The 109,718-nt window shown below is 38.1% G+C and overlaps 1 protein-coding gene across 8 annotated transcripts; it reads right to left on the reverse strand.

The window, feature by feature from the left end:
- Positions 1-6,618: 6,618 nt before the first annotated feature.
- PCNX1 (pecanex 1) lies at positions 6,619-92,569 on the reverse strand. Of its 8 annotated transcripts, none has more exons than XM_054275853.1 (36): positions 92,353-92,569; positions 84,564-84,772; positions 78,549-78,654; positions 75,853-75,898; positions 74,912-75,001; positions 71,596-73,296; positions 61,121-61,250; positions 56,429-56,613; positions 49,246-49,336; positions 47,513-47,570; positions 45,206-45,423; positions 43,979-44,132; positions 43,202-43,234; positions 41,988-42,159; positions 38,348-38,458; positions 37,780-37,871; positions 36,390-36,499; positions 34,624-34,729; positions 32,705-32,797; positions 31,038-31,188; positions 29,284-29,425; positions 27,756-27,933; positions 27,229-27,337; positions 26,510-26,639; positions 25,341-25,399; positions 24,376-24,591; positions 23,740-23,993; positions 22,559-22,789; positions 21,139-21,239; positions 19,814-19,964; positions 17,885-18,115; positions 17,241-17,515; positions 15,342-15,583; positions 13,876-14,312; positions 12,374-12,514; positions 6,619-8,982 (listed from the first exon to the last, which is right to left on the reverse strand). In XM_054275853.1, exons 1-36 carry the CDS (start codon positions 92,503-92,505, stop codon positions 8,842-8,844), a joined length of 7,047 nt encoding a protein of 2,348 aa, XP_054131828.1. In that variant the 5' UTR covers positions 92,506-92,569; the 3' UTR covers positions 6,619-8,841. The 8 variants fall into 8 exon arrangements, with proteins under 8 accessions (XP_054131828.1, XP_054131829.1, XP_054131827.1 ...); XM_054275854.1 differs by having other exon boundaries at positions 45,206-45,408; positions 61,121-61,253; XM_054275852.1 differs by having other exon boundaries at positions 61,121-61,253.
- Positions 92,570-109,718: the final 17,149 nt, after the last annotated feature.

A 109,718-nucleotide genomic window follows, 5' to 3' on the forward strand; every position in this document is an offset into this window, starting at 1 on the left:
CAGGAAGCTACCACCCAGAGGTTTTCAAGCCTTAGGCAAAGGTAAGTGAAGAGCACTAAAACCAGGGTGCAGCAAGAAGGTTACCTTGTTATTCATAGGAAAGATCCTGAGAAGGTAAGAAATAGAAGCTCCAGGCTCTACTGGAGCCTGGAAAGAGAACTTGGGAGGGAGGCTTTTGCAGATCAAGGGGATGAAACAAGCCCAGTCTCACTGTAGATGTACACAACACTGATGGACCTAAACTCTCCATTAGTAGCAAAAAATAGGGATTACAAGATGCATGAGGCTGTGGTATATGATTGCCCTAAATATATCTGAGCACTGCTTCTTCCAGAGACAGCTGCTGCCTTGTTGCCTGCAGAGAGACAAGCTACCAGTTTTGCTTTCCACACCTCTGAGTGATGGGCAGAACTTGCAAATGTGCCAGCAAAAACAGAGGATACAAAAGGCACTGGCTTTCTCCCTCAGAGGAAGTCAGGGAGCACAGAGGGCTCACTGCTCCAGGTGCTGGTAAACACAATGGTACAAGAGAGAAAAAGTTAATGTACCACAGCAATGACAGTGCAGGGAGGGGGAGCTGTCTGTTCCAAACCTCTGATACTCCCACGATGAGAAAAGGAGGAGGGCTGGAACAGTTCCTGTTGCTGGGGAACATCGCTAAGGTCTCTCTGTCCCTGTCAGCCACTGCTGGGACATGTAAATGTGCTCCACTAGCAAGGTAAAAATTGTTTCTACAAAGACAGCATTGACTTCCTGCAACAATCTCCTGCCTGCCTTTTCTGGCACCTGCATCAGACAGCACAGGTAGGCTCGCAGGAGAGCTTCATAAGTGCCCAGGTCCCAAGCATTTGCTTCCACAGCTGAAGTCAAAGACACTGAATGCTGTGCAAGGTCACAGTACACTGCTCTGAGCCATCATGTAATGCCTGCCACAGCAGAACGGATGTGAGGTCCAAACAAGCAGGAGAGGCTACTCAGAGCCTCAGCTGACATTTCTACTGCAGTTGCAGTATGGATACTTATTCGGGTTGCAGGATTTAGACATGCATTCCTAAGAACCACATGTGGAACCAGCAGCTATTTCATTCCCAGCATCACAAAGGGGTAAGAACACTGTGCCCTTTAAACCAAGGTGTAATTTGTAATTTTACCTGAGTATGACAATGCACCATAATATATACAATACACTGAGTAAATGAAAGGTGCCCATTATGATTTTTTTAGTAATTTCTAAGACTGATATCTGCTAAATCAGAATTACAAGCAAAATTAATTTGCACTTTTGAGGAGTTCACCTCTGATTCACTTTGACATAGGGTGATTACTAGAAAGAGGCTGAAAAATTATATTAGGTCTGCCTCCTCCATTTCCTTCAGCTTCTGGAGAGTCAGAAGTGGTCTTTCTCTTTCCTTATCTGTTTTCCCCAATATCTTTGTCTTCCTTTTTCTTTCCCCTCTTCTTACCCCCCTGGTCACGGGATCACTGACGTGAAAGAAAATAATTAGGCGGGTGGATGTCTTCCTTTCTTTGTGATATCTTACTAGACATTTTGAAATAGTGCAAAAGAAAAAAAAAAATCAAACAGACAAATTCATTCATCCATCGCTCCCTCCTGTGCAGAGGGAAGGACACGGGGCCGCGCAGGTTCCGGGGCGGCCCAGCAGCGCAGACTCACCGGTCGCTTCAGCGGGAACCGATGGATGCTGCGGTGAGAGTGGGAATTGAAGCGGCATCTTTGGGAGCACAACCCCAAGGCAAGGCGGGAGCAGAGGAGCGGCCGGAAAGGCAGGTGCGGCTCCCACGGCGCCCGCTGCCCGCACAGGCCCAGCGCCCGCCGGCCCCGCTCCCTCACACCGGGCCCGCCGGCCTCCGCCGCCCCCTGCCGGCCACGGCCACCCCGCCGTGACCCGGCCGCGCCGGTTTCCGCGGCACAGCCCCCGGAACACGACACAGCTCCGGGACACGGCACAGCTCCGGGACAGGACACAGCCCCCGCAGGAGCAGCTCCAAGGCGGCAGAGCAGCGCTCGGATGCCGCGGGTTCGCACCGGCAGCTCGGCGAGCCACCCCAGCAGCAGCGCTCTACCAAGTCAGGGTGCTCTGCCCCAAGAGCTCGGAGAGAAACAAACCGCTTTCTGATGAACAGAAGAAAATCCACATAAACTGATTAAACCAAGGAGACCTATAAAGTGCCACTACCCAAGCACCATCTTTCTACATGAGAATTATGGGTCATAGAAAGTCCGGGTAAAAATAGGATAGAGGACCATCTCTGGCAATACAAGGAAGCCGTGCAATAGGCATTCCACTCACCCAGACCAAGTGTGTGTTGTAGAAGCAAAGACACTGCTCCCAGGTCCTTGATAGGCGCACCGGGATACATTGTCTTGGAGTAAGCGAACTGGATTTCTCTCAGGCCAAACTCCCTAAGAAATAGCTTCCAACCACTAACCAGGGCTCCAGTTGCCCAACTTTTACCAGTCGCAGGCCATCTGCTGACACCAACAGCAAGAAACGGTGGACCACAGCAACAATCTTAGCCTTTGCCAGCCCTACAGCAGTCTGGAAGTGCTGCTACTCTTTTTTTTGATATTGTCAGCTGAAAGCTCAGCTGCCTCAAAAACACAGGAGTTACAAAACTTCTAATCTTTTGAGACTCATTTGCTCACATTAAAAAATACAAGTTGTTTTTCCTTAGGAACACTTGCTCTATTTATGTTCTTGTCTCTCATTCAACTACGGGTCAAGTGTCACAGGCAAGCAGATGCTTGGTTTAGGTGCAAAGGAAACATCCAATCTTTAAAGACACAGAGTTCTCCAAATCACCATTGTTTATGTTAGAAGTGATCTTTTAAACTGTAAGGTGCAAGATAATGTTGTCTCTGTACAAGTGTGAAATATTTGAAGGAATGGACAGACAGCAGCTATTTTTAAACTAGCATCACTGTATCAAAAAGTGTTTAATGTAAACATAGTCATCAGGAGGACTCCACCCAAAGCCACACTTGGCTATCAGATCCAGGATGGTAGAAAATTAGAAATGACTGATTAAACCACTTTAGGTAAGGTGTTTCCCAGCAAAGTATGATGAGTGAAAAATTACTGAGGACAAAGACAGTACAAAGAGTGTTCTGGGCTTTGAAAAACATTCAAGAGAAGGGAAATCACTGATAGAGAAAATGCTTCAACAAAGACAAAACATTTTAACTGCAGAAGAGAGGGCATGTGACACTTTGTTATGCAAAAGCATGGAAACCGGGATGATGCTGGCAGTAAAACAGCAATAGGTAAGGTTATTCTTTGCATATCTACAAAAGACAATTTTTAAACAAGAGAATCCTTCATTAGAGGATTATTTGAGTAAACTTAAAACAGTCCTTATAGGGAATTTGTGAAAATGACATCTTAAGAGAATGTAATCGTGCAATAAATGACAACAAGTGAAAAAAGGTTCTTTTATTTCTCAGTGTTTCTCCACTGTCAGTACTGTCCTTTTGCTGCAACACGTTGCAAAAAATTCTCTGCCTTTTCCATTTTAAACAGCTACAATATTTACAGGCTGTTTCCAATAACACACGCAGACACATACACACTCACAGACACGCAGGTACATATATCCCTATCCCTGGCAAGGTAACCTTTTGCTGGTAGAGGCAATATATATTTTCATTGTCCATTAAAAACCAAAGCCATCCTCTCATTTATGCTCTACTCCCCTCTCCATTTCCTAACCAGCAGCTATTGTCAGGCTTTCAAGGGCATCTGTGTAAGAAGTTACATATCCAACTATTTGATTGCCATCTTTCAAAGTTGTGGCCTAAGTGTACTGGGCTTATCTATTCAAACTGTACATAACAGAAGTCATAAAAATTGTTCATATTCAAATGTTCATGACCAAGTGATGTAGGTATACTCCCAAAATCTTTTGGGGCAGCCATCTTAATCACCTTTTTAGAAATATGCATATCATGCTGGGGTGAAACAAGTCACATGCTTTACCTTCCACCAAGGTGTTATGTACCCACTTTTTTACTAAGGCACCAGGAATTACCAGTATAATTTCTGAAAGAGTCCAGCGCCACTGAATGTACTGCATTAGAATATCAAACAGCAAGCCAGACAAGAAAAGAATAGATGCCTATATAATAGGTATAAAATTCCTTAATAAAATTAAGTACATAAAACCTGTGGTGGTACAACCCCAAATCCAATATAAGTTGAATAATATTGTTAATGGTAAGAAATGCAATTTATCCAGCTCCATTTTGTGAATTGAGAGTTCTGTAATTGAGAAAGGTCTTTAAAGCAGTGTCTGTGTTATCTACACTCCTAGGTAGCATGGTGGTGCGTGCATTATCAGAGAAAGCTGAATCAATCATAAGGCATCTCTCCCCCCCTTGCCCAAATCCAGACAAAGCTTTATAGCCTCTTGCCAAAGGCATAGACCTGTGCCATGTCTTCATCTCACCAGTCATCCAGGCTTCTCAAAGAGTTCTTCAGTTCCCAAAGGCATTGTGACCATGGGATGAGGAATGACTGGTGATGACTTGACTGGAAAACTGACATCACCACTCAGAATCATGCCAGATGTCCCATGCTGTAGGACCACTCAGCCTACATGGAAATACCTCAAGGTATCATCATCATCATCTTCCCCAAACTCTAAAACCATTCACGCATGCTGGATCATGAGAGAGATCCCCAGAATCCAGCACTAGTATCATCCACTGCAAGTAGCACAGAAGTCTAGGTGTCATCAGTGGTGCCACATACACAGTTCTAGGTTTTTGGTTTTTTCAGTCAGAACATTTTAAAAGATTGCACAGAGAAATGAAATTAGAAAAGGTTTTAAAACATCATGTAGTAGCCATTTTTACTAATGACATTATCTGCTTGACGGAGTTTTCAAGCTCTTTTCTGCAACTGAATGTTTTAGGGAGAAGTCCTTACATATGTACACATAGATACAACCTCCAAAGAAATCTAAGAAAGAAAATAGATTGGAGTCTACCTGGAAGCTACAACAGTAGGACTTAAATGGAATGTTCTTATGGCAAGAGAATATCACAATGCAAGGGGACAGAGCAAAAGCAAACATCTCTAACACTTTTATGAAAAGTCTAGAAAGAACTAAAAAATTCTGCTCTATGGTAAGGTTCAATTTGGACTGACAGGACTAATTTGAAAACACCCATCTTTTCCATCCTTACAACAGCAGAAAAATATTACACATCAAGACAAAGGCCAAGAAAATAAAACAAAAGATGAAATAACTTTTATCTAGACCAGAGGTTTCCAAAGACAGGTCTATCCTGTGGCCAAGAAGGCCAATGGTATCCTGGCCTGTGTGGCCAGCAGGACCAGGGCTGAGATCATCCCCCTGTACTCAGAAGGGTTAGGTCCCACCCTGAATGCTGTGTCCTGTTCTGGGCCCCCCAAATTAGGAAGGACATTAAGATGCTGAAATGCATCCAGACAAGAGCAACAAGGCTGGTGAAGGGTCTGGAGTACAAATCCTATGAGAAGGCTGAAGGAGCTGGGGTTGTGCAGCCTGGAAAAGAGCAGGTGCAGGGGAACCCCTACCACTCTCAACTCCCTGAAAGGAGGGTGTAGCCAGGTGGGGATTGATCTCTTCTCCCAGGTAACCAGTGTCAGGACAAGAAGACCCAGTCTTAAGCTATGCCAGGGGAAGTTTAGGCTGGGCATTAGAAAGAAATTCTTCACAAAAAGACTGACTGGGCATTGCAATGGGCTGCCCAGGGAGGTGGTGGAGTCACCATCCCTGGAGGTATTTAAAAGACTGGATGTGGCACTTCGTACATACCATGGTCTAGTAGTTGACAAAGCGGTGTTCAGTTATAGGTCAGACTCTATGACCTCAAAGGTCATTTTCAACCTAGTTAATTCTGTGTGATTCTGAGTTAGAAGAAAAACATTTTTGTGTCACTTGCACAGTAGAAACCAAAGATAAACTCTGTACAAACCAACATACAATTGTATGAATCTTAGAGAGTTCAGGAAAATCTTTAGAGTTAATTTTCCAAAGCCTTATGGAAGAGTGAAATTTCAACTAGGTGGCTTCTGTTGAGCAGATCTGGAATAGGTATGAGCACTATGTGAATGGCTTCACAAAAGATGTTAGCCATATACCTGAAAGAAAATGTTAACCTGTTAGCTGTGCACATTAAAATCCATCTCCTGAAGTCAACATATCAAAAGCCTTATGTTGTATAAAAAATAGAAATATTCATTAATTCTCTTTGCCCTTAAAAAAGTCTCTTTCCCTATCTGCTGTTTGCCAATCTAATTCCAGGCAGATACCCATATGCACTAAAATTTCCACATTAACAAGCCATTAATTCCTATCACATCTTTTACCAGCAATGGACATAGTCCTTACCTTACCCCAAAGAGAGTGAGAGATTGTTCAGTCAGGGTTAACATACTGAAAGTTTTTTTCAGTCAGCTTTAAAACAAAACAAAACAAAAAAATCTAACCTATATATTTTGGTTATCAGTCATTTGTTTACCTCAAGGCTTCAGTCCAAGGGGGAAAAAAACCAACCCTGTGCAACTAACGTCAAACAGGGGCTTATTTTCAAACAAACTTCTCCCTTTTAAATGAAGCAATGTTCCTAGTGATACAGAAAACCTGTATTAATTAATTAAAGGTATCAATTAATTAAAAGTATTTACCTGAAAGGAAGGACTTAGAATAAAATCTTCACTAAAAGGCCTTCAATTCAAAACATACACATTTTCTTTGTTCCTGGTAGCAGCATTACCAGACCGCTACAGAAGTTTCATCTTCTGTAGTACATTTTCATATATGCAGGAGATTAATTCAACTACTCTATAATGTGATACATATAAGGAATTTTGCTGTTCCACATAGTTTCAAGGGTGGCAGATGTGTGCATTTATACCATGATTAAATGGGACCATGTATGAATAAAGAGAAAAGTAATATGCAACTTTAGGATACACAGCATTTTGAGGACAAGTCTGCATAGTCTATGATGCAAGCAAGGTCCCAGTATCATTCACTGGGAACAGCAGCTGGAACTGAGTAGCTACCAGGCACACAGACTTACCCTTTCATGGCCAGATGGCATACAGTGACTTGAGCTGGAATACCAGTGTTTCTTAGGTAGCTGTTTCTTCCTTTTTTCTTATGCCATGTAATTTCACTCTTGCATTAGGTACATAATGGACAATGTTTCTCTGATGTCAGAGAATTAATTATAATAACCTCTGTGGTATATCAGAAGTCTCTTCTAATTACAACACATATAAAGAAGTGGAGGTGACTGGGAAGAAGATGGCTGCTCCCAAAAGCTAGAACTGTATGCAAATTCCCCACAGAGTCCTATATAATTACAGGTCAGAAACAGGAAACAATCACAACAGGTACATTTCTTTCTTACGGATTAAGAAAAGTGAGTCATAGGAACTGCAAGTCAAGAACAAACCAGTTTCCCTCTTACACTCCCATGATAGTTCTGAGTTACTTGTTTCCCTGAATACACACTTTTAAAAAAATACAATAAAACCTAAGATATGTAACACATGAATAATTCAACTTCACAGTTATAAATACTCAAATTACACTTACATAGAATATATAATCACAGAAAATAAAATTCAAGTCATAGAAAAGAATGAAGACTAAAGGGAAAGAAAAGGCAAGGTGGTAAAAGTGATACAAGTTTAGGGCTGTGCCTTCTATAAAAGATCACTGAAAGCAGAAGTCAAGTTTTGTTGGGTTCTTTTTTCGTTTTGTTTGGGAAGTTGTTACTGTTTTTTTCTTTTTAAATTGGATAGAATAAAAAAAAAACCTTCAAGCATATGTGAAGTAATCATGGACCTGCACCTTCCACTACAAAACTAAAACTACTGTGTTTGCCAGAAAAGAGACAATGAAACAACACAGCCGGCTCTGGGTGTAAAGAAGCAAAGTAGCCAAGGCTAGTGAAGGGAAGACAGATGGTAAGTCATATTAGGGCCCTCTTTAAAGCTAGATGTGTTGTACAGGCTTGAGGCACCACTGCCACCACACTAAAGTCTGATGTAGCACAGGGATACTCAGGTGCTTTTCTACACATTTGTTATTTTACCATTTATTGTGAAGAGGATGCAGCAAATGCACTTGTACGAAATACAGAACATAGAACCAAACCCATGGCACAGCCCTTACCATCAACATGTATATGGAGAGGGAGGGGATTAATCCCAAAGGCAATTTAAATAATGGTATTTTATATACTTATATTTATATATATAAATAAATGTTCTCAGCAATCTCAGGGTTGTTTTTAGTGCATTGCTGTAAAAAAATTAGTGCAGTTCTCATTAATGTTTAGCTCATAAGGAATAAGAATCTATACATCTGTTCAGTCTCTTCTTGCCACACCTGAAACCCTTACACTGTTTCACCAAACTGAAGGTTTGTAGTCAATTTCATTAAAATAAGGTGGATGAATTCCACACACTCTGTGACAAGACATGGCATTTTTTGGCAAAACAATTAGAAAAATATGAGGTGCTCTGATCTTAGAACTGAAAAGTTTGTTGATTTAAAGCATTACGCAATGCATAACAAAATTTATAAACAAAAGATATGTCTCAACAAATCTATCCTTCATGCAAGTGTTTCTTCAGCAGCTAACAACTTAAAAAAATTTCTTACACTTGTTTATTTGGGGGAAGGGACTTAGACAAATCTGTGTTTCAAGTCCTCTCCTACAACCGGACCAAAGTTTCGTGTCCCGGGAGCTGCTTCTTCTGGACCCCTCTCTCTTCTGAATCACTGGAGAAGAGGAAGTTTCAGTCTCAGAGAGATTTACACTTCAGCCCCAAGTTCAAGGACTCCAGTTTCAACAACAGCAACATATTTATCTTCAATTTGAACCAGCAGGATGGTTTTATCTATATGCGACCGACTACTTGGATCTCTGCTGCAAGGCACCCAGCGGTGAATCACCTGGGGGGGAAAAAAACCAAAGTATAATAATAAACTGTAAGCTCCACAGGGAAAGCTGTCATATCAAAGTTGTGGCTTATGATAACTCAAGACCTTTACAGGGCCAAAGCAGCAAAAATACAGGTGCTATATGACTTAGCTGCACATTTTTCAATGACAGCATACCCATAGATAAGCTGCACATTGAAGTCTTGCTGAAGATCTGCTTCTTAAAATCACAGTTAGATCTTTTACAACCATGAGAGCAGCCAGTCTGATTTAGATTTGAGTAGGAACAACTTGACCCAAATCAAAACCAAACAGTTCATCCAAAGGGAGAAGCGACTATAAAAAGGGCACACATAGAGATTTGGGATATTTTGATGCTCAGTTTGTAATAATCTTAAAACACCTCAGTGTTGTGCAGCTTAGAACCACAGTTCACCAGGAATCAGGTGCAGACTACTGTCTCTTGCAAGTTAAAGCTCTTGCCAGGATTTTGTTACCTATGCACTGTGAATTCAAGGTTGATCTTCTAAACCAAGTTATTCAAAGATAATTTTAAATTAAAAATATTACAAAGAAGAAGGGGTTCAGAAACAGTGCTACAAATTATTGTACTGTACTTCCTTAGATCTACAGAACTCAGGTACTTTGATCTGCTACTTCCATGGATCTTGCCTGATATTGACTGACAGAAGGTCCCTTTTTCATACTTGTATGTCTCTATTTATCTGCCTCCTTAAAAACACACCCTTAACTTCTGGGCGCCCCAAAGGAACCATAAGGATGCTCCATTAACATGGGTATAAGTGTCATCAGCTTTATAGAAATAGAATTATCTCAAATTTCCCAGTTGTGGGAAAAGAACTCTTAATTCAAGACAAAGTAAGTTAAAAAGCTAGTAGAACTAATTTTTACTAATTCCACAGCAGTAAAGTTTTCAAGAGTCCTAAAGATATAAAGAGAAAAAATAACAGAAAACCACAGTCTTCCAAATCAAATCCAAGAGACTCACTTATTTTTCATTATACACAGCTGGCAATTTTGCTTAACACTGGGTGAAGGACATTTAGCTTTGTCCATTGCATGAGATCTATGCTGCATAGATACAGGGCAAGCAGTTCAGCCAGGGAAGCACAGCATCTTTAGTTCCTCTGATGCAACAGTGTGATATTTAAGTGTCTGTTCAAGTCTGACTTGAAAGAGTGTCCATATAATTTTTATGCTGCTGTATGGAATGAAAACAGCAATATCCTGTCCCCAGACACAATAAAAAGTTTTCCAATGAAGTCCCAAGTGCTACATACTTGTTGTCCAATTTAACGCTAGTGCCTTTGAGATTACTACAGGCGTCAATATCATGGCTCCTTAAAAGCTGTGTATCTGCAAAAAGTTGTACACAGATTGAAACTCATCACTGCCATACTGCCACACTCGGTTTTACCATCTCTTCTATAATGACTGGCATTTATTTGGTACATGCAAAATGTTGTCACCAGGTAGTCAAGAGGTGGTAAGAATCTCTTGGAGGAAAAGGGTTCTTCTACACCCCAGTATCATGTACCATGGAAAGACAATGCTGGGCATACCCTCTCAAAACAAGGAAAAAATAGTTACATTACAAAGAGGACTGCTAAATATAATTTCTTGGAAGAAACCTTATAATGTCTTTCTGCCTTATACACACATTGCACTGCATACTTAGCAAGATAAATTAAATTATGAAAAATGCTTTTTTCTATGTAGCAGCAAAGTTTTAAACTACCGAGTGCTGAACTCCATACTGAGAGCAGACATAAGGTAAACTGCTTAATGAGCAGCAACTCAGCAGGTAAGAATAATTTCTGCCTATCTGCAGGAAGGACCACAGTCACAGGATGAGAAAAGGAAGATTGTCCTAAGAGCTTTACTGATACTAGTATGTTTAACCACAGGCAGCTGAAGCAGGCAGTGTCATCAAGTTAAATCCTTTCCTCCTAATCACATACAGGATAATCTGGTGCTTTCCTCCCTTTCTTGTTAGGTTAAAAGATGCTCTTCTAAAAAAACCTGCCTATATGCTGTACCAAAAATAGATGAGAAGCATTCAGAACAGCTTACTCTGACCTTTAAATCCTCTTGTTTTAATCTTTCTATAGCATCAATCACTGTACATGGACATGCAGCATGCTGTAATTCACAAACTCCTGAAAAAAATTGTCCAGGGACAGTAGGCAAGACGACATGTTTCAACATAACCCTTTACATTCACCATCTTTACCACATTCTTGATCTGCATCAGTATGTCTGAACCCAAGATAACTGAGAATATTTACAACAGCACTCTACTAACAAGTGTTACCTACAATGTAATGCTACTGTCCTAAGAGTGGACTGTCAACTCTGTTCGAGAGTGGACTGTCAACTCTGTTCGCTCCATTTCTTCCCTGAAGTTTGCACACATATCCACAGTGATGGTCTTTCAAATGGCAAAATCTATCCCTAAAAGCAATTTATAAATAATGCCTCCAACTGAGGGAAGCAAAGAAATTTGTTCAAAACTGATCTATTCCAAATGAAAATACAGTTCTATTGAAGAATAATGGTAGACCACATCAGTGACTCTTCCCTCTATCTCTAAGAGAATACTGGAGCATCTTTACAGATATCAAAAGTTCTTAAAAAAAAAAAAGTACATCGCAGTAAAAATCAAGAGGTTTCAAAAACCACACTGGGTTTTTTGCTCATAAAAGGAGTCTAAATTGGGAGATAAGTTTTCTAGCCATTGCAGTGAATTTTTGTAAACTGCAGATGTAACATCCATACAGAAAAGAGAGACACAATTTCAAATCATGGGCTTTCACAAGTTTTAGTTAGAATAGCTTTCCTTCTTAAAGGAAAGTAAACACCTACCATGTATCTATTATACAATAAAGTCACATCTAAAGACTATCTTATTTAGGAACAACTAATAAAAGGAACAACTAATATAAGCACATGGAAACATAAGAACATAAGCTCTCTTTTGATCAGAATAATTTAAAATCAAATACTATCAATTTTTCAATTAAGGACTTGTTAGTAAATTTGTTCAGGGACTGACATTTCAAAGAAAGGAAAATGAATGATGGATGAATGAGAGCAATGCCTGAGAGATTATGACAAGCTGAAAGGAGGCAAGGAAGGAGTGGTGGCTTACAACATTTGAAACATCATCCTGCAGCTTCTCTACAGAGTTGCAGAAATAGCTCTCTGCCTCAAATTAAGACTCTAGACTTGCTCTTCCAGCAACAGAGACTTTGAGGACAGCTGCTCACCTAACTTATCTACTACATCGATCTTTTCATTAACAGAAATAAAGGCAGACTGCCACAGAATCAAGACACTGCCTTTTTTAAGGTTAGCTTGCCAACTTCCAAGCAAAACTTACATGGCCTTCCATGCCTTCCTGAGGACTCCAGTCTTTCCAGCTGTTTCTTCCAGCTTTTAGCCGTATCACCTCATCTGGCCACTGCAGCTCTTTCCTTTTTGACACGTTGATCCCTTCCAGTACTTGACTGGGATCCATTAACTATAAGTAGGAATTGAGTTTTGACTGTTAGTTCAGCCAAAATTTAAAAGAAACAGATAAACTAACCTTTTGCATAATTCCAGATAATTGACTTTAACCCACTGAAATTGATTTCTGACAAATTTCAAAGTTGGAAACTTGAGCTGCAGGCTCTCCAAGCCCAAACAGCACTGAATTTGGAAATGATGCTGTGGTTTCAGACACCAGTGAATATGCCAGTTCACTGAAGCAACAGCTCTGATTCCATTCCCCACCTCTTTCAGTTATACTAGCTCATGGCAGGATTAGGGAGCTGGCACAAAAAAAGCATTGGCAGCACACATTCTAGTAGCAGGGAAAAGTTAAGTGATGATGAGCTGTTACAATAGGCTCATTACTTCTTACAGAATATCTTAAACTTGGGGAATTCATTGTTAGGCAGAAGAAGTATTTATCTACTAGCATGGTTAGTTGAGACCCACCCCATGTTTTGAAGTAAACTGGCCTTTCCACAGGGCAAGCAGGAGAAAACTCCTGAAAAATTCTTCCTATTTAAGGACAGAGAGAACTCCATAATGTCCACTATCCAAAGGCACATATCCACTTTATCCTCCTCACACAGAGGATTAGTAAGCAGCTTCATAAAAGGGCCCTTGCCTGCAAACAAAAGCTATTAAGCACAGACCCAAAAAATTAATTTAACTTTGCCCACTATGACACAATTTACTAAGTATTACTTAAACTGAGGTGGTATCAGCAACGAAATCATGTTTATTATGATCTAACCTCTTGAACAGACTTCTTGAGGTTTCCCACACGTATAATGCCAAAGACATGTATGTGGGGCTAGTATGAGCTAAGAATGTAAGAATAAACATTCCTGGATTTTCACAAAACAAGTAAGGCTGCCATGATTAATTTCATCAATAGTGAATTGTTTGCTGCTCAGTAAACCCTGAAGTGGATATAACCAAAGAATAAATACATATGAAAGTGAAAGCAGGTATTTTACACTTGCTTTTGTGGAAAATCTACTTGGCTTCAAAGAAAAAAGCTTTCTATCCTGCAAATGAAGCTGTTTAGCTTTACTTGCTGTAATGCATAACAGGTAAACTAAATATGAAGTGGAACTGAGTTCCACTGACATTCTGAGAGCTGCACTATAGCCAAAAAAGAAAAAAAGTAAACAAGGAACATACAGGAAGGCTGCTTGTCCAGAAAACCTTTTCTTTACATTAATTCTCCAAACATAACTGCACAGAAACTATATACCAGATATTCTAGAACATGTATTTGTAAGCAGCGATTTCAACAACATACAAAGGAACAAGTAATAAAAGCACGTGGAAACATAAGTTAACTTGTTCTTCTAGACTATTCACCTGGATTCTGTAAATAACGTCATCCTTTTTGGCTTGCATTTGGTTTGCAGGGCTTGCACTGCCACCTGACTGAGTTTCAGCTGCATTACTCCCTCCTTCTGTCCCTAGAAAGCCCACAAGGGCATGCTGTTTACAGGCTGGGATGCTTTGGCTGGAGCTGCTAGAAGAGGGCAGTCCGTGCTGCACGCTGACCCCAGTCTGGCCAGTAGGTTCCATTTGGTTGACCATAGACAGGCGGGACTGGATGGAAGAGGGGAGGTTGCGAAGGGATATCTGACTGGTGGAGGAGCGGCGGCACGGCACAAAGCCCGCTGCGGATGTGCGGAGGGACGAGTGACGGCTGCCGTAGCAGTAGGATGAATGGCTAGCGACTGAGGCACGGGCAGGGGAATGTCTGACAAGGCTGGACTGCACAGAGTGGGAGCTGTGACTGGTGCCTGAAAGTAAAAGATACACAATCAGGAAAGTTTGATAAAGCCTCCCACGCACAATAGATTGCCAACACAAATGTTTGTTTTACAAAACTGATTGTCTAACCAACATCATTTGAAACAGATGTATTGCAGAAGATCTCTGCTGCATCTCACATAGCAGAATATTTCAATACATTCCATTCAGCTTATCTCAGAATTTCATTCTGTTCAATTCACAATCCCTATCAGACAAGTACCTTGAAAAATGCTTCAGTCTTGCATTTTCTGCATTAACAATTTCTTACTAAACATTAGTACTTCAGTTTACCATACGTGAGGCAATAAGAAAGATAGATGCCCATGTTTTAAAATAATATCCTTGATTACACATTCAAAGTTTGGGTCAGAAAATTCATTAGAACAAAAGCTATTTTAAAACAAGTTCAAATTTAATACATCTGAAGCTAAAAACAAATTGCAGTTTATGAGCATCGGTGTAATTGTTTCTCCTATACTAAATATTTGCAGATAACTCTCCTCAGCTGATAGATCTAATTATGTTCATACAAATCCATACATCTGTATTTTCTTTGTGAGTAAAGGCAACGTTTGAAAGACTTTCTCAGCTTTACTGTTTGTCACCTCCTTAACTACAGATCACTATGAACCCTTGGATAAATTCAGCTAGAACACTGCGCAAATTACAGAACTTGTTTCACTGTATAAATAAGAAATATAAACATTCCCAAAAAATTATGAGTTCAGCATTTGCAAACAATGGAAGTGAAATATTCAGTCTGTAGAAACCTGTTTTTAAAAGTTATTTTATCTACTTGTCAGCACAACTATATCCCTATTTATCAGATCTGTTTGGGAACCTTGTATTGCATAAAACAGTACTGTAGTTTGAGATGAATCCAGCAGCTCTTAGCACAACATAAAATCACATCACTTTAGTTTGCTTTTTCTTTTAACTTAGGCCAAAGAGCTGAAAGGCCTGTTTTAGCTATAGGACCAAATTTGTATGAAGTTGTCTCTTTGTTTTAACTTTACCCAGAGTGGAGGGATGAGTTGGTGGATGAGCTGCAGGAAAAGTTGTGGGATGAGCTGCCACAGGAGGGTGCTGTACTGCTCCAGGTCCCTGCCCTGTAGTTGCATTCCCTCCTCCTTGTGACATGCTGCTCTGTGACTCATTGATAGTTGCATTGTTACTTGTGCAAGAAGCTCCACCTCCAGCATCTGAATCCTCAATATTTCCACCACTATTGCAGCCAGCTCCACAGCCTTTCCTTAGTCTGGAAACACAATGCAAGTGATACATTAATGCACACCTCCTAAACATTAGTATTCTAAGAAATGCTTCATGACATGCAAAAGGATCAGCACAATCCACAGCATTTCCTAAAATCAGTTAAAACCTGACTTTATTTTCTCAGAATATGCTTTGCAAATACAAACACTGCTTTCTAAGAGACTGCAATTTTTTTCATGACAGCTATTCAATAACATTATTTATGATGAGTCAAGTGCTCATATAAATTAGCTTTTTAAAAATTATTCCACCTGTGAAATACAAATCAGTGATAAAATTTCAACTCAAATGCTCATAGAACATCCTGGTTATTTTGGAACAATTTAATAAATTATGCTACTTAACACACTAGTCACGTGTAACTGTTACACTGCAAAAATCTTTGTCTACACAGATTAGCAAGGAAAATGTTTCCTGGATTTTTAATGTATTTGGTTTCTGTTACCTTCAGTAAAGCACTCACAACTGTTTGAAGCACATGCTGAACACTCGGAGAGTAGGCTGGCCACCATTTTCCAGCATACACAGTTTTTTCACCACATTGTTTACATTAATAAGCTTCAAATGGATACAAACACCACAGCACATTTCCTCCTCCCTTCAATTCCTACTTTCATTTTTCTTTTCTGTCACACTCGAGTACACTGAGCACTCCTTTCCAATTTTTTGTCCCAGGACACAGAATCCTGAAGTATAAACCTTGGATTCAAATACTGTTGTGTGTCATGCTTTCACCTGTTATTCTGTGAAGTCGGACAAGCTGATGGCAATAGGAGAAAAATACCACAGACTGCAGTAAATGTGGCATTTTTGGCACTCTGGGTGAAGCAGCATGTTCTGTTCTGATATGCTGCAGATGTCTAAGATAAATACAACCATCAGAACAGCTACAGGACTGTTCAGACCCCAGCACAAGCTCCTGGAACTACTAAGAACTGGGATGCACATTTCTGAATGGCACACAGCTCCCACTGCTGCTTTTGGAGCCACAGTCATATAGGGCCAGAAGTGCAGTAATAAGTTCTCATGGCCTATAACACACAGCACAGCAAGAGTTTGTATTGGATTACCCAGGGGTCACATGGGGAAACAATTATATCATTCCAGTTACTACTTCTGGCACTAACATACAGCATTATATAACATATAAGCACTTCTGAGATTTTGAACAACAGCTAAAGCTTGCATAACGATGAATGAGCATGCTCTAAAGCATTAATACAGCCAGTCTCATACTAAATATCTGCCCGACAAGAACCCTACCAAACAGTCCTGATTCTGTAAAGATGGTATTAGAGACTGCAAAAACCATCATACTGAAAAAACAGTACAGAAGTTGCATTGTGTCTCATTATCAGACCTAACATCAGATCTGAAGTTGCAGTTCCTGCATCTAGACTTTATCTTCTTTTCTCTGAGCTCTCATTTACATAGTTTGTGGTGTATTACTCAGCCTTGGAGATGAATCCTATACTAAAGCAGTTGCCATATGTTACTGATGTGCCTAAAATAAGAGTCAAGGTTTATTTATTTTAACGTGATTGAATATTATAAATTATGCTGTGTTGGGCCTGTGCAAGACTTGTTAATGAAATGAGAACATGAACACACACTAATAAGAACCCCTTTTGTCAGCTCACCTGTGCCATGTAGACACTATGAAGTTTCTGATGTTTCCTAAGCTGATGGCTCCCCCAAGAATGTCCTTTAGCTGTTCATGACTATCTGAGTAGGAAGTAGTCAAAGGTGAGACATAGATTGGGTATCCAATTGGCTGGTCACAAGAAGAGTTGATCATGTTCCTCAGAGCTTGTTTAGCATTTTGGATACTTCCTCTTTCTGGATTACGATTACGTAGGAAGACAAGCTCCTGCTGTTGTCCTGCCCACAGGCCACGTACACACTCCTTATTGACCTGCAAAAGCCAAGAAGAGAGGCTGTGTCAGAAAGTGAAGCAATGAGAGAGCATGTGGTGACTGCTGTGTTATACCAAAGCCTTTGTAAGCACATGCAGCATTGCACTGCAGGACTGCCAGCATTCACATGCAGTTCTTTTATAGGCTGAACCTAGGGGCACAGGCTGCAACAGTGAGCACAAACAAATTTAAGAATGGGATGAGAAATAAGTAAGAAGGAACTGATTTTCTGATACAATACTTGCACTGTATGAGAAGAACCAGCCCTATTAATAACAAAACAGTAAAGATTTCAGTTGAGGCAGCAGTTTGGTATAGTTATTAAAATACAGCTTGCTGTCACACTGTGAAAGGTACACAAAGCTTACCTTAATGACCCTGAAACTGAGATAGCGCTTATTGAGCATAATGATCTTGTACTCGTTGGTGCCATCGTCCATCACGTGGCGCAGAGCAAGGAGGGACGGAGAGTTGGAAAGAACTGCACTTCGCCAAGCAGGGTCCCCTTCATGTGCTATAACCAGATTTTCTTCATGAGTTGTTATAGCTTCATAAAGGACAGAAGGATCATCGTATTCATCTGGAGAAGTGAAGTGATCCTGTTTCCAATAATACACGTTCATTGAGCTATGATTAACATTTCAGATGTAACTACATATAAAAATAGAACATTTCACACCTCAAACTTTTTAAATGATCAGTGCATAACACAAAGTTAGCCATCACCAGTATCAAATACCTACTTAAGAACACTGTTAAAGATGACTTCTTTTACAACAGATTGGTTCTGTTTGCCTGTATTTGCTTCAACTTAAAACCAAAATTATTAGAAGAACCTGCCTATCGCTGATTCAAGTAAATTTCTAGATTAATTTTACAGTAGATTTATATCTATTTATACAGCTGGCAGAAGCTTTTTAGTTTTAGCTTCTCTTCTTATTCATAAACTTCCAACTGTAAAACACTCTTAAGCACTGATTATTCACTGAGACTGTACTATATGAAAATAGCAATTATAAGAAAAACAATATTTACTATGAAAAAGTTCACATTAGTACTTGATGACAAACTTCTTCAGCATCAAGACAACTTCCTTACTATAAAGACAACTTACATTACTGCCAGTCAAATAAAAACTAAAACACAAAACAAACAAAACAGAAAACCTGCAAGTTCAATTCAGTATTGAGTAACATTACTTTCTGGCTAAAAAAGGATTGTGGTTAATAGCTAAATTTCCACACTGACTGAAGCCTGGGTATGCTGATGCACTGCAAGTGAATTAAATCATTTTTTACAGATTAACAGAATAACATTCAGAACTTTTATTTTTTCACTGCTGTTGTGACCTGTTTTTCTCTCTCTCTTCCTTCTTCGACTTCAATCAAACCCATTTTGCACAGCAACCCTCTGAAAACACTTAAGAGAGTTGTTGAAGTGGTACTTCTGCTGGTTTCAACAATAAGTTGGTAATTATTCTGCTTTGCTGTATGTATTCCTATCACACACCTTCTCCTAGATTCAAAAAGTTTGTGTTACATGAATAAGTTAATTCAACCACTGCTAGCTTTGGGAGACCGCAGACGGCAATGAAGGCAAAAAAAAGAAACCTTTATAATTATTTTTTAAATTGCAACTAAGATTTGTTTACTTATTATGATTTTCAAGCAATCTATTCTTCCTGAGTACCAACACTTCTCCCTCCTTACAAAGTGCTTATCACTAAGTATATATTTTCTTGTACTTGCTGAGTTAATACATGCACTGGTCAGAATTTGAGAATCTTCACCCACACTTCACTACAAACCCTAATTTCAGCTTATGGAAAAGTAACCTTCTCATTCTCATCTGAAACTTGTGATTACAACACTACAAAGTTAAAAGAACAAGAAAAACAACTCCCACTGGAGGAGAGCACTACACAGCTTTGAACGCATAACCTTTTAAACCAATTACCTATGTGTAGGGAGGGAAGAGGGAAAACATCAGAGAAGCTGTTCATAAGGGAAATCTCTAGATAGGTATGAAACAGGGCTTGACATGTTCTCTGATCTACAGTTAATGTAATTTTCAAGCTCTGAGCATAGACAGCATTCCCTTTTCCTCTGTATCACCTTCCAAAAAAAGTTGTAATAAATCAAAGGACAAGACACAGTAGTCCCTCATTTTCAGTAGTCAATTTCTATCACAGTCCTTTTATTCTCATTCTCTTTTTCCTTTCTCCCAGCCACTAATTTTTAAAAGAAAAAATGCACAAAAATGAAAAACTGGACACATTGTTCTGTGTAATCTCTCACTTGATGAAGCTTCAGTGACATCCGTATTCCAGGGACCACTACTTTCCTCAGTAATTCCATGTCAGCAAAGATCCATTCATCTCTAATTGAAGATATACGGAAGTCACCCTTAAATAGGGCATGCAGGCCATACAAGAAGGATTCCAGGTTACTGTTGAGGGGGAAAAAACAAAAACAACCCAAATATTAACAGAAGTACATATCCACAGTTATAACTGAAAAGAAACTACTGAGCTGCACAGAAAGGCACACAATTCTTCTCTACCAAGGATAAGACAGGGAATAGATGTGTATGTAAAAAAATTTGGTACATCAGATGTCTACCTGCACTGAACAGGTAATGAACAAACTATACATGCAACAGACTATTTATGTGGACTAAAGCAAACAAATATCATGAGGAGTGCCTGATTTAAATCAGAAGATTCTAAAAGGCAAAACTTTCCAGGGTATAACAACAGACCAATTAAAGAGGGTATCCAACTTCAGTTGTCCATGCTTTATTACAAAATAAAAACATGTTAACTTTTCATGCTTTAAAGAAACTATTTCAATTAGTAAGCTAACTTAAGAATGAAGAATCCTATATGCTCTGATGAATCTTGCAAATCCATATATAAACAACCTTCAAGATGGCTGGTACTTAGAGGAATTAATCAACAGTTGCCCTGAAATTGAAGTAGAACAGGTTTTATAGTCAGCATCCAGCTGACCAATACCTTCCACATCCAATTATGCTTCAAGCCATCACCTTGTCATTTCCTGAACCTTATAGCTGTATTTTACATTTGCTTTCTAAAATTGAGGCTGTCAGCCTGCAAGAAAGTTGCCATATGACAACAGATTTGAGCTGAAGATTTGTACAAAACACAATTGCTTGCCACAGAGCCGCCTAAACTGTGATATTTACCACAATGGTCTCATCAAACATCCACCAAGACATATCAGTTTTTCTTTTTAAGAAACTTTCCTCTTTTCCCCCTAAATTCCATATAGGACATGTAGTTGGTGCAGGAAATGGAGCTTACTTTTAGATCCCAGACAATTCCAAACTGGTTATAGCCAGTCCTTACCCATTCCAGAACTCCCATCTTGAATTAGTTCAATAAAATAATATGCTTAGCTGCAAGTCCTCCCACATTTGCTCTTCTATAGTTCCATTTCAGTGGTTGTTGTAATGAAGCTACATAGCACATTTGCCCAGCTTAAGGCAAGATGGCATTAATTATCTATTTCTTCTATGAAAAGATACTAATCTAAAACCTAATCTAAGAACTCAAAGGGATTTTGAGGATAGGAAACTTAGAGCAACAATATTTTATTACCTAGACATATGATGTGAAGCTGTTCCCAATGCTCTCCGCCCCAGAACACACAGTCCATAACACAGTGTCACTAGGGGTGAGTCCTTACTTGAATCCAGTGGCTTGTAATAACAAAAGAAAAAATAAGTTAGGTGAATGGAAAAAAGAAATGGCCACTGAAAAGGAAGATTCTGCCAGATGAAGGAAAAAGACCCAAACATAGCAGTTCTCAAGTGTGTGTATGTACCTACCACAACAGTCACTCTTAAAAAACACTTCTGATTTAAAGTCTGAGCAAGAGTTTTACAAGTATTTAAGAATACTTGTAAAGGTGAATACATATATATGACTATTTGAAATAAGAAATTGTAAGCTAAAGAGATGCATGCTACAGTCCTCATGGTGTGTATCTTGCAGGCAAACTGCTGATTAGCTAAATTATAGGGTTTACACAAAATTATTTTCTGTGAATACAGAGGATTAACACTGGTTTTGAGTATTTAAATCTGATTTACCTGACAACTTCCCTGGACTACAGCTTTAGTCAAGGGGTTAGTTAGGGGAAACTTGCCCTCAGTTCAAGGCCAGCAGTATAGCCAGGGTATATAATGCCCTAGCAAATAGCATCATTCAATTAAGTGGTTAAATCTGATTTTCAATATATATACAAAATATTTCATGTTCATTTCTTGGAGGGAAATAATTTTCTTTGGCTGTTGTTTGTCCTTTGACCACAGGACACTAAGTCTTACCCCTGTTAAAACAAGCTTTAATTGATCTTTTATCTCCCAAGCAAAACTGAACCCTTAAGTCTTGGGTCCCTCATTAAACATGTAAATTCCATTTATATTCCCATCCCTTTAATCTCAATCAATGTCTGCTTATGTCAAAAGCAAAGTTAATTTGACACAGTTATTTTGTAAACAGTAAAAAGTCAAAGCATTCTTCTACAAACATACTAACACTCCTATTTAAAAGGTGGAAGGATTGTGGAAAGAAGAAAAGGTTGAATGTAGGATGATTGTTTACACAAGCCAACTATTCCAGTGGTCAAAGGAAACGGTATTATGTGATCACTGAGAAAGAAGGAGTCTAAGCTGGAAACAGGTATCTTAGGGATTTTTGTTTTGGAGTTTTTTTAAGTTGGGGTTGATTTGTGAACACTGATATCTAAGTACGAAACATCAATCTGCAGACATACCCTTCTGCATGTAGATAAATGTCTAAGATTCAACTGGTTGATTTGAGCTGGCAAATAAAATTCATTAATGAACTGGTTAAACTGTACACTGGTTACAGAATCTATTAAATTCACATCTCAGAACTAGAAGATCAAAATAATTTCAATCAAAACAGTTTAATTCTACATACTTATTTTAAAAATCAGCATGAAACCCATCTGTAAATCAAATCAACAGGAAAAAAGTGACACCATCCTTACCTTTTCTCTTCGAGAGCAGCAATATTCTATCCAGTTCAAATATATCATACAGAAGCTCTCTCGTGAGATCCCTGCCAGACGGTGGTCATAATCCTCATCAATATTGGGGTTAAATGTTGGGTCTACATCCACATAATTGCGGTCTGTGCACAGCCGCAGGCCCTCCTGCATGGTCTCGTTAGCTAACCATTCCTCTAGCTTGGGGGAGGTTGTCACATAATAGATGATTCCCTGAAACAGCAGCAGTTAAAAATATGAGTCAATACTGCAATTTAAAAAAAACCCATCCATCTCAGTGTTTCAACTTATTTGAATTTTCTTGGTGAAAATGAACAGAACTGATAAACAGTAGCACTGATACTGCTCAAAGGTATAACAGATTTGCATAGAAAACACAATACAGGTGGTGTATAGGAGTATTTTTCAAAGACGTCAGGATTTTGAAGCCTACACTGAAGGAATAAGGAAAAAATGGATGGGATAGGATACTCATTGTAATTTTTGCAGAAAACAAATGCACAGAAATTTTTATTTAGTTAACACAGAGGCTTAGATACAGAATTTCTAAAGAAGTCTAAATTTTTTTAAAAAGCTAAAATACAAAACAATTTAAGACCCCTGTGCTAGGGAACAACTTGTGTGCATGTGTGAGTAAGTATCTTGGAAATATATTAACCTGAAAATCTGCAGGTCTCAGAAAGAGTAGCGTATGAAAAATCTCAATTAGTGCACTGATTACCTAAAAGGATCTGAGGTTAGAGTCATCTTAGAATTGGAAGAGAGGGCTTGTTTCTTTTTTGAGAACCAAAGATAGGTTTGGACAGCTTATGAAGACCAAAGCAGTTTGGCTTTCTCTAAAGAAACAAACTAACCAACTTTTCTTTCACAACAGAGCTATTGTATTTCAGTAACAGTTTTGAACTTCCTATTCCAGCTTCAGCTAGGAGGTGTCCTCTCTCTGATTTAGAGTACAGGGTCATTGTCCTGCTCAGGTGCTGGACTACTGAGTCACCACGAATACAAGAAACTGTCCTCCTTTGCAGGAGGTGTTCATACATCTGTAATTACCACCTCACCCCATGATCCTCATGTGACAGACATGATGGGTTCAAGTCACTGAGCAGTTCCCAGGTGTAGCCCAGACAGCCTCCCCCCACGGGCTGCACTGAGCCGAACCGCACCTTCACATAGTAGGTGGTAAGAATTTTCCGCAGATCAAAGACTTGGAGCATGGAAGCTGCACTGTTGTCAGTGATGCTGTAACCCTCCAGAACATACTTTGTTACAAGCACTTCCCAAGCCAGCCAACGCTGCCCAAAGGCTGCATTAAAGGAAAGCATGTGAGGAAGGTGGCCCGGTTCACAGCAACAAAAACCTTCATCTTCCTCTACACCTTCAGTGATGGCCTCTACTTCTCGTTGCTGACAGTAAGTTCCTTAGGAGAAAATAGAGGAAAGAGTTGAATGCTTTATATGATGGCTTTAATGTGAACTTGTGTTTAAGAAGACTTGAAATTTCAAGCTATTTCCAATTAAATTCTTTTAATACTAAGTGAACTATCCACCAACAAATGCAAAGGATTTAGATAGCTTAATTTATCACTCTAGGATCCCATTTTAGTTAGGTTTCACTAACAAGTAGCTGTGTTGCACTAAAATGGAAAGAGGGACTTAGTGCCACGTGACAGGAGCATCAAGAGGCCTTGCAGGCCATTTTCAAAGCAATTTATTAACAGGATAGAACTGAAAATAACTTCAATTTCTAAAGCAGAAGCCTACTTTTTAGTGCAGACAGCTAAGGACATCTAAGACACTCACCTCTGAATTCAAGTCCCCTCAGCTGGAAGGTGACCAAGCCGTTTCCTATCTCTATAAGGTGTACTAGTGCATTGAGGTAGTCAGAGGCTAGGATGAAGCAGTCCCCAGTACTGTAGTTTCCCCAGCGACCCAACAACAAGTCTCCACATAAGCTGTGCTGAAGGGAACGGGTTAAATGCTCATAGAAGATAGAATTCAGGTTGTTATCATCTGAACCTGCAGGAAGATTGGATTTAGGTTATCTGAAACTGCAGAAAAACATCCAGCTTGATTTACTTCACATTGAATCCTATCTTATTCTTAACCACAATACTGTTTCAAGGTTATACTCTATCCCCCACTTCCCCCTTTTTATGAGACAACTATTCCAAATGAATCTCAAGCGACATTTGTATTTTGAACCAAATTTTTGCTTAGTCACTCCTCCATTTCCCAAATTATTCCTTCAGTTCCATTCGTGCATCTCCCATAAACCTATTCAAGATAATAAAGTGCAAAAGCAAACGGAGCACAGACATCTCAGTGATGTCTGTTGTACTCATTACCATGACAATGAGACACCCTCAAACAATACTTAGTACTGTTTAAATTACTGAAGAATAAAAAGCAAAACAGTTGAATGCCTGCTACAATTATAAATAAAAAGGTAAATGCAAACCTAAGAGTGAAATCAAAACACTTATGGGAGAGCCTAAAGAATAAAGCAAGAGAGATGACAGAAGAAAAACGAACAGTAGACAGAGCGACAGCTGTTGGACAAGATCAGAGGGCAAAGTGATAATGAATCCTATAAAAATTCAACAAAAGCCATTTACATTTGAGAAAAAAAAGGCACTAGAAGAAAACTCACCCCTAAAAAAAAAAAAGAAACCCACCAACCCACTTCCCAAATGCCACCTCCCCAAAAAAAACCCAACCCCCCAAAAACTCCAAACCAGCTATCAAAATCCATCTAGGAGAGCTACCTGGATTCCGATCCAGCTGCGAAGCCAGTCTAGTATTTGAATGATCCACACGTTTTGTGCTGAAAAGAATAAAATAAAGCACACTTAATGCAAAATACATTACTGCAAGAATGTCTAAGCAAAGAAACTAATAATATAGTGTTCAATATTCCCAGTAAAATAGTTTCAAAAAGAATAATTTAAGATGCATATTTTCTGCTCTTCTCATCTGTAAAAGTATTTTTTGTGTATGATAGCATTATAATGCCTAATAAAGTTTGACCACAGTAAATAGCAATAGAATAATCTTGCACTTTAGATGAAAGTGCATACATTTTCTTAGGTATCAAAGTTTTAGATGTGAGAATAAATTAAGACCAATTAAATCAGCCCAGCTAACATTTCAGTGGACTTTATTGAAAGATTAATTTTTAGACAGTTCTTTCATTATCTGAAATTCCAACTATAATGCTTTAATCTAAGATTTGGAACATTGCATTTAAACTGTTCTAATGTTAGAAGGGAAATAAGAAATACCCGTTCAGCTTGCCCTATTCTGTTTATATAATATTTTATTGGTCGGATAAGCTCTCTATTGCTGATAGCGTAAGAAATAAAATAAAAAACATATTCTGACCTGAAGATTCTTTTACTACTGATCCCATCTTGAACAAAAAAACCCAATTACTTTGAAATATTTTTGTATTAAGTTCAGCCAGTTTTGCTGTGAGCAGAACAACAACGAACACAGGTAAAATACCTACAAATTGGTCCCCAAATCTTTTTATACATAAATTCACTTTTTGATTAAAATTACACTTCACAATACCATAAATTTCTTGTTTAAAATAACAGGATGGCATACCACTATGTAGAAATTACTTCAGCAGCTGAAGCAAATGATCCTAGTGTAAAAAACAGCTGCTACAGTATTTCAGAAACAAGTTCATTGAAAACTTTCAGTGCTTTATACTAGCTTTCTCTGGGGAAAAACAATAACAGAAATTCACAAGTTAAAAAAAAAAAACAACCAAAAAAACGCCCCAAACCAACATCTCAGACATACCTAGTCTATTAAAAACAAATTAAGTTAAAAAAAAAAAACAACCAAAAAAACGCCCCAAACCAACATCTCAGACATACCTAGTCTATTAAAAACAAATTATTTAAAACTTTTTCATTTCACCTACTTGTAGTCTCTTTCCCAGAATTTGACAGGCCTGGCATATGAAGTGATGAATATTGCACTTCCCAGAAAAGGATTCAGTGGAGTAGAGAAGAAAGCTGACACAACTGCTTGGACAAACAACATGGCAGAATCTGTAGGATAAGAGAATTAAGGAAAGCAAGGCAACAACTACCTTTTTTTTTAGCTTCTGTGATTGTGTTCAATACAGACAGCAACACTAATGAAGAGTAAAACAAGATCTCTATAAATTTCTATGCAGCAAAGATGTTTGTAGGATTTCCAGCATTAAGGGGATTCTTTTTGTTTTTAAAAACAGAAATAGATGGAAATCTGGCACTAGACATGACAGTCATTTCCAAAAATTCACTTGAAAATACTCCATTCAAACCAGCCTACAGAAGTTTAAAACGCAAAATTCAAGGACTAAAACCATAATGACTCCCATAAAAGGGAATTACTAGCAAAAGGAAAATCATGTGATTTTCAGAATTACTTCTGGTCCATGTTTTTTTTTTACATCAGCATGCTATTCCTACCATTACAATATAATTCACAGCATTGTAACAAGGCAGAAAGTGTGCACAGCTTCTTTGTAAATACTCACTAGACAAACCTGCTCTTTCAGCAGTTTTACCCCATAACACAGAATCCATTACAATGCAGTACTCAGAAGTTATAAATAGATGGCTTCAGAAGAAGGTTTGCATTTTCAAAGGATACGTGGCACAGCAAAGGGCTGGGCAAAAGCATGGAAGGCAGACCCCCATGTGATCTGCCAGGGAGCAATGTAGGTATATACAAATCTCAATTTATAAAAGAGTTCCCAAAGCTACAGGGAAAAAAAAAGAGAAAAACAATTCAGTATTTTCGCTAACAATCAACATGCCTTGCATCCTGGGGAATTTACTGGTAATCCTAGAGTTCTTACTGATCTACCAGAAGCTTTGAGACTTCGAAAAAGAATGTCATTATAAAAGCAAGTAACATAAGATGCACTTCCTAGTTCTACATACAAACTCAGGAGATATTTAGAAACTTACATATGGTTTCTCAAGCCAACAGAAATGCTTTGGGAAAGAGAAGTCTTAGCTGCCTTACAGCATATCTATTACAGTACAAAAGACTGAGAATCTGCAAGATTACCTATCAGATAGGACTATCTATGTCCTATCTGATAGGTAATCTTGCAGATTCCAGATGTCACCTTTGGATGAACTGAAAAACCTAAAAACAGAGTGAAAAGTTACCTTGCTGAAGAGTATGGACATGAAGAAGAGATCTAGCAGCATGGTCTCAGTAAAACTTTTGTAATCAAAAGTAAAGAAGAGCACTGTGAAAATAACAGTGACATACTGGCACGTTGGGCTACTGAATGATGAACGCAGTAACTTCAAGCCAGCTATTGTGATCATTAAAGCACCCAACCTGTGTAAGGAAGTCACACAAAACAGTTATTACCTGTTATCTGAAAGGAGTTTAAAGACCGCTTAAGCTGTGCTGTCATGCAATATCAATCTCTTCAAACTTTGATTTGGGTTTGCTTTTGGAACTGGGGGCAAAGGGTGTTAATGATTAGTTGGTTTTTTTTAAGATAACAACTGATTTTTTTTTTTTTTTTTAAAGTTACTATCTAAATCTTTTCATCAGTACTCTCAAGCCAATCAATGTTCAAGATTATTTCTAAGCATGCCACTAAAAAAGAAAAAAAATAATAGGAGATGAAATATCCTTGTGGTCTGAAGAAAAACTTGGTCTTTAGATTAGGAATACTAAAATGCAAAAGCGCTAGATTAATCATCAAGAGGATGTTAATGAACACTGGATTATCATTTCCTGCATGACTATACTGCTCTAATTTCTACTGAGGGAACAGCAACTTTTTTCAGACATAGCAACTGACATACCAAAGGGTTATTAAAAAAAGAAGGTAAAGTAACATAACAGCAACGTTCCTCCCAAAGGTCTCATAGTGACTGTGATAATGAGCCCAAAGCAAGAACTTACTAGATGCAAGGATTAAAATTAAGAAAGCCAAAAAAGCCACACACCACCCCACAAAATTAATCTAACAACTTGCCTCCCAAAATATTTTCTGTTTAGTTTCAATATTTATAGTCCTTTATTCCTAAGAATAGAATTTCAAATCCAAAAAAGACACCTGGTTACTGTTTCTTGGAGGCAAAAAATGCAGGGCTTATTATAGAGCTATCATTTGCTGAGACAGTCAGATACACTGCTCAAGGGATTATAACTAAGATTCAATTTAAGAAGCAGTGTGCAATTCCATCTGGATATGGATTATACTTAGGGGCTAGGAAGCCTGGGGAATCCCTTGATGAGTGAAGAAAGGTGCAGAGGGGCAGCACACTGGCACACCAACTCCGAGAGCAAGTCTGAAATTTACACTTGATAAACTACCTGATCAACACTATCTTGAACTTGCCATCTGGATAATCATACTATAGACTCTGTAGCTCAACAAGCAAACTTATCACAGTATTAGGTAATTCCACAGCATGTCATCTTCACAGTATATGCTAGGAGTTGAATGATTTATCTTTGCAGGAGTGTTCTATTTAACAGTGTAATACTCCAATCAGTTTAAGTCAGCTTTATACAGGCTTTCAAATAAAGAAAAGCTTTATTTATTCCTTGCCTTACTCTTAAGACAATACCATTAAGGCATTCTGTCTTCCCATGGATGCCAGAAGTCACTATTTCATTTCCCACCACAGCAGACATACTCAAGATTACTTAATAGCCTTTTCTACTTACTCAGTATCCAGTTTCTTTGGACTAGCAATATTCTTAGCGCTGCTACTAAGCTCATTGAGGACTATCAGTGGATAGATAACATTCTTCTCTACAAAAAGGAGCCAAATGTGAAGCTTCTCAAACCACATAACATGTGCAGCATCTGTCAAGATATATTAAAAAGAAGAAATCAGATGGCACTGTCAAATCAAAAACACTTGGTTATAAAATAAAGACTCTTCATTTCATCAACTTGGAACAACTGTTTTCTTACAATGAACTTTGGTAGTTTATTTAAGCAAAATAAAGAGAAGTTCCTGTCAGCAGCCCCAGTAGAATTTTTGCACTGTTCACACAACAACAGAACAGTTGGCAAGCTACTTGCTTACTGTATGCAGAAGGAAACAAACTGGGTTCCACCTCTTCAATAATTTCAAAATTGCTGTTGATGAAGCTGTTTGAAATGATGCCTTTTCTCTCACAGAAAAGGATGTTTTTCAACCCTATTCAATTTGAAGGACTCCTGATTTACAGCTCTACAGAAGAGCCTATGTAACCCACCAACATAAATGTCTGTCACTTGAGCAACTTCTTTTAAACTCCTACAAGAATTGTAAGGTGTGTTTCAAATTACTGCAAATTAAGATAAAAAAATTTGCTCTACAATATAGGCTAGAAGATTTAATGGCAAAAGTTGTGGTAAACATTGATGCCTACATAAAGGGCAACAACTGCACCTTTTCCAGTTTTAGAGATTAAAGACTTAAAGCATTTAGTTCCACTTTTCACTTCTTCCAGATAAAAGTCTGACATCATACTACAATTGCTATTCATATTTATCCATCTTTACATGCAATCATTGGGAAAAAAAATCCCACAAGTTAGACATCAATGAAAAGACCACACTGAATGGCTGCTACAAAGGTAGAGTTTGTGAATCAATTCTGATAATTCTCTGCTCCTGAAAGCAGCAGAATGCTCTCTTGTTTTGACAGTTATTTGATAAGAAAAAGCAAATAGTTTCAGTTTTGTCCAAGGCAATTTAGACAGGAGTTTTTTAAGTGTGCTGTTAACAATAAAAACATTCCAACAGTGAAGTCCCCACAATCAACCACAACATTTATCCATTCTGGAAAACTAATAAGCAGTGCAACTTCATCTTTTTTTGCATCTCTGGGGAAAAATTCCAACAAAACATAGGCTTTAACCTAATGCTAAAGTCTAACATAGGCCAACAGCCTAACATGTTAAGCTGCAAGCACATATCTATGCAGATTAAGTTGTAAGACTGGTCCCTTGGTGTCTTCATCTATCAGTTGACCACTCACTATTTTCTGTTGTTAAACATGTCAAAGATACTATTAAAAACCACATAAGTGCAAGGATGAAGTCTCCACCAGCACTTGCCACAGCTAATCCTCTAAAACATCTGAAAACTTAATGCTGAGGAAATACATACTGAAACACAATCTTTATGAAAAATTACTGAGGCAATCACAAGCACAAACTTTACCACTCAAGATTTCGAAAACTATGTTTTAATGGAACTGCTCTGAGATAACATTAGCACCCACATCATCATCATCAGTTAAGAGATACATAAAATGTCATGGAATCAAAGCATGAGGAACTGACAAACAAATACATTTACAGATCAGATGTAATGAAGTTCCAGTGGTGAGAAGAGTAAAGAGATGAAGTAAATCAATAGGTAACACAAGTTGGTCAGCAGCCAGCTACAGCAAGTTGAAGGAAGTGTTACAGACAATACTTACTCCGGACTTCAAACTGATGGTATTCCTTGGTTTTCAGCAGCGGGTGAGAAAAGCAATGCCAAGGAAGCTGCTTTCGGAGTTGAGGCAGAACATAATGGGTCACAAAGCCCACCGTACCCACCAATGCATAGAGAACATAACTTAAAATAGGCTAAAAAAAAAAAAGAATTGAAGAAATTAAGACCTGTGTTTCATAAAAAACATAAAATATTCCTTTGCTAGTGTATTTTCCAGCATGAGCACATGCTCCTTCAATACACTAATGCATCTCTTCATGAAAAACCGTACTACCAATTTTAAGATAAAACAAGAAACCCTGTGAGAAAAAAACCTTCATATCTAACAAATTTTCACTAAGATGAAATGTACTTTCAAGTAAAAATAGTACACCAATCTTTTTTCACAGTCCATTGCTTCTGACCCATATGCATTTTATAAAGTTATTATTCTCTAAAGACTGAACCCAATTTACATTTCCATCTGCTAGATAAAAGGAGGTATACGCAAATCATTAGTTTCACATTCACTTGAGAAGGTAAGAAGCTTCCCACAAGACCAATCCCTTCCACAGAAGTCACAAAATACTGTAAAATTAACAAGGGATGATGGCTGAATTTCACAACAATGCTTTCTACACATTAGAATTTTCTCTAAATTTCTACATAAGTCTAGATAATTGCAAAACTAGGATTGCATTATCTTGTCATAAGCTCTTTGTGAATTCTGTGAAGCCCAAGCCTATTGAAATATACAACTGGTGAAGAGCATACAGCGCAGTCTCTCAAACATGGGGGAAAGTAACATTCAGGTGGAGTGCTGAAATCTCACAACACAATAATAGAAGGGATATTTTCCTCAGAAAGCACAAGTACACATGCTTAAGTAATGCACTTCACCATGGAGACATCAAATTACCTAAATGCATATGCTTTTAAAAATTAGTTTCTTACTTTATGCAGCATGTATTCTAAAATACATGCCAGAAATTTTCATTTGCCTTACACAGGACTATTCATCAGCTGGCCAATGGCTCTATAATAGGAACAGCAAAATAAGAAACTCAGTAACTGCAGCTCTTGAGGGAAACACCTTACCTAAACTGAAGCACAGGATCTAGTCCCATGCCATTATCACCAAGAGCCACAGATACACATTAAAAGTATCCAAAGCACTAGCTACAATGACAAGTCAAAAACTTTAAACTCAAATGATCTTTGAAGTCCTGTAAATAATCATTCCAATAAAGGCATACTGCCCTATACTACAGTCTACGAAGAGCCATGCCAGCATGGAACTGCTGAGTCAAGGTTCAGCCTCTCATACTTAAGGCACAAAACATTTTAAACATTGTTTTGAAGTTTCATTTTTCCTTATTTCAAAACAATTCTGACGCTATTTGAGATCGATGACTCAAAAGAGGGTGTTTTGTTTTAGAAGCTATAATAAAAATCTAAAACATGGGAAGAAACTAAGAAAGAGCTAAGGAAGATGATCTTTTGAGTACATACAAGTGAAGACCTTCAGTCAGTCACGTACTTATCATGCTATATGTTTAAATACCGGCTAAAATTACGCAGCAGACTCAGCGAACTACCAGAACACACTTTGTATCACACCACAGTATTTGCATACAGAAGGCAAAAGGAAGACACGAGGTAACATCTTACCTGTAAAACTGTAAATACTGTACTGACATGAATTGCAAAATAGAGGACACCAATCACTATACACACTATCAGGTCAGACTGCAATCGTTCACTCTGTGGAGTCAAAATAAAATAATTTTAGAAAATACCAGCTTTGACTGACCTGTTAGAATCATTAAAGCTGGAAACTATCCCCAAGATAGAGTGCAACATTTCAATACCTCCTTAATACACAAAAGCAGTAACACTGAAACTGATTAAAGATTTTTTAAAATTATGCTAGTGTTAACTACTTCCACTGAAGTTAGGTGAAATTTCGCAGGACAAACATTACAGCTAAGAGCATCAGTTCAACTAAGTGAAAGACTCATAGAGGGGCAGGACAAATCAATATATCAAATACTTTCTCTAATCCTGGACTGTGAGGTGGTGTAAGGGTCCCCTGATGAAAGCACTGGAAGGGACAATCAAATTTCCCCTTTACGATCTGATTAGTGCTTAGACTACAGGGCAATTAAGAGCCCTGGAGGAGTGCTGCTGAGGCCAAGCTACCAACCAGGTGAAACAACCAGGCTCTTTAATCCTCTTCTGATTTTGTAGAAGGGTATAGAATAGCTTTGGAATGACCCCTAGGAACGAGTCTGAATTTTCCATTACTCCCGAACAATAAAAACAAGCCACTGATAACGGGCAAGCCCCGCCTCAAGACCTGTAATGCCAGCCGCAGCCACAAGGGGGCAATGCGTACTTAGGGCCTCAAGTGTAGATTTGTTCCCACTCTGTCAAAACAGCACCAAACATTTACAGCCCAGAAAAACATTAAAGGATTATCTACTCCAAAATTGGACAAATAATTACACACAGAAATTATTGCTGCAAAGCCTTAACTTCTTGGGCTACAACTTGCTTTTTTTTAATCAGTTGTCCCGATTTTAAAAACCACAGTAAGAAAGACTATCAAAATCCTTAGCTCCTCTGCCCCTCTGGAGACTAACACCACAGTTTGAGAGCTCAAAGAGGAGCTTGCAGCTCCTGTGGTAACTCTTTCCTGCTAAATGTTAAAAGAATTGCAGTTTCTCTGCTCTAAATATTTACTTGCAGTTTCCACACACTGCACCTCATCATGCTTCTAATTGCTGTATTATGAAAAACCCAGCTATAGAGCTCAGCCTAAAGCTGAGCCCTACACAAAGCTAAATGCATATTCAACCTTCTTTGGTACAAGTTGAACATATTAGGCTTCTTAGGTCTCTTACTTATTGCTACATTGTGTCAAAAAGAATAATGTTTAAATATTACTGCTTCCATAAATATGGAAGTAGTAACACTTAAACAATATTCTTTAGTAGTAAGATTTAAACACATTCTTTAGTAGTGATATTGAAACATTATTCTTTGTATTTTTAGTGCATTTGCACTAAAAATTCAAAGTAGTGTTTAAGTAAATGGAAAGGTTACATCTGAAACAACTTAGACCACACAAATAAACCACAAAAAGCCCCAAAATACTTTCAATTTTTAATTTCTACTTCTGGAACAGCAAGCACAAAGCTCTTCCTCACAATTATTAGAAACACTGAATTATTATAGTTTTGCCACCATTAACTCTTTCCCACTAACTTCTACACAAAAACAAGCATCATCTATTATTATCCATGAGATAAAAGAAGATCCTTAGTGACACTTCACTGTATCCACACTAGGGAATTGCAACTCCCTTTGCTTTTAAATAACTTAAAATTGCAATATCAGCATTACACTCCTAGGTGTAGCACATGAGTTCAGCTGCAGATTGAAAGGAAATGCTGTGATATCCATTCCAACTAGGACCTTGCTCGGTGACAAGTGTGATCTAAGCAAGATCTGGATGGATGCTATATAAACCAACACAAAGTAAATGCTTAAATGGAATTCAAAAATTAATAAAAAAGCCTACTTACCACAGAATTTCTAAGCTTCTCAGGTAAAGGATCTTTTACTTCAGACAGAGGATCTTCAGGGTTTTTGTCTTCAGAATTAGGAAAAAATTTTGATTGCACTAAAGAGCTTAAAAGACAAAAAAATCCCACTGAAAAGCATGTATTGTTCTATGTGGTTTTATAATAATAACAAAGTCAGAAGTTCTATTACAAATTGACCACAAAAAATTAATTTTTGCACATCAGTGCTTTCACATAGCTGAGCGAATTTACAGATATTTCAACCTTATAAAATAATTCTTTCTCTGTTGTACAGTACAGCGACTATTAAAGAGCAGTACCCAGATGTTCAAACTGCAGTTTCTCTAGTAGCAACACAGGCGTAATTGAACAATAACTGAATTTTAAGTGAAATTCAGCACTCATGAAACAAAACTTCAACTCATAAATAACTGAACAGAAATGTGCAAAATTTGGAAGCAGCCTATTTGGCAATGCCATTTAAAAAACCATGAATTCTTTGGTTTGATTCAATAGCAACAACAAAGGAAACCCATTCTAGCCTGTTTTAATTAATGAATTAGTCACACTGACCAAACTCCTAAATTCTTACAGGCCTTGCTGATACTGAAGCTCCAAAACCTTACGCCTAAGCTTTTAGAAGCCCACGTGCAATGTTACTAATCTTAACAAACTGTCTCACAACTTCTCAGTGTGATTTTTCTAACAACACCCTACTTAGTGCAGAAATATTATTTCATTTTATGGACAGAAGATCAGTACAGAATGAGCCCTAGATCTTCAAAGGAAATTACATATGGCAATGTATTACAATGCTTAACTGTACCACAATCAAACATGACTATCCAGGCTTTAGTTTTTGGAAAGAACAAAAGAACAAGTATCCAGTGAAAAGAACCTCATATCAACTGAACTAAGAGTAATTGGACAAGGCTTAGTAGTCAACCCACAGCTAAGAAATTTCCTCTGGTGTAAACATTCATGAATCATTAGTTTTGTTGTTCACAGAGGAGGTCCTTGACTATCTACCTCCAGCCAATATTTATCAAATTCATCCAACATTATGGCTACATTTAAATCCAAGTTCAAGCTCTACCTCACCTAGGTATGTGACTAAGCTTTTATTGGTTATTCTGGGGGGGTGTTTCTCCTACTGGAACTGTTTTGTTTTACATGTATCATTATTAACTCAATCAAACACCCTTAGCATCAGATCAGTAGCTCTCTACTGAGAGATCAGTAGTTCTCTACTCCAGCACAGAATAACAGGAATACCTGTTTCCACATGCTATATGGGAATACTCATCACAAAAATATATCCTCATAATTTAGCATAATTATTTCAACAAGTGCTTGGAGCACATATTCAATAGACGAATACATCAACAAATGCAGTGGAAGTATTCAAGAAGTCACTCTGGGGACTTCAGCTTAAACCAGTGCCTTGAGCACTTCTTAAAACACAGTAAGGGTACGTGTTTTAAGCACAAAGATGGCACCTGACTGACATTTTGGAGAACATCAGCAGGCAATTAAAACAGATTTTGGCATGTAAGTGATTTACCATAAGTCACAAAAAAGGTCATTGCTAGAGAAGGAACTAGATGCAAAATGTGAGAATTTCTAACCATTGAACCAAGAATATACTACTTTTGATTAGTGCTGGTGAGTACAAGCTCAAACAATACTAAGTAGTAACGTTATTTGTAGTTTTTCCTTGCAACTTGCTTCTTCATTAGGGAAGATATACAAACTAAGTCACTTACAAAAGTACAGAAGGGTCACTGCTTTGTCTGCTGAGATGATACGATATTGCCACTAACAAACCACAAAATATGGAGAAGAGAACTGGAATATGCTGCCCATCCCAGGAATCCTGGAGACAGAAACAAAATGTTAATAAAAAGGAGACAAAGTACACACCACTTCACCTGACGCACAAGAATTACGTGTATCACAGAGAATGGAGAAATTAACTACAACTCCACAAAAATAAGCCAGGCCTTTTTGTACAAAAATATTGTTCCATCTTTACCTATGTCTAACCATAGATCAAAAACTCTAGCACAGTGTACATCTCTCAAATCTACACCATCTTAATCATTAACCAGTCATTATATCTCATAACCCTGATGAAGCATTTCCTGCATTCCTTGAGACCACAGACTATTAAGAGCTGTATTTAGTCACTTCTAAATTTTGAACGTTACATGTGTGTTATGAACGTTACACGATTTATTTTTCCTAATGTGCTGAATGCAGATTAACAGTGGCTTTATTTGTGTTTTCCGGATCTGCACTGGATCTACAAAGCTCAAAGAGTTATTCCTTGCTAAAGTTTGTCTTAAATGGGTGTGTTTACCAAAGGCTAATGAGACAAGTGCAGAAATTCACAAAAAGCTAATGATGTTCCGCAGGTGAGAGTATCATGGGAGTAACTCCTCTAGGAACTTCCTACTCTCTGTGATAAAGTGGAAAAGCCAGCCAACACTGAATTGGACCCACATGTGCTACAATTCATTGTAAACTGAGCATGTCTGATATTGAAAAACACCTGAAATTAATAAACAGAACCAGCATCACACTCCATACTGTTTTCAAACAACATTTCAAGCAAGGAAAACAGGGTGGGTATGGGGGAGTGTATGTGTGTTCCTTGGCCAGCTAACTCTTTAACTCTCCTCTTCAGATAGGAACATATCTTCACTTTGACACTACAAACTATTTATTGGTTTATTGTCAAATAAATATTAATTAGAAAATACTATTTCACTTTTGCAGCACCAGAAAAAAATACTTTCATGTGCCACTTTGAGAGGTTAACATACAACTACATGCAGACTCTGCTAGAAACAAGTCACCTGCATGATATTTTCAAGAATTGATGTAGAATGGAAATGATGGTAAATGTTACGTGTTTTCAATAAAAAAAGCCCATCAGAGCAGGCACAAATCATACACCTTTTAAAAGCAAAAAAAATTGCTTAGTTCCTGCATTGCATCTCCTCTATTGACTTCACAGGTGAGTAAGAATAAAACCCTAGTAAATCAAACTAATATTTCTAGTTAAATAGTTGCATACTTTAGTTACTTAATACAGAAGGAAGCAGAGAACAAACCCCAAAATAGATTTAGTCTGCATCAAGCTTTTCTCACCTTCAGGGCACCATAGCACAGTCCATACAACAATGCTACTGCCACAATACTACAGATAAAACTGTAAAGTGCTGCAAGCAGGCTTGTGGTAGCTGAATATCAGAGAAATGAAAAGAAAAGATAAAACATTATTACCATCCGAAGTTAGAATACAAAATACTTCCGTTTGTTTAAGGTATCAGCCCCCTAATTTCCTCTGATGGAAAAAAAAAGGCAATTCAAACCAGAAACCAGAACAGCTACTTTTATTTTCCCCTACAAGTTATTTTTATTAAGAGCATTTTATGTGGCTTTTTTAACCTCCCTACTAATTGAACAGCTTTACCATGCGAATAGTCAACTGCAATAGAAACCAGTTGAGGAAGAAGTGACAGAGTTATTAGGACAGTAATTCTATTTCTCAATAATCAATCAGAAGACTTCTAGGCTTTTTAAAAACACAATTAAAGTATTCTATGTTTAGAGGATAGGAATAAAAATAGTGCAACCACTAAATTTTTAAACTAACATACTGATCTTGGCTGTTCCACATCTCATACTTTTGCCACTGAAAAAACACAACACTCACCATTGCCACCAAAGACATGAATGTCCAGCTGTTCACAGAGATACATCACAAATGTATTCACCTGAGGCAGGAGACCAATGAAGAAGACTATAGGGAAACATAGTGTAAACACTACAGAAAAAGAGAAAGTAAAAAAGTGGTGAATATGAAAAAAACAGCATGGTGAGATATTTTTCAGTTTAAGTTCTATGGTATCACACACCCCATTTCAACTCAACAACACTGAAATATTTCTATTATAAATTTCTAAGGAAAATATACATTATGTAAAGTCCTACTTCAATGGCTCAGAACTGACTGAATACAGAGGTCATACAAATCAATAGTACTTTCCTTTTAATTGCTGTAGACATGGACACAAGCCAATTCAGGCTTTCCATTTTTATTTAGCAAAGATCAGCCAGGAGTGTTTACAGATTAGACTTGTAAGTTTTCACTCATTGTAAGTGAGATTTATCTGAGCCTAGCTGCCTGTCTGGAGTGGCAGGAGCAACCTAACACCAGCCACTCTGACAAAAGGGAGGCCAAGCACCCCACCTCCAGGCTTTCTGCTACCAATAGTATCTGACAATTTTACTCATTTTCCCACACCACTTCTGAACATTCTAATCCTAAATGACTGGGTTTTTTGGTTTTTTTGGGTTTTTAAACAAGAACAGACAACTGTAGGAATCATGCAAACACCTGCAAATTACAGGATTTCGGAACACAAAGATAAATTAATGCCACCTAATTTCAATACATAAAAGGCTTATGTCTCCACCTGTACATATTTTTTTTCCATCCTAAAGAATAAAAGATGCAGAAATCATCTTCTATGCATGTTCACATATAGTAGTTCAGATCTAATTCACATGTAACAGCATATTAAAAGTTTTAAGTTCTGAAGGATAGAAGGAACAAATAACAAAAATAACCTTAACAGACACAATCTGGCAGTTTAGGGAGGTTTTGCTACCATCTTATTGACTTGTAGCTCCAGTGACCAAAAGAAGAAACAAACTTGAAAATATCTTGTAAAGCACCACAAGACTCAAATTTAATTTTCTAATTTTAAATGCACAGAATAGTTGGACACTGAAGGTCATCACATGAGAAATATCTACAGTGAGATAGATAATGAGAACCTGATCTTTTTCCATACTCCACAGCAATGCTAAACAATATAATTCAAAACATGCAGGTTGCAAGCTGGGGAAAAACACTGAATCCTGTATTTTTACTGACACTAATTAGGAAATATAGGACTACAGATCAGCTCTTCAATATCTAACAAAAATACTTTATTAGACTTCTCATGTCAAACCTCTATTTCAAACCATTGCTCAAGAAAGCCAAAATAGAAGGCAAATACAGTGTTCTGTCAGTGACTGGTTAAAAAGTTTTTTCCCAAAAGTCTGTAAGTCAAACTACCTTGGGCCCATTGGAAACAAAATTACTACACAGATCTGGGAATACACAATTTTTAAAGACTATTCCAACAAAAAGCCAATATTTATGATGCTTTTACAATCTGTAAATACTAGTTTTCTAACAGTGACCAACTAAGTGAAAAGATAAAATGATTATTTTAAATGTGGAGTAGATTTAGAGCAATTGATCAAGTGCAGTATGTGGGACACAAAATAAAGCATTTATACTAGTCCTCACTTGTCTGTTGGCAAGGAGAAACATTTACATTATCTAAATACAAAGTTCACCTCGCCCTGTACACGTTTCTTTCAGTAGCTTTGCCTGGGCACAGGAAAAAAAGGCAGCTGAGATTTTTACCTAACAAAGTGTGTTTGCTAGCAGCCAGCCTGGTCTGCAGTACACACAAGGCATTGTGAAACAGTGCTTCAGCAACATAAGAGCTGCTCCAAGGGCAAGTGTACGACGTGGGGGGTAGGGTGGGATGTGCAATGCAGATTAGTGGAGTTGTTCTCTTTCGTTTGGTGTTTTATCATGCTTGTTTTTGGGGTTTTGGTTTGGGTTTTTATTGTTGAGGGAGTTGTTTTGTTCTTTTGGGTTTGTTTTTTTTTTTAAGTAGAATAAGCTGTTCTAGTAATCTGATTTTTTAATTGGAAGAACTGTTAAGAAATATAAACCACATATGGTGCTACCAAGACACCCCAGAACAACAGTAAAATATAAGGATCAAAACCCATTTAGAACTCCTGAACTCAGAAGTTTTAAAAGCTAATGCCAAGATGGACATGGCCTGGTGAAAATGCCACCATATCTTTTAAAACTGGTAAAGACTCACTCTTCAGGACTTTTTAAAAGTAGCTCACTTTTACAGGAGGACACACCACTTCCATGTATATTTATGTATTGCCATATGGGGATATGGGTATAGAATATGGCAATGACTCCACATAGTAGAAAAGGGAAGAAAATATTTCCAAAACTGACCGAGCATTATCAAGAGAAATTAAGTCAGTTTTGCATCGTGAATGAGTCAAAAGTGTCTCTCTCTTCTATCTTCTTGTTTTATTACTGATACAGAATCAAGTACGCCAGCACATGAAGGGAACCAAAGAATTTGTTCAAAAAGCACCTTTGAAAATGTCTGGACAATTTCTGGTCATAAATATGCAGCTTAGACTTTCCCTCTGGGCATTCAAATCCAGAGTCATTAGCAGAGAAAGTTGAAGGGGGAAGCAGTATGAGGCATAAAATACAGGATGCTCCTAAAATCAAGTAATAAAAACTAATATCCAAAATGCTTGAGTCAGTAATTCTAATTAATAAATTAAAATTTTTAAAACTCCACGCCGAGATCAAGTTTTCATTTTTTTTAGACAGAAGATGGTCTGGGGGCACACAGACGTAACATTTAACTGTTGTAGTCTTTCACAAACAGGTATTTTGATATAACTGAAAAGCAACTGCATTCAGTTTAGATGAATTCTTACAGATTTTCTTACCCCACCTGAAGCAGGGATCCATAGAAGATCACCCAAATAACTTTGCTCCATTAAAGTACTGCACAAAGTTGCCATGATAAGATGATCTTCAAATGTTTATGTCTCTCTCTCCTTTCTATGGGCTCTGTTTGAGACTACAGGGTTGTTATTATTTTCCTAACAGGGGAAAGGGTTATTGTTTTGGGGTTTACGTTGTTTGTTTTTTGCATTAGGTTTAGGGGGGGTAATGGAGTTAAATGTTACCAGTATTCTGAATGCACTGCACTGCTCAGAAAACAATGAGATGACCTCAAAATGGAAATGCAGCTCAAAAATTGTATTTTTGGTACTGCTGATAGGACTGTTCCGAGAAGAAGCACATTAAATAAGACTTAAACTATGTATAATGTTTTTTAAAATTGTGTCTGTACTGTTCTGCCCAATTGCTAAATACAAATAACCTAAAAGAACTCCTACTCATTTGCCACAAGCCCCTCCACGGAGTGTGAAAGAGTCCAAATCAAAATGTTTTTTAAACTACCAAGCAGCTAGGTCCTAGCAAAGGGTAGTGTATGCAGGTCCAAGTTAGATAAGCAAGTTCAAGGATAAGGGCTAAGAAATTAGATAATGAAAAACTTTAGTAGAGGGCATATCTGCCATTTGTTACAGCAAAGCTACAGAAGGGGAAAACGTTCCCCTAAAGTTCTACTGCTGTAAAGCAAACAATTCAAATCCATGAAAAAGCCACTCACCTATAACTAAGTCCCTGGCTGACAGCAGCAGCAATGGGTTGGTGAAAGCCATTCCATACAACCTGAACCTTGTTGTAGATATGTTTCTGCTGCCATAATCCAACAGCCAAATCAGACCACAACACAAACAGAAATATACAGGCCTACTATAGGCTATGATACGATTGTGACCCTGTTTGAAAAGAAACCACAAAAACACCAACATTTGTTCATTATTAGTGGATAAAGTAACTTTTTCTCCTCTACTACAGATACCTTCAGAATCAAAATTAATCACTGGTCATCAACTAATATACTGTGACTTCATCGTATCCTTAAGTTTTCTTCATAAAACCCTTAAAGCACTGCCTTGCAGCGATACCAGTCTGTGCTTCTTGTGGCTTTGATATAACAGACACAACAGTTAGATTACGTTAGACTAAGCTAGGCATACCCTTAGTCTCAGCTATATTTCATGCTATGTTGCTTGCAGTAGTAAATGCTAGAGAAGCTCTGACTAGGCTTGGTAAGCAACTGAGAATAAATCAACTTTAAGGAAAAAGGGAATAAATTTATTACTTAGATACTGCTTCTGCTGCATGGGGGGACAGAATCTCTATCGGTGTTTATCAAAATACAGCTTCTTACACTAAATTAATGACTTGCTGTAGAGGAATAATGCTTTTAAATATCTTATCTAGGACATAAAGGTAATATTTTATCTTGGCAATCTAGCAGATGCACAACAGAATATAAACATATTGTGCAATACTAGAATGTTAACATTTCCATGCTCAAACATTAACATTCACTAGAGCATTGCAAACTCAGCTTATTAGAGGGAAAAAATAAAGCAGTGTGCACACAAGGATAACTGAATGAGCTACACCTCTAAAACAGAACATCAAAGCTGTGTCAGATCATACCAGCAGAGCAAATTGCAACATTAAGAATACTTCTCAATATAATTGCTAGAATAATAAAGACTCTTCAAAAACCTTATTATGACATGGCTCCCTAGCATAAGCTAGGCTCAGGAAGGAGGCCATGATTTGCTAAATAAATACAAAGAGTAAGGCAGGTCCCTTCTCACACACTAAGACAACTACAAGCCCTTTGTGCCTTGTAGGAAGGAACATAGGAGAAATGCCAGAAAAATCAAACCAAAATGATCAATTCTTTGTGGGAGTTCTGCATCTGCAGGGTTAGTACAGTGGCACATGCCCGTGACTTACATGTCGGGGGGAAGAAGAATCTGGCTGAACACTCTGAAACCAAAATAAAAAGAGGAAAGTTACCCAAACTACAGATAAGTGTGTTCACCTACACACATCCTCTTGGTTGAAGTTCTTTTAACAGTATCTACAATTAATTGTACAATTGTATATTGACAAGCCACATCACAGCCTTTAAATAGCACAATGTTGTAAACCATAAAACCTACTTAAAGAGTAGATGTCTATAACCATTCTAAAAAAATCCCCAAGTCTCTTATTTTCAGGATTTCTACTGTTTTTCAACATTAGGAACTTTAATTTTAAATCTAATTTCCATCCTAATAGTCAAATTAAAAAAAAAATCAATTGTTCTTAGATTACAGTAAAGCATCATCAGTCTAACAAAAATAAATTATCTGATTAAAAATATGTTTAGATATAATTGCCTCCTATGAATGCTCTGAGGCGTAGACACTACATAAAATTAGAACCTAAACCAATAAAACTTCAAGTTCAGTTTGTAGTTGGTTTTCAACATGTAAGAATATGCTCCTCTTCACACACCAAAAAAATGCCTGAGAACACTAAATAAAGGATTGTTTAACAAGCATATGTAGAACCATTCTAGTGATGTGACCTTGCATTACCATCTATCAAACTTCCCATGAGGCCAAGTTTACTCGTTACTCTATAAATTATAAGCATGCACATTTTTCCTTAAAGCCCTAACTAACCTGCAACACCCAACTGGATTTATATCTATTGTTTACAGAAAGTGAAGAGAAATTCAAGTACCTTCAACAGTGAGTACTGGCAACTGGCTATTACCAGGCAAAACTGGAAGACCCAAATATCCTTGAAAAAGCCCTCTATAAGAAGTACAGAGCCCAGAAATGCAACTAGAATAGCTAGGATGACAGCTAATACGTTTTCAAGGATCTCACGATTCCTGTTTTAAAGGGAGAGAAAAAAAGAAAAAAAAAAGAAATGTAAAGCTAACTATGTCTAGAAAAATCTGCAAAAGAGCAGTCAGAGTCAAAAATTAATGATTGGGGTTATGATACTGGTAGCAAAATAGTTAAGAATAAATTTCAACTTCCATACTCTACTAGCACAATATCCTTAAGCAAAGCTAGGAGCTACCAGGATTTCAATGATAGCTGAAAGCAGTCATTATCTTAGTATCTCAGGGAATTTTATTTTAAACAGCAGAAGATAACTTCAGAAGATGATTTTAGAAAAAAATCAAATGTTCCACCAGAAGCACGGTCTGTAACGTAAATCTATATTCAAAGCCCATCCAAGATGATGATAAGCCTAAGAAAAAACACAAGTATGATAACTTACCTGATTCATGATTTTCTAATGACGAAACTAAAAATACTCTCGCTTGAGTAAGATATGCCAAGTGGAATACAGATAATTCCCTATGATATTGCTAGTGCTTCGGAACAGAGTTATGAGCATTCCTCCCTGGACAGACTCACTACTCTCCTGTTTATTTCAAGGAGGTTCATTGCCAAAATATAAATACTCTACATATTCCAAAAGCTGGTAACTGGAGGATCAATTTCATTTTATTCCTCTAGGTAAATGTACAGGGAAAAGAAGTCACAGTATTAAACGACTCTTGGAAAAAATGCTCTGGAACAGCAGGCAAATTCTTTCTATTCACCGAAAGACTAAGTGCGTGCCAGGCTGTAGACCCTTTAATTAATTTTTGGAGAAGGCTATACTCTAGCTTTAAAGATTGGCAATGAATCTTTCTATTTGATCCTTCAAATACATGATTGCCCCACACAGGCAAAGTGGGGGTTGCTTTCCTTTTTCCTTTTTTGATTGCTACAGAAGAAAATGAGAGTAGCCTCCATTATTTTAGAAAAACTACATTCAGTGTTATTCTTTCATTTTTCAGAGTACAGTAAGTATGTATAATTCTCTAATGACAGTTTTATCTATATTACAGTTTAGTAATTGTTTTCATCTTGCTTTCTAAGGTCTGGCAACATACAAGGATCTCACCTATCAAATAAAGCCAGAAGAGTTAATCTATCAAAATTGATGCTAATCCAAAGTTTAGGCAGGATCCAAAAGCGATAGTACTGCTTGACTTTTTGAGCTGCTTCCTCTTGAGGCTGCATGTGGTCCTGAAGGTCAGGGCTCAGGTCAATATCTTGCTGCTCCAACAGATCTGTATCCATTGTTAGCAGCCTGTTCAACCTGATCTGAGGAAGAGAAAGCTAAAAGAAAGTTAGTATTAACAAAAACTCCTTTATATCAAATCACTGTATATATACTGAAAATTGCTTTGAAAAATATTGCTGGAACTCTTAGTTTCATTTTTGAGGAATTACATGTTATCACTGTCACAGGCTTCTACTTACTTTTTCTGTCCTTATCACAGCACATGAATAGGACTAGCAGAAATAACAGTTTGCATACAACAACTCTTTGGCATTTCAGCATATGCCTTATTTCAAATGAATGCATCTTCCAAGCACATTATCCCATTTACTCTGAAAACTTCAAATTTGAAGACAAGTAAACTGATACATGGACAACGTACATGACAAAAATAATCCAATTATTAATTTAAATAAATTACAACACATTTCTTATAGTCAGCTAATCTGCATCTAAATCCATGCTGAATGGTTCTTTATGCATGACAATGCAACATACTCATGCACCAGCAGTCAAATTCAAACTCACTGAATCCAGAATACACTCAGAAATGAACCAAAGAAAAAGCTCTGTCCTAAACAGTCAAGTGCTATTTACGACTATTACTTATTTTGTAGTTTGTTTAGAGTTCTCATGAAAATCACAGTAATACTAACAACCATGAAAGATACTAAAGGAGAGTACTCAATGCTAATAAGACACTATAGTACATATTGTATAGTCTAATCCAGTTTCTAACAGGCCGAGAAACATCTTGACATACTGCTAAAATGTTCTTTAATGAAAAAGCTTCACAATGCGTAAGGCAGAGACTAAAACTTCAATACTCATGCCACCTTCAAGTGCAAAACTACAGGTTTAGTCTTTAGAGGGTTTTTTTGCCTACAATCATCTAAGTTTAACATTCAATGTCTTGATTTATAAAATTTTTGTCATCACTCCTTAAATAATCAGTGTACTTAACTATGCTTAGTCAGTTTCTCCTCCCTAGAAAAATACTAATGAAAAAACAAACAGGAACACAACCCTTTCTAAAGGCATTTAAAAACCACAAACCATACTATTTAAGACAAACTGTGTCAGAAAACAGATCCTTTTTTGACAATTTTTTAAAAGCTTCATTTCTTAAAAGGTAGAATCAGCATAACATTCATGGCACTAATAAATTTCAGTGGAAATTTCCCTTTAGGTGCATGGGTTGAGCTTTTACAGTCACAAATTTGCCTTAAAACAGAATCATTCCCTCCAATGGGACTAAACTGGCAAACTAAAATCATAGAAGAGGTAATGCAGCCTTTTTTCTAAAGGCTATATGTTTGAGGGGGACTGTGAAAAGCAAAGCAAGTTCCTCTAGCAGACACCAAGTTTAAAAAGCACATTCTTGATCAAAAGCATGGTCAGGCAAATGGAGGTCTCATGATCCCCTGCCAAATCCTAAAGCTGTATTTCATTTCCCCTCTTGATTACATATTAGGTACTTCAACATACTTCTCTTTAGTTTGCCAGCTTAACAATCATGCCCATTTGCACTGTTTTCAGAACATAATATATGACTTCAGAATTAAGAGTACAGGTATGCCTGGACTTGACAATAGTGCAAAAGCTCCCAAATCATAAAACTAAGGAATAATAAAGCTATTTGCAGTATGAAACAGTGTAAGCTTCTGCCTTGTTTTGCCAGCCACTTCCCACATACAAATTTGTATTTTGCACATCAGACTCCAATGACAGATTTCTAAATTCTTTTCAGGGAAATTACTCAAGTGAAGTTTCTTTTAGTCAAAATACAATGTTTAGTCTTTCTGCTGCCTGCTAACCTCAGTAATGCACAGAAAGAAAACTGTCTAAATTGCAGACATCTTTGGAAACTTTTACAAGGTATCTTAGAACAATTTCTATGAGTGTTTTTAAATCACTCATTTTTAGATCAGAGGAAACCAACTAAGTTTAAAAGTGCTATGCAGGAAGATTAATTTCTATGTATATATGAAGGCACTACACTACTAAATACTTTCTCTTCATTAATCCAGACAAAATTCTTTCATAAGAACAGTGAACTACCACACAGAATGATTAATCAGTGCTATAAAGTTGGATAGTCTTCTGATTCTTTGCATGCTTTAAAAATAAGTAAGAAAAACTTACTAGATCATGTGGATAAAAGCGAACTGAGGTAGAACTCGATACGTGAGAGTCCGTGTCACTATAAGAACAGGGAAAATACTTCAGATTATAAACTACATTTTATTTAATCAGGTCACTCTAATTTTCTAGTGTCCCAAATTAATTTTGATACGTTTTGAATTTTATCTAAATATCTTTAAGTTTTTCCTTCAGTCACTTATTATAAATTCAAGTAGCCACTTAGTCTCATGTATTGTGGTACATTCCACAGCTACAGTAAGCCAGGAAACTCTTTAATCTTACACTTAACATATTCTTAACACCCAGTCCCTAAATCATCTTAAAAAAACTACAATGATAGCCATTATTCCACTTGAAAAACAGAAATTTTAAAAGCTGTCAGTTACTGATTTGTAAAGATACATCAATCACATCTCTAAAGAAGTTCAGAGGCCTCTAGTTGTTCACATGCAGTTTCTCATAATTCTATACTGTTTTTATCAATATCCTAAGACTGTCAAAAATAGCATATACTTAGCACAAGTAAAGTGAGCTACTTAAACTGCTTTTTAAAAACTTAAACCTCTGGTAAGAAGAGCAAAATTACTTTGCAATTTCCATTCATTAGAGATGAAATTTCTCTTACTGTATGAGAGTCCATATCCAACCATTGCTTTTTTCCCCAATTTTGGATAGCTTTTGGATGTTTGTTTCCATGTAAATCACATGGTTGTAAGACTTGTATCAAATTTATGCAACTTTCCTTCAGTTCCTTGCCTTAAGATAAAAACATTCTTTGTTATCAACTTTACTTCACTCAAACTCAAGTATTCTCTACAGCCAAGATCTGATTATCTGAAGTGGCCAGTTTGTTCCTTCCATTAGTACATTCAACTTCATAACAGCAGCCATCAGCAAAGCCACTGCATCTGGAACATGCAAGCAGTAGAGGCAGGGATTGGCAGCTTTGTGGAAGGAATCCAGAACTTTTGGTCAAAGTTCAATTCTACAAAAGGCACTTGCATACTCTCAAAAGAAAGATTTGAAGATGGGATGTTTTATATTCATTACTCCATAATTCCAAGAGCTATTCCATGTACATGTGGAATAGAGTTAAACAGCATTCAGCATGGTGCAACAGCTTCAGAGCAATTCTACATAGTGAAGTGGATTGGGGGCAGGTGGGAAGCCACAGGAGATTTTGGGTTGCTTTTCCTTCTTCTGCCTCCTATCTTTTCAGAGAAAGAAAGGGCATCTTTCTAACAGCAGATGAACTTTCCAGTATGTAGCTGGCTATTTCAGCTGCAAGTCAAATTTTCATATCAGGCATGCTAACACTTCCATTTACTGTCTGATGCCATCCATGAACTTGAGAATAAATTTATCAGTTTACAACGGCTTCACAACTGGAAGTTCAATAGCCATTTATGGTCAACAGCCACCTAGCTTTCTCAAAAATGGGTTAAATTCTTTAACAAATACTTTCTATAAGCCAACAAAAAATGCATTTGTCAAGTTCTCAGTTTGGAAGTGTACTGGTTAAGCTAGCAGTTATACTCATTTTCTTAGATAAATATTTAACTTAATGTTATCTTCTAGTAAAAATCACTTGAGTCACAAAAGTAAAAGTATATGGTTAACAGATTGAATTGATTTTTTTGGTAGTGCATACTAAATAACCTTTTAAAATTAAAATAAAATACTGGATTGCAGTAAGACAAGAATCATCACTCTTGACTGGCCTTCACACACACCAGATGTTGGATGCTCTTCTTGCAGCTGGCTCAAAGTTCACAAGCGACATGTCGCAGCCCCCTGTCTCGTAGAGCGTAGAACTGAACTTACCTATTAAAGAAAAGGTCAAAAGCAGGTCAAAATTTCCTCATGTTTCACCCCATTGGCAGCAGTTTCTACTCATTAACTTACTATAGAGATCAATTCAGACATCTGAATTTACACCAGTGTCAAAATACAAAATGTGATTACTCATGAATGTGCCACCAGGGCAGACATTAGCTACACAGCTGTCTTTCGTACCATTTTACATAACATATACACTGTAACTGCAGTACTGAATTAAAGAGTTTGTATTTACAAGATGCCATCATTAACACAACAGAAGGACAGTGTCTCTTTTTCCTCTTAGAGATTAACCACATGAAAAATTTGCAGTGACAAGCTTCTTCAGTCCTTCCCACTCCCAAGAGAACCATCAGTACATCATTCACTATCAGCATCTAAGAACATTTAGCTACAGCAACGATAACACAAGTATCTTGAATAAAATTCTTTTGAAACATCCATGTCTATTTGAAAAGAAACACAGAGACTGAAAGAAGTGGCCGGAGAGGCTTCATAACTTAACTTAGGAAACTCAAAAAAGGAATGTGCAGAAGAGATTTATTCTACAAGCTAGTGTAAGAAGAAAGGACTGAAAACTAACTTCTTAGATAAACCATTTGGACTTCTCAAATACCTAATTTCAAAAAGTAGCCAAAGATTGTAACTCAAATGATAAATTACCTTATTCAAATATATTTTCACAGCACCCACCTCCCAACACTAGCTTGATCAGAGAGAGATAAGCATTGTAATTTGCCCTGCAGGCCAGATTCAATATATTTCAGCTCTGAATGCATGGAACCTGATTTTGAAACTGATCTCATATGAAATATCTGCCAATTTCTCCACCTCTTCTGGATTAAAACCCTTAAGTCATGATGCAAAACATGCAATATTCCAATATTAGCTTATATAAACAAAAGAAAAAAATCCCACTTGGGAGTGTGTGAAGAAAAACTGTATACATCTCTCAGCTGTGTGTCTTGTAGCTTTTCCTTCTGCTGATACAAGATACCAAGCAGTCCCCAGAAACAGCTAACAAAATCAGAGCTTCCAATCTTTGCCATTTCTGTGAGAGCACAACCTGCTAATACTGTGGATTTTGAACGGTTTTTTAACAAAATATAATCCTGCAGCAGCTTCTCTTCAGATCCACAGACATTTAAGTTTGATTCAGAATTTGATTCTTAGCAGGTGAAATCCCTCAAGCTAGATGCTTAAAACCAGTGAAACAAAGAAAAAGAACTGGTATATTGAAAACATCTTCATAAAGCTTTCTACCCTCAGAAGGAGCACTTCAGACCAACCAGGGAAATACCACAGCTGTGCTCAGGGCCACCATTGTGACAGACAGTTCCCTACATAGCTCACGAGGCACAAACAGCATGCACGACAGCTCCCTCCCGATATTCAATTACACCTGCCACAGGCCTAAGTACAAAGCTCACTTGTTAGGGCTTTTTCCTCATTGGATAAGATTTTAATGAAGTGCTTTAGCTGATTATCTTTTGGTTTTCACTGCAGTGTGTAGTACACAGTTAATACTGAAGCCTAAAATTTAAACTAGTAGATAACACGGGTAATCTTCCCACAACTAATAAAAACCCTTGGTTACAAAGGTATATTTACTAACTCTGTCAATAAAAAAGTTTCAGGAGCAAACATGGAGATACTGGACAATACAAATACACTTCAGGTTCTACTCAGGACAAAAATGTGCATTAATTATTATAGAAAAATGGGGGCAAGCAGTCCTTTAAAAAAATGGAAGTTTGAGTTAAATTCTTCATAGTTTAGCATTACTGAATAGAGATCGGGGAAATTAAACTTTTTAATTTTTACCTTAATGAAATTCTAGTCACAGAAGTTAGAATATACTACTTGGACATACAACTTCCCCTTCCCTTGGACTGAGGAAAACACATCAGGTATTTATTTCAGCAGAAGTTTACTGAACTATTACACTTTTTCATATCTACAGTTTCCTGTCACCAACTTATCTGTGAATCTACCAAAATATGCAGCATTTCTATTGCTGCTGTAAGTATTGCACTGCTGCAGTGGGATATAACAAAACTGATTTACAGAGGCTGCAAACAGAACACTTAATTCCTATTCCTTATACACAAACTACAAAATGGACTCAGGATATGTCATGCTTGCAATACATGCACCTATTTAAAGAGGTTTCCATTGAAAGTTAGCTCCCTGGCAGCACAGCTTCTCATTAATACAAAAATTTTTCTGCCCCCTTTTTTTTGTTTTTCTTTTGCTGTTTTTGATTTGCTTTGGTTTTGTTGTTGTCATTCTGCTGGGGTTTTTTGGTTGGTTGGTTTAAATAAAAAGATTTTTCAGAAAAGCCTCAACTCGTCTCAGTAGAAAACTTGACAGGGACTGTTCATTGCTATTGGTGACACAAACTCCAAAGTCTGACTGGAGATAATAAAATAGGCTCCAAAATCCTTAATTTTTAAACTCTGAGACAGAAACAGCTTCCTCACAGTACATAAATTCTAATGAATGATTTCAACACTCAAGATTCAATACATATGGACATACCTAGCATTTTTATTTACTCTAGTGACTCTTTCCCATTCCTGTCTCCCAAACAGCATTCTCCATGGGATACTTGGAACAGCACCACATTGAATAAGCTTAAGAACTTATTTTCTCTCTCTAAAGCCTGTAGCTTTATCAAGCTGTGAACAAATGGGAAGCTCCAAAGATAATGTTGCAAACCAAGAAACATGATTAATAGCATGTCTGCCTGCTCAACATAAATGTCTAACTTCTCTGCACACAAACACACACACATAAAAAAGAGACCTGTAATTCTTAACAAATTAAAGTCACCCAAAAATATTCTATTTCGACCAGGTTACAATAACAAACCAAGACACTGTGATACTCAAGCACACAAATCCAAAATACATCTTCATTCTGATATGGAGAGAAGATAAATGTGTGTTCTTTGAAGCAAGTTTCCTTGTTCCAAAAGACCAAAATATCTCATCACCACATCCAGAGACAACCATGTAACAGTTCACACTGCACAAACTCATATTCCCACAGTTATGAGCATCAACAGACAACAGCAACAGGCTAATGAGCTTGCACAGACAAAACCTGGAAGACTTAAGTGGCTCAAGATTTAACTAAAATGTTGCTCTGATGGCTTCCTCAGCTAAGTTATCTCCAGTGTGCTTGCCAATTTTACATCCAATACATACTACTTTTTTTTAAACTGCTCAGACTAGTTCACATGCAAATGCTTACTGACATGATGAAATTACATCATCATTAGATCAAGATATATTTGTCTACTGCTTCAGTCAGTATTTTTAAAATCCTAGTTAGCAAAAGCCAAGTCATCAGAATTTGACTTCTTGGTAGACTGCTAGGAGCTTTATTTCCAAAGGTCAAAATTGTACCATTAGCTATGGTATGAAGGTGCCCATGTTTTCAGTTAGAACACTTCAAAGTAGGTTATTTTTTGTTCCTATATGAAGTTTGTCAAAAGAGTAACTTACCTATTACCCCAAATTTCAGACTACAACATGAATATTTCCCATCGGAATATGGGAAGTGAATATGTATTTTCCATATGGACCTTTGAAGATGCTCCCACATCCATCCCAAATAAATCACATCTATTGAATTATCAAAAGGTACTGAGTGACTGCTTCTAAATTGGTTTTAATCTAATAAGGAACCAGTGTATATGTTTATCTTTACTTGGAAGTTTTGATGTTCAAAACCATTCAATTGCCTTCATAAATTATTTAAATCTGAAAGATTATTGCTTGTTGTATAAACAAAACAACCAGAGATCCACCATACCAGCATAACTGTCTTGCAAAGCTCTAGATGAACAGTTCTCTTTAAGCACAAAAGCAATTTTAAAAAATCATCTAGCCAAGGACAAGAGTCTGTTATTTCACCCCAGCTTCAGACACTGGGCATCTGTTCTACTAACTCAGTACTTGGATTCATAACTACTTGACAAAACCTAATTTTAATTTAATCAATCTTCACTGCAAGGGCTGAAAAATCCCACCTACCTGTCTAAACAATCAGCTATCAGAACAAAAAGAATCAGCACTGCCACACTCTGCTCTGAAAGCCGTCATTCCCTGAAGTCACGGCACATGTTTTGTTGCTTTTGAGATTTGAATTATATTAATCCTGCCTATAATCATGGCATTTAGTTTGCCACCATTCCTTTCCATCCCGCATTCCTTCTATGATTTACTTCATGTTTACCACTCCACATCAAGATGCTTTTCCATCCTTTCAAGTTCCTTTCCCCCTCAAGCTTCCAACAATATAACTGATAAAAATCTTCCTACTTTGAACCTGGAAGACTGAAGAAAATGCCTCAAAGCATCTCTTGCCTTACTCTCAGGGCAGTGCCCAGCTAAAGATAACTGTTTCATTACCAGACTGGGTGTGGGTCAGGTATAATATAGTGAGGCTCATACTTGGTAAAATAAGCCACCAGAATCAAATTATCAGACAAGAAACTTTAAAGTAAACAAAAACAAAAATTTTGTGTCTTGTTAAGTGCTGCATCTTGACATCAATGTGAATAGAAAAAATGTAGAAACAGATAGCGCGCTGGTAAAGGAAAACATGAGCCCTATACGTGAGGACTTTTACAGTAAATGAATACGTGCCCTGTTTGCTTTTCCAAGAGGATTTGAATTAAGAAACTATTCTATGCACTGTACAGTGATATATAACCCCACCTATGTTTGTCACTGATATTTCCAGTTGGAGTAAACCAGGATTTGTTTCCAGGTATTTCCCCAGCCACTATGATTTTTTTTCCCTGGGCAGTCACAACGATTTTCACAGCAAGAAAGAACTGGTCATAGCTCCTTCATCGCTTTTATTCTTATTCTGATGCTGATCATGGGAAAATCAAACTACAACCTTCTCCCAACCCAAACCACAGACAAACTACAGTCATCTTTCACTGTATTTTTTCAAGGTATTTTGGGATAACATAGCAAAACCAAGAACCTTAGACTCAAGGTAAAGAGAAAAATAGTGTTACTTCATCCCTGACTTGAGGGTTAAAAAAAAACCAACAACCCAACAAAAGCCCCCAAACAAACTAACCACACACCACTTATAAGGAAAGATACTTTCTTGTCAGGCCTGATAAAGGGATCACACACACGAAAGCTTGCACCATTCTGCCAACTATTTTACTCTTAACAAAAGATAGTACCTGTTCCACAAAACCTGCTACACAAACTAGAAAAATTTATTTTCCTAAAATAACACAAGAAGAATCCTTTCTCTCAAAGGATTCTAAACCAGATGCTCAGAGTCTCAAAACAGAAACAAATCCCTGTTATACATCAGATTGCTATCTAGCAGATGCCAGAAGTTTTGTGCCTCCCAAAGAGAATGTGATGTCCCATATAAGCACAGTACAGATAAAGTTTCAGAAGAATTGAATCTCATTAATTTCTGAAGACTCCAATGCACAAAAAATACAACGAATATGCCTTTTTACAGAGTCTAAATGCCATGCTGAATTTTATATATGATCTACTTTGATTTCTGAAAGAGCAAATAATACAATCTCCTAAATAACACAGACCTAGATTGCACATTAAATGACAAATTCTACAGAACTCAACTGTATTGTTTGGGTAAGAGGAACCAAATCCTTCAAATAAATAATGGTGGCCTCAAGAATACAGCTCAACATTACACTTGGACAGAAATAACCAGTATAACAATTTCAGAGTTATATTTCCAATATGAAATAAGAGTCCAAATTAAATTAAAAAATGGGCTTCATGTAACAAGCTTTCATAGCTGAGAGACACAAGCACTGAGACTGGAACAATAACACTTCTATCTAAAAACAGTAAAACAACAGAATCTTCAACAAAAATTATTAGATAACTAGATCATGTGTATTTATTACATTTGTAGTTAAGTCTTATCAAACATCTCAGAGTAGGTAAAGGTGGCTTTCAGTTTTGCTTATATTCCATTTTTCCTGCACTAGATCATGCAAAAGAATGAAGACTCATGCAGAAGAATGAAGACTCAGTCAAACTCACATTTAAAGGGTTACCACAGACTCTCAATTCATGGAGTCTTCCCCTCTAGTGGGGTATGAGACAAGTCACTTATCTTTTAGTCCTGGATTACACAAAGGTCTGAAACACATGTTTGGTCAGTGTTCTGATCAAACCTGTACTTTTCAGGTATTAGAACTGACAGCTGCTCAAAATTCCATCACTAATAACTGTCAGTGCTCAAGATGCCCATTTTAATAATTCAAAGAAGACTTAGGTATTAATGATTGAAGTCATAAGTAATTCAGGCCATTTATAGATAGGTGCAAAGATCCCTGCCAGGAATTTTTCCAAACTGGCCCCTGCACTATGTGGCAGATCAGTCATTTATTAAGACTGTCTTAACTTCTTCCTAGCAGTTTTATTAGCCGTACAGAAGTTAATTAAGAAGTCAATAATCAAGAATACCACATAAAATGGACCATGAAGAACTAAGAAGACACTATAAAGCTCCAAAAAATGATGACATTTAATATATGAAAGAGTCCAAATTTACTTCCAATACCAAGCTCCTAAATTAAGGTGTACATTCAAAACAAAGCATTCATTTACATAAGTATTTCTTTTTTTGAACAACAGCTAAACATGTTATCTAAAAAAGGTAAGATCAAGAATTCTTGGGAGCAATAACAAGTTGGTTTTTTTCAGGAACCAAAAGATCCCCAAAGTCACCATCTCTGCTCAACTGCCTGCAGGACCATAGGAAAGATTTATTACTTGTGTAACATTGTTCAAATCAAGAAAGCTCTCACACCATCATTACTTGTATCTGTGACTCCTTATTTCTTATCATGCACTTGTTAGAGAAACTGCCTGGAAAGGTGATTGAGCAATATAGCTCAATGAAGCAAAATAGCTCTTAGTTCTTCCTAGAAACACACCTATAAGATTCAGAAACAATGCTCAGATTAGCTGGTTTTCAGTGCATTATTACCAATAAATCTGCTGTATTAACACTTCCATGTCACCAAGTTACATAAGGCCTGCATACCAAGTTCATCGTGCAAACTGCTACCGCCTACAGCAGATGCAGTGGCATGTGATGCTTCTAAGTGGACACTCCCATTTCTCACCAGCAAGGAGGCGCTAGCGCCGGGCACAGCTGCCTGGGAAGGGGGGCAGGACTGCACTCTGACCTGGGAGCAGCACTGCTGGCCTTGCTGACCATCTTGAAGGCTACGAGAAAACACGCATTGGGGACACATTACCAGGAAGAAGTGCAAAAGAGCCAGAAGTGAAGCAAAACAAGATGTTTCAGTTTAAAGAGGAAATCTTTTTTTTTTTTTTTTAAATAGTAGCGTTAAGCAGTTAACAGTTAGGATTAAAATAACTCCTCCATCCTATGTAACAGAGTATTTAGCCCCTAGTTGAGGCAGTAATCTAGAGACAGTGCTCCTGTGAACTTTTTAGAAGTAGTATTGCTTTCTGAGATCTCCCCAAGTCACCGAAGAGGTATATTCCTCTGTGTCTTAATTTGTGGGTGCAAAAGCAAATTACTGCCAGTTAGTTTAACTACAGGCTAACCTGAGGTATCACCTATATTTACTACTGACTATTCCAGTCTTCTCACAATCATTTTTTGCTTATTCGAGTATGACCTGATCAGCTGTTTAGGGCTTTTTTCTTAGTTATATTACCTTTCTTATTAATTCACACTAACTAGAAAACGTCTTAAAGCTTTGTTAATACCCACAGGATAACGCAGACCTTGTAAATAACTGAAGTAACACGTTTGGATTCAGAATTATTTTGAACATATTAAGACTCTGTATATAAAGTTATTAATTGGCAAAACTAAAGTTGATTCTGAAGTTATTTTGAAGTTACAGCAAAAGCTTTATTACTCACCAAAACAAAGGTTTTAAAAGTCAACCTGGCTTTCAGAGAAATTTGTACATTTCTGATAGGCATGATCAGACAATGTTTAAAAATGTTAATTCTCCTCTTCACAGACTTCAATTGCAAAATTAACTTTATAAAACAATTTACAAAAGTCAGATTGTTTAAATAGCTTGTATAATATCAGGTATGACAGTGTCAGAGTACATTATGTTTACAGTTGATATCACACCATCTTTGCAAAAGCACTGGTTTTATTATCCTTCATTTTGTGGATTTAAAGAAGTTACATTAGCTGAGGCATTATCTCAGATTTTGTATTTTAAAGAACGGAAAACAGCTTAAACACTCTTTTGAAAAACAATATATATCACCTGTTGGTTTTAGCACTATTTACAGCATGATGCTAGAGTTGGCAAATGAGGCAACTAAAAAAAACAAGATCTTACTAAGAGTTGAAGGGTTATATCTGGTGTACTTGCTTTTAACAGTATTTTCTACATCATCTACTTTTCAGTTCTTTTGTTAGAGCATCACTGGAAAACAAAATATGGATATAAGAATAGGTGTTAAGAAAAGCTCATGCAAAATAATGCAGACATGCACACAGCTCAGGAAGAACTGCAACTCATTATTTACTGTGTTCTAACATTTTAACCTAAAATTTAAATTCAGTGTTTTGCTGCAGTACACAAGGCTTTCAGTGAGCTGTGCAGCAACAGAAGCCCTAAGGAAGTTCACGGATGTGCCAACTTTCACTGCCTTCCTTAAGCAACACCAAACTAATGCTAAGCAACACTGCTTTCCCATAAACAGCAGGTTCACATCTCAAGAGATAGGTACACAGCTGCCCTTTGAATAGTTATCCACATCTGTCACAATTAAAAAATCCCAAAGTATCGATGTCAACCAACTGCAAAAGAAAAACGGCTTATTCTCTCCCTGATTATTACAAGAGTAAAATTCTGCTTCATACAGTCACTTACACACATGCATACACCATTGACTACATGGGACACCAATGAACACTTATTTTTGAAGTGCCCAAAACACTATTGACATTTAGACAGGACAAAAGCAGGGGTGGATGGTGTTTTATGGTGCATTTAGGGTTTGTTTTTTTAGGTTACTAGGCAAAATAATCTTGTGTCTAATTTAGTATCCAACCAACAGAATTTACTAGACCAGGTTTAACTTGTCTACTGTTGCCAAAGACACGCATACATAATGCCATTGTCTCTTTTACTAAATATTTCACAGAGGAAGTGAAAAGTAATGGCAATCATGGACAGGAAATTAAAAAAGAAATCAGGTTTAACTCAACAGGTCCTAGGGAACATTCCCCCAACATCCACCTTTATGATAGAGTTAGAAGATTAAAGTTTTTCTGGCAAGAATAAGAAACACATAACATCAGGGCAACTAAAGATTAGTAAATCTAATACTCTTATAAGTTTAATATTTGAAGTCATGGATTAGCAGTATCAGAAACTAGACTGGGGCAGCTCACCAACAGCATACAGGTGTGATGTCAGTACAATTACAGCAACATTTTGAAAACTTCTAAGTGGTACTTGCCTAAAAATGTCTCTATATTTCTTCACATTTGCTCCTTAGGCATGATTTAATTAAATATTTCTTAAGGGTTTCCTCTTTCCAGTAACACAGAATTTACACTAAAATTAAGCTACCCATGTAAAGGAAAGGGTATTTTTAGACTGTTCACCTAGAAATTAGAACATTAATACATTTTTTTTTCAGATACATTGCACAGTTGACAGCTCAAATGGAATTTGTGTCAAACAAATATAAAAGCACTTTGGTGTTTGGTTAGCAATTTAACTCCACTCCAAGTGACAGTCATTTAGCATCATGAAAAGTACTTTGAGTAAATTACCCTCAATAAGTATTCAATTCTGACTATGTTTATATTATAAAGCATTTTTGATAATGTATGTCATTATGCTAGAGAAAGTACAGTGAGCAGTGTTGGGTGGCTTTTAATTTAAAATAGAACAAATTTAGATAATGAAGATGCTTAGAGGAAATGCAAGGCTAGAACGTTTAATCTGCTTTTTTACCCTTGAACATCTTGTCCAATTAAAGAGATACTCCCACTTCACAACGTGAAATTCATGATTCACGAAGTTCACAAAGTTACTTCATAGTCTCTCACTGAAGTCAAGCTTAAGCCATAGGAACCTTAACGACTGCACTAGCGTGTGGAAATAAGGCTGCTGTCAACCACAGTTAAAAACAGTCTTTTCCTTAGTCTATACCTACAAGAAAGAAAACACTGTTTTCTAACTGATACACAGTTAAGGAGCTTTCATTAGTCTGCACGGCCTCTTATGCTGCAATACACAAAGCTGCACTACCCTCCTTTACAAAAAAAAAAAAAAAAAAAAGGAAAACAAACTCAGAGGCAAGTGAAAGCAACCAGATAAGGCAAAAGTGATCCGAAAGAAGACAGTCTTATCATCCTTCACTATGAAGTAAATCACTAGCTTGAAGTTGAACACCCTACATTCAGCAAGACCACCAAAAGCCTAACAAAGAAAAATCTAAAATTATATGATTACTACTTCATATTGCACTAGCCACTAAAACCACAGCTAACTAGTTTCAGTCCTTGATATGACAGAAGTCAATCCTTCATCTATTAGACTTTTAGGTACCATTCTTACACTCCCCCTGCCTAAGAAAAATTTGTAAAAGTAGTCCTCAAATATTTTAGTGGTGTGACAAAGATGGCACAACTCCTCTGTCATCCTCTATTGTAAGGTACTTTCTTTTTATTTGTGCCATTTCTACAGGTTTTCCTAGTTCAAAAATTACATAAATATTCCCAAAACACAACAACAGTTTAGCATATGAAGGAAAATCATTAAGAATATATAAAATACACAATTACTCCTACATATTTATCATGTAACTAAAGGAAGAATTACTTCAATACTTATAGGGGACTGTTCCTTCTTCTATATGCCATGTTCTCCTCACCAGATTCTCCAATTCCATAAGCAACCAAGAAATTGAAAGACTTAAAATACATGTTTAAAAACTTATTGTGGCTGCTGTTTCTACTGTTCAGGCTGATTGATCAAACAGAGCTGCTGTATGTAACAAATCACTAGGCTCAGCCTTGTAAACACAGGGGCCAGTAAAGGCTGGGGGACTCCTCAGACACATGTACACAGTACATTTTAAACATTGCTAAGGCATGCAAAGTGCCACATAATTAGATTTCACACTAAGCAATACTGGGCATTCTATTCACTTCAATACTCCTCTTTTGCTGCAAAAAGATGCAAGATCTTCATAAAAGTTTACCTGTATTTTAGATTTGGAGTCTCTTTTGGAGTATGTATTTAGCTCTTTATACAAGTTCTGTCATTTTGCTTATCTCTCACAATCTACAAATGTGATAAGTGATCACAGTACTAGTCCCTAATGCCTACATTATTCAAGAGATGAAAACCAAAATGGGGAGTGCTGATACTATTTTCTTGGGTTTCTCTTCTTGATTCAAAGTAAAAGTTTTCTAAAAGTTTCAAAAGTTTTTTGATTAAAACCACTGAGGCTAAGTTTGTTAGCATTAGTTAATTTTTCTATCAATCTGAAAACAGCTATAACATGTTAGAGACTGACTATCCTGACCATTTTTAAAATAGTGCCACATACACATGCACAATTCAACAAGCCCACAGTGACATGCAGTGACAGCTCAAGGAGGTTATGGTGGGGAAGGAAGTAAAAAGTGCTTTTCTGGCAACACTGGTGGGTGTGGGGAAGTGGTCTGCTGCATGCATGCTAAATATGGTGGAACATTTAGATACCCTACCTGAGGGGTGATCCGATGAGCAATGTAGGAGGGGTAGGGTTACTCCCTGCATTGTGCCGGCGTCGTACTGCCTGACGCCTAAATGTGCTGCGTTCACGGCGAAATGTGACAGTCTCCTCGCTGGCTTGTGCTGCTGCATCAAGACAGACTTTAGGTCAAATACGAACCCATCCTAGTTACGTCAACAGCAACTTAAGACTCCTTTCTTCCCTCTGACCCTCCCCAAGTTAACGAACTTGACTCACAACAACACAAGTAGCTTATGTCCTAACTGTTCAAACAAGCTGCCTTGAGACAGGATCACAACACACAGTTATTAGCAAAGACCTGGGCGGTTGGGGGAGTGTTCCTGAATATACAGCTTACGTTTTTTTAAACCCCAGATCCAAACAGCTAGGTTGCAAAAGAGGTTGGATATCCCAGATCTTTGCCGTTTACGCGTGGCAGGAAGAGATGCCAGATCTCCCCATTTATCTCACTGAGTAGATCATTAAGGAGAAGCCTGAAGAACTACCTAGCAAATTGTCTACCACTTCTCACCATAATCTTCCCAATTTTTTAACTTCTGCCAAATAGGCAGGGTTGAGATAAACCTCATCACAACTCTTCCAGGGGACAAAATGAGTAGCTTTTTTTTCTCATAAGCATCAAGGGATACATGTTGCTCCTTCTGTGCTCATTTCAATATAAATTACAGAGGCAGGAGGTTGAGAACAAGTAAGAGAATAACTTATTTTTAAGGACTAATGGTTTTGTTATTTCAGGTCCCCAAACAAAAGGTTTGGTTCAAATTTATAAAGCAACATCGTAAGAAACAGTTTGTATGTACTCAAGGGATTAAAATATTTATCCACATGTTATCCCCCAAAAAACACCTGTGTTCCTTAAGCTCTACAATCTGAACAATTTCAGATTTGGACTGCTTCATGGTGTGTCTACAATCTGAGAAGTCTTCCTCCTGAGCCAAGGCAGCTCCTAGTCAATTTGAATGCAGAGCACTAAAGAGCTCAAATGAATGGGCAGCAGAGAAAATAGGGTTTGGCAGGCAAGTGGAAGAGAAAAAAAAAATTGACATGATGTCAGTGCAAGAAGAAAATCACAATCTTGACAGGGAAGTCACAACTTGGTGGCCAAGAAGCCTGTTACTAGAGTTAGAAAGCCAAGAATGTGTCAAACAAAGAAAAAACAAGCACCACCTCTCCCCCCTATGAAAAAAACCCAAAAAACCCCACAGAGCAATGGCAGGAATACTACAGGCAGAGCAGCCCATATGCACTTCAGCACGCTTCAAATTACAACACTACTGCCATTAAGCTTTCAACACTTACAGCAAAGACTCTAATGCTGGTCTACAGGGAAGAACAACCTATAGCAACCTACTACTGCTGTGTGCTACTGCCATAGCTCAAGTAATAAAGGCTGAAACAAGAGTTTAATTCACACACGAACCCCAGGTTATCAAATGAATTCTCTGTCTGAAACTTCAATTTATAGCTTGCTTTAAAACAAAAGAAGCTACATAAAGAGATTTACTTTAACACCAACATTCAAGCTACAAGGATTTAATTATCAAAACTATAGATGTTAAAAGCAACGCGAATCCTTCCTGTACTTTCAGAAAAAACAGGGGTTTGCTCATTCTCTCCTCATTCCTCCACAAGTGTTTTTACAATTCTAAGCATCAATAGTTCATACTACCTTTTTAGGGTATTTCAGCAAGAAGTTTCTTGTGTAGTTTAATATACAGCTTTATTTTAATACACTGCCTAATTTCTTTAAGCATTTCTTTGCAGCTCTCACACTTGAAGTACAAAGCAAGTGAACCACACTAAACAAGACACACTGAATCCTGACACACAAGGTCAAAACTGCCCATTAATTTTGTATTACAATTTATAAAGCTCATTTTTTCTAGGATACACATCAACATAAAAAATTCATATTTACAACACAGTTTCCACTGAGTTCAGATGCAAAAGCAATTCTGGTAATCAGACCACAGTTAAGCACCACAAAATAAGGGAACAGTGACTAGTCTTAACTGAAATGTCAATATCTGAATTGCCATTAAGATGGTAAACATCAGCATCGTATCTTAATTACTACTTGTAACTACTTAGCAAAAGCAGCATTCAAGTGCAATTCTTTAAGGTAGCATACTTAACACTGACAGATATCTGTCAGCATTCTGCAATAACTGAAACAGAGATTATGAAAACACGATAGGTCCTCCCTATATAGCTCTAATTTAACACTAAAGCAAGTCTCAAGAACTAAGTGAGGCAGTGTGCAGTGAGAAAACCAGCTATACAAACACGCTTGAAGATAAGAATAAAAGAAAATTAATAAAAAACTAATATATAGTTGGGGATTCAATTCAAAGCTGTAGAGGCAAACAGCTTTGGCATTTTCTAACCATTTATTATTTCATTTTAGGTTTTAAAAGTCAAAGTAGATTTTGGTGTAGCTTTCTACCTGTTTTACTGCGAGATTCTTGATTTATCATCTTGAAACTTTTGTTCAATGCACATCTTTTATACACATTCTTCCTGAATGCAGGTTGTGCCATTCAGGGTCACTACACAAGCTTACAAGTTCTTTTGAAAAGACTGCAGGGCTGTTCAGACCAACAAGCTCAAGTCTGCTAACATTACACAACACTGCAAGAAGCTGCATGTAGAAAACATGACCAAAGAAGTTAAAAAAAAAGGCTAGCTGAGCAGAAAGGATTAGTATAATGTGTAGAAAGCTAAACTGCTCAAAATTTGCTTTTGGTTGAAAAGGAAAACCAGAGGGGCTGTGGTTTGGTTTTATTTATTGTATTGGCCCCCCTGCGTTTGCTCAGTTTTCCCCAAGACTCTTCAGTCAGTTTTTGTTTTTAACATAATTTCACAGAAGACATACAATTTAAAATGTACACATACCATTATGGAAAGCTCTTTATGTTAATTTGTATTATTTGTGTTTCTACTTGCCTTTAATGAGAAGGAGGAGGGCAACTGCTTGTGAGTTCACCAGTAGGAAGGCAAAGTTCCTAACTTACCCTCTACCATGATATGAGAGGACTTCTATCACATTTCAACACAAATAAGCTTTAATATTTATGATGTCACATACACTTCTCTAATACTGCTTACAACTTATCCTAGACTCCAATGTAATATCCAACATCTAGTAATGTACAAAATCTAGATGTAACAGGAAGAGATAACACAGGTAATACTTCTAAAGTTCATGCCTACTTCAGTTTAATCAGTAGAGGAAGACAAGTTTTTCAGCTTACAGAATGTTTGTTAAAAGGTGTTCTATGTTGTTTTATTCCATGTTTTTAATTCTGTGCTTCTATGCTGAATCACTGCACTTAATATCAAGAAATTCAAGCATTTCCTCTGCATGCTGTCATTTGAATATGAGTCCCCAGCACTATCTACCCTCAAGAACACAAAAATCATGTTTGAAGTTCAAGGTGCACAAATTAAAAATATAAACCTACACCCCAGAGATCAATCAAATAAGAAGTGGAGACCTAGTGACAACCTTGTAGCAAACTTAACCCCTCACATACCTATTTCCAAATATAATACAACTCTTTTCAAAGAAGAAATGATGACACTTGTATCTGTTAATGAAAATCTGTTAGCATGCAGTTGCATTAAAATTAACTTGTTTAACACTTCTGACTGGAAACAGTTACAGGCTTAAAATGTCATGAGGATAAAATTTTGTCATCAGAAACTTGGAAAGATGCTTTATATTGAACCTTTTTATGCTTACTTCTGCAGTTTTACTAAGTTTTAAACAGAACCTGAAGACTCACAGTTTCATTCTACAACTGTCCAACTGCTGTATAAGACACCTAGCTGCAAGAAACAAAGTACAAATATTTTCCTTTGAACAGGAACATTTACATAAGAACAAGCCAAAACATTTGCAACATCTCCCTGCACCTACCTAACGCTGCTTTTAACCAAAATTCAGAAGAGAGAAGCCTAAGAAGCACAACATGAAAAAGCAGAACTGACATAATTTTATTGCATCAATAAGACCATTTTATTTTGCTACAAAAAAATGCTGAACCCAGTGCCATAGATAAAATTTTGAAATATAGAAAAAAATTTCATAAGAAGATTCCTGGAAAGATGTGGTATGAAACTAATACAAGGGTGAAGTATCCATGTGGAAAATCATAAAGTTTTTCGGACAAAAATTGCAATCATTCTAACTAGAAAGCCAGCAAGAAAAAAAAACTACCACAGCAGAAAGTCTCCCTCACTCTTCTCAGGAAAAAAAGGAAAAAAAACCACAGCTAAAAAACCCAACACCCCTCCCCCATCACTTAAAGCCTAGATGGTTTTGAACATTAGTCAGGTTAAGCATGGTTAGAGGTACGCACAGAACCTGAGTGATGTTTGGACATGCCCTTTTCTCACGCTATCAAATGAGAAACAGATCTATTTTCAATCACTAATTACTAAGCCTACATGTTGTCAGCAAGAGCTGGAATGAAAAGTTTATGGCTCACGTACTCACATAAGCAAAGAAATTTGCAAATGCAAGTAAGCAATAAAATTCTTCGAAGACAGAACGTATTTTGCCAAACCCAACTGCTGAAATGCTGTTCTCCTCTATTGTGCATCTATATCTCATTTGTGTTTGAAACCTGAGATGTACTTCACATGCATTTATGGGTTAGCACTACTGTTCTCCTCATGGCTGAGGCATTTATAGTTTATCTTCACATGCCCTACCACTATATTAAAACCATACTTGAAAGATACCCAAGTAGAAAGAAGCAGTCTGTTCAGTCCATATCTTCAGTATGGAGTTGTTAATCACCATGTTATTATGCATCTTAATAAAACCTACAGCTGCAGGGATTACTTACACTCCTCTGATAAAAAAATCAAAATATTGGCTCAGAGTATTATAACTTACTGTGGATATTTAATGAAAAATATCACTAATGACTATTTCCGAAGAATAGAGATGTGTGCAGCAAAGGAGAAAAAATGAAGAACAGTGTGGTATCTCCAAGTCACAAACTTTTGCTAGAAAATAGTGCAGAAGAAAACAACACACAATTCGGGAAAGAAAGTAAAGCCCAGGACTTCAATTTTGTGGTTTCATTTATAAAAAAGAAAAAAAGTAAGTCTGAAACTAGCCTGAAGATATATTTACAATTATGTCAAAACAGTCACTACAACAACCTGAAAAGCAAAACCCTATCGAGGAAGGAACAAAGCAGGACAATAAAACCATCTGGTTTGAATTCTGAACCAAACATTTTTACAGACCAGCTTGCCAGTGAAATTTTTATACTAAGGCCAAAGATAAAACTAGGAGTCTTACTTATCCTACTTCATTGAACTTCCTACTTGAATGATTCCACTTTTAAAAACACTGGGCTGCTCACATAGACCTCTTGAATATAATGCTGATTTACTTCAAGTCAAAAAACTAAAGCTAAACTCCATCTGACCCCCTGCCCAATGCAGACCCTGTATCCCAGAGTTTGGATATCAACACCTAGTATTATATTCATGTAGCAGACAAATGTTCATAATTGACATTAATCTTTATTAAAGTTAGTTCTGACTTTGTGTTTAGATTTATTCACCTAAAGGAAAAGATGCTGTACATCTTCAAAACAGTGTTACCAGCCTATGTGGCATATGATGCTAGCACAATACACAGAAAGTCATGTTTGCATTCCATAGCCTTAACTAAAACCCCAAACATTAATTAGTGGCCAACTTCAATAAATGAATGAGTTTTATCTCACAGCTACATTTTGCAGCAATGTGAGCAATTCCATCACAACTGATAGATTTTTGATATTTTATCTAATTCCAAAAATTCCTATTCAACTCCTGTTTGAGATGAATACTTAGCAAATACATGAACAACACAGGTCAACAAAATGGAACCACTCTTCCTAAATCAAGCAAAAGTCATCTAATGAAAGCCTATGTTTTTCCCATACCATCCATATGGGAAAAAACACAGGATTGAGTCTCCACAAAATGTACTAAAATTCTGCTTTACTAGGAAGTGGTTAACAATTAATAGATGCAAGATGCATTTCAAGTGTTATTTCATTGCTAAGTTCCAGAACTGCAGAAATTCTATAGTAGCCTCATATATAATTTCTAACACTGCCGGCATCTTTTAGTGCTTAAAGGTAGCAATCTGACCTCGACTGAGATGACAAGATATCCAACATCAGAGGAAATTCTGTAAAACTCACACACAAAAGCTGTGACAATACAGTAAAATGCTTCTAAGATGAGAGCCCTTTCTACTGCTGATCTGCTTACCTGGGTCCAGTTACAGCACGGTTCTGCTGAATACACAAATAGAGACAGCCAACATACACACAACCTGATCACAGGAACTTTACATATTTTTCAGTTTCTACAATTTCTAAACTCCAGTTTCTGATGCAGGACTGTTTGGTTTAGTAGTTTGAGCATGAGCTGGCAGACGCACAGAAAACAAGATCAGAAGCCCCATCTTCTGTAATTATATTCATTCTATCTGCAGGAAAATGTAGCAAAAACTAAAGCCATCAGAAGCATGGAACAGCTCTGCAAAACAGGCAAATCAATGACACAGACCATGTGCAACATCAGTATAGAAGGGAAAAGTCGTATGTTGCCAGCAGCTGCCATGACCATTGGCTGAGTAACAGAGAACTGCACTTTTTAATTGCAGGCAGACACACTAAGCATACATGTACAAATACAGACTGAAGAGGCGAACAGGTTTCCATACGTCATATGAAACACAAGACTAATCCAAATTCACAAAGCCCTATTTTGCCTGTCTGCAGAGATGTACTGCAGACCTCAAAAGACAGAAAACAGCATGAGCTGTTACTACAATATTGCTATGCAATGTACAGAAGGAAAAATGCATCACACTACATGCAGTTTTATTTACAAAAGGGTATGCATCTTAGGAACTTAAAGTAAATAAACCTTAAATTGCAGCAAGCTGTAAAACAGAGCAGCAACTTAAAGAGCACATCTTTTACAATTAATATAGAACTGGAGAGAACACTTGACTTTTCAGGCCAGCTCAAGTTTTACAAAACATCACTGTGTTAGATACAGCATTATGGTGGTTCTTTAAGTGGTTACAAACAGCAATCCAGAAACAGCACATATCTGACAGAAACCAGGCACAGGACAGTGCAAAGAGGGTATTTCCAGAATATCACCATACAGTGGAGCAACTGCAACTACCCCACGACTCATCAATTCACTAGCTACTTCTGGAGTCTGAACAGCTGAACAAGGATAACTACCATAAGACGTCCTCCATTTTTTTATTATATATCCACCACACACATATAATTTCAGAATTTCCAGATGCTGTTTCTCTGCATTTTAGTGAATTGCAATTTCTATTCAAATGCACATACTATCTCACAGCAAGTGAGTCATTCACCACTTCCTGGCATAATAATACAGAAATGAAAGTACTAAGTTGTATCTGCAGAAGTGAAATATGTACAAGTTTGTACAACATCCTGCTTAGTAGATTAGTAAAGACCATATCCATTAAGACACACATTTTAGCAGTTACATGAACAAGAATGTAGATCTAGTCTCTAAAGAAAGACAAAATGAAGTTATAATTAGTGATTTAAATAATATTTGAAAATAAGAAACTGAATGCTGACTGGAAAAAAGGAGGTGGTACTAATATCAGTCTTTCAGTTATCCTGTATGCATCTGTTAATTATTTGTTTCAGAAAGTTACCATAAGCAGTCACAGACATTTAAAAATATTTATATAAAATTATAAAATAATCCTTCAGCAAGAGATTGGACCAGACTACTTCAAAAAAATCACACCAAATCAATATCGCCTGATCTTATGAAAATCCAAACCAAGTTGATTCTGTAATTCACTTGTAACAAGTAAATAAAATAATTTCTTAATTTTCTCAAAAAAAATTCTGTACATATATACACATGAGATGTATATATATTACACATGTATGTCTTTAAAAACCTCCCAAAAGATGAATACATCTCAGTAGTAAGAAATACTGGCTATAAAGCACTTTGATTCTAAACACTTAAAACATTTTCTCTCATTAATATTAGTCATGGGTAAGCCTAAAGAAGAAATCCACAGTTCAAGATACAGATGTTACAAAACTTGTAATATAAGCCACAAATTGTGGGGAAAACTATCCAACAAACGCACACAAGAGAAAAACCAGTAAAGAAGGACACTATGAAAGAATTAGATTGATCATGAACAAATAAATGCAATGTAATTACTGCCCTGCTGCTAGACAAGGCTGAGTAAATGTTTAAGCAGTGCTAAAGAAAAATTTGTTCTGCTTTCAAAAAAAAAAGGGGGGGAAGCAGAATGACATTCATTTCTTACAATCATAAAGCAAATACTTCCTTTTCTCTTAGGAAGAACAATAGGATGGAAGGTAGGAAGAAACAATATACTATATATTATTAACCATATCATGTCAGCAGATGCAGAGAACTCAATTCCAGATTGTTTCTTAAAGACAGCCTGCAATCCATTGAGAAGTACAGCTTGGATATTTGCCATTTGCCATATTTTTAAAAATACTAACAACCAAAATTTTACATGATGGTCATTTGAAAACTGGAAATGGACCAGGCCAGCAAGAATGACAGCAAGCCTTTCCAGCTTAAGCTGCTATAGATTTGTGCCTTTAAGATTACTTTGAAATTTCACTCAATGAAATGGCGGGGAAGACAAACTTTTTCAAAAGAGCAATTCAAGTATTTCACGATATTCAGCATCTGTCTTACATTAATTCTTTCAGCCTACTGACAATTAGTAAGCACATACAAAGTACCAAGTCTGACATGGTCTAAAACTTAACTTATGTTAATCCTCCTTTGCACGTAAAGCGAGAATCTTAATAACTTTAAGCAGTAACAACACAAAACAGAGTGAAATCAAATTTTGTGCTAAGGAAAACATACAATCAAAATGGTAAAAACATAAGGGAGACCTTTTATTAGTCACATTACTCTCAGTAGACATGGAGAGCTCTCACTTTAACAAGGCCTTAGGAAGAATATGTGTTTAGCTTCTACGGTTAGTACCAGAAGAGTAACCTTGACTCTTTTATTAAAGCTACTGCAAAAATCTATTACTAGGAATAACAGAAAAAGTTAAAAAACCCCAAAAACCAAATCTGCATACATCATTAAAGTGAAGGCATATAAATAGGTCTGAACTAATAGTAAACAAGTCAAAATTCATCAATAATCAATACACAGCTGAACTTCAGTGTGGCATACTTTCTTTTACTCCCCAGAAATTAATTGTACTTATTTTTATAGCTGTTTTGTTAATATTGGGAGGCACACCACAAAAACAACTCCACAAAACCAACAAAACCAAAAGAAAATCTCACTATTGGTTATACATCCTATCTCACTGTGAGCTGGAAACCTTTTTAAGATGAATCACTACATTTTTTTAGGCAGTCTACATAATAGGAACAGTCAAATTTGCCATAGTTTGTTAAAAATACTTGTCTTGATATAAAATAGAATTTTGTGAAGGGTTTGTCCACCTAGATGTAAAGATCCAGATTATCTGGTAGGTATTGGCCTTTGAAAATTCCAGAAGTCAGACTGAGTTAATTAACAACCTTATACTGTCCTGAAAATGTATTTTAAAGACACTTATCTACCTTGACACAAAAAGTCTTCCAGTTATGGCAGCAAATATAGTTAACCAAGAAAAGAAACAAACATTATAATAAGCAATAAACAAAAAAGATATTAAGAGTTCCAAATTTTGTTTTAAATGCCACTACTAATCTGTATCAATAGCAGCTACTCTGGGTATCTTATTGTTCACATTACAACAAACAAAACAATAGTTAGGGAAAATAAGAGGAAACTACATTCCTCTCCAGCATTGGAAGGTTACTGTGTTCACATAATCAAGACAAAAAAAAAACCAAAAAACCCAAAGTAAACAAGACTGTCTAGCCAGCAACAGCAAGGCTAAGCAAAAATTAAATCCCTAGGAGAATTGAACTTAGTAACTAGCCCATTGTAAGAATCCACAATTAAAGGCAGCATGGTAAGAGTTTGGGATTGGTTTTATTTCTTGACACCACCTCAAGCCATGCCAGAGAGGCTACAGTCGTTTGTATTACTCAATATAATGGAGCAGGTTTGATTTGATCACAAATAATAGCTTTAAGATACAGCTCTAAATAATGAGGACTGATGGTAACAAACCCCTAACATCTCTTCTTATAGATTTTGTAAAACCTGTTTGGGTTCAACACCCATTTCAGTAGATCTTTCAAGATATTGCGAAGGAAACACTTTTTCAGTTTTACTGGGCAAGAGTGGAGAAACAGGGAAGATGCTTAAGTGTAGTTTTAATTTAAGTCATTCATTAACAAAATATGACAAGGTAGTTCTGGTAGGTCATTTACTTACCTCCACTTGCTGATTCTTGCTCTTCCCCTTCAGGAAATGTAGCCTGGCTTGGTAAGCTATTCCTAGAACGAGTGACTGACTCTAAGTGTGAAGCCCTTCCCAACAGAGATAGCTCATCTAGCACCTCTCCTTCTTTGGCTTCCAAATCAGATTTTGAAGTGGTTAACTGTTTTATGTTACCTGGTGCCATTAAACTATTTGGGTCATTTAAACAAGCTACAGTACCACTGTCCAGGCTTAACACTCTGGCACGATTCTTGGCACTGTTTGTGCTAGAAGTCCGTCGTGTAGATCTTTTTTTGCTAATTCCTTCAGAGCTAACGTGGGTTTTGTGAGCATTTTCAGAGTCTGCGCCCCCACGGTCTTTAGAAACGTATTTGGTCTTTAAAGCACTGTATTTTCCCTCAGGAGACTGGCATGAATGGGAGGTGGTGCTGGAAGAGCTATCACTGCTGAACTGGTGAGCTGACTGCATGCTTGATGTCCTGCTCAAGTCACTTTGATCACTGGAGTCCTCATCGTGACAAAACACAGCACTGTGAGGTTTAGTACCAGATACACCTCGGAAGGAAACATATTCCCTGTGCCGACTTGAATCAAAACTACTAGCCCGCTTTTTTCCTGTCCTTCTCCGGCTCGACTTGTGGCTAGAGGCTGTTCGATGTATCAAACTAGAAGATTTTGGTCGGACATCTCCTTCTTTTTGTTTTCCACTAGTTTCTTTAGCAGTTCTTGAATCTACTAACACAGCTAGTTTCTCACTCTGCTCATCTCTTTGTTCAGCAGCCTTCCCATGCGGCCTGTCAGCTTGTGTAGTCAATTCATTGGCATGTGGGTTCTTATTGGCCTCTTCTGAAGCAGAGGCACCAAGACCTTTCTGGCTGTGCATCTCATCAGATGCATTAGAACCCTTTACCTCTTGAACACCACCCAGAGGACTCACTTCCACAGCAGTCCTTTGGCTACTAGTCCTTTTGTCAGTAGTAGCACTACTGTCATCCTCTGAGTCGACACCACAGTCTTTTTTCTTACCATCCTTTTCCTCTTCTCTAGGAGACTCCTCCTCGTGCTCTGACAATACACTTTCTATATGCGTCGAGCTAGTATGTTCACTTTTATAGCTACTGATGGTACTGTTGGTGTCACGATCAGTCCCGCTGCAGTAGCTTTCTGTTGAACCACTGCTTCTAGTACTCAGGCTTCTCAGACTGTCCATACTTTTGTCTGCTTTCAATGATTTGCTCTTCCCACTCTTAGTCAATGGTTGAGGGCTGCTACTTTTCAGAATGTCATCTAATTGAAAAACTCCTGAAATGCAAGAGTTCTCACCCAAAGACTCTCGGGATCCAGAAGGGGGTTTGGAAGCTTCTAACTCACTGACAGGATCTAGTCCTCGTTTTTGCTGATAGAGGGGGAAGTCATTTAGTGAAGCATCTGGAAAAGCAACAGCAGAGCTAGAAGTCCTTGGTACACCTCGAGGTCTATGATCCTTCCTATAGGAGTGAGAATGCAGAGTTACCAGCGAAGCTACTTCTGTGTCACATGCACCATTTTTAGACTGGTCCACAAGCTGGCTGTTCGAGAGGCACACTTTGTCACCGCTGTCCCTTGGCAAATCCTGTCCAGAGGACAATGAAGGTTGGATGGAGACAAATGAGTCGTTCGACACCAGACGAAAAAGCTTCCGATCAGTTGCCAAATCTGTTTGAGTACACATTTAAAAACAGTCATCTAGAATGTTCATGTAAGTCATTTAGCTTCCTTTGAAACTGTTTATATCAGACAAAGTAAATGAACTGAAAAATCCAACTGCAAGTACTATGAATTTGTCACATTGCTATTTAAAAATATTTTATAACATTTGGGCACATCTGACAGGCCTTTTTTTTAACAAAAAAAGAAACCATCAATACCAGCTTATCCCTAGCAACTGATAAGACATGGCAATTCTGACAAGTTCCCAACTTCCTCTATTGCGGATATGTCTCAGATTTAATATTTTTACATATCCCAAAGTTTCTTAATTATAAAAGAGTACCCCGCCTTTCTTTTTGGTTCCTACATGCATTAAACAAACTCTAAAGTTATTAAAGAAAACACAGTAAACCCTATTAAATGTGAAGTCACCCAAAACGCAGCAAAAATCACCTTTCCTACTAGATACCGAGCAAGTTCAGTTAGCAAGGATGCAATCACTGTCACACATCTTTTTGTACTATAATGAAACTCCCTATGAAGTCACTGAGTTTTACTACCTCTACAAAAAAAAAGGTGCTTTTGCTGTTAAAGCAAATCATGAAGATTTACGGGTAGCTCTTGGTTAAAACAACATTCCTGTTACCCATCACAAGCAGTCTCCTGTAAAACTACCCATCTGCAGGCACTACTAAAAGTCAGGCTACTGTCACTAGCAGATCTGGAGGCCAAGTTAAGTTTCCACAGTTGTTAAATTCCTGTAGAATATATCTGAATGCATGTAACTTCACAGTTACATTACTCAGCTGAAAGTTGCAGAACCCTGCTGCCTATTAGAACAGCATGGCCACCTGTGATGTTCCATTCCAAACACACTTTTTGCACTGAGTCACACAGTAATGATTGAATCATCCATCTAATGGATCTAATCACCCACTAGTGATTAGACTGGCAAAAATGAAAGGTGGTATTCTCAGAGTAAATTTCCTCTTAATCACCAGCAAAATCAGCAAACAAAGATTTCCCTTTGGTTTTATGCTCTGTTTTGGTCTGACCAGGTCTTTTCCGGACAATGAAGCTTAACAAAAAATTGCTTTGCTTTGTTTCAGAACACAAGCTAACAGTTTCCTCACATACTAGAAAAAAAAATTTTAAATTAACCAAGCTCTGATAACTTGCATCTTGGAAGCGGCCTACAGGTCTAAGAACATAGAGCTCTGTATAGGGTTATTTACTTTACAGAAAAGCTCGCCACCATTTCATTTGTCTGTACTCATAAGGAAAGCAAATTAATCTACAATGAAGTCCATTAACCACAGGCCACCTGTAGTCTAAGAGATATTGTCTAAAGAAATCTAAGTTAGCTATCTTTCAGCAGTAAGGTGACAGTAAATATATACTACCTGCTGGAAGATTTCAGAACAAGGAACACACAGTCAAAGTTATATGCATTCAAATTATGCTTCTCAGAAGCTTAAGTAATTAAGAAAGGAAACAGGGAACTTCAAAACAGACTCTAAGAAAGGGTATCAGTAAACTGCATTAATTTATTTAGCATATTAAGCAAAGGGTCTCTGGTAACAAAATACCATGTTTAAATATGGAGAAGAAGAAATTTTACCTTGTTCTTCACTCCCTTCTTTACACAGGCTAGAACTCTGGCCAAGACTCAAACTGATATCATCAGAGGTCTTGGCAGTGTCAGTATCACCTGCAAGTTTTAAGAAAAAAGAGTACTAGTGCTCGAAGTATTAACACATACACCTACATTCTCAACTGTCATGAAAGACTGCTGCTTGTATTTCTTCATCTAGGTAAGTACCAGTAGTTACAAAATTAGAATAACACAAGATTTCTTTTAGATATGAGTATTTTCTACTCTATTTCTATTATCTTCCACAGAACTCAATGGCAATCAAGACTGGTTTTTTTCCCTTCAAAGTGCATCTACTGGAATATTTCTTTTGGCATGGTTGTCCATAAAAAAAGGAGAGGTTGACTAAGAAAATACTTCTAATGGTCAGAAAAGCAAGGAGAAAAACAAAATTAAGGTGACAAAAATTCGCATTCAAATTTTTTGGTTTTTTTGCTTTATTATTGGCTGGATATATTTACAAGAAAGTACTCATAATATGCAAAATTGTTATCTTTTCATCTTAGAGGAGTTCACAAGGGCTGGAAATTACTTCAGCTAAACGTCCAACAACAAGAAGTAATAAAGTCATTGATATGCAGTACCAGAAGGATAATTGGTTTCACTGAACTCAACACAGTAGAGAGAAGTCTACCTCAACCAACCCTTTGGCTCTGCATTTTATGGGCAAATGGAAAAGCTGTCATTACATGGGAATTAGATTATGAGCCCCAGATTATTCTCTCCTTATGTTTTGGTCATATCATTTGCATGTCCAAAGAAGACTTCCCCCAACTAGTAAATGCTGTGTTTCACTCAAAAAAGAAAAAATGTCAAGACAGAAGGCAGACAGTATTTGGAAACAACACAGTAAACAATAGTGATTTGAAGTGCTTCTGCAAGGTAATTTAACTAGCTAAAAATCTCACCTTTGATGGTTGCTGCTGTTCCCAGACGAGATAACCCAGATCCAACCTAGAAACAGGAAATTATGTAAAAAGCTGTACACTTTCAGGAAATAAACAATTTTTATTTCCTATTAGTCCAACACAAGCATTTGCCTATACACCTAGGAGAGGTTTTTAAAGCCACAAAAGCATCCAGCAGCACAGTGCTGTAAAATTCTGACTATGTTTCCACTACAAAGAGATGAAAAGTCATATAATTAAGAATCCAACTACATCACAGCACTATTCAACTCAAAAGCCAGTGCTCATGGAGACTTTACTATGCTGATTTTGAAAAGTTTCAAACCTAGGAATTCTCCTGACATAATGTGGCAACAAAGCACAAGTGCAGTGCTACAGTAATAATTGCTGTCATAAACCTTAACATTTAATGCCATGATTCTGGTTGTCTAAAATGCTTAAAGAAAACACAATCTTAGTATAAAATTTATCCATCTTAGTATAAAACTCATCAGTTCACAATAAACACCAAGCTAAATCCAAAAATTGCTCCCATGTGAAAAGATACATATTTTTCCAGTTAATTTTACATTCAATGGCAAACCAGCAGGCATGGCACCTGCTCATACAAAAAATTTCACCATTTAGGTTTGCAATCTACCTTTCTAAATATATCCTATAATCCATTGGAGATTACTCTGCAGAAATGCTAAAGAGAATTTGGTCTTACCTTCAATAACATTTTCAATACAACCTCTCAACTTCAAAGAGCATACAACAATGCAGGTGTCAGATAATTAAATCACTCAGAAATAAAACAGAGGAAGAGCACTCAAAGGCAAAATCTGAACCTATAATACATAAATATGATGGCCATTTGATTGATGGATGTATACTTACTGGGGTGCTGTTTTCCAAAAATGCCTAGTTAAAATTACTCTAGGGAAAAGAGCAAAATTCTACTAGTTATTTTCTGTAAGCACAGCAATTTCAGGTAACCTGAAGATGCGTGCAGATCCTATTCAGCCATAGCACAGAAGAACAATGGCTTTATGTATAATCTGAAAAAGCAGCTAAGAGCTTGTTTAATACATTTGCTTCACAACATTGTCACACCCACTTTTAGTAACTCATTTTGTCATGTTTCAACAGTTTTCCATTCAATAATATGTCACTGAATACAAATGCATCATCACAGGAAAGCTATTTCATACAGAAAAACTGAACAGAACTCAGATGCTAACTGTTCATGTTCTCTTTTGATGCTCCACATTCAATCACAGAGGACCAGTGAATACTAATTTTCTTAGAACAAATACATTCTAAACACTATACTTTCTTTCACAGTAGCTTGAACTTCTTCACATGCTTTAATATGAATATTAAAATATTAAAACATGCTTTAAAATATGTTTGGAACATATTTTTTTCCAAGGCTAGTCAAATAACTGGTCTGGGCATCATGTTTCTATCTTCCTACATGGACTATCACTTCTTATTCCTTTGCATCAGCAAATGCCTTCTCTCTTGAAGGAAAATCTCTTAAGAGTATCTATGCTGCATAGCTGAGCTTGATTCAGATAAAACACCAGCATTAGCATACCACTGCACTTGGCTATCTACTGCTTGCTCAGAGAGCTAATTAGAAGAACATGATATTGCAATACCAAGCCGAGGACTTCCATGTCATTTGAAGACAGGTTCTGTGTCTTTTCCAGGATGCTGCATTGTTCATTATCAACATAACTGTACAGCCTGACCAGTTCATCTACTTGTCCCCATGAAGGGTTGATAAAAACTAGCCACAACCAGCTAAATGTCACAAGCCAAACAGAAGGAACAGCACATCCAACACTATGGAATTTGAACACATAAACCTGGTAGACATGATACGGACACAGACTAACTTCCCCAGTGAAATTCAAGGCAACTAGAGCATAATGAAGTTACATTAAAATGTAATAAAGCCACGTTCTTCAGCACTTCCATCTGGCAGGACTCCCTATTTATCGCTTTCTTCACAACCCTGCTGAACAATCAAGGAAGTGAAGATTTTGCAGAGGACATGCAAAAATTAAACAGTTTTAGTCTTTCCATTTTTGGCAGTTTATTTTTCTTTATGCTTTAGCAAACTAATTTTTTTGAGCCCCAAATCTGACCTATCAGGAAAAATAACCTGCAGAAAGCCATTCACAATTGCAAGAGATAATCAGCAGTGGAAATATTCTAAGATAACATAAGCTTCCTCAAATACAGCATTTAAATTTACAGATTAAGCTTTAAATGGCAGAAGAAACAAAAGTAAGGGAGGAAGACAAAATTAGAACATCAGCATGAAGATACAGCTTGAGCTACCCAAAGGGACAAGGGAATCGCACTACAGTGGGTTCTTAGTACTTAGCTCACCATACTCTGAGCCACTTTGATTTCTTAAATCAGAAGAAAACTAACTGAGGAAAAGGGAATACTTACTGACAGGACAGTAGGTTCCCTTTCAAAATCCAGCCATTCGTAATTTAGGTACAAGAAGGGTTGAGAGCTACGCTGCTGGGAGAATGCAATGCCTTCCTAATAATGCAGTTACATACAAAAAAGAAAATTGTTTTTAATCTAATATTAATTACCCAAAAACCCCGCAAAAATAACAGGAAGGGGTTATCTACGAACTGCAAAGCCAACAACACTAAAGCAACAACTGTAGTAGCTTTAATTCTTACCTGGTTGTTTGGATCTATCCCAGCATAAGAATTGCGTGAACTACAGCCAACAGGAGGAGTTGCTTCTCGTATGAACTCTGACATCTCAATACCTCCACCAGGGTCACTGAGAGAAACATTAAACAAAAAATCAACACATTATCCTCACCAGTTAAACAAAATTTTGTCTATGTTGAGCGCATACTCAAAACAAATTTTCCCTTCTCAAAAATCAAGGGCTCAAATATATCCCAATATCTTGGATGAACACTGGCTGTTTGACACAGGAAGCTCAGTCTGAGCCAGAGCACTCTATATGCTCTCCTAGAAACTGCTGCCCCAAGTCCACTGTCACCAGCCAACACAAACTGTGAAGACTGAGGCCCTATAAGGCATTCCAAAATGCTGACATTTCAAGTTCTCCCTGTCTTTATGCACACATGTTATTTTTGGATCAGCTGTTCAACCATAACACCCAGAAATTCACCTCTAGCAGAAAATACTACATAGAACTCAGAGCATGGAAAGGACTCCAGGTCCTTTCCTTAGACTGAATCTGGGAGCAAAAGCAAGGATGGCTAATGAAGAAAGCCACATGTGAAAGCTTTTAAACATGCAGAGACATTCAGGGCCATAGTATTTCTCCAGGGATGCAAACCACATCTTTCTACTCAAAAATAACTTCCCTTCAGATACTTTACAGCTCCTACCAAGCAGTATTTTGAGGTACAACACATATATCACTGCATCCTAGTGATCTCACCCTTTCAGGATTAATAACTATTGGTTTGAAAGTATTTCCTAGAGCAACACTATCAAATCGTAATTCCACAGAATTCAGCTTGCCAAAGGCAAATATTTTATAAAAAAAAAGCAAGTTGGATTCATCCATTAGGACAATGGGGTCTGAAGTCAGTTGAGGACTAAAACACAAGGATCCAACCCAGCACTGATTGTTAATTGCAAAGAGGAAGCAGTTGAGGCACTCTTTTTCCTATCCCATCAAAGTTCTCTCCAAGCATCTTGATCCAGGAGACTCTCAAACAGAATTATCTGCAGGGTAATTTGACACTGATCCTCTCTGCTTCTTCCCAGGTATGAACAACAGCTTCTCAACAATCAAATTCCAGCATTTTGCTTAAAGTACTCATGCACAATGCTCGTCCATCAGACCAATACACTAAAGACAAAGGCCCTCTGAAGAAGGGAACACAAATGGACAGAAGCACTGCAAGGCTTACTTAATGGACAACTAACTAGTCTTATAGGAAAGTCTTAGACAATAGGAACAAGATTTAATAGGGTGGCCTGTGCAGGGCCAGGAATTGGAATCGATGATCCTGATGGGGTCTCTTTCATCTCAGCATATTCTGTGATTCCAATAGTTTCTGAAATACATGGACATCAATCAAGGATATTGTAAACAAACTGTCTGCACACTAAAGGACCTGACACATGATTCATCCTGCAGCATGACATGTTAAGCTGTTGTCATCTTGGAGAGGTGTACAGGCACAACCCTGGGAATCACTCTAAATAATATAAGAAGCACATGATTCTTCCTACATCAGCGATGACAAAAAAAGGACAGTTTGAAGTTAGGAATAATAATATATATTCCTTCAGTAAAAATAAGTTAACTTAAAAGACAACCAGCCATTAGCTAGCAGAAGAACTATGGTCCAACTCAGGCAAATTAAAAAAACAAGTGAGAAGCCACCATTTTGATACAGCTCAACAATGAGACAGGCATACTCTTGGAGATGGCTGTTTACAGAGCCCTCTCTGACCTAGTATCATCAATTATGCTAAGGCAGGTAAGGAAAATGAATTTTAAAAGAATCAGCACCAGCTTCAGCCAAAGCATTCCTTCTGTAAACATTTAAAAATACATAAGGACATAACATGAATTTAAAGACTAAACTGAAAAATTCTCACAATGCTTAAGTTCAGCATACATTACAACATCGACTGAAGATACAATAAAGAATGCCTTTCACAAAAAGATGAAATTCCTTTCCTGTTTGAATAATTCATTGAGAAACACTGCATGTGATTAAAGTACATCTTATGAAGTAGAAAAATAAGTCATTGCAAATAAGCTTCCATGCATAGAATCAGGTAGTTAGCCAAAGAAGGCAGCAATTTTGTCTAAAACTGAACCACCACATATCAGCATAAGCAACAACAAAATCCATCACCGCCACTCTACTCACAGCTCCTATATTCTGTGAATATAGGACACAAATGAATGAACTAAAGCTAGTAAAAAACATCAACAAATAAAGTCTGCAGGAAGAAGCAGGAAACAGAGATTTCTAGGATTGACCACTGTATGCCTAAACACCTAGACTTTTGCAACATCCAGAGTTCTTTAGGAGCTCCTTGACACTAGTGCTGTGGCCAGGACTTCCTGATATGAAATTCTACCATCTGTTTCTTACAGTTTGCTGTCTTCATTCCTTTGGCAAGTGCTACACATTACAGTTTGCAAACAAAATAACTGCAGTGAAGTTACAACACAAATCAAGAAGACTGAAAAAATTACAGCCAGCAACAGAGACTGCTGTGAAAGAGGCATTCAAAGATGACAAAAAGCAAATTAAAACTACTGTTTCTAATTATTAGTAACTCTGAAGGAAAACTACTATCTGCAGGTATATCCCATCAGCATGTCAGAGACTAACCAAATGCATGAAGAGGCCATAAGTCTACATGAATTCAAGTTTAAAATCTGACTTAGGCTGACTGACTACAGAAATCTGACATCTGACCAGAACTTCAAGGAGTAATCAGAAATAAGTTTCTTTGATTTCTGGACAAAGCAGAGGAAGAGTTTTATTATCTTTTGAAAATCATCATCTGTCCTTAATGTCCAATAAAAGAGTAGGGTAACTAGTCAGAAGGCTGCTGTCGAAATACATAAGAACCACGGCATGTACTGCAAATGCTAGATCACAACAGATTCAAGTATTAAGAGAAATTTTCTTCCAAGCTTGAGTCACTAATGATAGTCAAAAATAAAAACTAACTCCAAACTCAAGAACAGTCTGCCAGCCACAGAAAACTGCAAGGAGAATAAATAGCAAAGGCAACGGTCTTTGAGAGAGATCACCTTTTTCAAATTTTATTTGCTCACTTTTAAGTAGACTGTAAATATTTCAAAGATGCAACATTCTCCAGCTACTAGCTTTACCTGGTAGAAGTAGACTTGAAATTTATGTAGCATCATTATTACAGGTTCTGATGGAGATCAGGAACACCAGCGTCACCAGATGAACACTTTATGATACTTTGAACTATAACAGCCACTGACAAGAAGCTATATTCATATATCCAAAAGAAGATTGACTTAAGTGCTTTAAATTATTTATGTGGGTCCACTGATACCCAACAAAGATCATCCTTGCACTGCTTCTATATTTCTATGAGACCAGGAGCCTGTATCCCCCCCAGTTGCTTTCATGAAACCTCACACAAATATTACTATACTAACACCTGAAGTACAAAAGCAGCAACTCATATTCCTTTCTCTGAATTAAGACTTTCTTTCAAAAATATTAACTAGAGAATTTCAGCTTTAGAAAGAGGAGAGCAAAAAAATAAACAAGACATTTCTAAAGGAATGATAAGTTGTTCTTTGCTTAAACATGCCAAAGTTTCATGGAAAGAAACCCTCATCCACAAACCACAATTAACTGAAGATAAATGAGCAGTTCAAGCAAGCCCACAAAAGACAGCATATAATTTGTTAGATACCTAAAAGCACCACTTGGATGATAAACATCTTCAGAAAAAAAGAAGTTCTTAGAAGCTAAACAGAATCCTGAACACAACCACTGCTTAATCCTGCAAATAAATATACTAAGATTTGTATCTAAAGTGCTCTCCATGACTGTCTATGTGGCAAGGTAAAAACTCAAGGATGGCTCTGCAAACTATACTATATGCATATTTATTCAGTATCACATGCTGTAGCCTAAGCTATCAAAACTAATTTTGTGATTATGCAAATATTTTAGATAGTATCTCTGCTCAGATCTCCCCTATATCCACCTTGTATTAGGGGAGCAGAGTTTAAAAATCAGAAAATCCTACACACACATTCTCTTCCCAGACCAGTCTGGGTTTTTATTAGTGTTCCAATTTAACTTACTAAGGAGGTTACAGCTCAATATTAAACACTCATTCTACATCCCATCTACTGGTTTGAATGCTACCCCAGAGTTCTTGTAAGCTTCCAGGCAAAGATTAGTGTATACTGTACATCCCACTTACCAAAAAGTAACTCCGTAATTTCTGCATTGACCTTGTTCCCAGTTCTAGTTAAGAGACCTGAAAGTGGGAACAAGGATCATATAAAAGTTAATGAAACTTTAGTTGGCAAGCAGGACACACAGCATTAAACTAACCTCTACTTCTGAGCTCACAATGCTTACAATGTAGTATATCGTCCCATGTCAACTGCTCCCTAGACAAAACAGAACTGAAACAACCAGAAGTAATTCATAACACTAGCAGAAATTCCCTTACCAACTCTGAGCCCCTGTTTTGGACGCAAAAGCTACATAGCAAAAACACCAAACAAAAAGAAAAACCCCACCAAAAACAACTCAGACAAAATGCCTACAGGTGACACCTAAAACATGCACCACCAAGGTTGCATGAGAAAGAACAGACCACTAGTTTACTTCCAATAATTTTATTAAGCAGAGTAAGCATTAAGATACAGTTAGGGAAGCAGCCTGCCAAAATACCTCAGTACAGTGTTGGTAAGGTATAGGGTGATCTAAACAGAGTCACAATTAATATCAGCAGCTTCAGTTGCCAAACACATCATGGAAAACAAGTCAGGTTTATAAAAGATTGATAAAAGAAGTTACCGTATATCAGCTTTAGAGGAATCTAAGACATCGTTTTTTGCCAACAATACCTGAGCTGAGAGAAGACACACAAGAACCTACGACCACGAGGAGCTACCCCATATATAGATAGGAATGTCCTTGTACTTCCAAGCTTATCGTTTTAAAGAGCAGCAGTTGAACACTTCCTTTCTTTAAAAGCATCACAATAAACACACTCAAGAGGCTTCTTTCAACCACATTTCCTTAGTAAGACACACAATCTTTTAAGAGTCAGAACAGCAAACAAATCATCTCACTTTCAAAACTACTCGTGGCTACTAGTACCGGAAACTCAGAGACAAGAGAAAGGCCATGTCTAAAAGCTAACAATTCAAGGTTGATTTATTTCATGCAGTTTAACTTTTAAGATCGTCTCAATTATCTAAGGCAGGCAGAGGCTTTGATATTCGAGCTCATAACATCCATAGTCTGATCAAACTGGTCTAGCTGGCCTTGTTGATGAATCATCTTTTCTTTCTCCAAATAGTCTGGTCAGAGGAGGAAAACCTCTGGCTTTGTTTTATGATGGCTACAAAGGAGATCTGGAAAGGAATCACCTCCTATTGACAGTACTTTAGAATCATTATTGTCATTGCTGAGCACAACAATTCCAGAATTTCCAAATTCACAGGACAGCATTCTCCTTGAAAAGACTGACTGGAGTCAAACATTGTATCCATCTCCTGGTTTTGCAACACTAAAATTGCAACCCGATCAGACACTCCTCCTGGTGAGAAAAGAATTAGCATGTAGTATGTGGTCTTTGACAGCTAGATTTTTAATACTACATCTACCACTGAAATTAGATTACTTGTACTAATTATGTTCATTAAACATTTAGTGACCTAATCTGCTCACATTTCCCATGCTATTGTTTCCAGCATGTTCAATACTGCTCTTGAACTCCTTTGGGGGAGGAACTAGGAAATTATTGTGAATGCATTATTTCAAACCTGACACATAAATAAGTCTACTTTTCAAGACCAGATGTAAAACCATCTTTCAGAACTACAGAGGTCTGTATCTATATTCCCTGGTGTTTAATCTCAATCACAATTCCAGTTACACAGCTGATGAAGACAGGACCTGTTAGTCATTTGAAGCAGTATGGAAAGTTCAGCAGACAACTTACCTGGGCCCATTGCTGTCTTTCCTCTTCGCTGAAACACTGCTTTGTTCTGTTTTTGCACCTCTGTCCATATGCTCACTGGCATTCCTCTCCACAATTTCTCCCTCATCCAGTGCCCTGTGCAAACGGTAATTCACCATCTTCAAAACGATAAAGAGAGCTGCTATCACTGGGCAATAGACAGCTACTATCATCATGGAAGAAGGAAGAGCCTTTCAAAAAAAGAACAAGAAAACATTAATGAACACAAGGTTGGATATCCATAAGAACACTCCCTAGATTTTCACTGTTTGTTTCATGGAGAAAATATGATAATTCTGAAAGTTACACCACCTACAGCCAGTCTTCACGTGAAAAATGTTAAAAGTTTAGCAACACAGAATAAATAAACTGTTGCAGTACCAAAGATACTAAATCACCACAGCATTGTACTAAATGAACTTGTTTGACTGAAGCTTGAGAACCAAGCTCAACTCTCACTCGCTCCTTCTATGCTTTTGCAATGCAAGACCTAGACTAGGAAATTTAGAGCTAGCATGTGTGAGATAAATATTTTTAACTGCTATGACTAGAAAAAAAGGGGAAGATTTTAAGCACATAAAAAACCAACAAAGCATGAGGTGAGATCTTATTTCAGGGCTAGTACACAGCATCAAGTTCATTTCAGAAAAACTTAATGCACATTTGACAGCATGGCTGGACAGGAGAAAACCTGCTTAGATACCAAACATTGGTGTTTTGACTTCACTTGTCAGCTTCCAACAGCTACTGCTGCATGACAAGACACTGATCAGTCACAAAAGCCAAACTGTTTCCTACTTGCATACATAAAGAGGTTGCTCACATGTGTGACTCACACACTGCACAGCAGAACCCAACCTGCAAGACCACAGGCAGCAAAGATTTGTGCTAGATCATTGTACGCCCATGGAAAGGTAGCCAACACATGTTCTGAAAAAAATTTTTCATCTGTATGAAAGGCAGCCAGAAGCCACATTAAAAAAACCCCTCAGTCCTGAATGCAACATTTGAAATTCCACTCTAAGTTAAGAGTGGAATGCATGCAGCTCTTGCAGAGGTAAATAATGCTTTCACAAATCAATCACTTCAGCAATAGGTATTGACAAAGTCCAACCTGACAGCTATTGAGGAGAAGCGTTTGAAGTACTGGTAAAACTTCAAATTTCACTTCAATGCATTTCTCCTTCTAAAACACGCTTTATTTGTGTTTTTAAATTTTGCCATTTCCTGAGGCAGTGATTAAACAAAATGAGATATTAAGTCTCAGTATGCATCCAAAAATTGACCATTTCCCTCAAAAAAGCAACAAAAGTTTAGGTTGTGAAGTATTTCACTGCACCACTATCCTCTACCCTGCTCACAGTGTAGTTTGAGATATACCTCCAAAATATAAAAATACACACAGACATATGACAATCAGAATTAAACATCAGATATCCAGCTTGAACATTAATGTATTAAATGAGTAGAACAAATGAGCTGTCTTTTTAGACCTCACAGCTGAAGGACAATTCCAGCTCATTTTCGTATCTCCCTAGAGAGACCATGGGAAGAGAAGAGTCATCATTGATAAAAAAGCCCCAGGAACATCTTGCAGAGTCAAAACACTGCTCAGAATAGAAGACAGCAATGCTTCTCTAACCAGTGCATTGAAACATTTTGAGCCATCTAAAATTGACTGGCTGACAACATAGTGTAACATTATGCAAGGTAACAATCTCCTACTTAAAACTACTGCCCTGAATCCCAGAAGGATTTTAAGTAGCATAACTTAACCACAGTAGTCAGCCAAACAATTTTAAAGGACTCAGCCTGGTCATATGTGCTGAATAGAGAGGCCTCCTTTTCCTTTTCTCTACTCATTTCCCCTTCTGACTCTTCAAGACGCCCCTGGAACTTTGATGACCATGATAACTCTTTGTAACATAGCAAGGTATTCCTCCAAAACGAGTCAAGTCTGACAACCATCATTAACACCTGCCTTTTCCTCCAAAACAAGTTAAGTCAACACTTAATATAACATTTGAAGTAGGCCAGGCCAACCAAGCTGAAGTTCACTAAGTTTCATTTTGTATGCTGAGCTGAACATCACCATGATGAACAGAGATTCACTGACCAAGCACCAGCTAAGGAGGAGAAAGAGGAAACCAAGCTACTTAAAACCAGCATCAATAAGCAAACAGGATCCACAATGATATGGCATCCCTACAACCCCTGAAGCCATGCTAGAATGGTTTCCTCCAGAAATGAGGTGCCTCCACTTCCAAAAACTTCACAGTCTGTTTCCTGCAGGCAAAGGCCAGCCTGTTAACTTTGGGAAAATGCATCAACTTCCTGTACCTGCCAGGCAGTCTGCTACCCCATCACACACAGCTTCAACTTTCCTCTCCTCTATAATACCCAGTGCTCAAGAGGCATTACCAGAAGAGCCAGACTAAGGCTAGATAACAAAAGCTAGAGTTACTCCATAAAAGATGTGCCTCTACTTTTCTGTCTAGAGAGCTCATCAATTTCTCCCCTCCACTCCTTCAGTGAGGTCACAGTATATCCAGTTTATCTTGCAAATTCTACACTTCCAGTTTTTCAAAGGAAAGGTTTAAGAACAAGCACCAAAAAAAGGCAAAACACCTCATGTAACTTACAGCAAACCTAACAGGGAATTCAAACTTTTTCCTCACATCCTGTTTTCACAGGGTTGCAGAAAAATTTTTAAAAAGCTAAGCTAACTGATTACCTTTCCTTCTTCTTATTTGTAGTAGGTCCTCATCTCAGAATAGGGCATATATTCTGGGAATAGAAGGCATTTTAGCTAGCTTAGTCTGCCATATGAACACACTTGACATCAAGCATCGTGCTGTGGTGCAGCACCGCCACCCATGGAACCAGCAACTTGTCTGCAGCACAGCCTCAAGGGGAAATTTACTGCAGCCTAAGCTACACCACTTGCAACTGCTGTTTTCTAAGCCAAACTTAGAAGCATTCAACATAAATTTGGGGTCTTCTCTCCACAAAACAAAGCAAGTTAAGGTGAGATTTCCATTTCCAACTGTGCTCAGCATTTTATCACATGTGAGGAGAGACGTGTTTCTCACCAGCATCCCATGTGATGCCAACTTCAAGACTGGAATACAAATCTAAGTCATAGAAATTTCCCACTAGATTACATCTTAAAATCAAAATAATTTCAAATACTAAAGCATTTTACTTGAGCCCAACACACTAAAACCCTCAGGCCAGAGTTGTCACTAGACACCAGTTGGCCACAAGGCTACAGTTGCAACAATATTTCAGAGAACATCCATTTTTTCTGCACATTTCTATTCACTTGCATTAGCACCAAAAGTACACATACTCCACAGCAGTCATCACAACAGAAGCTCTTGTACAATATAAAGAGCTACACAGAACCATATAAAAACTGTGTGCTTTTAATTATGTTCTGTTGAAAACTTAAATTATCTAATGACTGAACCAAGCCAACTATTAGATAAGCTCCTACCCAAAATTATTTCTCTGAGTCTTAAAGGGAAGCTAAGTAGTTCTCTCAAATATGGGGGGCAGAGGGAAGGACACTGATTTTCTACCACCAAATTTAGATCTTTCAAGCAAACTTAACAAATGCAAGATATTAATATGGACAAAAGTTAAGATACAGGAAAGCATAGTTTAGGAGGACTATGTCATCTGAAACCTCCTGGCTCTTAAATTAGCTCACTTGTATCACAACACAACTTTTCTAAAACAGTAGGTAAAAAAAGGTTTAAGCACTCCTAGATTCCAATGGTCAAAATAGAAAAGAAACCTCCTACCATCAGTTCCAGCACTAAAATATTTCCATTCAAACTAGAGAAGGTCACTGTATCTCAAATGAATGTTTCCAGCACATATGTGCCAGGAACCAGAGGACACTTCATTGACTACAGGCTGTACAACATCCTTATGAAGAAACTAACACTATATGGGTCCTACCTAATCTGATTACCTAGCTTTAGCTAGGCCCCACAGATGTAACAAAAATTCCAGATTATCTTCAAAAAATAAATGCATTACTATGAATGTTTTTAACAGTGATTTTGAAGCTAAGTCTTCAAAATCAAACCAGATTACAGATCCCTACATAAAGGTGTTATCACATAAACATTAAGAAGTCAGTCATCTAGTAAAAAGAGTTAAAACTACAAGTATTTTGAACCCAGTATTTTATAGAAACAGTTTTACTGGAAAAGAGGACGAATCAGGAAACAACAGACATAGTTTAGTCCTTAATTCTTTTTTATGGACAGAGTCCTTAAGAACTGCCATTATCCAGAAGTTCAGTCACAAGTTATCTAGTTTTTGACCAAAACCTCAAAGAATACTTTTGAAACTTGAGTAGCAAGAGACTGCAAGTGTCTTAGAACAATATGGCATATCAGGAACTGCTAACATAAATTGAATTTCAATTATTTAACATCTTAGTTTAAGAAACAGGACATATTTCAACAACTTCAGTGGAAAAAACTTCCACGTGAAGCTACATTTATATGACCTACTTCTATAACTATGTACACAAGTCAGGAAATTAAGTGAACTGTTGACTAAACGAGCTCGACTTTGACAGACAAGTTCTGTAGGTACATGCGAGCCCATCACCCCAAGCAAGGTACAGTCCTGGCTCCTCTTCAGTCACTGGCAAAATTCCACAAGTGCCAGAGCCAAGACTTCACCCCCTCATGCACACGTGGTGGGGCTGAAGCAGCATTCCGACTAGGGGAAGTGCTTTGGCAGCCTCCTCTCTTTCCCCTCCCCCCTGCAACACTGATGCATCACATTGGTCTCTGCATTCAGGGTATTTTTTTCAACTCTACCACTAGATTTTACGAAGTGATTGGACAGCTTCCCCACATAGAAAGCACATTTTCTTCTCCCAATTTCAGCTTTGCATTAGAGTAAGCAGGGATCAGCTCTTACAATAGAAAGGCACATCAACAAGCACAGTTGAGTCTGTTACTGAATACAAGTACACAAACAGGATAGACTTAACTAGTCTAGAAAGCAGAATTTTTGTATGAGTACTGCCAAGCCACAAATGCAAGAACACATTCAAGCTGCTTCCCTAAAGCAGCATATCTTACTCTAGACCCCAGATCCTTCATTATTTACATATTTATTTTGCCCCACTTCCAACAAGCACAGTTTAACTGTATACACAGGAAAAAGTATCCAGATTGGCAAAATAGGTACATTTAGGTATACACTGTACAGGGTACAACACTCACTTGCACGTGCTAAAGCTCAGAAGGCAGATGAGGGACCAAGGAAAAAAGGTTGGTAATTGAATTCTAATGTTAGTTTTTTTAAGTAGGTTTGTACCACACATTAAATCCATCAACCCTAACAGTACAGGCATCCACATACAAAGGAACACACAGATTTAGGGAATTACTTTCTGACCACAATCATTACCAGATTCCATTCTGAAAATACCAGAGCAACAAAACAAATGCACAGAAAAAAAAAAAAAAAGAGCAACGTTGGATGCACTAAACCAAGTCTTAGAGCAGTAAGTGCACCTAAATTCCCATATCCTAGTGCATGTTATTCCTGCTGGAGGTTAAATAACATCTGGGGGGGGGGGGGGGGGGAAGTGATTGGCCTACTGTTAAATGCATTGAAACATTGAAAGGCAACTACAAGCAAAATTCTTAGGAGATACTTTTGTATTTTGTCTTTGTTGCTACAAACAACTTGGAAATAACTACAGTTATTGCTGATCCAATGCATAAAAGCAATGCTATGATTTTGTAATTCTTTACATGAGGAAGTTTTATAATTAATATAAAACCTATCAGCTGTCTTTCTATATACCTTGATTTTTTAAACACACAGGGTTGTCTGCCAGCAACAAGTCACTTGAAGCTGGTTTAGAAACTCCCTCCTACACACCAGTGAGCCAAGCTCAGAATTCAGATTACAATTACCTAAGACTTTTTAAGCAAGTTCTGCTTATTTATGTATGTCCTACAGCAATGCAACACCTACTGCTTTTTATTCTGAAAAAGAGCTTACGAGATGCTAAAGGGCTAAGATGACCAACACAGTTCTGCCTGTTTAGTTTATGTCTAGACAACACTTAAACTGTAGAGGGTGGAAAGAGGGAAAAATGCCAAATATGATTCAATCTCCTTTAACTTGTGACTAATCTCCCTACTTATTCTCAGGGAAGTTGGCACTTGTTGCATCTTTAACTTGTCCAGAGCTATGAGGCAAGAGAATTTCTCTGACCTCAACAAAACCCAAAGCAGCTTGCTGCTGTCTTTTCCCTTTATACAGGAAAACTTGTTTAAGCAACACTGAAGTTTACCCCATTCTATGGGTAACTGAAGCCTACCTACTGCTTTAAGAGCAGCAGGAGACTCAAATGCTGGCCCAGATTTCACATTTGTCAATTTATTAAAAAAATTGTAAAGCTATATTTGAAACCAAAAGGTGTCTCCTCTTCCCATATTGTGCAGAAGTTTCAATAGATACAGATGCATAGTTCTCATACAAAGTATCTGCTTAGTTAAAAGTTTTATCTAGCTGTTCTCATGCAACTTCAATTTTAAATGCAATTTGTCTCAGCCTTCAGTTTCCCTGCCAGCAGCCCAGTTGTTTTCAAACAAAAAGCGTTAGAGCTGCTTTTCCAAGACACTGTAATATGAATTTAAAACCATAAAGTTGTAACCTCCTTTTCCACACTAGCTATTTCTTAGTATGAAGTGTCTCATACTGCAACCTTACAAATTGCTTTTATACAAAGCAAATGCCTGACCTCAGAGCTCTCAATTTCTGCAACTTCACTTGCGTATGATTTTATCTCCAACATTTCATTCACTAACTACATTTTCACAAGGCAGCATCTACTTTAGGTTGTCACAGCATCTGGCAATCTTGCAAATTATGTTCTATTTCATATGCACAAAACTGGTCAACACACGCATATGATCACACTGTTCTATTGAAAAACCCAAAGTAAACTATTAGCATTTCATAAGTTAAACACAGCTTACACAGGGAAAAAACTACTGGCCAACAGGAAACCGCCCCCTTTTCTTGTATCTGATCACACCTCTCCTCTATGTGCTCCCAAGTCCAAATGTCAGGAAAGTTTCTAGGTTTAAAGGTTAGTATTTTAACAGCTTTGACTGAAGTGTCAGTTACAAAGATAAATAGGACAGGAATTCTCACAAACCAAGCACAGTGAAATCTGGACACAAACAAAAAAAGCCAGACGAACTTCTTGTCGATAGCACACAGTCCAGATCCATTGCCAGCCAACACACCGCATCACAGTCAAATAAAACTTTTATGTTATGGAACCACATGGCCCCACCAGACTCAAAAGTCAGAAACTGACACTGCTGCGAGCCAGAAACACTGGCTAAATCTGACAGTTCCTGTAGAAGCTGCTTTTTACTGACCTACGAGGAGATCGGCAGCGGAAGCTGCCAGAGGTATTTCCAATTTTGAACGAAAGTAAACAGAAAGACGAAGGCAAAGTGCCAGCGCCTATAGCCCCGCCGCGCCCCGCCAGCGCCCACCCCCAGATTCCCAGGAAGGGGCCGACGCTCCCGACCCGCCGCAGCCCCGATGGCGGGGCCGGGCCCGCTCCCAGCGCAGGGCCCGGGGCCGCTCCCGGGGCCGCGCCGCGGGCAGGGGGCGCGCGCGCGGCGGCCCCTCCCGGCCCTCCCCCCCACTCCGGGCCCCGCCAGGGCCGGCCGAGCCCGGCACAGGCCGGGGCTGCGCTCACCATGTACAGGGTGAAGGGGAAGCCGAGCAGGAAGAGCCACAGGTAGAGGTGCAGCGCGTTGACCCCCGCGCCCTGGTGCGGGTCCTGGTACCAGCCGCCGCTCAGCGCCGCCCACACGCCCTGGCGCAGGATCTGCAGCACCTGGGAGCCCATGGCGGCCCCGCTCCGCCGCGCCGGCCCCGCTCTATCCGCCCTGCGAGCCCGGGCAGAGCCGCGCACCGCCCGCGCTCCGCGACAGCCGCAACCGCCGCCGCCGCCGCCCCAGCAACGCCGCCGCCATCTTATGTCCGGGCCCGGGCCGCCCGCCCGCCCCCGCGCCGCCGACGGACCGGCGGCCCTTGCGGCAGGGGACGCGCGCCGCCGCCGCCGGGGGGCAGCGCTGCGCCTGCGCGCGGCCTGCCCGCAGCCCCGCCCGCGCTGCCCGGCACGGCCCGCGCAGCGCCCCCTGGCGGCCCCGCTTGGCCCCGCGCGTAGGCCCCGCCCCCGGCGGCCCTCGGGGCTCCCGCTTTGTGCGAGTGCTGTGGGACGTGGGGACGCGGCCCTCGGAAAAGGCTTCTTCAGTTGGGCTAGAAAACACTCCGAGATCATCGAGCCCAAGCTATGACCAAACACTACCGTAGCAACCACACCGTGGCACTATCACATCCCGTCCTTCCTTGAAGGCCTCCAGGCATGGTGACTCCTATCACCATTCTGGGCACCCCATTCCAATGTCTAATCGCCCTTTCTGTGAAGAAACTCTTCCTGATGCCCACCCTGTACCTAAGGTGCAGAAGCACTTCAGCTGGGCTATGACACTGCCCCTGACTCAGGCCCGCCATCTCTGGGCTACCCTCTAAGGAGCCTGGTCCAAGGTCCTTTCCCCTTCAAAGCTCCTTCCTTCCCTTCTCCTGGAGCCTGATTCCCAGCAAAGTGCTGCATCCTCTCCTTGCAGCAGAGCAGGAAGAAATTTGTCCCGCATACACTTTTAAGGCTCCAAACCTACAGCAAGATAGCCTCATCATTTCTTGAGCTGCCCCCACCCCCCATTTACTCTCAAATATATAATGCCACCAAACCCCTGGCATGTCTGTCCCCATCCTACAACAGGATTTGTTGTAGGTTGCTACACCTGAAAAAACAGAAATATTAGGTTTTACAGAGAGAAAACAACACAGCAGGCTACAGGTGCACCCCAAATCTCTCATGGATTTAAATTTTGACATCCACCTATTTTTATAGATCATCAGTTCTCATCAAGTGCTGGCTTTTCAAGCTTTCCCCTGAGACATGCACATCCCAAAAGTCACATGTTAATTAGAAAGGGACAGATTAGGGAAGGAGTTCAGACAGTGCTCTCAAGAAGGGACAAGAAGAGTCCTCTTCCTACAAATGCTATGGGCTCCAAAAATTATGAGGGGACTGGACCATCTCTCAAGGAAATGCTGAGGGAACTGGGCCTGTTCAGCCTCCAGAAGAGATGATTGAGAGGGGATTTCATCATTGTCCATAGGTACTGAAGGGAGAGTGTCAGAGAAAAGAGCCAGGCTCCTTTCTGAGGTGTCAAGCAATAGGACAAGAAGCAACAGGCAGCAAAGCACAGGAAGTTCCAGTGGAACATGAGGAAGAACTTCTTGACTGTACAGGTCACCACACACTGGAACATGTTGTCCAGAGAGGTTGCAGAGTCTCCCTGAGAGGTGATATTCAAGATATGTCTGGATGCAATCCTCTGCCACATGTTCTAGGAGGTCCCTGATCGAGCAGGGAGGTTGGACCAGATGACCCACTATGAGGGTCTCTCCCAGCCTGACCCATTCTGTGACTCTGGGTCTCTACTGCAGAAAAACTGCAGGAGTGAAATAACCCAAGCACTCAGCTGTGACTCATGGTGATCATGCATTTGGGCTGGTATTTTCAAGAGGCTGCATTAATTCCTCAGTCTCCACTGTCTCCCTGACAGTTAGTGAGCCAATGGCAGCATTTGGCTATTCTTGGAAAACCAGAAGACAGAAGTTACTGACTCAAAGCAAATGTATTTCATCTATTTTTTTGTTTCCCCAGTGAGAAAGTAGAGAGAAGGGATGGACACAAAGCCTCAAACACAATGGCTTTCTCCCCAATATGAAATAATAAACCTTTTAGGATAGTGCATTTTCAAATACAAAACTGGGAGCAGTTTGTTACAAAAGAGCATTTTTTCACGCTGTCAAACAGGATTGAGATATTAAAGGAAATAAAGATGGGGGAAGGGAAAAACCAACAGTGAAAAACTACAGAGGATTATCATGGATGAAGAGGGGGGGATTCCCTTTATCCTTTTGCATTAAAGCCAAGCATGACAAGCCTCACAAGTTATAGTACACTCAGAAAAAAATAAAACTGTTTCATCTGCAATATTTGCCAAAATACCATTTAAAAGCTAAAATTATAAATACAGTTGTTAAAAGATGTACTTGTTAGATTGTGTTATCCATACATGTACTTTGATACTGTGATGATCAGGATTATGAAGTGTTAGTTCTTTCAGCAGCTGTTGTATCAATGTTATGTAAAAGCTGTTCACCTTCACAAAGGGAGGCAAGAGGGATAACATTCATTAATAACATGGTTGAAGGCTACAGTAAATGCTTTAGAAACCTTCATGCTCCTGTTTAGGAGCCTTTGATTAAGTCTAGACAGATTAGCATCAGCATCCTAGTAATGATTCTAGTAATCATCCTAGTAATGATATTAAACAGTGACCCTGTGTAAGAGGCAGAATCCTGAGGAAGCTTCCAGCTGTTTACCCAGCCCCACTAGAAGTTGTTGGACCATTGGGCCAGCCATGGTGTTATAAAGGCTTGGGGGGGCATTGCATGGCAGGGGGAGGGAGGGGCACAGGGGTGGGGAAGTTAAAAGCAAAAAATAAACAGAGGAAACAAAACATAATTAATACATATACATATATTTACATCAAATGCAAGTAAAATTATGGACTCAACCCTGATCCAAAACAGCATAACCTATGTTCAAATGCACGTCATTGTGGGAGAATCTGGTCTGCAACCAGTAAAATAAGGAAGAAATTATCACATGTTTGAGAGGGCAATTGAGGTTTCATTGGTTTAGCTATTTAAATACAGGTAGACTAAAAACATTAGGACACAAGGAGGGGGAAATCATATTTTTTAATCCATCCATTCCCAAAGGTTCAATTGATAACAAGTCCAGTTGTAGGCACTATTAACAAAGCAAGAAAAAAATAAATTATTAGCTTTCATGGGGAAACAAACAATCAAAATCTAGATAGAAAGTAATAGCAGTAGATTCAATCTGTGCATGCCAACAAATAAGGAGCTAATTGTCTCCACTGTACTTTAGCCTTATGGCTTTTCTTCAGGATGGGTACAGGAAAAATAGCTTGCTCTAGAAAAAACAGAGAGCGGGCATTAAATCAAGTGATTGGAGACCAACCAATGCATGCTATTGCAAGAAGAGGAAGTTATCCAAAACAGTAATAAAACACTGAAACTTATCACAAAAATGCTTCAACACATTGCTATTTCTAAGAATAATATTATGCCATGCTTTGCACCATTAGAAGTACATTAATCTCTCATCTTCTCATTCAGGGGAATGAGGTTCTACACTTTCCCTCCAGACATCTTTCACAGGATACCCAAAGTTATAATTTTTAAATTAATTATCAAGAGAATTGCTAAGTTTTATGAGAATATAACTTATAATTAGGACAAGAGGTGAAACAGAAAATTTAAAAGAATATTTTGCCTAAATTGGACAAAACTTATTAGTGTGCAGGAAAAAAAGCTTATGACTTGGAAATTTTTGTTACAGTAAATCATCACTGTATGATACCAATCTGTGAACAGCTAATAACATAGTCAGCAGAAAACAAGAAAAGCACCAATTTACTCTCTTTACAGTTCTAAGGGCTAGCACTTTTCTCTGTGCTGGATAAAATATTTATTCTCAGGTGAAGATTGACAAACTAGGCCTTGGTGGCTCACTACCAACTTTTATACATGTCATCCTATTGATTCTTGACTTAGGACCTGTAATGAGGCATCAGCATTTCAACCCCAATTTTTGCATCCTGCTGACACAGACTACTCTACATGAATTGTATACAGTATCCAAAGCAACAACTTTGGCTCAAAAAGATGCAAACCAAACCAAAACAAAAAAATGACAAGACAGAAGTCAATTTTGTATATAATTGATTAGGCTAGAGGAAAAGTGCACCTACTTTTTGCTTTTCTGAAGAAAAAGTAGTAAAACGTATACTTGCTACTAAGGCATTAAGCCTTTGGGTAATTTAATGTCTATCAGGAAGTTGTTCTAGGTTAACTTTTAATTACAGTAAAGTGGTTTGTAGCAACTACAGGACTCAACATGTTGCCACAATACCAGCAGCTGATGGCAGCCTGACTACTATTTGCACAGGTTTTAAACAAAGTTCTAAGCATGAACCAGATCCTCTCACAGACCCCATTTCTAGAAGTCACACCCGAAACTTGCACTTTAATGGAATTCTATGAAATTACTTCACAAAACCTAGTCCTATATATTGCCCTGACTCCCAACTAGAATACAACTTTTAGAAGCAACATGAAAAATATGCCTATCCTTTAATGTTTTAATACAGACCAGAAAGGGATTTACTAGCAGGAAGATCCCCTAGTAGGAGACATCCTCTCCATACTGTGCCAGCAGACTTACCACAAACATCACATCCAACAGCCTCAGCTATATATCAGGCTAGTCTCCACACCCACCTTTATTGCAGAGAGCCACACCACCAATCACATTCTCAGATCCACCTGTGCTTTCAGGCTACACCCTTCCCAGCACCTTGTAGGAAAGGCCAAACTCTTCCCTCTTAATGTGGGAGGACATTGTTCTCACTATCACAGTAGAAGAAAGGGAAAAAAAGGTTTAGGTTTGGTTTGGGGTTTTTGTTTTTTCAATTTTTTTTTAAGTTATCACTATGACGAATGCAATTCTTCATATTACCTCGCAGTGCTACTGAGGAGGAGATACTGGTGCTGCTGTGTGGAGGATGCTAATTACTCATCTGCAGACAGCTGAACTGTGGAGTCTGCAGTCCCACTAATCCTGCCCTTGCAGTTTCTCTCAGCTGCCTGCTGCACCTTTTGAGGATGTAAGCTCTGTTTGTACACTGTCTGAGCCCTTTGGTTTTCTCAAGACAAAATAAGAAGACCAAAGCGAGAGTCTTTCCGAATAAGAGCACTTACATAAGTTTCTTATTATCAGGGAGTGCTGAAAGGGGAAAACTGTTTAAAATAGATCCACACAGACAAAGAAATCCTGTGACAGCTAATAAAAACCAATTCTAACCAATGTGTTTATATCAACTTTCTGTAAGTTGCCACTCAAACAATAGTATCTTCAATTCCATTCCTTTCATTTAGTGTTAGAATTTGTATTTATGCATCTTTCTGCTCCACACTTTTAACAGCTATGTAGGCCACAGTTTCCCTATCCTAACTTCTTGTTTCAACCAACTTCTTGGTTGAAAAATCAATCAGAATGGCTTAATAGTTCCATTGCTGGAGAAAGAGTGGAGTTTTAACATGGATTTTCCTCCTAAAAATAGCTCTGTCTGTGCTTTTTACAAGAAAATTGTAAGGCCATCATGGACTTTTACATTGAAGGACCTAATTGTGTGAATGTGTCCATACAGAAACCATGAGAAATATCATCAATGTCCTACTGACCGTGAGGTCTCTCTGAAAAAGAAGAATTTGCTAGCATTGCTGGTACATGAATTGCCTAAAAATGCCATGGAGATGAAACATAATAAACAAGACTAAAATTAGAATATCCAAACACTCAGCTGACAGTATTTTAGCAGCATTTATACCACATTCTTTCAAGTACAGCAGAGTGGTGCCTCACTGTAAGAGATTTCTACCAAACAATGATTCATGATGTCACTGGGATAAATTGCAGTTTAAAATCTTTGCAGTTAAAACTCTCTGTCTGAAGTACAAATCTTCCATAGTATGATAATGAGCCCTCAAGAGCATCTTCCCAGTTTTGAAGGATTTTCTCTCTGTTATGGCTCATCTTAGCCATTTTTCTAAGTTCAGCCTTTTGCATTGGTCAGTCCCTGCCTAGGAAACAGTTCTGGTTTAAAGTACACTGCCAGAGGCAGAATTACAACATATGTTAAATGCCTATCAATTTCAGGGTACTAATAAGAGGCAAAAATTGGGAACTCTGAGGAGGAAATGTGGGCAGAATTTGGAGAATAGTGTTAAGACACCTGGCTTGTCAACAGGGAGCTGTGGAAATCTGTGGAATAACTAGTGGCACTGCTAGGTGAGAGTGTGGAAGTGAATATAAGTCACAATTTCATGTAATTACATTTCTTACAAGAATTTGCTTGGGAAAATTAGTTGAGAGGTCCTGCAAGTCTTAGCAGTTTCCCTGGAACTTTCTTGGATTTTAAGTTCATTTTGAATAATTAGAAAAGTAACTTCATATTTCTGTCTGATTTCAACTCCTTTGCTAAGTGTGTATGTAAGACTCCTCACTGAACACAGCCTTGTCTGAAGTGGAACATGGCAGTGACTGTGTGCTTTAGTAGGAGGTGTGAAGAATAATTTTGACATTCAAGACTATTGGAAACAGTATGTAATTCATTGCCTTGAGATGGAATGTGGCCATAGTTAACAACCTGAATTTGAGAAAAGAACTGCAGAATCTCAGTTTTAAATCCCTTTTGGAAGGTAGAATCTCTAATCATATAGTGCTTCAGTGCCAATACAGGTTGATCATGGAAGAAGTGGTACTATTTTTTAAACAACCAAGGTTTAAATTCCCAGAGATGTTGCATAATTTATATTGGCAAAAAATCTCAGCTGCCTCACAAGATCTGCCCATTCCTGTACTCTTCTTTCTGTTCTTTGGAGGTCTCCCAGAAAAATTCTGAGCAGGTCAGACCTGCTTAGTGTAGAACAGATTAAATCATGCCCTGAGGTGTTGTGAATACTCTTTTTGTATTTGCTTGAATTGGCAGTGCCTGGAGGTATAGTTGACAGATTTCAGAATGTGAAAATTATTAATCGGGATGGGGGAGGTGGTGCCTCAAAACACAGTGGCTTTATGGCAGAACTGAAATAACTTGTGTTCCAGCAACCCTTTAAAGAGCTATTTAGAAAGAAAATCCATATGAGATAACCAATGAGTAACATTTGCTGTCCTAGACAATTGTTTCTTAGGCCATATTTTCTTTGAGCACAAGCTGAAGAAAGCCATCATCCTACAGCTGCACTGCTTCATGAACTAAATGAAATCGAGCATAAGTACAGCAGAATGATGGAAGCCTGAAGGAGGTGTGATGAGAGCTTTCTTAGAGAGGACATATGGCCTCTAAAGAAAGGGCCTTTGGCAGCCAGTTGGAGATGGCACAAGTATTCATCAAGGAAACAGCAGCAACAAAGCTCTTCTCCTTCTTGTGCTGGCTGAATATATTTGTTACAGCCATTCAGTGGGTAACTGGTTTTGGCCGACCTCCAAAAACAGCTTTCCATGTCAAACTGATGTGGGAGGAAGCTCTTAGTGCAACAGAAACCCACAGCTATAGAGAAACACCTGCACAGGTTGGACTTGTCCCTCCTTGCAGGCTCTGCCTTCAGCCAGCTGTGGTGTAACCCAGTAAGGCAATCCCTGAGAACAAAGAGCACACGTAGCTGCATCTATGGACCCGTGTGCTCATGCACAGGTGTAGATACACCACAGGTTCTCAGACAGCATCATTTTTCATGCAAATCTTCTTTCAGCTGCATGACCTGATAGTCTTCAGCCTCTTCTCACATCAGATTGGGTTTCACTTTTTTATATTTATCCTTGTGTCCATGAGTTCTGACATCAGAATTCTTTGCCACACAAGCACAGCCTGATGATACTCATCATGAGCAGTGTCACAGTAGCACTAGATTGATTAGAGAACTTTGTGCAGCCAAGAAAAGTGGACTTAGAAATAGATGAACTCTTTGCAAATTCAAAGTTATCTGCTAAGTGGCACTGATACTAATGCATGTTGGATATATTTTTTTAATCTGGATAAAAGCAACCTGCAAAGAAGGTATCCTTAATTGCTTTGTACAGATGATAAAACGGTTACAAATAATCTGCCCTGGGTCATGATGTAAATCATAGGCAAATCCAGCACGTAGATCTCCTGATCCATTAAACAGAGTTAGGTTTTACATGAACATAACATCTGCACAAGTTGTCACCACTTCTGCAGAGTCAGTGGTAGACAAGTGAGTTTTCCTTGGTTCAGAGACAAGGCAGTGGGACAAAACTAAGGCTATCCTTTCCCCTATACCTATTAATCCCATGAATGTTCCATAGCTTGTATCAGGAGCAGATAATGACCAGCACAGAAATGGTGAAGTTCACAGGTCAGAGAATAGCAGGTAGGTGAATTCCAGCTCTCAGCCAGTCTAAAGGGTTTTCTACAAACATTGCTCATTTGTCCCTTCTGTGGAAAAACCCACAGGATGCTCTCTGAGAAGGTGCAAGCCTTTGGAGAGTTTCTTCCTGATCTTTTGCTCAGAAATGAGAGAATTTACCGATCATGGAACAGCCTGTAAATCCCTTATGGCAGATCCTTAGGAATTCTCATCATCCAGAGATGCCTGTATTTCCCAACACTGCTTGTATGGGCGCCTTGTGCAGCTGCTGTGTTCTTCACTCCAGAACACTGCCCATATTAATAGCACTAGTCTTGGTGCATTCTTTATTGGTCTGCAGCATGGAAAGATCTATTCAATCCTTTGGGAAATGTTTGATGGATTAAGCAATGAAAAATGATCAGACAAATGAAAACAATGGAAAATGATCAGGGAGAAAACTATTAGAAAGCAAAGGAATTAGTTGTAGGTGTAGGATGTTGATGATAGTTGTATATTTCTGACCACATCTGCCAGGGAAACATATAACCTTCAGTTTTTCATAGGCCTTTCCAGAACAGTGGTGACTGCAAAATGGTCTGGAAACACTTTTCTGGAGATAAACAATGGAAATGATCTAACATTAAAAATAACTCTAAAGGCAAAAAAAAAAAATACATTAGAAACTGCTTTGAAACAAAGGAAGGGTGGAGTAAGCAACCCTTTTGGAGAGACTTATACTCTGTTTTGTGCTGCTTACAGAACCAGAAATGTCAATGAAGGTTGTGTCAGAAATCTGTAATCCATATGCCTATAGCTGTTATGTAGAGTGTTCTGAATGTTATAGAAATTAGGGATCCTGTTACAGCATTCCTAGTACATTACAAAATTTACAGCAGCTAAAATTAATTTTGCAGTAATTGATATTTTTGCCATTGCTTCAGCATGTGCTGTGACATGAAAAGAGGAAGTTTTGTTACAAAAAATATTTTAACCACAAAAAGATATTTTGCAGTAGAACAAGTGTTCCAAAGATTTAATTCACTGTTGAGCATTACATAAATCATAGGAAAAACAGTTTCACTGTGGTAACAAGAGAATTAAGTACAGGTAGCTAAAGTAATTTGACTCTTGGACTACATTTTGAATTTTTTCACAGTTAGCTTGTAGCAATGCAACTAAATACTTTCTTGTAAATCTTTAAATGACATATGATGGAAAACAAGCCAAGCATTTTAGAATTTTTTAAAGTCAAAGCTTCAGGTGTAATTTTGAAAGCTCTAGATTGAAAAACATTTTTATTCATAACTATTACTTCTACTGACATCAGGAAAAGTGTACTTATCTCTGCTTTTCTTTTAATACAGAAAGTGCCTAGGATCTGAATCTTAAAAGTAAAGAGTTCAGAACTTATAATTATCTCTTGCAGTGCAGCTTTTCACTGGCCTCCCTTCTGCCTTACTTCTTAGAACTGGTCTAAACAACACATACTTTCTCAAAAATACTTCTGTGTGACTGGCAGGCCTGGTAGGAGCTTCTGTCAGATGCTATTCTCACTATCTAATTTCATCTCCTGGTTCTGTGTACCTCATCATATCACAAATTTTCAGACAAGTGATTTAATTGTCAGATTTGCTCATAAATACAACTGAGAAATTATGAGGGACTGTGTTTAATGGAGTGATGGATGAATATCAGCTCCGGGCTAGAAATGTTTAGAAGGAAGAGGACTGATGTCTCCAGAAAATCTATCAAATCCAATTATCTAGAATGACCTTCAAAGAAATTCAGTAGGAAGTGGCTGCACACTCTGTATGTGTAGCCTTGTGTAATCTTAGGAAAAAGAGAGATTACTGAAACCTTGTCTTTTAAAGTAACACCTCATCTTTCCCCCACCAATGAGATAGCAATGGCCATTGTGTGTGTGACCCATCTTTCTTTCTAACACTCTCTATAAAATAGAATGGATAGAAGTGAGCTGAGAATTAGTTGGTCTTTGAGTGTACAAACCTGAACACCTGTGAATCTGAATCTGAATCCATCAGTAGCAGAGCTGAGGGAAAAGACAGAAGTCCTAGATGTGCATGTACAGTTACAATTGAATTAAGACTCTTCAAAGGTCAAGTGAAAGTTAGTCAACCTGCCTTACCTTCTGCAGAGTTTTTAAGAAAAGGAAACAAGGTTACATCCAAAATGCATGTTTCTTTCTTTCCTCTCACTCTTATATCACTCTTAGGATTTGTAATGGCAGCCCTAAAATCCACAGAAGGTTAAAAGGAATAAACTGGAGAACAGAAAATAACTGAAATCAGTTCTGAGAACTGAACTCATTTCTGAGCATAAAAGGCCTTGTTTGAGGGTGAAACTGGAGAAAAATATAATAAGAGTAGTATGAAGCATGGACCATAAAAAGGGGTCTTCCAAGGACAAAATGGGTGTTTAGGGGAGCCTGTGGAGCTAAGTCTGCTAGACTACCTTGGGGACCTAGATGGGCCTGGTGGTGTTATTTGTAATAAAATGAAGGTAAGGAGAGTTGGTGCTTCTACTGAAGACGACTGTGATATGGTTTCTCATACATGCTAGGGGATTACTTGATACAGTTCTATTTTCAGTGCTGTACCTCTGGCAAGGCTTACTGGTTGTGGGATGTAAGCAGGGCCTGGCAAATTCCCTCCTGGATGGTGCTAACTTCACCAGATGAAGTGCTCATGAGCGGGATGACACACTACCGCATTTCTTCACTATTACACAACTTGCTTTTTTCCCACAGTAAGGTTTTCTTCCACATTTTTTTTCTGCGATTTTTTTTCCTTTTCAGTAAAAGCGCCTGCCTTTATCATGATTTCACCCTGAAACAGGCAAGGGAATTCAGTAATGCAGCCTGGCAGGGTGTCAAAAGTCCATTTTCTCAAGAGGAACAGGAAAAAGGTAATAATGGTTTGAGGAACTGGAAAACAAATGCGTCCTATGTAGACTACAATTGGTCCATCTAAGTGAACAAAAACAATGAGCTCCGAGCGCTGAGGAAACAGCGCAAGGCTCCAGCAGGGCCAAAAATAGAGCGGCCGAGAAGGGCTCGGTTTCTGAGCGCGGAGCGGCCGGAGGCGCTGCGGCGGCACCGCGGGCTCCCGGCGCCCCCCGCAGGGCTCCCCGCGCCTCACCGACACCGCACCGGGCACGGTTTTGGGTCCTGCCGGCAGCGGAGCAAGAAGACTTATGGTCAAGCAATAGATACGTGCAAAAATTCTGTCATTCATACGCTCTTACCGGCTCTTTTAGCAGCATAATTAGAAGGGGAAATACCGACACCACGAGAAAGAAGAAAGCATGTATCCTTCATAAGGTAGTCATGTTTATGTTATATTTTGGAAACTGCTCAGGTACCAATTAGACTCAATGACACTGACCAGTCTGTAGTCAGGGACTGAACTGTCTAGGCTCACTCCATGAATCACGTTTCCCTTGTCCTACAAAAGCTTCAGCTGTACAGTGAACTGTACAGTGCCTTGATGCATGACCAAGCCCACTAATTAAGACCACCAAGGTGAGAAAGACCATAATGTTAAGAGATAACACAAATTATTTCTGGATTGTAAAGGCAGAGTTCTTGACATGGCTTCTACCCTGTAAGAGTCTCTGGCTGTCTGTGGACCTGGTGCTGCCAGTACTGAGAGAGAGCATCACAATAAAAACATGATGTGTCTCTGCCCACACTTAACTAAAAGATCAAAACAGACTTAGGTCTATTTTCATGTAAGTATGAGGAAATCTCCTTCTAGTTGCCTTATGAAATAGAGAATGGATACAGTATCATATCTGAGCTTAGTCACCAGGCATAGAGTAGACACTGTAAGGGGAAATCAATACAGAAATTTTTCCAGTAGTCATCCACTTTTTAAAAGAGGTTCCTCTAACTAATTATGCTAAGGATTTAAACTGAGATTGTAAATAAAAGGAAACAGCAGGCAAATGTCACCTGTTAACTTAAGATAATGTGTCAAAAACCAATTACAACAATGAATGAGGAGAAGAGAAAAGAGAAGAGAAGAGAAGAGAAGAGAAGAGAAGAGAAGAGAAGAGAAGAGAAGAGAAGAGAAGAGAAGAGAAGAGAAGAGAAGAGAAGAGAAGGCTGGGGGTAGACCTTATTGCAGCCTTCTAGTACATAAAGGGTGCTCCAGGAGAGCTGCAGAAGGTCAATTGACAAGGGCAAGTAGTGATAGGACAATGGCTTTAAACTGATAAAGGGTATGTCTAGATTAGATATTAAGTCCTTTAGTAGGAATTTCCTAGGAAGGTGAGGGTGGTAAGACACTGGAACAGGTTGCTCAGGAAAGCTGTGGCTGCTCCATCCCTGGAAGTGTTCAGCACCAGGTTGGATGGGGCCCTGGATCATCTGGTCTAGTGAAAGATGTCCCTACCCTTGGGACAGGAGGGTTGGAACAAGACAGGGGGTTGAAACAAGAGTATCTTTAAAGTCTCCTCCAACCCAAGCCATTATATAATTCTGTGATAATTACTACTGCACTGACCTAGTTGGTCTTATTATAGATTGAGGTTTATTATTCTGAATAGTAAGTTAACTCAGTAAATACAAGTTAGGGGGAAGAAGACATCAGCCTCAATCGACAAAAGGATTATGCTACTCCAAATGAAAAGGTTATCTATTCTACGTCCATAACTTTATAATGGCATATTTAGCAGAGTGATGATTTGGGGATGAGGCTATGATTTGCATATGAATGCTATTATCTAATGAATGTTGTGTTTTTGTATGTTTGGAAATGAAGTTTGCATCTGTATGGTTTGAACTCAGATGCTCCATTTTTTGTGTTGTCTTTCTGAAACTATTCAAGGGTGGCTTTGGTGATCTGAAAACTGTCCCAAAGGTTTTGTTTGACAAACTTAAAACCTAAACAAAATACCTTGTTTTCCTTCTTGGTTTTGTTATTTCCGAGCAAAATCTCATTTGCCCTCACAAAGAGACTTGGTCGTTGCATGGGCAGGAGGCCTTGAATGGGAGACGAGGTGCTGGAGGCAGTACAGAGTGCTCTGAGTGAGTGCTGCACCATAAGCTGCCCTTGACAATGCAGGGTCGTCTGCTGCTGCTTTATTTTTCACGTGAAACATGAAAACAAAGATCAAGGCTATCAGCACCTATAAAGATTTTAGAAACCTGAAAAGTTTTCTGTAGTGTCTCTCCTGAACTGTGGTGAGAGCATTTGCATTGCGCTAATCACAGTTCTGCAAATAAGTTAAATATTTGTTCCACACATTTGTGAAACTGTGGCACAATGTTGCCAGTGTGGCAGCATGGTTCTGATATTCCCTTGCAGGAGCAGCAACTCAGTCTATGACTAATCAAACAAGAGCTATGTGTGTGGCTTGGTTTGAGGTAATACACAGTGTGCAAACGTTAATCATTACTAAGCCGAGTTAACCATTATTTCTGTTAGGCATATATCTTCTAGTGCAGACAGAAATCTCACTTGAAAGTGTTCCTTTGTTATATTTTTCTTAGAGGGATGCAGACGTATGAATGATTCATGTTGCATGAGAAATTATGCTGTGACCTATAATAATAGCCATTGCTCTATTTTGTTATGAAACCAGATCCAAACTAAATTTAAAATCCAAGTCTGTCTGTAATATCTACTGCAAGCTTCCAGATTTTGGCTCAGAATTCCCACTCTCCGGTGTTTTTATCTTTTATTTTTCCAGGTCATCTGTTTTATGGAAAAAGAACATATAGCCATCTGGGAGATTAGCATATATATTTTATGAAGCAGGGTAGAGCTCTCTCTTTACTGACTCAGATGCTCAAGACCCAGATTTGCAGCCTGCCTCCTAGCTAGCACAGCACAGTTCATAAAGCTTCTGTTGCCAGTGGCTTACCCCTCTCCCCCTCATCAAGTCAAGAACAGACCTACACTTAAGTGATGTTGGAAAAGCAGTACTGTTTTAAAGTGGGGGGAAAAACCCAGTCCAGCTTTACAGCCATGTAGAGAGGCAATTTTTAATGAGAGAAAAATCTGTTCGTCAGTAAAGCTTACATTGTTTGAGCAGAAATTATCAGCAATTGATCTGTGGTATTTCCTCTTAAATGTATAAAAGCCAAATGAGAGTGCTGTGTTAATTTAATATGCAATATAAATTACCACAGGATGTAAGAGGAGTGAGCTGCAATAAGATGTGCCAAGGGGCATCTCCTTAATCTTTTATATTTTCTTACTGTGCTGGTAGAGACATGCTGTCATTGCAGCTATAGTTGGAATTGCAATATGTTTCTAGTACTGCAGTGTAGTTGGATGGTGCCCACAGTCCTTCCTTTTTTTCTGGACATTCCTGTAAGGGGATACAATATAAGAAAATAGAGGTAGCATAGAAAGTAATCTTACCCCTTGAGGAGTTGCAGCTGAGCCAATTATTAGAGATTGGGAACAGGCCTGACTTTACCAGGCCACAGCTGTAGTCAATCAGAAGAGTGTTATAAAAGAGTGGATTGGGTGGTTGAGGGGAGACTGGAATCAGTTGGTTATTGTGAACAGAGGGAAGAGGCAGTGCTTAGAGGAGCTCCTACGAGAAACACCAGGGAGGTATGAAACTCTGGCAATTTGGAAGCTTTTCAATATATGGCAATGCATTCCTCTTCATTTTGTTTTTTAATACCATTCTGGTTTTTATCCTTTGCAGAACACACATACTAGGAGCATAGACTTCCAACATTTTGATATCCAGTTAGATTTGTAACTATGTACTGCCAAGTTGTAGTAAGTTATAGAGCTGCTAAGTCTAGTGGTAGTCTGCACAAGCTCTAGAAAACACAGGACAAAAGCTAAGATCGTAATCCTAAATTTGCATTAATAATGATACTGAATAAGCAGAATACTTTCCATTGCTTCTTAAAACAAAGACTGGGAATGGATGGGCCTTCTTGTTTACCATCTAATAATTTGTTGGAACTTTTAAAATGTAGATGAAGAAATGAGTCTGAATTAAAAGCTTTGGTTCAAAGTTCTCAGTTTGAAAAAAGTTTGAACTAAATTCAGAGTATCATCTGCATTTTGCAGGTTATTCTTCTTTTGAAACATATTATAGCAAATCCATGTCCAAACTTTAAGAAGCAGAGTGTGTATTCAAACACAGACTTTAGGAACTGGATCTTTAGATCTAGAATCTAAATCCCATTATTTGGATCTGCTGAATAATAATGGGAACAGATACAGTCTTACTAGAAAATGCATATGAAGAAGCTTTCAATGTAGCATTTGGGCTATATGTTCGTCAGAAAGGCATGCACCACTTCAAAAATCTGTCTGTATCTTGCCAATGCTAAAATGTCATCTTTCAAAGGCTGTGTGCAGACAGTCTTTAGCATTCTTTTCATCTGCCTTTTGCCAGTTACTGGAATATGAATTTAACATTTCCTGACAGTTCTATTTACCTTGATGTTAAGAACAGCCTACCCAATCTGGCCAGATCTTTTAATTCAGAAACCAGTCTCTGACATGGCTGGTAAAAGATGCCAAGAGAAGCCTATGAGGGTGGGAAAATCCTATGATGGCTCTTCAGAGTATTTCCCTGGACACTCCAGGCACAAACAGCTTCCTGAGCAGTCACACTACTTCTGTAGAAACAAACATATCATCGTGGGAAATAAGAAAAGAAAAAAAAAAAAAAAGAAGGTGTCTTTTGAGAACCAAAGTGGTGTACTTTGATATGAAGGCATTCCACAAGATGGCAGGGTTCTGTCTTGGCAGGTCACTGCAGCAGGCAACCTGAGCCTCTACAGTAGCAAATTTTTTCCTGTCATAGTCTTCACCATTAGTAATATAGCTTTCTACTTTAAACCTATCAGTGCTTTATAGCAGTGATCAAAATAAGTGGCAAACAGCTGAAAGACAGGAGGCCTCTGTTTTATGTCTCACATTTTTTTATATTACAATATTTAAAGTACTGTATTAATGTAAAGCATTATAATTTCTCATCTGAAATTTTTATCTGCATAAAATTAGACAGAAAATTATTGCACGCAACTGCAATAACTTTAAGTGGGAGTATCAAGAGCAGTCGTTCACATTCCCTCTCAGTAATCTATTATTTGAATTCCAAACCCATGAATACAGCTATTTGTTACCCCTTGTCTTCATGATCAAGACAAGGTAACTGAAAGATGGGATGTTCCTGAAAAAGCTAGGGGGCTGTCCCTTTCACCTGCCCTGCTTCCTTGTGCTGGCCTTAATGTCTGTGTGTACAGTCCTAATGCAAGTCAGATCAACCTAAAAAGCTGATTGAAAACTAGCTGCTTTTACTCAGAGGCTTAGCTTTCAGCTAGATGAATGAGCTGATATGACTCCACAGCCACAGTCACTACTGCTGCAATCTGGAAAGCAGGTCAAGCATGTGAAAAGGGGCAGGAAAGTCCTTTCAGCAACAGAATAGTATTGGATAAGCTTACACTAATTGTGAATTGTGAAAACACACCCTTAAGTAACAAAGGAATAGTGGAGAGGATGCATCCTCAGTTCTGCTCTTGCTGACAAGAGGCAGTGGAGAGAGAGGAGAAAACCTAAGGCTGAATTCTGGGACAAATTCAATTGAAAACTTGTGCTGAAGCATGCCTAAATCTTGCATGCATCACAGTGAAATGTCAGTTCTGACCTCAACTAGACGTGTTTTGGTCTCTATTTGTACAATAAGGATACTAATAGACCAGCTCTTTCTAGACTGTGCCTGTTTAGCTTCTGTGATAAATAAAGGCTCTGAAGTTTGGGGAAAAAAGAGAGAAAATAGGATAATTGTAGTTCCCAGTAGGGTTCTCTGTGGTACTTGTTACTAAGGTTCAGTTGAGAGGAGGTGTATTCCCAGTGTCAATTTAAGTAAATTCAAATATTTTACAAACAATGATAAGAGTTTTGAATTAACTCAGAGCATGTTATGCTTTAGATTTCATTGTTCTAT

This window comes from Melozone crissalis, unplaced genomic scaffold, assembly GCF_028551555.1.
Source record: "Melozone crissalis strain CALT ecotype California unplaced genomic scaffold, PUWL_Pcris_2 ptg000018l_1, whole genome shotgun sequence".
Taxonomy (NCBI): Eukaryota; Metazoa; Chordata; class Aves; order Passeriformes; family Passerellidae; genus Melozone; species Melozone crissalis.

Excerpts from the sequence above, each read along its gene's own strand:
- PCNX1 (XM_054275852.1), bottom strand. The coding sequence starts at position 92,505 with ATGGGCTCCCAGGTGCTGCAGATCCTGCGCCAGGGCGTGTGGGCGGCG. Across the intron at positions 75,899-78,548 it reads GGATAGATCCAAACAACCAG|GTTGGATCTGGGTTATCTCG; the intron begins GTAAGAATTAAA and ends TCCTGTTTCTAG. Across the intron at positions 21,240-22,558 it reads GCTGCTCTCGAAGAGAAAAG|CCACTGGATTCAAGTAAGGA; the intron begins GTAAGGATGGTG and ends TGTTATTACAAG.